This window comes from Lithobates pipiens, unplaced genomic scaffold (assembly GCF_037356315.1).
Source record: "Lithobates pipiens isolate NorthernLeopardFrog02 unplaced genomic scaffold, aLitPip1_a1.2 Scaffold_22, whole genome shotgun sequence".
In the NCBI taxonomy this organism is placed as follows: Eukaryota; Metazoa; Chordata; class Amphibia; order Anura; family Ranidae; genus Lithobates; species Lithobates pipiens.
Window position 1 is genome coordinate 138,476,313 of NW_027507784.1, and position 127,403 is coordinate 138,603,715.

Here is a 127,403-nt window from a genome sequence, read left to right on the forward strand (position 1 = left end):
CCCCCGGATGAGACCCTGTCTCGGTTTCTTTCTTTCAGTCTTTCAGACTCGGGCCTCCGGCTTGAGGCACCTCTGACCCCACCGGTGAGACCCTGTCTCGGCTTCTTTCACTCAAACTCGGGCCTCTGGCTTGTGGCACCTCTGACCCCCCCACCCCACCCCCCCAGTGAGACCCTGTCTCAGCTTCTTTCACTCAGGCTCGGGCCTGTGGCTTGGGGCACCTCTGACCCCTGGGTGATACCCTGTCTCAGCTTCTTTCTCTCAGACTCACGCCTCTGGCTTGGGGCAACTCTGACCCCCGGGTGTGACCCTGTCTCGGCTTCTTTCTTTCAGACTCAGGCCTCCGGCTTGAGGCACCTCTGACCCCGCCGGTAAGACCCTGTCTTAGCTTCTTTCTCTCAGACTCGGGCATCTCGGCTACTTTCACTCAAACTCGGGCCTCTGGCTTGGGGCACCTCTGATCCCTGGGTGAGACCCTATCTCTGCTTCTTTTTCTCAGACCCGGGCCTCTGGCTTGGGGCACCTCTGACCCCTGGGTGAAACCTTGTCTGTGAGGTTCTTGGCCTGTCCCATCCTGGAAAGCATGGTGCAGACATGCACCTCTCATCTCCCTTACAACCAGTGACCCCCTCTGGAGGGTGGGGCCCAGACCCTGACCCTGACCTCTAATCCTGATACTTCTAAAAGAACAGCACACACCTGTGCCATTAGTGGGCCTGTTTTCTCCAAAACCTGGCCCAAACTGACTTATTACATAGTAGCATTGTCTCATCCTGCCACACTGTGCAGAGAATGTTATGTGTCTCCTGCCGTGGTGCCATCACGTTACTTCAATGACACAAACAAAAAAAAAACAGGGCAGACTTGATGGACCACTTGGTCTTTTTTCTGCTGTGACTCTTCTAATTTTCTGTGCAGTGCTGACAGAAACTGGGCCTGCACAGTAGACAACATACTGGCAGTCCCATCGTGGAGTAAGCATTGGTATAATGATATATTTTCTCCTTGTTCACTCCCTCCATACCTAATGGCCATTAGGCTAGAAGGATGTCCATCTTGGCACGGCTTTGCTTCCTTATGTCAGATCTTCCAGCAAGGAGAACAGTGAGCAGCACAGCATTGACATCACTAAATCCCACTCTAAATCCTCTGAGACTGGCAGTCACAAGCAGCAGTGCCTTAAGGTGGCTATACCTGGCTCTGGTTGAATAGAAAAATCTGAAACGATTTCATCATCCATTAAAAGTTAGATGGAGAAATCCTTCCTGCTGAGTCTTTGTATTCTGACAGCGAGACTCACTCACCATCAGCATACCTCCCAACTTTATGTTGAGTCCAGAGTGGTTGTACTGGGAGTCTGGTTAGTGCAGACCCAACTGTGGTTCTTGGTCACCTTGTGCCCCTAATAGACACAGGATAACTTACACATAGGAGGGGGCGGGGAGCTGGACAAGGAGTTTCCCGACCTCTTTAAGGTAAGCTGGGTTGCACAAGCCCTCTGCTCAAAGTGACTCCCGTCACAGAATGCACTTACACTCAAATACCATTAGTGCATAAATATATGCACAAAGGCACATACATATTGTAACATTAGAGGCATTTTTTTAATCAAATTATGGCAGAAAAAATGCTGTAGATTGCATGAGGCCTAAGGCTTGGTTCACACCTATGTGTTTTTAATGTCTTTTGCAGAAACACTACAGAAGCACTACAGTCCATTTGACATGGTTTTCTATGGGACACATTCACACCTATGATTTTTTTTAGCCCCAGCGATTTTGGAAAGGGTCGGGACTTTTTTAAAAGCCAAATGGTGTGTTTTTGGTTCAACCGACTTGGCCCATCCATGGGTCTGGCCCCCTGATCTACGTACAGGGCACCAGATGCATGGATTCCAATGGCGGGGTTGTGTTTTTTTCGAAGCACGTGATTAGAGCCAGAGGCTCTTATAGGCTTCAAAAAAGGGTGGGCTTAGAGCGCAGTGTTCTGAGTCCCGATCCCACCCACTTGTGTGACAATAGGGAATGAATGTTCACTATCGCCACACTGATCCTCCTCCCAGCCAATCAGGAAATGGATCTTGAGACCCATCAGCGATTGGCTGACAGGACAGGCGATCCTATTGGACACCTAGAAGCAAGAGGGAGGAACTGCACGGTGGCAGCTGTAGTAGCCGAGGAGGAGAGGACACAGGAGCCGCTGATAATGCAAAACACATCAATAAAGTGTGAGAAATGCGTAAAAAGTGTGTGCGCAAAAAACACAAAATGCACTAAAAACTGGGTCAAAATCAAACTGCATAGGTGTGAACCGAGCCTAAATCCTAACTCTGGGCATGTATTTGTAACTTGACATGTATTTAGTTCGGGCTTGTTATAGGGGATGACAGCGACTCTTCGTAGCTTCTGGTCATGGCCTTTGTATAATCATAAAAAACAGTCCTCTCCTGTGTGGACGAAACATCTGTTGCCCACTAGGTGGCGATCTAGCCAATAACTCCTATCATACTTGCTCACACGCTGCTAAGCTTCGCCTTTAGTGTTTGGGGGGACGGGTTGAGAGAGGCCAATCAGCGTGTAGCGTGGGGTGGTGAAAGGCCAATGAGTGTGCAGTGTGAGGCTGTGGGCGGGTGTCAGAGGGCGCTCAGGTGAAGGTATGCATGCTGTGTAGTGCCGCTGTCCGGTCATTATGTGAGTTGTGGTGCGGAGTGCGGGGGCGGGGGATGGGCGGTGGTGTCGGTGCGCCTGCTGTAGTGCGGTCACTGTGTGATGATGATGCGGGTCTTCTCCAGCATTGCATAGCAGGCCGCCCACCCATTACAGATCAGCATTCATTCTCAATGTCGCTCCCCTCTATTATTCCTTCCCAGCTTCTCGGTTGAGTGGGGGCCATATACGTAGCAATAGGATCATTCGATTTGCGTTGAATGAAAATTTACAGATTGCTCCTAATGTATTTAGCTCTTCATTGATATTGACTGTCAGAACGATCAGCCAAATATTGATCATTTCTGATCTATGAACAGATATCTCCGTGTGTGTGTTGGAAAGCTGGATCAATGAATGATCATTTTTAAAGATGACCACACATGTATCAATATGCTAATTCAATCAATCGTTCGATCTGTCTAAACTGATTAATATGGATACTAATTGCAATCTGCAGGCCCTCCATTCTAGTCAATGGCAGAGCTTTCCATCTGTTTCAGTGCTGGGAAATTGACCTGTCATAGCGAAATATCTGATCAAAATGATTGTGTGTGTCAGACATCCAATTGTCATACAGATTGATCCTGTCTGATGGGTCATATTTTTTTCAATCAATGCTGTAAAGCTAGGTATATATAAAAAAAAAATAACCAGCTTCCCACGTCATCCACACAAGTGATGATGCAGGAATCTCTCCCGCTGTGTGATTGTATTCATTCCTCCCACCAGAATACAGAGATCAGCGCTGCATCCATTGGCTGTAAGTACTGATCGAATGCTGCTTTCCCAGCAGGACCGTTCTATAGAGGCTGGTCTAGTGACAGGGGCACTCACATCGAAATGTGTCCACTTCCTGCTGAAACAGCCACATTTTGGCAGGGAAAAACCGGCTTAAAGTCCATGTTAATTTTGTCATGTTGTTTGTCAGTGGTGGAAACTAAATGAAAATGACCCCATGTTTTTATCAATTGACAAAAACTATAACGAATATTAATTCCATTTTCGTCAACTAACAAAAATGTTAGGGAGGGATAATTGCCCATGTGAACTCTCGGTTTCCTCAGAGCTCCGCCTGTAAAGCCCTTGAGTGTTTCCCCTCCCAGCAAGCAAGATAGTGACCATAGCATGCCTGGTGGTGTGGTGTACTTAGCACTAGGGATGGCCGAACGGTTCGCCCGGCGGTCGGTTTGCGGCGAATTTCGGCTGTTCGCGATTCGCCCGATCGGCGGACTATTGCCGCTGTTCGCCCAGCGGACTTACGTGTTTACTGTGTAAAAGAACTTTGACCTATGATGACACATCCATCATGGGGTACAGGACAGCCAAGTGAGACATTACAGCACATGGACAATTGGACATTCCCCCTAACTTATAAATAGACCCGATCCGGCGGCCATTTTACATTCTTTCTACTGTCACTATAGGGAGAGGTTGCTGTGTGGAGCAGGGAGAGAGACTGCAGTGACCCAAATCGCTAGCTATTAGGACCACAAAAGTCCTTTTAAGGACTGGTATGGTATAGGTGTAGTTCAGGATATAGGTTTGAGGCACTGCTATTCAAGTCATTGTTGCAGCAGATTGTCTTTTGTCAGGGCAGACAGGGACAGACAGGACGCTGTGTGTAGCAGAGAGGGACAGTCAGTTTAATCATTAGCTGTTACTATTAGGTCCACAAAAGTCCTTTTCAGGACTGGTATGGTGTAGTAGTACAGGATATAGTTTTGAGTGCAGTGCTATTCAAGTTATTGTTGCAGCAGCCTGTGTTTTGTCAGTGTAAATAGGGACAGACAGGGCGCTGTGTGTAGCAGTGAGGGACAGTCAATCATTAGCTGTTACTATTAGGTCCACAAAGTTCCTGTTCAGGACTGGTATGGTAATAGGGTTGTACACGTATAATATTCTTTCTTCCAAATGTATAAAGAATATTCTACTTGACTGCTGCCCTTCTGCTGCAGTAATCCTTTATCAGTATAGGGACTGAGGTACAGTCTGCTAATCACAACCTACTAGTTCCACAAAGATCCTTCTAAGGACTGGTAAGGTATAGCGTACTACAGTATATAGGGTTGAGTGAGGTACAGTCTGCTAATCCTTAAGGACTGGTATAGGTCCACAATATATAGGGTTGAGGTGCACTACTGCTGACTGCTGCCCTATTCTGCAGCAGTCCTTTATCAGTATAGGGACTGAGGTACAGTCTGCTAATCACAACCTACTAGTTCCACAAAGGTCCTTAAGGACTGGTATACACGTATAAAATACTTGCACATATAGAAAGCATAGTATAGTGCGTTTCCACTGTGCAGCATTGTGACTGCTGAGCGGTTCTGCAGCGATACTACAAAGAGTGACAAACGCAATCCAAAAAAAAAGTATTGTAACTGGTGTAATAGACCAGTGGCCCCCAAAAACAACAGATTGAAGCGGGGTGTTATATACCTTCTTCCACATACATACTGCACTTCTGTAGAGAGTTTTGTCACAGGGTCATTTAAAAAATGACAGGCAGAGGAAGAGGCAGGCCTTTCCGCAGGGGTGGTAGGGGTAGGGCAGGAGCAACAGGCTTGAGCCAAAGTGGGAAATTGCAGAAGGTGCGTGCGATTACGTCAAAGGAAGCACCAGAATTGGTTGAGTGGCTCACTCAGCCTTACTCTTCTGCACCCTCCTCATCCTCTCGATCTTCACCCTCTTCTTCACTCTCTGCTATGTGCACCCCCAAAGACAACACCACCACCACCACATACCTTCCGCTTGAGTCGCAGGAATTATTTTCCGATCCATATCAAGACATTTCTGATGCGCAGCCACTCTTGGCATTGGATCAGGAAGAGGAGGTAGCATGAAGCGCCACTCAGCAGTCTGACGACAGTACCCAGATCAGCCCAAGGAGGAGGTTGGTCCCTGGTGTTGCTGCCTACTCCGAGATCTCTACTTATAGCGGTGGGGAAGGTGACGTCGATGATGACGTGTCTAGTGATGTCACGTGGGTGCCCACAAGAGAGGAAGAGGAGGGGAGTTCAGAGGGAGATATGGACCAGCAGATAGGGAGGAGAAGCAGGAATAACTTGCATTGCACAGGAGGGACAAAGCAGACTGCTAATGTATTAGGAGCGAGTCATCGACCATGTACGGTCACATCTGGCGCTCCCAGGACACCGGCACATGGCTCGGCAGTGTGGGCTTTTTTTAACGTGTCCGCTGCTGACAATAGCATTGCCATCTGCAATCTTTGCAGTCAATGCATTAGTCGCGGTAAGCCCAACACTCTCACCTAGGGACGACCGCCTTAAGAAGGCACATGAGCTGCCATCACCGAGCCCAGTGGGAGCAGGTTGAGTTCCATCGCGTCGGGCAATCGCAAATAAGACGTCTGACCGGCAGATTGTGTCGCCGCTGAATGTCAGCAAGGCGAGCCTTGCCTGCCGCAAGATGTCCTGGATCCCGGGGTATTTGACGACGAATTGCTGCACGACCCGGGGCGGATGAGGAGGAGCAAGAAGAGCATGCTTTAAACCTTTCTGGGATCCCTGTTGTGCGTGGATGGGGAGAGGAGAATGAAGAGGACGACATTATCCTGGATGATGAGCAGGAGCCAGGCCACCACACCGCTTCCAGTTTAGTGCAAATGGGGGCCTTCATGCTCCAGTGTTTTAACAGGACCCCCGTATAAAAAGCATAAGGACCAGTACTGGGTGGCAATGTACTTAGACCCCCGTAAAAACATAAAATGGCGGAAATGTTACCGCCGTCACAGAGGGCTGGCAGAATGGAGCACTTCCAGGCCTTGCTTCGAGAAATGCTGCATTCTGCTTTTACGTGCGCTGGCAGAGGAGCAATTCCCACTCCCAGAGAAGGAGTTGCGGGTACCAATCCAACAGTGCCTGCAAGAAGAGGCCGGTTTGAAGATGTGTTGGTGACTTCTGATATGAGGTCATTCTTTCAGGTGACGGCTGTCATCCGGATCCAGCATCAGGGAACGCCTAGACCGTCAGGTGTCCGACTACATCGGGTTAATGGCCAATGTGGACGCTCTGAGGAGTGATGGACTACTGGGTGGGCAGGCTTGACCTCTGGCCAGAGCTTACCCAATTTGCAATCGAACTGTTGGCTTGCCCCTCGTCCAGTGTCCTGTCCGAAAGGACGTTCAGCGCAGCAGGGGGGGATCGTGACTGATAAGCGTACTCGCCTAGCTCATGACAGTGTTAACTACCTCACATTTCTAAAAATGAATGAGGCATGGATCTCGGAGGAATTCAACACATGTGACCAGTAGACCATGTATATGTCTATAAACGATTTTTTTAATCGAGCACACAGACCTTCTTTCTTCATTTGGCTCACTTCCTTGTACAAAAAAAGCACAGCGTACTATATGCCCGTACCCTCCTGTTTGAAGAGGTTGAGTGGTGTCATATTTTTGGGGCCCAGCAGCAAGTTGCTGGTATCGGTGCTGCTGTTAGTGCTCTCTATCTCGGTGCTGTTGCTGACTTCCTCCTGGGGCTGTACCTCTGCTGTGCATATTATGAGGGGCTCCCACCATCCCTGTGCTATGCTGACATCCTCCTGGGGCTGTTTATTATGAGGGGCTCCCACCATCCCTGTGCTATGCTGACTTCCTCCTGGGGCTGCATATTATGAGGGGCTCCCACCATCCCTGTGCTATGCTGACATCCTCCTGGGGCTGTTTATTATGAGGGGCTCCCACCATCCCTGTGCTATGCTGACTTCCTCCTGGGGCTGCTTATTATGAGGGGCTCCCACCATCCCTGTGCTATGCTGACTTCCTCCTGGGGCTGCTTATTATGAGGGGCTCCCACCATCCCTGTGCTATGCTGACTTCCTCCTTGGGCTGCTTACGCTGCAGGTGTCAGTGCTGTATATCACGGTGCAGGTGTCAGTGCTGTATATCACGGTGCAGGTGTCAGTGCTGTATATCACAGTGCAGATGTCAGTGCTGTATATCACGGTGCTGGTGTCAGTGCTGTATATCACGGTGCTGGTGTCAGCGCTCCATAGTCCTGCATTGTCAGAATTTCACATATAAAAAAAAGAATGCTTGTAGTTGTCGATCCCAGATTCACCTCATACATGTGTTATGTCATTGGCCATGTAGTGGGACTATGTGTGCACAGCTAGTAATTATTTTGTGGCTGCAAATTTGACCTGTAGGTTTGTAAAGTTCGCCTCCCATTGAAGTCAATGGGGCCCGCCGCGAACGTTACGGTTCGCAAACTATCGGCCGCGTTCCGCGTTCGCGAAATGTCCCGTCGGAAGTTCGTCCATCACTACTTAGCACTGTGCAGCATTACAAGCCTCCTCAGACTGTTCAGAGCACTGTGCGCATTACAAGCTTCCTCAGGCCACCGTCCAGAGCACTGTGCGCATTACAGGCTTCCTCAGGCCACCGTCCAGAGCACTGTGCGCATTACAGGCTTCCTCAGGCCACCGTCCAGAGCACTGTGCGCATTACAGGCTTCCTCAGGCCACCGAGCAGAGCACTGCGCATTGCAAGCCTCCTCAGGCCACCGTCCAGAGCACTTGTTGCGTTGCAGGCCTCTCCTCAGGCCACCGTCCAGGGCACTGGTTGCGTTGCAGGCCTCTCCTCAGGCCACCGTCCAGAGCGCTGTGTGCATTGCAGGCCTCTCCTCAGGCCACCGTCCAGAGCGCTGTGCGCATTGCAGGCCTCTCCTCAGGCCACCGTCCAGAGCGCTGTGCGCATTACAGTAAATTCCTCCAGAGTGTGTACTTTGTTCAAATCTTAATGCATAAATAATATTTCATATTATATTTTATTTTTAATCCAAGTGTATATAACGAGTTTAGAAATTCTAGAGAAATGCTTAAATGATATCTTATAATTTTAACAAAACTCTTTAGATTTTAGTTGACTAAAATGTACTGCAGTTTTTTGTCGACCAAATATGACTAAGAGTAAATGGATATTTGATGCAATAATTAACACTGCTTAAAGTGATTGTAAATGTTTTTTTTTTATTTTTTTTTAAATAAACCTCTCATACTTACCTGTTCTGTGCAATGGTTTTGCAAAGAGTAGCCCTGATCCTCCTCTTCGGTCCCCCTCTTCGGCAACTGCTCCTATAGGAAGCAACTTCACATGGGGGCGCTTGTTTGGACTGGATCCTGAGCTGCGCTGTCTATGTCTATAGACACTGACAGTGCAGCTCGACACCACCCCCTCATCACAGAATTTAACAGCAACAGGAGTCAATCAGTCTGCCCTTTGAGTAGGGGGAGAGCGGAGAGAGCCGCTGCTCTCAGAAGCAGCACTGGATCGAGATTGGGCTCAATGTAAGTATGTGGGGGGGGGGGGGGGGAGCTGGGGATCTTGCAACATAGAAGGGTTTTTACCTTTTAATGAAGAGAATCCATAGCAAATTGCATCACCTTCTGCTTCCCTGTGGCCACTGATCCCACTTCCACTGCTTGCAGAATGCTAGCCCACCTGGCTGCCGCCAGTCGCATTTTTGCTGCTTTTTCTCTTTCCAGACTGACATGCTCATGGAGATTCTCTAGGGCAAGGTTAGATAAAGACTTGGCACAGTGCTGTCTTTAACCACTTGCTGCCCGCCCTATAACAAAAGCACGGCGGCAAAGTGGTTTCAAAATCCTGACCGGACGTCATATGACGTGATCAGGATTTCATGCGAGACGCGCATCGCGGCGATCGTTGTTGTGGGGTGTCAGTCTGACACCCCGCAACTACGATCTCAGTAAAGAGTCTCCGACGGAGACTCTTTGCCACGTGATCAGCCGTGTCCAATCACGGCTGATCACAGTGGAAATAGGAAGAGCCGGTGATCAGCTTTTCCTCACTCGTGTCTGTCAGGCGCGAGTAGAGGAGAGCCGATCGGCTGCTCCTCTGACAGGGGGGGGTCTGTGCTGATCAGTTATCAGCGCAGCCCCCCCCCCCCGAGGATGCCCACACTGGACCACCAGGGACACCACCAGACCACCAGGGATGCCCAGCACAAGGTATGCCATCAAGGGCCACCAACAGCCTCCCTCAGTACTGCTTCTCCATCTTGCCCCCGACTACTCCTGCTGGCAAGGCTCATGTTTATTTAATGGCCCCTTAGTTCCCTGCCCTGGGGATTGGCTTAAGGCCCCTAAATATGCAAGCAACCCCTCCTAGCTTCCGCCCACTAGTTCCAGAACATTCTCCAACATTCTAAAAATGGGGAGGCACCAGAGAGCTGCCAGGTCGAGTCCTCCAGCCCTGGCCTCTAATAACCCGGACCCAGATTCGATGACTCCCTGGCCAGGCTGTAATTTGCCTACTCAATACTAGTAGCACACACTAGAGGGTGCTGCACTTATTTTAAAAAAAGGTTATTTTTTCTATCAATATCTATGTTGTTGTTTTTCCTAGAATTCAGTAGCATACCATGGACGGCAGAAGTTACCCAAATCCATATCCGGATTACAATGGAGAGGTGTCACCTGCCTTCACGTCTGCTGGGCAGGTGAGCTAAAACTATTAACATTTTGACTGTTTGTTTTTATTCCACAAGTTTGACTAATGGAGCCTTAACTCCTTACTGTCCCTTCCGGATACCCTTTAACTGGGAATTTGGCAGGATGGGGGTGGGCTTCCCAATCGCATCATTAGTGATTGGTTGTTGTTGTAGTTATAACCGGGATCTCCTGATCATAATCAGGGACCAGGGTCTGTCTGTAGCAGCTCATTCATTGTGCAGGTAGGGTGCAGTAAATGCCCTCTTAGCACAGCCGCCTTGGACATACACGTGTGTGTGTGTGTGTGGGCTTATCCTCCCTGCCGCCATTGTGTTGCTGGTTTAAAGTATATATGAACCCAAACTTGCAGCTTACCCATTCTTAAATGTTGTGTCTGCAATAGTTTTTTTCTTTTTCAGGCTTTCTTTCTCCCGTGTTTTATTTATTTTTTTATTTTTTTTTTCCCTTAGTAACCATTCCCTTCCCTTTTTTATATCCATGCTTTTTCTGAATTGAATCTTTTGGAAGGAGCGAGCCGGTTTTCACACAGGCTGGACATGTCTGCATTTGTCTATCTCCATTACATGGTGGACTGATGGGGCTAGTAGTCAACATAATAAAGATAACAATGTTTGTGCTTTCTTCTAAGCTTACAGAAAGTGCCATGGACATTCTGGCACAATTAACAGGTATTTTATGTATTTGCCAATAGTGAGCTTAGTCTGAAAAGTGAAAATTAATGCGGTGAGCAAATCTAAAAATTTGTAATCTGCAATATATATATATATATATATATATATATATATATATATATATATATATATATAAACATTTTTGGGTTTACATACACTTTGAAAAGTGGTTAGCCGGACCTTCTTTGTGTGTGTGTGTTTTTAAATAAAAATAAATTTTTATATAATATAATACATATTTTTTTTTTTTTTTATTTCTCTCTATCCCATCATGCCTGTGGTTGTCAGGGTCTCTTGCAATGTCTCATGGGACTTGTAGTTTCACCACAGCTTGAGGGCTGAGGTTGCCTACCCCTGGTCTAGGATATACACTCCCTGGCCACTTTATTAGGTACACCTGTTCAATTGCTTGGTGACACAAATTGCTAATCAGCCAATCACATGACACCAACTCAATGCATTTAGGTATCTAGACGTGGTGAAGAGAACTTTCTGAAGTTCAAACCGAGCATCAGAAAGGGGATTGAGGTGACTTTGAACTTTACATAGTAGGAGAGGTTGAAAAAAGACACAAGTCCATCAAGTCCAACCTAATGTGTGTGATTATATTATTATGCCACGTACACACAGAAAATGTTCGCTGGGAGCTTTTTGTTGGAAATTACGACCGTGTATAGGCTCCATTGGACATTTTCCATCATAATTTCCAACACACAAAATTGGATCTCAAATTTTCCGACAGCAAAATCTGTTGTCGGAAATTCTGATCGTGTGTACACAGTTCCGATGCACAAACTTCCACGCATGTTCGAAATGAAGCAGAAGAGCCGCACTGGCTATTGAACTTTAATTTTCTCGGCTCGTCGTATGTCACCGCGTTCTTGATGTTCGGAATTTCCGACAACATTGTGTGACCGTGTGTATGCAAGACAAGTTTGTGCCAGCATCCGTCGGATTAAACTATCGATGCTCCCCGCTGAGATCACTGCCTGTGGAAGGGAATTGCACATCTTTGCCGCTCTTACAGTAAAGAACCCTCTACGTAGTTTAAGGTTAAACCTCTTTTCTTCTAATTTTAGTGAGTGGCCATGTGTCTTGTTAAGCTCCCTTCCGCAAAAGTTTTATCCCTACTGTGGGGTCACCGGTATGGTATTTATAGATTGAAATCATATCCCCTTCCAAGTGTCTTCTCCAGAGAGAATAAGTTCAGTGCTCACAACCTTTCCGCATAACTAATATCCTCCAGACACTTTATTAGCTTTGTTGCCCTTCTTTGTATTCGCTCAATTTCCAGTACATCCTTCCTGAGAAGTGGTTCCCAGAACTGGACAGCATACTCTAGGTGCAGCCGGACCAGAGTCTTGTAGAGCAGAATAATTCTCCTTTTTTTTCTCTGGATTTGATCCCTTTTTAATGCATGCCAATATTCTGTTTGCTTTGTTAGACAATGGCATGCAATGCCAAACTGCTGCTATCTACTAGGACCCCCTGGTCTTTTTCCATACTATATTCCCCCAGAGGTTCTCCCCCACCACCCATTGTATAGATTGCATTTGTATTTTTTGCCATCGAAATGTATTATTTTACATTTTTCTACTTTAAACCTTATTTGCCGTTTAGTTGCCCATCCCATTACTTTGTTCAGATCTTTTTGGAAGGTTTCCATATCCTGCGGAGAAGTTATTGCCCTGCTATTTTCCAGCACTGCCTCTTGGGTATGGAGTCCCCCAGAGCTTCACAGGTTGCCACTGGAGTCCTCTTCCTCTCCTCCATGATGACATCACGGAGCTGGTGGATGTTAGAGACCTTCCGTCTCCACCTTCTGTTTTGAGGATGCCCCACAGATGCTCAATAGAGTTTTTAGATCTGGAGACATGCCTGGCCAGTCCATCACCTTTACCCTCAGCTTCTTTAGCAAGACAGTGGTCATCTTGGAGGTGTGTTTGGGGTCATTATCATGTTGGAATACTGCCCTGCGTCCCAGTCTCTGAAGGGAGGGGATCGTGCTCTGCTTCAGTATGTCACATTACATGTTGGCATTCATGGTTCCCTCAATGAACTGTAGCTCCCCAGTGCCAGCAGCACTCATACAGCCCCAGAACATGACACTCCCACCACCATGCTTGACTGTAGGTAAGACACACTTGTCTTTGTACTCCTCACCTGGTTGCCACCACAAAGCTTGACACCATCTGAACCAAATAAGTTTATCTTGGTCTTCTCAGACCACAGGACATGGTTACAGTAATGCATGTCCTTAGTCTGCTTGTCTTCAGCAAACTGTTTGTGGGATTTCTTGTGCATCACCTTTTTAGAAGAGGCTTCCTTCTGACAACAGACAGTCAGAACAATTTGATGCAGTGTACGGCGTATGTTCTGAGCACTGACAGGCTGACCCCACCCCTTCAAGCTCTGCAGCAATGCTGGCAGCACTTATACATCTATTTACTAAAGGCAACCCCTGGATATGACGCTGAGCACGTGCGCTCAACTTCTTTGGTCGACCATGGCGGGACCTGGCCTGTTAACCACTGTATGGTCTTGGCCACTGTTCTTCAGCTCAGTTTCAGGGTCTTGGCAATCTTCTTATAGTCTAGGCCATCTACAACAATTCTTTTTCTTTCAGATCCTCAGAATTCTTTGCCATGAGGTGCCATGTTGAACTTCCAGTGACCAGTAGGAGAGAGAGCGATAACACCAAATTTAACACACCGTTCACACCTGAGAACTTGTAACGCTATTGAATCACATGACACCAGGGATGGAAAATGGCAAATTGGGACCAATTTGGACTTTTTTTTTCACTTAGGAGTGTACTCACTTTTGTTGCCCTGCGGTTTAGACATTATTGGCTGTTTTGAGTTATTTGTAGGGGACAGCAAATTTACACTGTTATACAAGCTGTACACTCACCACTTTTATATTGTGGCAAAGTGTAATTTCTTCTGTGTTGTCACATGAAAAGATATCATAAAATATTTACATAAATGTGAGGGGTGTACTCGCTTTTGAGATACTGTGTGTGTGTGTGTGTGTGTAATATATAGATAGATAGATAGATTTATTGTACTCGTACATTTACATACCCTGGCAGAATTTGATTTCTTGGCTATTTTTTCAGAGAATATGAATAACACAAAAACTTGTTTTCACTCCATGGTTAGTGTTTGGCTGAAGCCATTTATTATCAATAAACTGTGTTTTACTCTTTTTTTTTTTTTTTTTTTTTTTAATCGTAGTCACAACACAATACCCAAATGATCCTGATCAAAAGTATTTATATACCCCAGTGTGTGTGTGTGTGTGTGTACAGAGGAGGATAAAGCAGGCCTGCGGATGAAGGAGGCAAGTAAACTTACCACGGTGTCAGGGCTCAGCAGCCATGATCTACTGTGGTCAGTTTGCAGAGAGGAAGGTATAGCCGGGCAGGATAAGCCAGGTATTACAGGGGTGCAAATGACACAGCACAGGGACTGTGCGGTATAACATGCTTTAAGGGAACAGGATTATTATTATTATTATTTTTTTCTGGGTTAACAAACATGTTAAATCGGCCTCATAGTGTATTGGCAAGCTCTGAGAGAGGCTGAGGAAGATATTAATGTTTGCTATCAGAGAGGGGTGGGTGTTGTCAGTCCTGCCAGCAGGACTAGAGAACACTGGTTGGGATTTCAGTGCCACTAAGGCACTGTTGCTCACCGGATTTCTGTATTTTTCTATACTTGCAGAATTTTAAATGGATACAACATGGGGAAAAGTGTTGCAGAGATGTATTGAAAATATGTGGTGTGTGTGGGTTTTTATTTATTTATTTATTTATTTATTTATTTTTTTCCTCTATACTATGCATTAGCAGAGCACACATTTGCTTGCCCCGTTTCAAATTTGTGTTAATAATTTTTCAGCTAATTGCTATTTTTCATTAACAGTTTATTCACTTTTATTCATAGCTGACTCCTGACTTTAAACATCTATTGAACAATAAAATCAGAGAGCTTCTCCAACACATGGAACATGGCCTGAAATCTGCAGATCCGAGCGACTTCACTGTGTACACAGGCTGGTCAGGTAACCTATTTAAATGTTAACACGCAGACCTAGAAAATAAATTCATTTGGGATGTAGGAAAATGCCACCTTGCTCTTAAGCCCCATACACACTATCAGATTTTCTGCTGATGTTTGTCTTCAGATTTACCAAAACCATGTAGTACAAGGGCCTGCCTGATTGCATACAGATTGAAACTCCTATGGTTTGACCTCATTATCCGGTTATCGACCGGTGCATGCCGATGTATGTCGGCAGAATGGCATGGACAGGCAACTGGGTGTACAGGTACGTCCCTTTATATTTGCCGCCATGCCATCTGGGACCTCCGTGAGTCATATCGGGGGTCCCGTGGACTCGATCACCGCGGGGATACCCACGATCGCCGATCTACTAATGTAAACAAACATCTCCCCCATTCTGCCTAGTGACAGTGATTGGGAGCAGAGATCAGTGACGTGTCACATGTAGCCACACCCTCCCACAGTTAGAAACACACCCCAGGACACACTTAACACTTACCCTGCCTCCTAGTGGTTAACCCCTTCACTGCCAGTGTCATTTACACAGGAATCGTTGCATTTGTATAGCACTGATTACTGTATAAATGACTGGTCCCAAAAATGTGTCAAAAATGTCTGATGTGTTCGCCATAATGTCACAATAAAAATTGCAGATCGCCGCGATTAGTTAAAAAAAAAAAAAATGTATTAATAAAAATGCCATAAACTGATCCCCTATTTTGTAAACGCTATAACTTTTGCGCAAACCAATCAAACGATTTTACCAAAAATACGTAGAAGAATACGTATCGGCCTAAACTGAGGGGGATATTTATTATAGAAAAAATGTAAAAAAAAACGTGTGTGTGTGTGTGTGTGTTGTGTTGTTTGTGTTTTTTTTATTTTTTTTTTTTTTTTTTCTTTCAAAATTGTTGCCCTCCCTCAGCAGGGATCAGCAGAAAATCTGAGTGTGTATGGGTGCTTTAGAGTAACTTTGCCTTCTACACATGTACTGCGTGTCCCTGGTTTTGTTGTTGGTTCATAAACAAGCAATTTGTTTTACTGCATGAGAGCAGACTAGAGAATTGATTAGGCAGAAGCAGTGAGGACTGTGAAGCAATGTCAAAGGAAAACATCCCTAAGCTGCACATCATGCAGCAGACCAATGTGCATGAATTGAGACAAATGGCAGCCTCAGCTTGGACTCCAGTCAGGCCACGCCCGCCCCCAACATGTTTGTCACATATTTGCAATAGTAGCAACACCGGAAGTATTCTGTAGTTTTTTTTTTTTTTTTTTTTTTTTTTTTTTTTCTTATTTAGATTTTGTGATTGGGCTTGGGTGCAATTTTCAGGCATCCCCCAGAACTTCCCTTGGGTTTACTGTGATGAGTTTTTTAATTTCTTTTCATACATCAGGTGACACAGAGCCATAGTAATAACTATGTGGGTTATATCGGACCATCAGGTGCTGGACACTGGCGCGCCCCATAAGGCGTGAACTTCCCCCCCATATAACCCCTCCCATTACTGGGAGTACTCAGTTTTTTCGCCAGTGTCTAGTGTTGAGCACCTGTAAGGATGTGTGTACTGAGCTCCACGGGCAGTAATCATTTGATGAGAGCCAGCAATCCTGACCGGATTCGTTCTGATGTCTCCGTAATGGACTAAATGGACGGTACCCAGGCCTCGTCATCCGAAGACACGAGATTTTGCTTGCAAATGCTTTTAAGCTGGGCCCTGGGATCCAGTACTTTTTGGTAGTGAGGCCAATAAAAGTTTACTGGCAGGGTCTTCTTGCAGGTCCAGGATTGCGGGATTACCTGAGTGTACCCCTGTTCCTGAAGGTTTCCTTTCAAGGTCTCGGAGCCTACTGTGAAGGGCGAAGATTGTTTGTTTGTTTTTGTTTTTTAATCTCTGATAAAGCCTTGTGGCGAGGAAAGGTAGGGGAGATTTTCTGCAAGGAATCTCTCCTTCCATGTATTTGTTATGTCATGTCTATGTGTCACCACTGGAGGCTGTATTGAGCACTCACCATTCTGACGCTGGAAATAGCAGAAGCTCCACTCTCCTCTCCGTTCAAGCCAGCTCAGACCCTCAGGTATGAAGAGGGGGGGGGGTCTGATCACTTCCTGGGCCCCCAATTTGGTGATTTTGATCTATTTGAATGCCAGCCAGCTGCCTCTTTTTTTCTTTTTTAAAAAAAAAAGAAGAAAAAGGAAAAAAGGTGTGTGTGTGTGTGTGTGTGTGTGTGTGTGTGTGTGTGTGTGTGTGTGTGTGTGTGTTTTGTTTGTTTGGCAAATCGCGTGCGCTCGCCGATCGGAGGATTTACCCACCGCCGCCCACCCGCCATGATGCCGGTGCTCACGCGGGAGATTCGCTTCCCTCTTTGAAACAGGAAGGGGGGCTGTTTTCGTGTGGGGGGGCATGGCTAAACGGCGTCAGACGCCGGCAACACGTGTAGGAAGTAGTTGGAGCTCTGCAAGAGAAGCTACTGCCTGGCAGTGGAGGGACAGAGCAGAGTGGTTGCTGGTCAGGTTTGGTGACACAGGCATTTTGCATTGTACTGTATAGCTAGGATTAATAGCATTTATTGTACTGTACTATAGCCTAGCAAGTGAAACATTCTTTTGCTGGTACTGCCTCTGCTTTGTACTGTAAGCTATGAGTGACAAAGGGACCAGGAACCCTTCTAAGGGGTTAATGGTATACAACAAACTAAAAACCCTTCCAAAAGAATGTCTGTCTTCCTCCTCCGAGAGGTAAAAAGAAAAATACAGCCAGTCAGATGAAGCCATCAAGGGTAGAACACTTCTGTCCCTGTGTAGTTCATGCACACATGTTTTTCTTCTACCATTTAAAAGATTATTGCTATGATGTCTCTCCATAGTAGGACTAAACATAGCAGATTCCCATCTAGTCCTCTGGGCCCTTTTGTTGAGGTGCAGGAGGCTGGGGATCAGGTAGATCTTCCCAAATATTGGAAGTTACTTATTTTTCCTCTTCAGAGGATCCTAACAGGGAGGGAGTAGCCACACAAGTCAGGTGTTTGTCTACTCCCTTACTTAACCCTTTTGTTGATTGCCACAGGCTCTTGAGGTATCGACCGCTAATGGGGTTCACTTGAACCTCCCCCACCTGGGGATGTTTTTTTCCTATTCATGCATAACTTCTATATTCTGAATGGGAAAATTTCTGTGAAAGAAATGGGAGGTTCCAGCTATTAATGCTGCAATCACCTCAGTGAGCAGAGTCTCGCATGTCCAGTGGATAATGCACTGATGTTAAAGGATCCAGCAAGTTAAGGTTGGATTTTGCTTTTAAAGACCAGATGTCTTTTGCAGTTCTGGCTGCAATTGGAGTATCTCAGTCCATTAACCCTTTAATGTCTGCTCCACTATTGTGGTGGAGCACATTTTGAGTCATGCTAATGCATTGGAATGTGGACTCCAAGGGGTTAAGGAACAGGTGTGAGATACCTGAAAATTCTGCCTAATCATCAGGCCTGGAAAGGGGCTGGTGTATTTGACGCACTGTGTCTCATAGATACTATGAAGGACTTGATAATTTAAGCCCTATGGCTTATACTTGGACTAGTGCATTTTTGCAGAGCTCCATGGCTGAGATATTGATCAGCCGAAGCACCAGGTGAAAACCCTTAGCCAGTCTGTGTCCCTTCCTGGGGTATGACTATTTAGAGTGGATAAGTACATCCAAAAGGGGTAAAGCTCTCTTCACCAATAAAGGAGGTTCAAACAGTTCTCCTTTAATCATGCAGCCTCTCCTAATGCCTGGGGTATCTGCCTTTAGGCAGTCTCGACAGGGGCAGCACCAGGATCTTGGGGCAGAAAGCCCATGAAGCAGAATGCTAAGGCCTTCTCGTGAAGGAGTGCCCCCACTCGTTTGAGTGAGGGGAAAGGCTCTGCGATTCTAAAAGTCTGGCAGGAACAATGTTAAGAGTGATTTCTGCGATTTTTCTTCTCTAGGTTACATCTAGAGTTTCAAGAGCCCGGATTGCCCAGTTGGCTTTCGATCTGAGGGTCCGGGGTTCGGATCCTGTTTGGGTGCTGCCTGTGGGGTCCTTGGGGCTGCTGATGCGGCAGTCTTTATGCAAGAGTGCCCGTCTCCTCAAAGAATGCTCCTTTTTTCCAGGGAAAAAAAAAAAAGAGAGAGAAGTGTCTCTTTCTGGTCTCTGGATCAGCTGTTATCCCAATCGGTGATATCAGAGATTCCCTTAGTGGAACGGGTTTTTTGCTCAAACCTTTTAAGGTCCCAGAGCCAAGCGGAGAGGTAAGACCCACTCTAGATCTCGGAGATCTGAATTGGCACTTAAACATCCGATCCTTTCATAATTCGATCGGCTGTGTCCATCCTGCAAGGAGGGGAGTTGCATATCTCCATGTGCCAAAGTTTCCCGCTTACCAAAAATCTCTGCGGTTTGAAATTATAAAATTATTTTTATCAATCGTGGTACTGCTATTCGGCTTAGCCACAACACTACAAGCGTTCTGAAAGATTCTGGCACCTCCTTTAGCCAGGTTAAAAGCTCAAGGCATAGCGGTCCTAGCCTATTAGAAGATCTACTTTGAATAGATTATTCAGTCTCAGGTCTAAAACCAGAGTCTGATCTCAGCTGTAGATAGCTGATATCTCTAGGTTGGATTCTCAGCCTTGGAAGATTGCCCTTCAAACCATCAAGGAGGTTACTTGGGGGCTGGTTATAGATACCATACAGAAGAAGGTATTTTTACCCCAGACGTGAATCGGTTCTATTGTAGGACTAATTCCACTTATCAGGAAAGGAAAATTCCTTAATTTTGGCTGCAGGAGATTTTTAGGGCAAATGGTGGCCTCCATCAAGGCCGTCCCTTACGAGCAGTTTTATTCAAAGACTGCTTCAAGACACCATTTTGTTGGTCTGGCATAAAGAGGATTCAGGTCTTGTTTGTTTCCAATACGCTTGGCTCCCAACATAGGTCAGAGCCTAAATTGGTGGTTGTTATCCAGCAGGAGGGAAAATCTTTATCCTGCAAGGTGTTAAAGAGGAAGTAAACCCTGATGAGTTTACTTCCTCTTTCATTCCCTGTAAAGGCAAAGCATAATGGACTACTATGCATCGCATAGTAGTCCATTATGTGTCACTTACCTGACACAGGAGCCAGCGAAGTCACCGCTGTCCCCTGTAGTTCCGAGCGTCCATCTTCTTGGTGGGTCTCCGTGGATCTCGCTGCTCCGGCGCTTTGATTCGCCGGAGCAGCGATGACGTCACTCCCACGCATGCGCACGGGAGCCAAGACTCGCGGCATTGCCGCCATCGACTATGCCCCACTCAGTGCGCCTACGCGCCGCTGTCTACGGCGCATGCGCCGTAGATAGCGGTGCCCGTCTTCGGGCAAATATCTCCTAAACCGTATAGGAAGTTTCAGGCAGTACATCTGGCCATAGAATCATGGTGGTCAGATTACGGGACTGTCCTGACAGGATTCAGTCTGACAGAGCCACAGCGGTGGCTTGCATCGATCACCAGGGGAGGCACGAGAAGACGTGCAGCCCAAAAAGAGGTGAATAATGTTCTAGCTTTGGCAGAACACAACACTCCTTGCCTATCGGATTTTTTTTATATTTCAGGCGTACTACTTGAGACGTCCACAATCATTTCTGGGAGAATGATCTCTTTACCCCGACATCTTCCTAGCAGTATGTCAGATGTGGTACTCCGGACATGGACCTATTCGCGTCCAGATTCATTAATAAGGTCGACAACTTTATGTCAAACAAGAGGTCCACTAGCAGGCGGAACAGACGCATTAGTCTTCCCATGGGATCAGTTCTCACTGATCTATGCATTTCCTCCAGCTCTGCTACTTCCGTGCCTTCTCGGCAGGATTAAGCAGGAACAGAAGGAGGTGATTCTGGTGGCCCCAGCGGGTCCCAGAAGATCTTAATTTATCGAGATCATAAAGAAGGCAGTTGAAGTCCTTTGGATCGTATTTCATCCTACTTTACGGACAAGGAGTTTAACAGGTTTGGCTGTTGAATCCCACTCTATAAAAGATCGTTTGTGATCTCCTTCAGTAGTGTCTACTTTTGTCTAATGCCAGGAATCTGGCTTCCAGAATCACTTACTATAGAGTCTGGAAGGCATAGGTTTCTTGTTATGGTTCCAGGGGTTGGCTCCCCAGGAAGTATGTCATTAGGCAGGATTCCTGCATATGGGATCTGAAATTAAGCTGGCCTTGACTTTTATCAAGAGCCAGATCCAGGCTGTGTCGATGTCTTTTCCTACGGCCTCTTGCTTCCCACTCTTGGTGCGTAGCTTATTCAGGGGGTAACACGGTTTATTCCCCCTATCAAGGCACCTCTAAGTCCTTAGGATTTAAAATTGGTCTTGTCGGCTTTGTTAAATCACCTGTTTGAACCTTACGAGAAATTCTCTCAGTTCTTTGACAAGAAAGATAATCTTTTTTGCTTGCCATTTCTTCTGCTAGAAGAGTATTAGAACTAACGGCTCGGTCTTGTAAGAGCCATATTTTATCATGCATAAGGACAAGGTGGTTTGATGTCCTCATCCTGAATTCTTACCAAACCTGTTACAGGTTTTCATTTAAACCAAGATCTTATTCTTACTTGTTTCTTCCCAGAAGCCTTAATCTGGGGAAGAGAAAGCACTACAGTCTCTTGATGTTGTAAGAGCGATCAGAATCTGTTTAAGGGTGACCACACAGGTTTTGTTTGTACTGCCAGAGGGTCCAAGATATGGACAGGCAGCGTCAAGATCCACTTTTTTCCAAATGGATTTTTCAAGTGATTGATCAAGCTTCAGCTTAAAGGAGAAAATTCTTCCTTCTCATATTAAGAGTACATTCATCCAGGGCAATTGGTGCCTCTTGGGTGGTGCATCATCAGGCCTCTATGGCTCAGATCTGTAAGACCGCATTATTGATCTTTGGTTCAGACGTTTATCCGATTTATTATTTATTTTTATTTTTTTCCAAATCGAAATGAAAGGTTATGAGGGTATTGCCTTTGGGCACAGCATAGGCTGCAGTATGAGTCCTCTGGCCTCCTGTTTCCTTGATTATGTCTCCTCCCCCCCCCCCCCCCCCCCTTCAGTTGCCATTTCTATGGGACATCCCACATGCTCTGTGTCCCCTGATGTAAGACAAGAAAATTGGATTTTTAAAACCGCTTACCTGTAAAATCCTTTTCTTTGATGTACATCAGGGGACACAGAGGTCCCTCCCTTCTTCTTATACACTTTGATTGCTTGGCTACAAAACTGAGGACTCCCAGTAATGGGAGGGGTTATATGGGGGAAGTTCACACCTTAATGGGCGTGCCAGTGTCCAGCACCTGATGGTCTGATATAACCCACATAATTATTACTATGGCTATGTATCCCCTGATGTACATCAAAGAAAAGGATTTTACAGGTAAGCTGTTTTAAAAATCCTATTTTTTTAAGTCATACTTGCTGTTGTATCTTTTGGAGTTTTTCTTTTTCAATACTGGGACTGGTGGTGTAGTTATAGCAGAGGGTAGTAGCTTGACTGTGTAAATTGGTGCAAATAATGTGCATTACTAAATGGTGTCAGTGCAATAGTTGTCCTGAAGAGTATTGATTTGTTTTTGTTTTTTCTATGCAAAAGTGGAATTTTACTTTTCCAAGCAACCTTTATGACTAAAATGACATTAACAAATTCAAATGTTAAAATCCCATGGCTACTGCTCCTAGATCTCTGTGGGGATAAATACATTTTATGCCCCCTGTCTTTTTATTGCTTTATACAGTCACATGAAAGGATAAATGCACCCTGAGAAAATTGTGTTTTTTTTTTTTTTTTTTTTTTTTTTTTTTTTTTATATTTGGGCAGGAAAATATTAGATCTTTATTGCCTAGAGATAAAGATGATATACTTGAACAAATTACATATACAGTTAACGTGGTGTATTCATTCCTATAACCTAAGGCAGGGATCTTAAACTTTAAACTTAAGCTTTCTAAATGAAGGTCCAGTTTACTGTCCTTCAAATTTAATGGAGCCAGAGTGTGGCCACTGGGAGTAGAAAATGTCCTGGCATCCGTGGGAGTAAACTAAGCTTGGTGGTCAGTGAATGTTAAAAAAAAAAAAAAAAAAATTGTGTCTGTGGTTAGTAGGAGGAGGAATAGCACTCCATCAATGGTATTGGTTGGAGGACTAGTGCCCCGTCAATGGTATTGGTTGGAGGACTAGTGCCCCGTCAATGGTATTGGGTGGAGGACTAGTGCCCCGTCAATGGTATTGGGTGGAGGACTAGTGCCCCCGTCAATGGTATTGGGTGGAGGACTAGTGCCCCTTCATTTATATCAGTGGGAGGAATTATGGCACATTATAGTGTCACTGGGAGGAATGCCACCTTTATTGTTGGTGTCAGTGGAAGGAATGGTGCTACATAGCACTGCGAACAATAGTGCCCCAAGGGCTGGATAGAAGCAAGCAGAGGCCACATTTGTTTGGAGACCACTGATCTAAGGTATCAAAAGTGCACATTTGACATATGGAAGAGATGAGTTCACCCCTACATACCACATCATATTCATGAAATTAGAATTTGTTTTCTGGGTGGCATTTTAGGGAGTAGTCAGATGGAGCCTGTCATATTTAAACCTTATATGTCTATGGTCTGGTTTTCTCTTTGCTATTGCCATATGAGGTGTTAGCTCTATTTTCAATCGTGGCATAACTCCCTCTGAAAGAACAGGCTTTCTAGAACAATGTGCTGTGAATTGATCAATCAAAGACAGAATTGTTTGGTCACAGTAACAGTAGACATGTTTGTTGCAGAGGGAAGACAGCATTTCAGGTGAAGAGCCTCATACTAATTGTGAAGAATGGTGGTGGAAATGTTATGACCTGGAGTTTCTTCACTGCTTCAGGGCTGGACAGTTTGCAAACATCAGTCAACTATAAATTCTGCATTGTATCAAATTGTGATTTATGAGAAGAATGTAAGGCCTATTTGAAAGTTGAACCAGATTTGGAAGTCTCTACATGATAAAGATCTGAAGCACACTAACAAATCCACCTAGGAATAGCTTAAAACAAAGAAGTGGAGGGTTCTGGACTTGCCTAGTCAAAGTCCTGATTTTGAATCCTCTTAAAATGTTATGGTATGTGTTATGCTGAAAGGAACAATTCACGCTAGCAAACCTACACACATTTAGAACCGGAAGGAATTTTGCATGAAGAAATGTGTGAGTCTATGTCAGAGACTGGTGTGCACTTGTGCAAAACTACAAGAAGCCATTTCTACTAAAGGGGGCAATCTCAGTTTCTGAGGCCAAGGGTGCACTTACTTTTTCCACAGCACACATATATTAAGGCCCCTTTCAAACCTGCGGATCCGTATTTTGCCATCCGCTTGCTCAGCAGGGATTGATCCGTTGATCCCTGCTGAGCTGGCGGATGACAAGTCTGTGCAGGGACGGACCTGTTAGAGAGACTGCCCTCTATGGGGGGATCAGATGATTATGGACCGCCTGTCTGTTTTTAATCTGATTCGCCAGACTGATGGAAAATCGAACATCTATCCGTCTGGATTTTGCAGAGCGGTTTGGATGTCGGAGTATATGTCACCGCTGACATCCGTCGCTCCATAGAGATGTATGGAGTGACCATTCAGATCCGCCTAAAAAAAAAAAAAACTGACAGGCGGATCTGAACAACTGTATCTATTGGTCCATGTGCTCCAAGGTCTTTGTGTATGCCCATTTAGCTTCAGGCCTGGTGACATGAAGTAACTTGCAGCCTGTATAGAGCTGGTTATGAAGTTGGGCAACCAGATACAAAGATGTAATGAAAGGGATGGGACAGTCGTACATAGGGCTGACATTTGCTTTAGCATATGTTTATATTAGTTTTAGCTGAGATTGTGACATATACATAATCCTGCTATTCATTTTAATGTTGTCTCTGCCTCTCCTAGGAATCGCCTTACTGTATCTTCACCTGTCAGAGGTGTATGGGGATCCATTATGCCTGCAGAAAGCAAAGGAATATGCCACCAAAAGCTTACGTTGCTTGAACAAACGAGATGTCACTTTCCTTTGTGGGGATGCTGGACTCTACGCAGTGGCATCTGTTATTTTCCATAAACTGGGATCTGCTCAAGAGGCAGATGATTGTGTAAACAGGTAAGACTTCCAGATCTGTGTTTGCAACTAGATCCCTCTAAAACTGACCATACACCACGCAATCTATTTCGATTTATCCGAACTATATATTATGAGTACATACCTAAACAATCCATTCCTTAATATCCAGACTGACTCTTGCACTACGTAGTTGATGAAAGTTTTTTAGAGAAGATTGTACAGTCATACTACACATATAAGAGATATGTCACTTGATCAAACCATGTAGTACCATGAACAGGGGTGCACCCAACTTTATTCAACCCGATTAAATAAAAAAAATGGTGCCATATAGTATACTGTAAATGGCAAATTATTATTATTTCACAACTTCAGAGATCTCTATCGAGAGACTATTCAACTGAACGTTCATTCACAGTCTCGCATCATCGTGGTATAAACTTTTTTCTTTTTTTTTTCCTCTAAACTTTATTTAATTTTTTTTACATATACAAATGGGCAAAAACTAAAAAATATACAGTTAACATCTGTGTCTGATTTTACAAAATACAATACTTTCCCTACTCCCTATCTGGTTTGCCATCGCTCGTCCCTTCTATTTCAAGCCCTGTTGCCCTCCTCCATCATCCTTTCCACATATTTCCCCGAAGCCTTAAAATCTATCCATCTTCCCCAGATACTGCTATATCTCTACTGCTTAAATATTCAATTTTACAGATGTAATCTACTCTTTCAAACCACTTCTTTTTTTATATCTGGTTTTCCTGCAGATAACCCTTTCTTTGGTATTAGCCCTTTTGCAGCATTTAACAGAAATGGTCTCCACCCCCCCCCACTAGTCTGACTCGATCCGCCACTTCCGGCGGCTAGAGAGAGATTGTCACGAAGCCAGAAAAACGGCTTAGTTCCAGTCTCCTGAATGTAAACACAGAAGCGACGTCACAATGTCACTTCCGGTTTACGCAGCTGCCAATGGTGCCGGATTTAAAAATATACACAGTATTCAGAATCGCCGCTTTCAGCGATCTGAATAGTTTGAAGTGCAAAGGAGGGATTGGAGGTCTTTTAGACCCCTGATCCCTTCATAAAGGGTACCTGTCACCACTTATTACTGTCACAAGGGATATTTACATTCCAGTGATCCCCCTTCTTCTTTTTTATTTTTTTTTAAGCGCCCCGTCCCTGCGAGCTCGTGCAGCAAAGAAAACGCATACAGAAGTCGCTCCCGCATATATAAATGTGTTTTGAAGTCACACGTGAGGTATCGTCAGAGCGAGAGCAATAATTCTAGCCCTAGACCTCATCTGTAACTCTAACCTGGTAACCGTAAAAAAAAAAAAAAAAAAGTAAAGCGTCGCCTATGGAGAGTATTAGGTACCATAGTTTGTAGCCTTTCCACGAGTTTGTGCAATTACACAGTGTGACATGTTTGGTATCTATTTACTCGGCGTAACATCATCTTTCACATTATAAGTCTAGTGGTCTATGCTTCCGTGCTACCCATATATTCTTGTGCAGTAGTGTCCTGCTTCACCGATTTGCTGACCGGCCGCCGCAGTTATACTGCGGCAGAATGGCACTGGCCGTCATGTTACGCTGCTCCTCAAGACGCCCGCAGCTAGCCCCCGGCGGTCATCCGCCGGGCTCCCGTGATCAATCGTAACACGGCAAGAACTGGGATCTCTGTGTGTAAACACAGAGATCCCAGTTCTCTGAGGGGAGAAGTGACAGATCGTCTGTTCATACAGAGTATGAACAACGATCTGTCATCTCCCCTAGTCAGTCCGCTCCCCCCTTCAGTTAGAACATGCACTAGGGGACACATTAACGCCTTGTGCGCCCCCTAGTGTTAACCCCTTCCCTGCCAGTGACATTTTTACAGTAATCAATGCATTTTTATAGCATTGATAGCTGTAATAAATGCCAATGGTCCCAAAAATGTGTCAAAATTGTCCTATGTGTCCGCCATAATGTCGCAGCCCTGATTAAAAAAATAAAAATATAATAATAATAAAAAATACTATAAATCTACCAATATACGCTTGTTGTGTGTTCTTTTTTTTTTTTTTTTTTTATTACCAAGAATATGTAGAAGAATACATATCGGCCTAAACTGAGAAAAAATTAGTATTTAAAAAAAAATGTAAAATTGGGGATATTTATTATAGAAAAAAAAGTACAAAATATTGTGTGGTGTGTGTTTGTTTTGTTTTTTCAAAGTTGTCGCTCTTCTTCCTGTGTTTTATTTTTTTTTTTTTTTGTGCTATAAACAAAAAAAAACGCAGAGATGATCAAATACCACCAAAAGAGAGCTCTATTTTTGGGGGAAAAAAAGGACGTAAATTTTGTTTGGGTACAACGTCGCATAACCGCAATTTTCTGTTAAAGTGACGAAGTGCCAAATAGCAAAAAGTGCTGTTGTCAGGAAGGGGGTAAAATCTTCTGGTGCTGCAGCGGTTAAAGTGTTTTCCATCTTAACCCGCTTTTTCATTCAACCTTTCTATCATTCGTGTAATAACTTATTTTATAGTATCTATTTATATGCGTGCTGCTAAACCTCCGTGGTGTGTTTTTTTTTTTTTTTTTTTCCTGTTGAATAATGCAAATTTTACTCTCGGCTTTTTGTTTTGCCATATATATATTTTAGCATCATTTGTTTTTATTGTTCTAAAAAAAACTTTATGGTATTGCTATTTTGGTATCATTTGGAACTTTTTTTTTCTATATTATTTTTGGAAGGATCACCATTTTTAACATATTTATCCTTCCCATCCAGGATAGAGGTCTCATTAATTATTTTCTTAATTTCTGTTTTGTTAGCCAAGTATAACTTCACTGATGTAAGTGTCAGCTTAATTCCTAAGTATGATTGTGAATTCCCAGTTCTTCTTCCCTTTTTTTTTTTTTTTTCCCTTTCCCCATTTTTATTTGGTATTTCTGTATTTATTAATATTATTATTATTTTTATGGGATTTTAAAATTTGAGAGTTCCCCATTATTTATTTATTTATTTATTTTCTCTCATTATGTTTGGCAATGTCACCCTTGGTTTGGTTACATATAGTAAGATATCATCTGCGTATGCCACTACCCTATGTTCCTCCTCTTCCACACTCGCCCCTCCTATATTATCACTATTCCGCAAACTTGCCAGTGGTTTCAAAGACCGTATATACAGGAGTGGCGAGAGTGGGCACCCCTGTCTTGTTCAATTGAACATTTTAAAAGGCGGTGATATACTTTCGTTAACCCTCACCATTGCCATAGGGAGACTATATAGATTTTAGGTCCCAATCCTAGCTGTTGGAACGTATCCTAAATGAATCCCCAGTCTATCCTGTCAAATGCTTAGTCTGTGTCGATTGATGGGAGTAGTGCTGGGGGGTCCCCTGTTTTTTCCCTTTTGCAGCATTAACATTGTTCTTATACTATTATCCCTGCCCTCTCAAACCCTGTTTGATCTGTGTTCACCCATTGTGGCATCAAATTTTTGTGTATAACTTTGTATCAGCTTTCAGCAACGCTATGAGCCTATAGTTAGAAAAGATAGTTTTAGCCTTTCCCTCTTTGGGTATTATTGTAATATGGGATAGTAAGGACTCCCTTCTTATTCTTCATTTTCCCCTATTTTATTCAGGTAGTCGCACAATTTAGGTATTTAATTGATTTTGAAATATTTTATAATATTTATTCATAAACCCGTCGGGTCCTGTGCTTTTCCCTATAGGTGTTTCGTTTAATGCCTTTCTGATTTCAGATTGTGTGATTTGGTTCCTCTAGTTCCTTCAGTCCTTTCTTCTGGGACTTTTGGTAATTTGACATCCATTTAGGTATTTGTGTGTGTTTTTTGTCCTTTCTATATAATTTAAAGTCGTCTTCTTCTTATTTCTTAAGATTTTTGCAAGGTGTTTCCCTGGTTTATTTCCCCATTTGTATCTCTCCTTTACTACTCTGTTAACCACTTAAGGACTGCCTCACGCCGATATACGCCAGCAGAATGGCACGGCTGGGCAAAATCGTGTATATTTACGTGGCTCTTTAAGTGCCCAGCCATGGGTCGGGAGTGCGCTGCGGCGGCGCGTTCCCGACCCGGTCCTGAGCTCCGTGACCGTGGCCACAGGACCTGGTGTCCCGCGATCAGGTCACAGAGCTGAAGAACGAGGAGAGGTCTGTGTAAACAAACCTCTCCCTGTGTTTCCTAGTGTGGCTGTCACCGATCGTCAGTGATGTCACATGCCAAGCCATGCCCCCTACAATAAAAAAACACATAACGTCACACAAAACCCCTACACTGCCCCCTAGTGGTTAACTCCTTCACTGCCAGTGTAATTTACACATGAATCAGTGCATTTAAATAGCACTGATTGCTGTATAAATGAGTGGTCCCAAAAAATGTGTCAAAAATGTCAGCTGTGTCCGCCATAATGTCGCAGTCACAATAAGAATCGCTGATCGCTGCTATTACTAGTAAAAAAATTATATATTAATAAAAATGCTAAACTATCCCCTATTTTGTAAACGCTATAACTTTTGCGCAAACCAATCAATCGGTAATTGTGATTTTTTTTTTTTTTTTTTATTAAAAATATGTAGAAGAATATGTATCGTCCTAAACTGAGGAAAAAAAATGTTTTTTATATATATTTTTTTGGGGGATATTTATTATAGTAAAAAAATATTGCATTGCAAGTTGTCGCTCTATTTTTGTTTATAGCGCAAAAAATAAAAACCGCAGAGGTGATCAAATACCATCAAAAGAAAGCTCTATTTGTGGGGAAAAAAGGATGCCAATTTTGTTCGGGAGCCACGTCGCACGACCGCACAATTGTCAGTTAAAGCGACACAGTGCCGAATCGCAAAAAAGGGGCCTGGTCCTTTGGCTGCAAGTTGGTCCAGGGCTTAAAGAGGGATTCCACCTACAAAAAAAAAATTAAAAGCCAGCAGCTATAAATACTACAGCTGCTGACTTTTAATAAATGGACACTCACCTGTCCCGGGTTCCAGCGATGCTGAGGCCGATCGATCCCTCGGCTGCTGCCGCCACCATTCTAGGTGAGGGAATCAGGAAGTGAAGCGAATCGGCTTCACTTCCCGGTTCCCTACTGCACATGCGCGAGTCGCGCAGCGGAATAGGAATTGTCCGTGCTGTCTCTGAGACCCGTGTGTGTCCCAGCAGACAGCGCGACAGGACAGGAAATGGCGTAGACTCCCACGGGAGTCTATGCCCGGAAGTGGGTGTAAATACCTGTCTTTGACAGGTATCTCCACCCCCCCTCCCCCCTGAAAGGTGCCAATTGTGAGGAGGTTCCACTTTAGGGTGGAACCCCGCTTTAAGTTGTTAAATACTTTTCTTGTTTCCTGTTCCATCAAATCCTTTTATTTGATCTCTTTTTATTATTAAAGCCTGATGGATTTCGGCTTCCACTTGCTTTTTATACCTTCTTTTTTTTTTTTTTTTTTTTTTTTTTCCCCATAGTATTTTTGCTCTCTCTCTCTTCTTTCTTTTCTTTTTTTTTTTTGCCCCAATAGAGATCAACTTTCCCCTAATAATAAAAGCTTTATGGGCTTTTCTGGTGTCTCATTCAGCAAAAAATATTGGTCGATTTTCATTTAATACAGTCTTTTCTACTTCTACATCTTCTATTAAGTCTTCGTTTTAATCTCCATGGGCCTTTCCCTATCAATTTGATCTGCATTATTACTGGAGCATGGTCTGATATCGATGTTACTCTAATTGATATTACAGCCTCTAGGGCTCTATGCTCCACCAATATATAATCTAGCCTGGAGTATGTGTCATGCACTGCCGAGTGGTATGTACAATCTTTTGTGCTCGGATGTTGGACTCTCCAAACATCGACCAATTGATGGTTTCGTTATTTATTTTCTTTTATCAACGCGCCAGACGTACAATCCAAATTATGGTCCATGGAAAAGTTGAAGTCTCCAGCCAATATTAGGTAGCCCTGATTAAATTCCATCCAATTGTTAAAAATATTTGAAAGAGGGGGCGTGGTCTGGACATGGCCGAGTGAAGAAGTGCTTGCTCTGAGCTCCCGGCCACCTTCCTCCTAACCTGGCGTTTTTTAAACGACTTGCATAGAATGCACTCTACCAGGCAGCGGACTAGTCAGAGGCACAAACACCGACCTAATCTCGCCCCTACAACTCCAGCAACTGGGGAGATACAGAGGCTTTTCGGCCGCTCAAGCCCGGGTATCGCGGGACCCAAGATGGCGGCGCCGTGTGGTTCACATCCCTCGACCCTGTCACTGGAAGACACACCGGCCGCTTTGGAGAGCTCTCGGAGCCCGATCCTTTACCCGCACTCACCGGCGGCCCCTTCAACAGACTCTGGAGGATCTCCTCCTTTGCTGCTGCTTTACCGTTCGGATCCGGAATTGAAAGCTATTTTACAATCTCTCCCGACGAAGGCTGATATAGAGGCGATCGTGGGGAGAGTGGAGGCGGTACACAGGAAAGAAATAGCAGCTGTACACCAGGAGGTCATTTCCCTGGGCACTCGCCTTCTGACAGGGGAACAATCGGTGGCTTCTCTGGAACACTGAGTTGCCCTACAGGAAAACCAACACAGTGCCCACTCCCTAGCGGCGATAGACCTTCAACTTCGCATGGAAGAAATTGAAGACCGGAGCCGCAGAAACAATCTGCGGCTTCGTGCCATACCGGAGCTACAGATCTACTGGCCACAGTTAATGAAATTTTTCCGGCAGGTCGCAGGCGAGCAACTACCAGAGTGGCTTGAAGTGGATAGGGTGCACAGGACCCTGGGCCCAAGATCTTCTGATCCAGCTCGACTGAGGGACGTCCTCTGCCGGCTACACCACTACACCCATAAAGAGTTGATTGCCCGTAAGTCCTGGGAGATTGGCACAGTGGACGCAGTTCTCCTGGACCTGGCTAGGCGCTGCAAAGCCACATGTCGCTGGGGCTTCCCCTTCTCCGTTACCTTTACTAGGAACCAGCGCTCCTTCCTGCTATGTTCCCCCGGAGGCCCTCCCAGCCCTATTCACTTTCCTGGACGCCGACCCCCTTGAAGTTCCCGACTGGCTGGCCTATCTCCCACGTGCATAGAACCGCCCAGCCGCACAGGGGAGGAACACTCCACTGCCACAGAGGAGACAACGAGAGGCCCGCCGCCCACGCTCAATATCCCGGGATGGAGAGAGGAAGACTTAAGTGTTGCTCCAAGTCCTTTCATCTACCTCCCTGACCTTGCCGACATCAATCCCTTTTCTTTTTAACCCGATGGCTCCCCCCTGTTTTTTCATTTTTTTTTTCCCTTTTTTGCCTTATGGTTCGCCTCCTCCTTTGTGTTTGCTCCCTGCTCTCCCTTATGATACTGGCAATGGGGCCTCACTGTTCATGGCCTCCTGGCGGGGGACTGCCACGATGGCGGATACCGTGGACCTAGAGACTAACAGCAACCTCACAATTCCACCACCCGCTGGGCGCATGGAAGTAGGGCACCCACCGCGGCGGATCCCCCGCCTGGACCCTCCTCCCTGATCGCCTGACTCAAGCCCTACCACGGCACGGGCCTGGTGTCCCCTACTTCTCTTGCTCGGTGGCCCTCGTTCTCTGGAACACTTGTCGGTCACCGCCACCACCTGCTGTTTCGATCTCCTGGAGGTACTTTGTGCTATGTCAAGCGGCAGTGGGTGTCTCATCTACTGTGGGACATTCACCTGAATAGACACTCCTGGGCGGTGAGGGCTGGGGGGGTGGACCGTGGCCATGCAGGACTTCTACGGCCCACCGTCATGAGATGGCGGATGGAGCCGCTGTGATGGGAGGGGGGGCTGCGGGGGATTGGGGAATGTATATCATGTGTCTAACGGGGATGAATACTGAGGTGTTTACTATATGTCCCCCCCCCGCTCTAACCGGGGACTGTGATGTGGGGGGTGGTTTTGTTTCTGAGGGGGGAACTGGGGGGGTTGCTTATCGGGAGAGATCGGGTGTCCGCCCACCCCCCCGGCGCTGGGGGAGCGGTGCGTCCATACCGGGCCGTTCCCTCGGTTCCGTGAATGGGCTGGAGGGGTCTTTGGGACCCGGTTGTGGCGTCTCCCCCCGGGTGCTAGACTGGACGACTGTAGGTTCACGCCGGCCCTGTGCGGGGAGCCGCCTTGGCTGTGAGCACCCCTCTCGCCCCCCCCCCCCTCCCTTCTCTCCCTTCCTCTCCTCCACTCCCTTTGCTCCCCCCCTTCCTCCTCCCGCCTTGCCCCCCTTCCCTACCCCTGATGCCATCTTCTCCCCCCCCCCCCCCTTTTTTTTTTTTTCTTTTCTTTCCCTCCCGCTCCTGCCTTTTTCCTCCCCGCCCCTCCTCCCTGTGCCCTCTACCCCCCAGTTGAGCCATCTAGATTTGCACGGCAAGCGCCGGATTACTGCTCTGTTATAAGTTCCACGTCTGTTCCGCGGTTTTGTACCCACGCCCAGCAATGGGCCTTGACTCATGACTGCGGATGGGTATGGTTATTGTTACTGTTAATGTTATACATTGCATATGATTATTATATATGATTATTCTCTATTATGTCCTCTCCTCGCCCCTTTCTTCCCTGTTGGTGTATGCTCTGCACCTAGTACTTTATATCTCTATAAAGGCATTTTTTTTCTTTTTCTCCTTTTTGAACGCGCTGGGTTGGGCGGGAGGCCCAGGGGCTCGCCACCGGTCCCCTGTCTGCTCTCACCCCACATAGGCCACGGTGTACTCCCGGTAACCCGGAATTGTACACTGCTGAAGGTTACGCCTTCTTAGCTTACTCCTAGCCAGCTCCGGAAGTGCCGGAGTGGTGGGGAAATTTTTATTTTCTACCCCCCCAGACGTCACCCCCCTTTTCCTTCTTTCTTTTTTCCTTCCTCTCTCCCTTCTCTTCTCCCCTACCCTCCCTTCTCCCCTGTATTTATCCCCGTACTGTCCCTGGGGATTTCTCTCTGTTCCCTTTCACCCCTCTTTTGAGACATGGCGGTGGCCTCCGTTAAAGTGATCTCCTTGAATGCTAAGGGTTTAAATACCCCGGAGAAGAGGCGTATTCTCCTGCGTGACCTAAAGATCTCCCATGCGGACATGGCCTTTATTCAGGAGACCCACTTTAGAAATGACAAGCTCCCCCCTGCTTCAGAACAGATATTATTCCAAGGTATACCACTCCACTAACCCTCTTTCTAAGTCCAAGGGAGTGTCTATTTTGGTGTCTAGTAAACTGCCTTGGCAGTGCCAAAAGGTTGTAAGTGACCCGGCAGGACAATTTCTTTTCTTGGTGGGACAGATTGGGGAAACACAAATTACGCTTTATGCCCCTAACGACCACCAAGACATCTTTCTTAGACACACTCTTTCAAAGTTGATGGAAGTCAAAATAGGCCAGTTACTTCTGGGAGGTGATTTTAATGTGCCTTTTGTTCCCGGCTTCAGATACGTCCTCCGGGCTTTCCTCTGTTCCACTAAACTGCAGGAAACATGTAACGCAGATCTTACATGACACCCAATTAATAGACGTTTGGCGACTCAACCACCCCGGAGAGAGGGATTATACCTTCTACTCCTCTCCCCACAAAATCTATTCCAGGATAGATTTCTTCCTGACTCCACACGATCAGTTACACTTAGTCAGCTCTACGGCCCCGGGTCAGATTACGTGGTCTGATCATGCTCCCGTCTCTTTAATTTACACCCTTAGCGACCACCCCTCACCCAGATCCCTGTTTTGGCGGTTAAACGAAAGCCTTCTGCAGGTCCCTGAAGTTCTTGCAGATGTTTCCAAAGAACTTAACCTATATTTTCAGGAAAATGCTACGCAGGATTGCGACCGGGGGATTCTCTGGGAAGCTCATAAACCGGTTATCCGGGGTGTTTCTATCAAGCACGGAGCCACCCTGCAAAAGAAGAGAAATGCCCATATTGCCAATTTACTCTCCCGACTGGCCTCCGTGGAGTCCTCCCATAAACATTCCCCTAAACAACCATTAGAAGTAGAACTATCCTCACTTCGCATGCAAATTACGGAAGCCCTCCAATACAAAGCGAAAGCGGCGGTCCAATTTACACGTCGGTTATCCTACGAAAAGGGAGACAAATGCGGGAAGACGTTGGCCAAGTCGATTAAGGCGATTAAGTCAGCATCCTATATCCCCCAGGTGATAGATGCGCAAGGCCAACGGGCCTCCACCCCACAACAGATTGCCACGGCCTTTGGTGATTTTTACTCGGGTCTCTATAATCTACCAAGTTCTAATTGCACACAAGCACAGATAGACAGTTATATTGCGGAATACCGACTCCCTTCGCTTTCCTCCAGAGGCCCAAACCGTATTGGAAGCGCTGATCACCATTGAGGAGCTACAAGTAGCTGTGAAGGCCATGAAAGCAGATAAAGCCCCGGGACCTGACGGCTTCACCGCCCAATATTACAAGGCATTGCTTCCAACTTTAGGACCCTACCTAGTGTCGTTCTTTAATGCGCTGAGTACGGGAACTGACTTCCCCAGAAAAACACTGAGAGCCCATATAGCACTAATCCCTAAGGAGGGGAAAGATCCCAATCAATGCGGTAGCTATAGACCGATCTCTTTGCTAAACCTAGATTTGAAACTGTTTTCCAAAATACTTACCTCCAGATTGGCGTGCCATTTTCAATCCCTCGTACATTTGGACCAAGTGGGGTTCATACCCAACAGAGAAGCAAGAGACAACAGTATAAAGGTCCTGAATTTACTCTATGTAGCCAATACCAGGAAAATCCCATGCCTCTTAGTCAATACTGACGCCGAGAAGGCATTTGACATGGTCAACTGGCAATATATGTTCTCTGTTCTTCGACACATAGGGCTAGGGGAGAAGATGATGAAGTGGATCACCAGCATCTATACGGTCCCCTCGGCTCAAGTTAAAGCCAATGGGGTCCTGTCGACCCCCTTCCCTATTGGAAATGGGACGAGGCAGGGATGCCCGTTGTCCCCACTCCTCTTTGCCTTGTCACTAGAACCGTTTTTGTACCATTCGACATAATCCGGACGTTTCTGGGCTTCAAATCGGTAACTCACACTATAAAATCTCTGCATATGCCGACGACCTCCTGTTCTCCCTGACGAACCCCCACACCTCCCTGTCGAAACCTACTTAGAGAATTTGAGGAATTCGGGAAGATCTCTCACCTCAAAATTAACTTTATCAAATCGGAGGCCATGGGACTGGCAGTCCCCACCCGAATCCTAACGGACCTGCAGGCCAATTTTAATCTGAAATGGACTGCCACGGCCCTCACTTATTTAGGCACGAAAATCCCGGCAGATATTTCCCGGACGTTTGAACTTAACTTTCCACCCCTGTTATCAACTACACGTTTGCTTCTTGAGACTTGGACTGGAGGAGGTCTTCACTACTGGTTTGGGAGGTGCAACCTTCTTAAAATGACCATTCTACCCAAATTTATCTATCTCATCCAGGCATTGCCCATACATATCCCTCCCTCCTTTTTTAAACGGGTACAGGCTCTCTACTAAATTTGTCTGGGCGGCTAAGAAACCCAGACTACGTTACTCTCAAATGACTCTTCCCAAGCAATGGGGAGGCCTGGCACTTCCAGACATTCGCTGCTATTATCTAGCATCTCATCTTGGACGGATTCTTGTTTGGCGACGAAATGGGGCCTCCAAACTTTGGATTCAAGTAGAACAATCCCAATCCCGGATTCCCCTGTCCGGAGTGCTGTGGTGCTATAAGGACCTCCCGATAGACTTGAAGTCGCACCCCCTACTGGGGACGACACTGACGCAGAGTCACCGGGCCGCCACTCAGAAGTCCCTTTTGCCATCTGTATCGCTTCTACTTCCCGTCTTAGGTCACCCGAAATTTGAACCAGGTCTCAACCAGACTAACTATGTACCGCTTAGAAGTGCAGGTCACGTTCATGCGGCCAAATTCCTGGCCGATGGCCGTTGGCCTTCACTTTTAGAACTCTCGGCAGCGACGGGAATATACTGACTCCCTTTCTGGAAAGCCCTACAGATTCATAATTTCCTCCCTTTGTTACCACGGGATTTTGAGAAACAATTAACCCCCTTTGAGATTTTATGCTCCGGAACGGAACCATTAACCCATGTTCTTGCCCAGACCCACGCTTTGTTATCTACACCGAGAGACCCGCCCACCCTGCATAGCCAAATGGGAAAGAGACCTTCAGTGCACCTTCTCGACCGCGCAGGCACAGCGCATCGTCTCTTTAGCCCTTAAATCCTCCATCTGCACTAAAATTCAGGAAACCAACTTTAAGATTCTTAATCGTTGATATCCGACTCCCTCTCGCTTGAGTAAATGCTTCCCTTCTTCCTCGGATCGGTGCTGGCGCTGCGATGAGGAGGAGGGTACTTTGCTCCATGTTTTCTGGACATGCTCTAGATTGAAGGGGTTTTGGGACGAGGTCCGCCGCATTACCCAGCAATTCACGGAATATGAGATTCCGAATGAGGCGGCCTTCTTCTTGCTTCACCACTCTCCGACTGCCGTCCAGAAGTATAGGAAGTCCCTGGTCTGCCACCTTCTTAATGCGGCTAAAGCATGCATCCCTCTACACTGGAAGCAAAGCCCCCCCCCCCCCCCGACTGTGGCACACTGGTTGAGGAAAGTGGAGGACGTACGAAGACTGGAAGACGTGATTCTCACAGCACAACATAAACAAGAAACTTTCAAGAAGACCTGGGATAGCTGGTGCATGTTCATATTCTCGGCAGAGGGTCAACGCCTATTGGCATCCTGATCCTTCTTTGTTATCTAGGCACGGGAGGTTGGCTGGGGCCACCGTCATGTCTATGTCTATCCCCGCCTTATTAATCTTTCCTACGCTTTCTCTCTACTTTTCCTATTCTTCACCATCCCTTCCCTTTACTGACCCCTCTGTGTCGCCCCTCGCTGTCTTTGACTACTGTTCTTTTTTCGTCCCGCGCTCCCTCTCTCTAGGAGTTCGGGACGTCCACCCCCCCCCCCTCTTATGTGTAGGGGGGGGGGTGCAGGGGTTGACTCTTCTCCAGCGCAATCCGAACGAGCTTTGACAAGGGCTATAGTTAAATATTTTCCTTCCTCCTTTCAGTTGCATGTACATTGAGAGAGTAATTGTTTGTTTCGTGTCTCCTGGCCTGGTTTTTGTACTACTTTTTTTGTAACCATAGCCCTGTATGTATGTTTTATTATGTGTGCTGGGGAACAAAGAAATTTTATGGGGTATTTATTGGGGCAATATACATTTGCAAGCGTGTACTTCATACCCTATAAGGTCCCCTTCAAAAAAAAAAGGAAGCGACCTTCTGGGTCTACTTTTCTCTCCTCTAAGATGAAACTGACCTTTTTTCCTTAACCCTATTGCTAAACCTTTTGCCCTTCTACTTGAAGAGTCTCCATAATACCATACTGGGATGGCCTTTGAGTATAACTTGTTGTTTTGAGTCCTGTGCAATATGTGTCTCGTAGACCCATATCGCAGCATATCTTTCCAATTCCCTTACTACCATATGTCTCTTTTCTGGGGAATTTAAACCTCTTACATCATATGTCGAAAGCTTTGTATTATTCATGTTAACCTTCTTCCCCCCCCCCCCCCCCCCCGTCTCCCTCCCGTCCCCAAGCCTCCATATCAGAACCTGGAGGACAGCAAAATATTCAAATTCACAAACCATATCTCTGACCCCGTCCCTTCCTTTTTGGTGTTTTAGACCTCATGGTCTTCAAGCAGGTTTCTATTTCTCTCTTTGGGGCCTCCCTGCTATCCTCTGCCTGAGGTAGTGTTCTGTCTGGTGCTGTGGCCGATCTCCCCTACTATCGGGAAGGTGGCTACGGAACTCTCCGGGTAACTAAATCTCCCTTCCCCATATGTATGTCCTTCCTTTTCAGACAGAAAATGTTCGATGGGAGCTTTTTGTCGGAAATTCTGATTGCGTGTACACAATTCCGACGCACAAAGTTCTATACATGCTCTGAATCGAGCAGAAGAGCTGCACTGGCTATTGAGCTTCAATTTTCTCAGGTCGTCGTATGTCTCCACGTTCTTGACATTTGGAATTTCTGACAACATTGTGTGACCGTGTGTATGCAAGACGAGTTTGAGCCAACATCCGTCTGAAAAAATCCCATGGATTAGAGTTTCTGGCATAGGAATTCCCTTTTTTTTTTTTTTTTTTTTTTTTTTTTTTACAGAAATCCTTTGTTTCCTAAATAAACCTAAGTTTTACAGTGTGTCCATTTGTCCTACCTATCAAACATGTGGGGAAACCCCAATTGTATTGAATGATCTTGCAACCCCAGTAGAAGTTTTAACATCCTCCTTCTCCTTAGAGTTTCTTATGATAGGTCTGGAAAAATTTGCAGTGTCTTTTCCTCAGATTTAATTGGGGCTTACTCCTCATATTTCCCCATATTTTTTTTTTCTTCTTCCCAGTTATCGAACCTTACAATTATGTCCCTTGGACTCTCTAGCTGGATTCCCTTCGGTCTTCTTAACCTATGAGTTCTTCTTTTTATTTTAATTTTTTTATTGGGTTTGTTTCTTCTTTCCCGAGTATTGGGTTAACTAATTATTTTCCTTACTATTTCTGTTAGGCCCTCAGTCTGTTTAGATTCGGGGAGACCCTTTTATTCTCAAGATTTTTTTCTTCTGTTCTGTTTTCTTGATCTTCCAATCTATATGCCTGCTCTCATTCAAATTTTTTTTTATTTTATTTTTTTTTTTTTTTATAGCTTTTATTTCTCCATTTTAGGTGGCAGTCCCAAGATGTTATATCCCCCCCCCCCCACTTCCTCCACTCTCTTGAAAGTAGATGACCCCTTGTGAATTATCGCCAGCTCTGTTTTCAGGGAGTTCTGCAGGACCGCAAACATGGTTGCCATATCTGATTTTGTTGGTAGTTGAGCCTTCATCTGTTTTTACTCATCTCTTTCTGAATCTATAATGGAAAATGAAAGACTCTGAATTGTTTCGAATGTTTTATTCTGGCCCACCTTCTTCCTTCTTTTTTTTTTTTTCCCTTTGCTTCAGTTTGGTGCTCTTTGATACTTTGTTTGCTTATCTCTGCTCCTTCCTTGGATCACACTATTTACTGGGGCTCAGACTAAGTCAGGGTGATTTTACCACCCCCCCCCCTCCCTTTCTGACTTTTCCCCTTTTGTTCTTTGTTTCCCCCGCATTATGGGGAAAAAAGAGGAAACGCAGAGGTGTAACAATACAACGTTCAAGTAAGGTGGTGCAGTGGAGGGGTGGTGAGAGTCAAGAAATTTAAGGCGGGGGGAGTCATCTTCCTTCCTTCCTTCCTTCCTTCCTTCCTTCCTTCCTTCCTTCCTTCCTTCCTTCCTTCCTTCCTTCCTTCCTTCCTTCCTTCCTTCCTTCCTTCCTTCCTTCCTTCCTTCCTTCCTTCCTTCCTTCCTTCCTTCCTTCCTCTTCTTTTTCTTTTTCTTCATGTTTCCTTTCCTCTCGCCCTCCCTCTCCCTTCTTCCAAACCTTAATCAGACAGGGGGTCTATACAGCTCTACTCCGTACGGTATCCGCAGGTCTCTCTCTGCCGCCCTAGTTCAGGAAACCCTGGGGGGGCCTTACTTGATCTCCACTCGGCTAATCTTGGCCGCCCTCGGTCTCTGCCGATCTCCGCCACTATTCTCTGTGTGCCCATGTTTCCTCCTGCCGTCCCTGAGTACGTTCGGATACCCGGCTATGGATATCCGCTGGGTATCCACAGCCACCTCTTACGCCAATGATCCCCTACACTTCTCTATCCCCTCCACCCCCAACAGGGAGGGGGGGCACTTCTCCACCACCTCCACACTCCTTCCAGGCACTCTCCGCCTCACACGATCTGCGCACCCACGGTGGCGGATGTCCTCATGAGAAAGGGGCAGACTGGAACAAGCGGGGCCATCGAAGGAGAGCCTCCTCCCGATCCACGGCAGTTGACGACTCACAGGGACAAAGGAGAGGTAAGCCAAGATGGAGGAATCTGAGACGGACGTGCAGGAATTAAGTGAGAAACTACATAACCCAAGCATACAACTTGAGGGGTTACACCTTTTTGGCTCCTGTAACTAGTCTCCTATAATGTCCACATCTAAAGGAGCAGTGAGATTGTAGACAATAGAGGACACACCTGTACCATTGAGGCTGTATAATGGCTTTGGCTCTATACTTGAAAGCCCTGTACACACTAGTGTGTGGTTTATTTTTTTAATTTTTTTCATTCAAAAAACTGACAGCTCAGGATGAGCCGCTCAACTAACTATCTGATGTTAGTAAAGTGATCTCCCCTGCTGTTCTATTGTGTTCTGACAGGGGACGGCTCTTTCTGCCAGAACACCTCTGGTCAGAGTTTTCAGCAGTTGGCTGAGAGCGCTGATTGGGAGCCACTCAGCAGACCTTTATACGGTCATGCCCCTTTAACAAAAGCCGGCTTCTGTCTGACCGATTCCAGTACACACAGGCCGAATGTTGGCTGGTTTCTGTTGAACCAGCCGACGCTGCCCAACATTCAGCCATGTGTACTAGGCATAAGGAACTGCGGATGCTAAAATGCTTAATCTGGATCCCTGAAGTCCAGTTTACCAACAGTGGCAGCCTCCGCATCCACCATTTGCTGACATAATGTAGAGCAGATTCAAAGCCAACTTACCTTTTTAAAGGGTAAGACAGGTTGACAAAAAGTCAGAGGTGCATTGTGCAATAAAAGTATAGAAAATATGGAGATGCACATATTTTCTGTACTTTTATTCCACGCTGAACCTCTGACAGCTCTTTTTAGAGTGAAACATGTTAGGTCCTTCTTGGGTATATGTAATTTTTTTTTTTTTTTTATTACTTTTATTGTTTTCACTATTATTACACATGTCAAGGTAAGTTGACTTTGAATCTGGCCTACATTATGTAAGCAAATAGTAGATGACTGGGCAGAGGCTGGCACTGTTGGTAAGCTGGGCTTCAGGGAGCCAGATTAGGCCTTTTAGCATCCGCAGTGCCTAAGGCCAGACTGGTTTGAATCTCGGCCAGTCCAGCAGAATCAATCAACTATCTTGGCTACAACCAGCCTGCCGGATTTTGCATACAATTATCTCTAGTGGCTGCTACAGCTATTAGCAGCAATCACTGTCTTCTCCTGACAGGGTCAAAGGGGACAGGTTTTGTCCTTTTTTTATTGTGCACAATCTCACTGCTCCTTTTTAGATGTGGACAGTATAAGACTAGTTACATAAGCCAAAGGTGTGATACCTCCAGTTGTATCCTTGGGTTATGCAGTTTCTTATTCCAATTTGATATTTACAGTATAGTACATGGCACTATTTTTGCTATTTTAATTGGGTTGAATAACATTTTGTTGTTAGCCCAGTGGTTCCTGGGGCGTGGGTAGGTGCACCCCATTCATGTTACTGCATAGTTAGTGCGACTATTGAGCATAATTTGACATAGGACCATATTGTTTTTGTACTTGATCAAACCAAACTATTGCTGCCTATAGTCACAATTTGAAGGCTGAGGTTCTTGTCTCACAGATGTTTAATATACATATCAAATTCTTACACCAACACTTGCATCAACACAGTAGAACTAAATAGGACAAATATGAAGGACAAATTATCAGACGTACAGTGAATTACCGGTACATTTAAAACAAACATGACTTGAGACTTGCAACTAGATGGAAATAAATTTACACACCACTTTTGCCTCCTTGTGAGCTAAGAGAGGGGTTTGTATCTTGAAGATTAGTCAGATGGCTTACTTTATACGCACAAAAAAAAACTTTGAACAGTGTTGTGCTCCCAAGGTTTGTCATTGCAGCTGCAAGAAAAAACAGGAAGTGACATGTAGTAATGCATGATTTCTAGAGGAAATTAACATTATAGACACAGAAACCGATTTAATCTCTGTGGTTGGCATCCCTACCCAGCTGGCCGCTTGCTGCAGGCATTCTGATCTGTAACAAATTTGCCTGTTGTCTGTAGTAATTACCAGGTGGAAGCATCTTTGCATACATGTAGCGTCCTTTCAAAACTGACATTTTGTGAGGAACAGTTAAAGTAAGCAAACAAAAAAGAAAAACTACTGACTTTGTATGATCATATTTCCAATTCTCAGTTTATCGATATCTGATGGCTTCAGATGTATTGTCTTGTCAAATAATCTGCCTTGCTTATTACCACTGCAACAGCTTCTTCAATTGACCACCCAATGCCTTATTTCTCAATGATCTTGTTAGAGTAGATGATAGATCATGGAAGACAGAGTAGAATGTAGAGCGATGCTGTGTATACAGAAACATATTTGTTGCACACTTTTACATATTTATAAATGCAATTGCAGTATCGTGTCTGAGCACTGTTTGTGTTATTGCATAGGGAAGAGTAGCTGTCCGTGATATATTTATCAGCCTTCCACCTCTTTCCACTTCTTTCTAGTTGCCCTGCTGGGATTTATGATCTAGTATTTATACTTTAAGTCACATTTTTGCAGGGAGCTGCAAAGAAATGCATCCTAGCATCGCTTTGCAGGTCCCTTAGCTATAACCTATAGCTTCAGGCCATAACCCTGGTGTGTGTGTGTGCGTGTGTATATAAATATATATATATATATATATATATATATATATATATATATATATATATATATATATATATATATATATATATATGTGGCAGACCTGCATAACCCCAACCTCCTATTTATTATTATTATTATTATTATTATTTTTCACATTACCTCAAAATAACAAATACAACTAATTATTTCTCAGTACTATGTAACAGAGGCTTTTTAGGTATATGTCATTTTTGCTACTTGTAGAGTTCTTCAGATGCATTCAACTGTGATGAAGCTGGACTCTCGGCTACCAGATGAGCTTTTGTATGGCCGTGTGGGCTACCTTTATACTTTGTTATTTATCAACAAGCATTTTGGGGACGGAAAGATTCCTTACCAGTATATGCAACAGGTAAGAGCTAGTTCTATGCTATAATCATCCATTTAATATCTGAGATTCATGCATTTCATTGCTTTGTAGCAGTGGCCCCCAAACTGCTGTATGGGCTGCTGGATACTGTAAACAGGCCACTGCAATGGAACTGGAGGGCTGGAGATGATTGCAGAGTGGCAGTTAATGCCAGTCAATGGAAAACAGAGCAATCAGTCCTAGCATCAGTGGCCATTAAGAGGCATGGTGCCCCATCCTTGGTGTTATTAATCAGTGGGAGAAATATAGGGTCTGTTATTGGTGTTTAGTGGTAGGAATACAGTACCCAACATTGGTGTTCACTTGCACTCAACTTGTAGGCCCCTTGGCCCTTTTTTATATATATTTTTCTCCAGTCATCTTCCAGGACGGCACACCTGAGAGATGATTGGTCTCACCTGACCGGAAACACAATCAACAACAGAGTTTAAAAGTCCCCGCCCCTCCCTCCAACTCTCAGTTATTGTGTTTCCCACAGATGGCAGCAAAAACATTTTTTGTTTTACTAAGGGGGAAAGGTCAGGGACCTTTTTTACCCCCCCCCCCCCCCCCCCCCCACAGGGGGATAGACCCGGAGCAGCCAGGGGTGACTGCGGGGTCTGTCTGGGCTTGGCCCTTCCCTGGGGGGTTGTTCCCAGAAACACTTCTCTATACTGAGAAGCCTCAGGGGAGGTTGGTGCACCTGGCTGCTTATGGAAATCTCCCCTGAGAGGCTGTGTAATGGGACAGGTGAGGTGCTTCCTTACAGTGTCCCCAAGTATCCTGTTTTCCCCTCCTGCCTGACGTTGGTGGATGGTGGAGAAGGGCAGCACTGGTATTCCCCACATTCCGGGGAGAAGGCTCTGCACCAGGGGGAGTGTGTAGCTCCCAGAAAGGGAGCTGAGATCTCCGGATGGCCTCTGTACATGAGCGGTGTCCACAGGCCACTACCGCTCATGCCCGGAAGTCGCCGCACTCCTTGGTGAGCTCATTTCCGGTGATTTTGAGCTACACCAAAATGGCGCTGAGCAGATGCTATACTGGCATAACCCCGGCAGACACAGACACAGTATGTGAAGGAACGCTGGGGATTCAAAGTGGAGCAGCGGCAAGACAGGAGGGGCCAGAGGTTTAGAACCCTTCAGAAACCGCTCAAAGCTACAGTCCTCCTGAGCAGACTGAAGGAGCGTGAAGAAAGAGGGCGGACTAGAACAAGCAGCTGCTGAGGTTGCCACAGGGGGTGAGTGATCCTGCTGCAGGGGGGGGAGGGATTTGGGAGGGCCCCATTTCACTCTCCCCCATGGGACACAGGGTGGCTTAACGGCTTTTGTGTTATCATTCATGGGTACTGAATGCCCTGCCCAGGGGACGACCAGTAGGTCTAAACCCAAAGCCACTTCTGAATCTAGGCGCTGTGGGTACTGTAACGATAAGCTCTCACAAAACCACAGCAAGCCTTTTTGTGACAAATGCATCTTTTAAGCTTTGTAGGCAAGGAGACAGCACAGATTGTGAAGGAATGCCGGGCACTGCAGTCAGATGCTAGCAACCCTTCATTCCTTTAGGACAACGATGCCCCGTCAGGAAGGGTGAGCCCCTTCGCAGGAGGACATGTCCACCACTTACACAGGAGGGTCCCAGGAACCTGCCCCCTACCATTAAGATGCATAGGAGGGTCAGGCTTTGGGGATAATCTCCCGAGAAGAGGGAAGATTCCGATCAGGGCAGCCTGGTGAAGGCTAGGCCTGGGGGTCACCTTTTTTCAGCGGAGGACATGGAGGGTCTCCTTAAGGCTATTTATACGTCGGAGGACATTCAGATGCCCTCTGCCCAGGTATTCACTCAAGATAGGGTGTATAAGGGATTGGGTAAGCTGCAAATTAGATCCTTGCCAGTACACTAGTCCCTTAAAGATATAATTCTAAGGGAGTGGAAAGAGCCTGAGCGAAGCTTCTAAAACTGAAGACCTGGAAGCTTGGATGCCCTTTTAAGGAGGAGGAGGAAGAGAAATTCTTTTAAGGTTCCTCGCTTGGATGTGTCCTTAGCGCAGGTGTCCAAGAGGTCGGACCTGTCCTTTGAGGACTTGGGCAACATTCGGGATCAGATGGATAAAAAAAATCTGAGACCTTGTTGCATAGAGCCTGGGAGGCCAATGCTGCCGCAATGGGCCCAGCATTAGCCTCAGCCTGTGTGGCCAGAAGAGCAGACGCTTGTCTCAACAGACTGATGGACCATGTCTCGTGTAAAAAAGAATCCAAGGAAGCAGTTGACTCCTTGGAGGTAATTGGGAGAGCAGTAGCCTGTATGGCAGACTCAGCGGTGGAAACGGTAAGAACGACTGCTAGGTCACCGTCACTTCTGAACTCTGCTAGGAGGGCCCTATGGGTAAAAACATGGGATGGAGATTTTACCTCTAAATCCTGACTGTGTGGTATTCCCTTTTGAAGGCTCCCTCCTGTTTGGTTTGGGACTTGAGCAAGTACTTTCCCGATCTACAGAAAGGGGTAAAAAATGTCCTACAAAGCAAGAGAGGGAGAGAGGGAAGAAATGTTTTCGAGGCCCCTCAGCAAAGGGTCAATCTAAGAGTGACCAGAGAAAAAAGTGGGAGTTCGGGAAGGGCAAGGAAAAAAGCGTGATTCTTTTTTTCCGGCTCTGGACCTACTAACAAAGAAACCAAACGACACCAACATAAAGGTTGGCGTAAAAGATAAAAATAAAAGATCACACAGAGCCCCTATATCCTAAATCTGGTAAGAGAAGGATACAGGTTGGAATTTCAGGCGAAGTAATTATTCCTGTTCCAGTGAGTCATATGGCTCTAGGGTAGGGGTTTATTCCCACATTTTCGTGGTCCCGAAGCCATCGGGCAAGTTTTCGGTTAATCCTAAATCCGTGGAAGCTGAATCGGTACTTGCTATACAAAAAGTTCCGGATGGAGAGTATCTATTCAGTCAGAAAACATCTCCAGAAGGGTGTCTTCATGATCACGCTAGATCTGAAAGACGCGTATTTACTTGTGCCCATTGCCCCGGAACATCAGAAGTACCTGCGGTTCGCAGTACGCACAGAACGGGGGTACAGCATTGGCAGTTCAGGGCTCTCCCCTCTTCGGCCTTGCAGTCAGTCCAAGAATCTTCACCAAGGTTCTCGCCGAGGTGGTATCTTTTCTACACCTCCAGGGGATAGCACTGATCCCATACTTGGACGATATGCTGATCTACAGCCCAGCCCGAGAACAGCTTCTGATAGACAGGGAGAGAGTGTTGTCTACCCTGGATTCCTTGGTTTGGATGGTCAGCCGGGAGAATTCCTCCCTGGACCTATCGCAGTCCAAGGTATACTTTGGGCCGAGTCCAACAGGTACCCTAAGAATATTTCTTCCTCCAGAAAATATTTGAAAAGTTCAGGGAGCTGTGGCAGCTCTCCTCGAGACTGGAGAGGCCTCAGTAAGGAACATCATGAGAGTACTGGGACTCATGACTTCTTGCATCCCAGCCATTCCCAGGGCCCAGTTCCATTCCCGGGAACTCCAGGCGTTTCTTCTCTCCTCCTTGGGGCGGGAGAAGAGAATCCCTGGAGGAAAGAGTGTGGCTTGGAAGGGAGGTAGTGTGCTCCCTAGACTGGTGGCTCAACCCGAGCAATCTATCGGGGGTCAAACTTTTGTCAGAATTAGATCCGTTACCATAACTGCAGACGCAAGCGCCTGGGGTTGGGGTGCTCACTTGGGAGACCAATACACCCAGGGGCCATGGAACCGCAGCCAGAGCAGTGTTTCTTCCAACTTCAAGGAACTCCTGGCAGTCGGGAAGGTGCTAAGCTTTTTCAAGGATCGGATCCGAGGGAAGGAGGTACAAGTCCTCTCGGACAACCTGGTAGCAGTATCCTACCTAAACCACCAAGGGGGGACAAAGTCAGGTAGGTTAAGGAGATTAACTCAAGAAATCCTAGGGGAAGCAGAGGAGAATATTCTCTCGCTTTCAGCAGTCCACATAAATGGGTCACTCAACCTTCCGGCAGACTTCTCAGCAGACAGCCCATCCATCAAGGAGAGTAAGCCATCATTTCGGCAAGCCAGAGATAGATTTGTTTGCCTGCCAGAAGAACTCGAAAATTCAGAGGTTCTTCTCCCTCACCAGGGAACAGGGATCCTTGGGGGTGGACGCCTTCGCTCAGAGCTGGGATTTCGCTCCGGCGTATGCGTTCTCCCCCCCTGGTGCTCATACCCCGGGTGTTGCAGAAGTTATCCCAGTCCAGAGGAGACCTCATTCTGATTGCACCCTGGTGGCCGAAAAGGGCTTGGTTCCCCACCATGCGGAGATGGTCGATCGCTCCTCTGCTGCATCTCCCGGTACAGCGGGATCTCCTTTGCCAGGGCCCATTCGTTCATCCCGACCCGGGGTTTCTCTCCGACGGCTTGGCTTTTGAGAGGGAGGTCTTCAGGGATAGGGGGTGTTCGGAGAAGGTGATTGATACACTCTTGCTCAGTAGAAAGAAGGTCACCAGACAGATTTACGCTAAGGTCTGGAAGGTCTTCTGCTGGGTTCAGGCAAGGGAGGGAGCTCTCCAAACAGTTTCGACCGTTTTTTAGATTTTCTTCAGGATGGGGTGGAACAGGGGTTAGCGGTAAGCACCCTTAGGGTTCCGGTAGCGGCCCTGTCAGTATTTTTCGACAGTAATCTTGCTCGAGACCCCCTTGTAAAAAGATTTTTGTTGGCCAGGGGGAGGTTAGCCCTGGTAAGGACAATCCAGTCCCACCGTGGGATTTATCCCTGGTATTGGATGCCCAAACGAAAGGGCCTATTGAGCCGGTGGCTCAAGTTTCATTTAAATTTCTTTCCTTTTAAGATGGCCTTCCTTCTGGCCATCACCACAGCCAGAAGGATTGGCGACCTACAGGCTCTGACGATTAAAGAGCCATTTTTGTTAATCCTGGAGGATAGGGTAATCCTCAGACAGGATCCTTTATATTTACCAAAAGTGTCTTCTGGGTGTCGCAGGAGAATTTTCTTCTCATTTTTAGGACTCTGGCAAAAAGATGGAAGGAAGAAATATTGCACCACTTAGCCCTTGTACACACGGTCGGACATTCCGACGGAAAATGTCCGATTGGACCGTGTTGTCGGATAATCCGACTGTGTGTGGGCTCCATCGGACTGTTTCCATCGGAATATCCGACGGACAAAGTTTTAGAGCTGGGCTTTAAAACTTTCCGACAACATGATCCAAGCGGACTTCGTCCGATTGTGTGTAGAGAATTCCGATCGGACAAAGTGCCATGCATGCTCAGATCAAATTCCTAGACCAAAGCTATTGGCTACTAGCCTCACCGTAGTCCCGTCCTAATGAAATAACGTCATCGCGTTACATGCGATTGGATTTTCCGACAACTTTGTCCGACTGTGTGTATGCAACACAAGTTTCAGAAAAAATCCGACGGATTTTGTTGTCGGAATGTCCGACCGTGTGTACAAGGGCTTAGACGTTAGGCGCTGTCTCCTAGCCTATCTAGAGAGAGTGAGAGAATTTAGGAGATCAAACCATCTACTGATCACTTTTTCTGGCCAAAGAAAAGGTTTGCAGGCCTCCAAACCAACAATGGCCAGGTGGCTCAAACGGACCATAGAGGTAGCTTATAGACACTCTGGTAAGCCGGTCCCAGTCCACCTTAAGGCGCACTCAACTAGGTCTCTGGCCACCTCTTGGGCAGAGAGGGCAGGCTCTTCAATTGATCAAATCTGCAAGGTAGCAACATGGACGAGCCATAAGATGTTTCTGAGGCACTACAGAGTGGAGCGGTTGTCCCCTCAGGACTTGACATTTGGCAGGAAGGTCCTACAGGCTGTGGTCCCACCCTAACATAGGCCTGAAATTCTTGCTCATCGTCTCATGTGTGCCGTCCTGGAAGATGACTGGAGAAAATTACCAGTTACACTTACCGGTAACAGGTTTTCTAGGAAATCTTCGAGGACAGCAGGCCTACTTCCCTACCCTTAAATGTTGGTGATGTTTTCATTCTTCACAGAATGTTCCCTCTGACACTGGTGTGGGCCTATACTTTGTCATAACTGAGGGTCGGAAGGAGGGGCGGGGACTTTTAAACTCTGTTGTTGATTGTGTTTCCTGTCAGGTGAGACCAGTTATCTCTCAGGTGTGCCGTCCTGGAAGAGTTCCTAGAAAACCCCTTACCGGTAAGTGTAACTCGTAATTTTTCTAACCCCTGTTGTCTTTACACAACCTGAAGTAGTATTAAACCTCCCTGGTGGAGACACAGTTTGTAATCGCCCTTAACGTGGTTGTAAACCTCAGACCTGAAATATGAACAAAGCATATCCTTCTATAGTGTGTACCATTTCTGTCTGATGCTTTGTTCCTCTGCTAGAAGCATAAATCACTTCTAACAAGTTTTCCTGACACCAAGAGAAAAAATGGTGACAGGGAGGGGGTCTCCAGCTGATTGATAGCCTCGACTCTGTTCCTGTGTGCTGTGTGGAGGGGGTGTGTCCCTTCCCTCCAATCAGCTATCGGAGCTCTCCTCACTTTCAGCTCTCTGCCCCCCCCACCCCCCTTTCAGAACTCGCAGACAAGCTTTAAGATTCAACACTTTGAACGGATGTAGAGAAGAGCAGATTGCAGATAGACAAGTACAGCTTATGTAGAAGGATTTGTTTCATCTGTGTATCACCTGACGCCAGTCACTTCCCTGGTATATGTAAGGGTATACAACCACTTTAAGGGAAATCTGTGCTGAGAAACAGATGTCATTTACTGACCTTCTTGCAAAAATGCTAATTGCCATGCAGTTATTTCTGACTTCTGTATTTTGATTCACTGACCTGGAATAAGCATGCTGCCAGTGAAATCAAAGCAAAGATTAAACTTTCATTTACATACTTGTTTTAATCCATGACTTGGCAAATATTGAAGCTGCTATTTCAGTCTTAGAGGTAGGCAACTGAGGAAGACGTCTGGCAGCCTCTAATTTTTTTTTTTTTTTTTTTTTTTTCTCAGCACAAACTTTGCTTAAAGCAAACTTCTGATGAAGATATAAGTAATAAACTAAGATGTGTAACAGATGACTGCACATACCTCTTAGATTTATGAGTTGTCACTTATGTAGTGTAGTGTAATGCAATGTGTGCTCAGCTACATTTTATAGTTTATTAGTTTTAATGATGAAATTGTGTGACTGTGGTCTCTGTGGATTATTCTTATAAACAGAATGATATACTACTTGGGATTTCTGTTTTTTCATCAGGTCTGTGACATTGTTATACAATCTGGAGAAAACATGGCAGCTCACAGACGAATACAGAATCTAAGCCCCTTAATGTATGAATGGTACGGAGAACACTATGTGGGACCAGCCCATGGCCTAGCAGGCATTTACTACTACTTAATGCAGGTAGGTTTACTGAATGGTTCAGCTTGTATCAGTGTACCAGTGCTGGCACAGCTCCCTTATGGGTGTCTTAACCATTTGCAGACTGCCGACAGCAGCGTTACTGCAGCAGGCCTTGCTGTGCTTTTTCACATACATGTATGTGATCCAGCACTTCTGGGTAAGGGGTAAGCGTACGCGTGGCCGGGCGGTGCTTCCATTTGCAACAAGCACAAGCTGATCGGTGGGTTCCGATCATAAATCATCGAATGAGTGAATGTCAGAACAGACCCTGCGTAGGTAAACACAAGGCTCTCCACTGTCGGCAGCTATGTGCCCTTGTGTTTGTGTGTGTTTTTTTTTATTTTGTTTCGCTCCATAAAAACTACACAGTACACAAAGTAAATCTTGTTAGGCACACGTTGATCGCCCTAGATGTTAACCCCTTTCCAGCAAGTGTACAGTACAGTGACCATGCATATTATTGGCACTGATCACTGTATTAGTGTCACTGGTGATATTAATGGCAGTTAGTCAGTTCACCCCAGTGGCAGATTGACCGCCAAATTATTGCAGTCCCATTTTATAAGTTGCTGATCACTAATGGGACTGCAATAATAATTTGACGGCCAATTAGTGATCAGCAACTTATAAAATGGGACTGCAATAATTCAGTGGCCAATCTGACACTGGGGAGAACTGACTAACTGCCACTAGTTTTGGATGCCCTAAAACTGTCACGCAAATCAATCACTATACACTTATTGGTGAGTGTATGTATATATGTGTGTGTGTGTGTATATGTATATATGTTGAGTTTTATATCGCAAAAAAATAACTCAGTGGTGATTGAATACCTCCAAAAGAAAGAAAGCTCTATTTGTGTGAAAAATTATATAACTTTCATATAAATTTCATTGGGGTATAGTGTTGCATAACCGAGAAATTGCCAGTTAAAGCAGAGCAGTGCTAAGTGGCAAAAAATGACCTCGTCATGAAGGTGGTAAAATCTTCCAGAGCTGAAGTGGTTTTAAAGTCAAATACATTTTTACCTTAGACTTAATGCATTATTACACACCGCTGTAAGCTTAAAATAATATAGATGAGCTGCAGCGCTTGTGTAGAAAAAAACATCACCGGCACCCAATCACACAGCCACTTACCCTCCTTAGTGGACCCTCATTACAAAGACCACATAAGCATATGGATGATAAAGGAACCCCTTCAATCTCCATACATCATAATCTTGGGACAGCAAGCCGGAATATGGGTGCACCAACCCCAGGTAATGGCTATACTTTTCAAAAACACTCCAATAGTGATCACCACAAATGTTTCGTCCCATGTGGATAAAAGGAGAAAAAACTCATTGTGCAGTATATTAACCAGCATTTATTATGGATAAAAGAAGGGTATAAACTCACACCTTCTTCCAATTTAAAAACAGACTTGTGTTATATGCATCCAGCAGTCCCCACCAGCAAGATGGCCACCGCATCCTAGCATACAGCAGCGTTGCATCGCCGACTCCTTACTGCATCACTTTGTCACAGAAAGACGTAGTCGGGGCGTGGCTAGACAGACGCTCTTATGGTTTATATATGCGGAAGAAGATAATTGAAAGGCGGAAGTGTGCAGCGCTCCAAACGCAGGATGTTGTGAAAACCATCACGGCCATTAGAATAGCAGCATTATTCTTTAAAAAATGCATTTATTATGCCAAATAAAACAAATTCAATAGTTAAAAAGCATAAAAAAAAACGAATAGTTAGAAAAGTTTGACTGACACACCTGAAAGTGCCATTTACTGAAAATAAATTATATCAATTTAATACAAAAATAATGCAGCACCATCTTGTGGACAAAAAGGGGTATTACATTAAAATCCTATACATAATAATATTAAACCATAACAATTTGAATTTTATAATGGTTTACAGCTACATTGCTGTAACCAACATATTGGATGAAAAAAGGATATCATGGCTTATTCCAAGCAAATGGACCAATAAAAACCATTGCTCGTGCATTGCTGATACATGCATTCACATCCCACTCTATGTTCATACCATAGGGGCTATAAGTTTTAGCCTTATAAATCCATTGGGTCTCTAATTTAGAGACCCCTCTGGTCATATGACCGTCCCTCAAATTTCTAGTAAACGTGTCTATACCCAAAAAAAAACACAATCCCCTTAGGGTTCCGATTGTGTTGGGTGGCATAATGATGCCAGAGACTGAGCTTTTATTATCCATTTTTGATGTTTGTTGCATGTTCCTTCAGTCATGTTGATGAATAGTATGACCTATATATATTCGAGCCCACACAGACATCGTATAATATAGGCTACATTTTTAGTGGTACATGTTATACAGGTTTTAATTGGGAAATGGTCATGAGTAGAATTGGACATAAAGGAATCTTCTTTTTTTTTTTTTTTTTTTTTTATTTCCGACATCTTTCTGCATTAATCTGGCATATAGCAGATTTCCTACATGGGGGGGGGGGGGGGGGGGTAATAAATATTGTAAAAAAAAAAAAAAAAAAAAAGACGGGGGGGGGGGGGGGGGGGGAGTGTCTAGTCTATTACTTTTGAAATGACTTGGAGTCTAAGCGGTGGAGCCCCTCTAAATACAACTGCCGGTACCTCTGGGAGGAGAGGTCTCACAACCCTGTCATTACGAAATACATTCCAACGTTTTCGCAAGATCTTTTTGATGGCATTTTGCTAGGTAGAATAAGTAGTAAAGAAGGCATGTTTGAAGGTATCAGCAGGTGCAACATCCCTCAGAACCAGCAGCTCTTCTTTACCCCTGCTGCATGATCAAATGCTTGATCAAGTTCCAACATAACATAACCTTGCAAAAAAAAATCCTCATTTTGTGCAGTTTCTTCTGAGACGTAAAAATTGACTGATTGGAACAGACCTCAGCCAGGCAGGATGGTGACCACTTATAGTGCTAATGGAGCCATTCCTGTCTGTCTCTATTATCACGAATGTGGACGTAATAATGGCTCAGATCTACTCGATTCATGCTGGAGTAATATACCCCTGTCATTAGAGTTAAAAAAAAAGGCTATAAACTCATCCAAACCACACTGTTCACCATCCCATATGAGGAGGACATCGTTTATGTACCTTTTCCAGAGAATTAACTCTGGTCTCAGTCTCGCATAGACGACATCCTCCTCCCACTTGGTCATAAATAGGTTGGCCATACTGGGTGCAAACTTGGCACCCAAGGCCACACCTCTATCCTGCAGGTAATGCAACCCACCAAACCAAAAATAGTTTGGTCCCATAGCAAAATCGAAACTCTCGTTGGTATGACACCAAATTATCAGATTCCAGATAATGCCTCACCACCTCTCAACCATGCTGATATCTTATACAGGGACGAAAGATCGGCAGTAGCCAAGACATAACTATCTTTCCACTCCACTGTTTTAAGAATATTGATTACCTGCATAGAGTCCCACAAAAATTATGGAATTTTGGTGACCAGTGGTAGCAAGAAATGATCAATGTCCTTACCCACCTGGGAAGTAACCAAAGTAATACTATTTATAATCGGCCTTCCTGGGGGGTGTACAGGATCATTTATGTCCTTTTTTTTTTTTTTTTTTTTTTTTTTTGGCAGGTAATAAATCAGATACCCGGGGAGCAGCTGGAACTAAAAGATTTCTTTCTTATCCTGGAAGCCTTCTTCCACCAAGCATATAAGCTCCTTCTTAAATGTTGTTGAGGGACATAGGTATCACAATCAGATAGTAATCTGGATTTGTAGGCCTCAGAGTCCAGGATCACTATGCCACCCCCTTCGTCCACGGGACGTACCTCTATGTCCCTGCGTTCTCTCAGGAGATCAAGACCCCTTTTTTGAACATAAAATCTCTATTTTTCTTAAGCTGAAGCTGCTCCAAGTCCTTGGCAACCACAGCCCTGAACACTGAAAGTGAGGGGGGCAAACTACCAGCAGCATTAAAAACAGAAGCATTAGCCAGAGAGGTATTTCTAACTCCTGATCCAGCAGTGTTATTGGTTCGGAACGGATTAGTAATACAAATATCGTTTTGATATTCCTCTTTCAAACTAATTTTTAAATGTCTATGAAGGTCTCGAACGTATTAAGTGAGTGTAAAGGCACAAACTTGAGACCGTGATTCAACACATTTCTACTCGTTATAAATAGAGACTGTGCTCAAATTAAAGAGGCCAGAGTCCTTTAGACCCACCTTAATTTTTTGAGCAGACCCGCCTCCCCCTCTGGTGCCACTTTTTGATCTACTGACCTTTTTTCCTTTTGGAAATACCCAGTGAAAACAAAAAAATAGTTCTGACTGTTTCTTGAACCCCTCAAACCTATTGGAGGTGCTAATTGGATTTTCATTAAAACAATAAAAAGGGGGCTTTTTCCCCGTCCTTTCCCTCTACCCCAACCTCGGGGACCTCCCCTAAATGGGGGGCCAGTAGATTAAGGGTAATCATAATATGTAGTTTTATTTGGCCACAAGTACTCCGGAGTGGATGGAGGGTGACCTTGAGGTAAAACTTGGGACCCCACAATAGCACTTTCCAGAAATGCAAGCATTCCACCCCCACTCCCTCCTTGGTTTGCCATTTTTAAAGGCGTTGTTATTTTTCTAATCAGAACTGTCTCTAATAGATTTTTTTTTTCTTTGCCTTTTGCTCTTCTTCCTCCTCCAAATGTGTGTGTTTTTTTTTATTTATTTATTTTTTTTTTTTAATTATCAGATCTTTTAATAAAATCCTCACTTACTTTTTATATGGATTAAGTTTTTTTCTTTAAGAGAACTAATTTCCTCATCCAGCCAAAATGTTAAATTTTTTTATTTAACCACTTTCAGACCGGACCATTTTGCTGGCTTGAGACTAGACCACTTTTTGCGATTCGGCACTGCGTCGCTTTAACAGACAATTGCGCGGTCGTGAGACGTGGCTCCCAAACAAAATTGACGTCCTTTTTTTCCCACAAATAGAGCTTTCTTTTGGTGGTATTTGATCACCCCTGTGGTTTTTATTTTTTTGCGCTATTAAACAAAAATAGAGCGACAATTTTGAAAAAAAAACGCATTCGTTTTTACTTTTTGTTATAATAAATATCCCCCAAAAATATATATAAAAAAAAAAAATTTCCCTTTTAGTTTAGGCCGATACGTATTCTTCTACATATTTTTGATTAAAAAAAATCACAATAAGCGATTGATTGGTTTGTGCAAAAGTTATAGCGTTTACAAAATGGGGGATAGTTTTATTACATTTTTATTAATAACTTTTTTTTTTTTTTTAATAGTAATGGCGGCGATCAGTTATTTATTATTATTATTATTATTATTATTATTTTTTTTTTTTTTTTTTTTTTTTATATTGTGACTGCGACATTATGGCGGACACATCGGACATTTTTGGGACCATTGTCATTTATACAGCAATCAGTGCTATACAAATGCAGTGATTCCTGTGTAAATGACACTGGCAGTGAAGGGGTTAACCAGGGGGTGGCAGTGTATGGGGTTACGTGTTCCTAGGGGCGTGTTACTAACTGTGGGGGGCTGTGCTTTGTTTTAGTGAGCACTGATCTCTGCTCCAATCACATGGAGCAGAGATCAGCGTCACTTGTTGCTAGGCAGAACGGGGAGATGCTGTTTACAATGGCATCTCCCCATTCAGCCGACCCGTGAGATGATCTCGGGTATCCCTGCAGCGATTGAGTCCGCGGGACCCGCGACCAGACTCATGGGGGTCCCGACCAGCACGCGAGCGTGGCGGCGTGCACGTGATGGCAGGGTGGCATATAAAAATGGATGTACGTGTACGCCAATATGCCTGCCCATGCCATTCTGCCGACGTACATCAGCCTGAGCCAGTCGGGAACTGGTTAAAGTGGTTGTAAACCCTTACTAGGTAAGCCTAGATTAAAACTTACCTGTAGGTCCAAGAAATATCTCCTAAACCGTATATTTGCCAAAAGACAGGCACCGCTGTCTACGGCGCATGCGCCGTAGAAAGCGGCGCGCAGGCGCACTGAGCGTGGCGGCTCCCGTGCGCATGCGCGGGAGTGACGTCATCGCGGCTTCGCCGAATGACAGCGGTGGGGCAGTAGTAGTCCATTATGCTTTACCTTTGCAGGGAATCAAAGAGGAAGTAAACTCATCAGGGTTTACTTCCTCTTTAAGCTTAAAATTTACCTGTAGGTACAAGAAATATCTCTTACATGTGCACTGTTAAAGAGCTATTCTGTTTTAAATACCACCAAAAGAAAGCTCTATTTGTATAATAATAATATTTGTTTGGGTACAGTGTTGCATGACTGAGTAATTGCCATTTAAAGTGTGAGAGCGCTGAAAGCTAAAAATTGGTCTGGGCAGGAAGGGTTATAAATCGCCCTGTATTGAAGTGGTTAAAGTACTAAAGACCAACTACAGAAAAATAATTGTATCCTCATAGATCAGTGTTAGCGTGTGTTTCAATAGATGTTTTTTATCAGCAGGTGATGTTATTGGGAAATTTGCTGTGTTGTAGGATGGGTGGAGGATACTTCTGTGTACTAACATTTCCATGTTTCCTGGTTTATGATGAATTGCAAACAGGATAAAAAAAAAAATATTATTATTTTTTATTTTATTTTTCACTTCAGGCTACGTGTTATGTAAGCAGCGAAAAGATACAGAGCCTTGTCCGTCCCAGTGTAGACTACGTCACTCAGCTGAAGTTCCCATCTGGAAACTATCCTCCATGCATTGGAGACAAGAGAGACCTGCTAGTCCACTGGTGTCATGGTGCTCCTGGTGTTATTTATATGTTAATTCAAGCATATAAGGTGTGTAAACAAGGTGCATTTTTGTGTATATACTGTAGCTATTGTGAACACATGCATGTATAAGAGTGCTAGAATTTCCAAACTGAACTTCTAATTTTCCAAGCTTCTGTAGGTAAAGATATAATTACAGTGTTCTATAACATGTTACTGTGTTGACACCACTGAACAGATCTCATATAGTAGTCAGGGGCTGCACCAGTAGATTTATCTTTTGTTTTGTCAAGGGGCAACCAGAAAGCCTTATACTCACCTGAACTTCTGCTCCAGTGGGAAATTGCACTTCCCCCACAATCCAGCAGTGGACTGTTCCTGATATCTTCATGTCCAGAGCAATTCTTCCGTCTGAGAACCCCCCCCCCCACCCCGCCCCCCCCCCACATGTTGGAGGTGCGGAACGGCGGAGGGGACTTATCTCCACATATGGTGGGAATGCTCTGGAATCCAGACCTTCTGGTCACAGGTGTTCTCCATACACGGAAACCTATAAGATTGGCGCTTGACGCCCACATCTGAAATGGCATTATTATTCATGCTCCCAGGTTCCATACCTTCCCAAAAACACAACTTTGTATGCTTTTTCTTGTCAGCAGCCAGGCAATTGATTCCCCTCTTCTGGAAAACAAACAACCCCTTCCCCCCCACTGCTGGGTTATGGATAATGACACCTTTGAAAAAATTAAGGCCCTATGGCTCCTCTGGATGGAATTCTCCACCTCAGACTCCTTGAAAAATATTACCTCCCACTGGCTAATGCTGGACCACTGCTTGATCAATTCCCGCAGGTTTGTCCTTCGACGATTTCTCAAACCCTCCCTTAACTTTCTCCCCCTGATCACACCCTATTCTCTAACCCCTTTCCTTTCCTTTTTCTACTCTATTTCCCTGTTCTCCTGCTCCAAATATGACAGGGCTGACCTTGAAACCCAACACATTCTTCCAAGAGTTGATGATTTCATATTCTCCCGTGATGGGTGATAATTACATGTGACAATACCTTAATTGTATTTGTGTCTTGATTTTTTATTTTTTTTTCCCCTTCTATTCCTGACACGTTTATTGTACTATTCAAAATATGATGCTGCATATTTGGATTCTCTTATGTTTTCTTATCCTGAAATGCAATAAAAACATATTTGACTCTAAAACTGGAGCGTGAAAAATCTGGTGCAGCTGTGTATGGTAGCCAATCCGCTTCTAACTTCGGCTTGTTCAATTAAGCTTTGACAATAAAACCTGGAAGCTAATTGGTTTCTGTGCAGAGCTGCACCAGATTTTACACTCTCCAGTTTTAGTAAATCAACCCCAGTGGTACAATTCTGAGTTTTGCTCTACTAGTCTGTGGCAGGGAATTGGAACTCGAGGTTCAGAACAAGGCTTTCCTATTTCTCCTGTCCATCTTATTTCAGTTCATGATCTAGCAGTTTCTTTTATTTTAGGTAGTGATAGTGATTGCAAACAACATAAATCAGGTTTGATGTGTTATTTCTGGATTTGCACTACATAAAATAATAAATCCTGGCAATTTGGAAGTATAGTTTTTGAAGTGCCATTAAACTCGCATTTAAAAATTAACCATAAATGTTGTATTGCATGCTCTTCATACTCACTCAGTCACTATGAGATTCGCTTTCTGTATTCAGCAAAAAAACTGGTTGATCCTGCTGTTCTCTATCTCCCCCTCCTGTTTATGTCCCCAGTTCAGTCGGGGATTTTGCAGAGCAGTGTTGGCAACTCTGCACATGCTCATTTTTCAGTGAGTTTCTATGCTGAGCATTTCCTCCCTATTACATCTGAACAGACCATGTGCCTATAGAGTAACATGTAGGCATGTACACAGTGGTAAATGACAGCCCACTCCCCCCCGCCCCCCCCCCCCCTCCGTGCCCACTAATCAGCTAAACACAATGGGGGCTTGATTGATGGAGGCTGCCCCTCCCTGTTATTCTAAGACACAGGCTAGAGGGGCGTGACACAGCCTGGGACTGGCAGAAATCCACCCACACCATGTTATTGCTAAAAAAAATAAAGATGTGATTTCAAATATATATTTGTATGGCAATTTTAAAACAGTTTATTGATATTAATTATGTTTACTCTGTATTAAATATGTGACAAGCAGCAGAGGACTAGACACGCTCCTCCTGCTTGTTGACCTACAGGCAGGGAAAGATCTGGGTCATTAAAATAATTACAGTGCCATCATCCACATACAGAAATGAAAGGGATAATGAAAATTAAACAGTGTGTGTTTAGTATAACTTTAATGCGGTGTTCCAGCCGTAAAACATTTTTTTTTTAAAAGTCAGCAGCTACGAACACTGTAGCTGCTGACTTTTAATAAGGACATTTACCTGTCCAGGGCACCCATGATGCCTTGCGGCTTCACTGCCCATTTCCTACTGCGCATGTGCGAGTCCCCTGGCGATTTCTGAATGGGCAGCTGTCTTCTGTGACATACACCGCTCCCAGAAGACACCCTGCTCAAATGTCACAGAAATTAACGTGAGGTGGAGAAGACTGAAGATCACCATGGAATCGGAAGTGGCAGATTAGGACGATCTTCCTAGCAACAGGCATTTCTGGTGAGTAAAAATGTGTTTTTTTTTTTTGTTTTTTTTTTTGTATTTTTTTTTTTTGTTTTTTCAGGGTGGACCTCCCACTTTAAGTTCTGCTTTTCTATAAATTATAACTTTGTGATATATTTATTTTTTCTTTCTTTGTAGGTTTTCAAAGATGAACGATACTTGATAGCTGCGGCACAGTGCACCGATATCTCCTGGCATCGAGGTTTACTGAAGAAGGGTTACGGGATATGCCATGGAGCAGCTGGGAATGCTTATTGTTTTCTTGCAATGTACAACCTGACACATGATCTGAAGTATTTGTACAGAGCATGCAAGGTATTTGTCCCCTCTAGATTGTCTACAGTGCATTAAGGTGTAATGATTTTGTCATTGATGCAAATGATCTGTGGCTGGTAGTGAAGGTTTTAAGATTTGATTAACCCTGCACCAAAGCGCAGACACTGCAAAGGAAGTCCACTAAAATCTAATTGTGTAAATTGTTATTGTGCTAATTAATTTCTGTGTTAAGGACATTTCAGTTGGTGGTTTGAAATATCCCCTGACTTTTTATATTCCCCTTTCCCCAAACTTGAAGTCTTCATGTAAAACGGACTGCTGGAGGGAGCTCTGTATTCAAAACTGTCAGTCGGAGCCAAAGGGGGCTTTAAAGCTGAACTCCATGATAAGTAAATGGCATCTAAATATGAGAGTATTTGTGTATTTCTTCCAGATCTATGCAGTAATCCAGTGTGAAAGTTTGCCTGTGTGCGAACGCTTCCTGTAGTAATGATTAATCACTGCTGGCTCTCTCTCCTTATGCAGGGTGACTTGGTCTGTTAGGCATCTCCACAGCTTTGCTATATTCACAAGCTATATACAGAACAGGGATGATGTTACTACTACTTTACAAGATTAAATCTAGGATTATATCTAGGCATTCAATACACACAAAGTGAATTTAAATCCTTTTTGTCTTTTAGGGAATATATTTATTTGAACAATTTTGTGCCTACTTTTTTGAGTTCTGCTTTAACATGAACCTCTATTTGACCTGTACTGGACAATGTGATGGGTTTACTTAACATGGAGTCATTTTAAGCACGCTTTTCTTAAAGTAGAACTACAGGAAAACCTTTATTTTTCATTTTGGATAGAGCAAGGCAAGGTTATAACCCCAGATTTTTTTTTTCGCCATCCATGTCCCTTTGCAAAGATTTCCCTTTACTTCCTGTCCCATTGCCAAATGGGAAGTAAGTGGAAAAAATACAGTAAACATGACAAACAGAGGGTGAATCTCCCTAACAGGGGCACAGAGAGCAATAAAAACTGACAGGTGTTCTAATCCCTCTCCAGTTTACACTTCAGTTTTGCCTTTCATTGTACTTTAACTTTCCTGTGCAAGGCATTTCTGTAAATTAAATACTCCATGTTACCACACTGTTGGCCAATTACACTGTTCTTGTACATTACTGTATACTCTACAGTGCAGAACCACATTCACTGTACTGTATGTATTATATTTAATAATGCTCAGCATACTAACCTGCAATTCTCTTTTTTTCTAGTTTGCAGAATGGTGTTTAGATTACGGTGAACATGGCTGCAGGACTCCAGACACTCCATTTTCACTATTTGAAGGTAAGATGTAGTGATTGTCTCTTGCCTGTAATATGTGCTAGAAAACGCAATGCTATGTGTGAAGTTTGTAGATATAATCTACATCTGTTTCACTTACCCAATCTTTGAAAGATCTAGCACACAGGTTTCTCTAGACTTGGTGACAACCATTGGTAAAACCCAGAATGTTATTCAGGTCAGAGTGCAGGGATAATCTTAATTTGGATAGTAAATTGACATCCACACTCTACATTGATTTCTGAAGTTGTGCCTTCAATGTTTCTCCTTGGAGTTTGCCTACAAGGTTTGCTGCATAGAAGCCCCTCTTCCATATATTGATGAGAGCTAAAAGCTGAACTTCTGACACATTACCATGGTAGCCCCACCCTTTCTAATAAACTGCCAAAGATGATTTTGTTTGCAGGAGAGTCACTGAGGCTAGATTCACCCGCAATAAAAATGCGATGCTGTTAGCAAGATGTGTGCGTATGCCATCAATTCTTAATGGCACCCCACGCAGTGGAAACTGCAGCACGTTTTCCTGTGCTGGGAACTGCAGCTGAGATTTTAGAAAAGGTGTGGGGACCATTTCCCAGTTTTCAATAGTTCAGTTGAATAGGCTGCTGTGCTCCTGCAAACATGGCTGCAATTCCCCGTGAAATCATTTTCCCTATGTCCTAAAAAGCTTTAAGCGTTTTTTTACCATTTTTGTATAGAACTGTGTAAACTGGCTATATCCAGTCTAATAAATAAACAGTTCTAAATGCATAAATTAATTCACCATCTTTTGGACTAGCAGTGCTACCGCGATGACATGATGTAATCACAATGCTAAAGTATGAAGTTCAGGATGCTGATCAAGAAGACTAAATGTTGTTTTCTTTCTTTATCTACAGGGATGGCTGGCACAATTTATTTTCTAGCAGACATGCTGAATCCTTCAACAGCCAAGTTTCCCGCGTTTGAGATATAATCGTTTTTGTTCTTTTCCATGAAAGTACTGAAAATGAGGAATTGTGTTGCTGCTTCTGATGCTTTCTTGATACCCCCAGAAGAGGCAGATACTGGCATTAAGCTTGCTTTGCTTACTTCATCATAGATGTCGCATGTAGCTGTAATACACTGGATACTCTGTTAAGCTAAAAGGCTTTGTACATATGTGTACTATATAGAGTACACACAGGGATGAGATCTGTTCCCTATAGTATGGAAGCTACCTTATCCTACTTTCCTTCAGAAGGAACAGTCTGTGTAAAAAGTAAATTGTTTTTCATAAAGAAAAGGTGGTAAAATCACTAATAATAACCAGTTAACCATGTTAATAGCAGTTGAAAAGTAAAGTTCACTTGGAAAATATGACAAGGGTAGCACCATGGCAGCTGGGTGTTTTTTTTCCTAATTCAGATCTGGTTACAACTGAAGGGAAGGATTTGCTAAATAAAGTAGCTAAGATTTAAAATCTATATATGTCATGGCGGCACCAAAACAGTAAGCATACTTGAATGTAGCTTTTCAAAAATAATTTAATTACATAATGCAGACATGTTAACTTTAGTATTTAGCAGAGATCTAGTCACTTATTGCAACCGTCTATGCTTGTGACATTTGCCAGGTAAGAGGTATTGTCTCACTAATGTGTGAGCAGTGTACCATTCCTCTTCTATTAGGATACTAACAAATTACTGAAATGCTGCAGTCCGTATTTTTCATTGTGATTTGGGGAATTCGGACAAAAGATCTTCAGATAAGATGTTCCATTCTTTCCTCTTTCTACTTTGATAAACTGTAATGAGTTTGTCCCTGCAAACTACTGGTTATCTTAGAGCTGGAGAAGCACTTTTCATGGCACATTTAAAGTATTCATTTAGTGGAATCAATAGATAAAAGGCACCTGCAGACATTATATTGTGATCATTCTGGTACAAATCAATTGCTGATAAATATATTCGCTTTATCCCCAATAAAAAAAAAAAATCATATTTGTAACAAAGGCTACAAAGGTGAATGTTTGGTCTGCATTGGAAATAGCTGAATATTACCTGGGTGCCTAATGGACACTTTTGTAGCTCAAGTCCATTGTTTTCAAATATTTATACCCAATTCATTGCACTGTTATAAAAACAAGTCAGGATAATTTATTTAACTCTTCTTATACTCTTTATGAATACTAGAATTCCTCTGCCACATTTGGCACTTTTTGGGTGGGAGCAGGTACCTGACTTTGACAAGTACCCGCTACCAATTCCCACTCGGATTACTGTGGCAAACTGATCAGGAATTTCACGCCCCCCTCCTTCGCTGTCTTCTGGGGTACACCACAGGTCCCAGAAGACTATGGAACCATTTACAAGGCGCAGCGCTGTGAAGATGCAAGGCTTTACTTCCTGTTTCCCTTATTAGAGATGCCAGTTCCGACACCTGAAGTGGATTAAAGAATTGGCTTAAGTGAGAACATTGCGGGATCCCTGGACAGGTAAGTGTTTTATATTAATAGTCAGCAGCCGCAGTATTTGTAGCTGCTGACTTTTAATTCTATCTGAAGGAGCCTGGAGCTCCTCTTTAAGAAAAGCTGCTTGAGTTCTCCACCTCATGCCACGTACACATGATCGGAATTCTTGTCGGAAAAAGCTCTGATGGTTCTCCCGACTGAATTCCAACGGAATTCTGCTCAAGCTGTCTTGCATACACACGGACACACCAAATTCCGATTGTTTAGAATGCGGTGACGTACAACACATACGACGGGACTAGAAAAAGAAAGTTCAATAGCCAGTAGCCAATAGTTTCCCTCTCGTAGTTGAATCTGAGCATGCGTGATTTTTGGCATGTCGGAATTGCATGCACACAATCGGAATTTCCGTTTTTTCCGTCGGGAAAATTGAGAACATACTAAAAACATATTTTTGGCTGGTGGAAATTCGTACAGCTAAATTCCGATGGAGCATATACACGGTCGCATTTTCCGATTGAAAAGCTCTCATCAGTCTTTTTCTGGCCGTAATTCCGATCGTGTGTACGCGGCATCACATTGCTTTCAAGTATAAGCCCAGATCTTCCCCAGTGAATACAACATGCTGGCTTATAAGTCCACTCTAAATTGACATTAGTCTGTTGGGTGAATGTGATGCGAGTTAGGCCAGAGGTTGTAGCTGCATTAGCAAATTATGTAATCTCAGAGGGAGCAACAAAAATACTTTTCTGCACGAGAGCGGTCATTTAGCATAGTGGTGCTTGTTCTTGGGTGACAATTCTTAGTTTTAGATATGTAGAGTAGATGGCATTTACTTTAAACTAGCACATTTTAGATTTTAAAACGGTGAATGTAAGTCATATCAAATCTAGAGTGTTTAACCATACTTAAATTTTTTAATATTTTGTTTATGTTGAAAATGTTTACAGCAGTATTGGTGTTAACACACTTTTGTTAACACAGCAAAAAAAGTCATGCCAGTTGTAACTGATGTAAGCTATTTGTGTCTGATGCATAATTTCCCGATATGATATGATATAAAAGGTATTCATTTTGTTGGTTATTGTAAAGTCAAATAAAAAGACATTGATCTCAGTTAAAATGTATTTATAATAGCCTAATTGTATACCTCTTTTTCATACAGTGACATAGGAAGTCTTCAACCTTCAGGTTATATTGCCTCCTCCAGAAGGGTTGAACAGTGGCAAACAAACTGTATGCCAGCCCAGCATAATCCCTCCCACTACTAGTATGTCTTGCTTTATTGTCAGTGTTCTAGGTGGATAGTAAGCTGCAATTGGTGAAAAAATAAATTCCTTGCAAGGCAATGTCATAATGTGCTAGAATGCATCGCATGCTAGCACATTATGAGAAACTAACCTTTTAGAGCAAAGCCCTCCAGCGCAGCACTGCCATCGCTGAGGGCTAACCTCTTCCCCCCCCAATCGTCCGCCTGGGTTTGCGGACTCCAGCTACATGAGTGGCCGGTGTCACTGACACCATGCGTGCGTGAGCTGAAGGTTCAGCACAGTATGCCTTCAGCCTGCGTGCGCTGGTGACTTCACTGGCTACATGCACTCTGAATATCTCCTAAACAGTGCAAGTTTAGGAGATATTTTACAGTACCTACAGGTAAGCCTTATTATAGGCTTACATGTACAGTGGATTTAAAAAGTCTACACACCCCTGTTAAAATGTCAAGTTTCTGTGCTAATACACAAAGATAAATTGTTTCAGAACTCTTTCCACCTTTTAATGTGACCTATAAACTGTACAACTCAGTTGAAAAACAAACTGAAATCCTTTGGGGGGGGGGGGGGGGGTAAAAAAAACTAAAATGTGGTTTCATAAGTGTGCACACCCTCTTATAACTCGGGATGTAGCTGTGTTCAGAATTAAGCAATCCCATTCAAACTGATGTTAAATAGGAGTCACTACACCCCTGCAATCATTTTAACGTGCCTCTGATTAACCCCAAATAAAGTTCAGCTGTTCTAGTAGATCTTTCCTGACATTTTCTTAGTCGCAGAGAGCTTCCAAAGCATCAGAGGGATCTTATGGTTAAAGGGTATCTGTCAGGAGAAGGGTACAAAAGAATTTCCAGGGCATTAAATATACCATGGAACACAGTGAAGACATCAAGTGGAGAAAATATAGCAATTGATGAAAAGACAAGAAGAAAACCAGTCAGGGAGGCTACCTATCTGGCAAGTATTGGCTGTGTGGTACATGTGACAACAATCTCCCATATTCTTTATATGTCTGGGCTATGGGGTAGAGGGGCAAGGTGGAAGCCTTTTCTTACCAAGAAAAATATCCAAGCCCAGCTAAATTTTGCAAAAACGCATCTAAAGTCTCCCAAAAGCATGTGGCAAAATGTGTCAACGGTCTGAAGAAAACAAGGTTGAACTTTTTAGCCATAATTCCAAAGATATGTATGTTTGCCGCAAAAACAACTCTGCATATCACCAAAAGAACACCATACCCACTGTGAAGCATGGTGGTGGCAGCTTAATGCTTTGGAGCTGTTTTTCTTCAGCTGGAACAGTGGCCCTAGTCAGGGTAGAGGGAATTATGAACCGTTCCAAATACCAGTCAGTATTGGCACAAAACCTTCAGGCTTCTGCTAGAAAGCTGAACATGAAGAGGAACTTCATCTTTTAGCATGACAACAACCCAAAGCACACATCCAAATCGACAAAGGAATGGCTTCACCAGAAGAACATTACATTTCTGGAATGGGCCAGTCAGAGCCCATACCTGAATCCGGGTCATCTGAAGCGGGCTGTGCCAAGAAGATGCCTTTGCAAAAGCACTCCAAATCTGTCATAGTGCAAAGAATAGTGGGCAAATATTGCCAATTCAAGATGTGCCATGCTAATAGACTCGTACCAAAAAGAGTGCTGTAATCAAATCAAAAGGTGCTTCAACAAAGTATTACCGTATATACTCGAGTATAGGCCGACCCGAATATAAGCCGAGGCCCCCAATTTACCCCCAAAAAAACTGGCAAACTTATTGACTCGTGTATAAGCCGAGGGTGAGACATGCCTGTCCATCCCTGTGTGTGTGTCCGTCCCTGTGTGTCCGTCCATCCCTGTGTGTCCGTCCATCCCTGTGTGTGTGTGTGTGTCCATCCATCCATCCATCCCTGTGTGTGTGTGTGTGTCCATCCATCCATCCATCCCTGTGTGTGTGTGTGTGTGTGTCCATCCATCCATCCATCCCTGTGTGTGTGTGTGTGTGTCCATCCATCCATCCATCCCTGTGTGTGTGTGTATCCATCCATCCATCCCTGTGTGTGTCTCCATCCATCCATCCATCCCTGTGTGTGTGTCTCCATCCATCCATCCCTGTGTGTGTGTGTCCATGTGTGTGTGTGTGTGTGTGTGTGTGTGTGTCCAGCCTACCTGTGTCCCGAGCCTGTGTCCCGAGCCTCCGTCCCGTGCCTTGCCTCCGTCCCGTGCCGTGCCTTGCCTCCGTCCCGTGCCGTGCCTTGCCTCCTTGCCTCCGTCCCGTGTCGTGCCTTGCCTCCGTCCCGTCCCGTGCCGTGCCTTGCCTTGCCTCCGTCCCGTGCCTTGCCAGGATCGCCGCTCTTCGTCGGCGCCTCGGCGGCCATTCTAAAATTCAAAAGCCGCGCCTCCGCCTTCGCCTGTGATAGGCGGAACACTGAATTTCCCAGCAGCCTGTGTTCCGCCTATCACGGACATCGTCTCATCCTCGTACTACGGACGAGGATGAGACGATGTCCGTGATAGGCGGAACACAGGCTGCTGGGAAATTCAGTGTTCCGCCTATCACAGGCGGAGGCGGAGGCGCGGCTTTCGAATTGTAGTATGTCCGCCGTCTGTCTGCTCGATACGCTGATCGAGCAGTCAGACGGCGATGACTCGAGTATAAGCCGAGGGGGGCACTTTCAGCCTCAAAAAAGAGGCTGAAAATCTCGGCTTATACTCGAGTATATACGGTAGTTTAAGGGTGTGCACATTTATGCAACCATACTATTTTCATTTTTTATTTTTGCTTCCCTCCACCTAAAAGATTTCAGTTTTGTTTTTCAACTGAGTTGTACAGTTTTATAGGTCACATTTAAAGGTGAAACAGTTCTAAAATGATTCATCTTTGTGTTTTTTTTTTTTTTTTTTTTTTTTTTTTTTTTTGTGTAGACTGTAGGTATAAGTGGTGTAACAGTTTACTACCACTGTTTTTGTGTTGTTTTTTTGTTGCTAGCACTTTTTTGTTTAATCAACAACCTACTCTTCATTGTCCTCAGCCTAGCTTTTGCAGTACCATGTTTGTGCGCCTCTGGACTAGGCTTTGCAGAGCTAGCATGGAAATGACCTTTGGGCACTGGGATCAGCATAGAGTGCTTTACAGACTATGTTCTGGTAAAAGGTAGCTGCAGAGCGCTTTCCTGGTCTGGAACCTTTGGCGTTGCTTCAACGTTTGAACAGTGTTTGAAGCGTTGCTTAGTGAGTAAGCTGGTTGGGCTGAGCATTGGGAGCTACCTTTTAATTAAGTCACTGGTTGCCTTTTATTTCTCACTTCTACTGGTTCTGTCATGGAAAACGGTAACCCTCCAGAACTGAGTGCTGACATCATCTGTGCTCCACATTCTCTCTCCTACCATACAGTGCTAGGGATACATCCCCTCATTGCTGCACGTGCCAAAAGAGCCACGTGGAATTTCAATCTTTGATCCATTTCTGCTGCCCCCCCCCCCCCCCCCCGACAGGGACGTTGGTCACCTATGCCTTTTTAACCTCACCTGCTACCAGCTGTCCAGGTAATGAGTACCTGAGACCTTGCTTCTTACCTTGAGCCTATACACTGACTTAGGCTGACTTCACACCTATGCAGTTTTAGTGCTTTTTGCATTTTGCAGATTTGCACTACAAAACATATTCCATAGAAAACCATGTTAAATGGACTGTAGTGCAAATCTACAAAATGCAAAAAGCACTAAAACGGCATAGGTGTGAATCCAGCCTTACACCTCACATTCCACTTATGGTTCTGGGTCTGCTTGCAGCATATCGACGGACGCTGCTGATGCCCATAATCTGCAATTGTGTTCTCTTCTGATCTTAGAATCTGTCCTCCTTTTAACTTGCTTGGGTGTGACTGGGCCTTCTATCCTCCCAGCTGGGGTTTTTACCATGGTCATGCATATTTTATTGCCCTAAAATACACAGTATTTTGCTCACTCTGATTGTAGATGCATAGTCTATATCTAATTTGTCCACAGACATGGTGGCTTCTCAGGCATCTGCCCCAGAGACACTGATTCTGAGTAACTCCAGTCCTTGACTGATGAGCTTGCCACTGAGGAGTGACAGTCTTCTGCTAAAAGGAGGCCATTTTGACTTTTATAGATAGTGTGTACCACTTTGAACAGCTTTGTTTCCGCCACCATTGCTGTTTCCAGCCTTGGGCTCTTTAAAACACCTAACGTCATAAAGAATTTTCATTTGCATTCACTTAAAGGAAATTGGAAACATCCTGACAAGCTATTTGCGCTCTTTAAACACTTAGTAGCCTTGTATCCATTTAGTGACGATTTTATGCAGAAGTGGTCTATTCCCACTGTGGATTTGGCAGTGTCGCACAAACCTGGTGCTTTCTAGTCTGATAAAGGATGCGCCTGTTTTTAAGGACCTAACTAATAACCTGTTGGAAGCCTCTGTTCTTGTAGGTTAGCCCCGCCCTTCATCTGATTTTTGTTGTGACCCTACTTTGCCAAATGTCTAACTTTTCAAATCCCTTTTTTATAGAATGCATGTTGCCAATGACTAGCATTATATTTTGGCTGTGACTGTTTTCTAGAAGCCTCCTGTCTGATTATTCATGTGTCTCATTGTCATTTCATAAGTTTAGGGCAGTTTGCCTAAGGTCCTGGTCTGTGGAACCCTTGTGTAAAAAGCTTTTGATCTGCATAGCCTTTGAGAGATGGTATCTTTTCCAACCAACTATTGACAATATTATCAAGGATGCCACTGGTGGCAAAATTAGCCTAAGGCGCAGAATACAAAGTCTTCTCCTTCTTAAAGATACCAGCCTGTCAGACTGGGCAAATATCTGGGCCTCCTGATCAATATTCTTGAACGTCAGCCAATTTGGCTCTGCAGTGTTACCATGGACCATTCTACGAGAAGGTCATCCAATCCAGATTCAGACAGACAAGGCTATCCTTAATAATCGGGGGGGGGGGGGAACTAGAAGCCAGTATGAGAGGTAGCCTGGATTCTGTCCTAGAAAACATTTCACATTCCAACCATGTACATTTCAGGTGTAGTGCAGTGGTCCCCACATCCAGAGGTGTTCTATGACTTGTGCTGCAGGTTGGGGACCCTGTCTGTGAACCTTCTGGTATCTATAAATATGTCGCAAACGCCAAAGTTTGGGTTGCAACTGAATTGAAAAGCATGTATACAGTGCTCTTTATGAATTCCATGGCGTGTGTCATCTGGCTGGCTCTGCGGAGTGAATATTTTTTTTTTTTTTTTTTATCAGATTTGGCTCAACAAAATGACATTCTTTGGCAGGTAAAACAGTACTCACTTTTACCTAAATAGTGTATGTAGCTATTTAACTAAGGTTTTACTTTAACTCCCATTCTAAGATGGTCAACATTTTAGCAGTTGGTGTCCTAAGAGGTCATATCACTATATACATTGCATTCTTCAAAAAATATAATAATGATTTTTCCATGCAATATTTTCAAATTTGATGTGTGCCATGTCATGTTAACAGTTCACATGTAAGAAACATTTCAAATTTGTAACAGGCATTTTGCACAGCTGACACATGTTTACTAAAGAAAAAAAATATATATATAAAAAACAGAAAAGGGACGGCAGAAAAAAGTGGTCCATAGAGTCTGCCCAAAGCCACACTGGAGAGGAATCGGTCATTTTAATTAAAGCACATTGCCATTAAACACTGATCACTAAGGCTCCATTCACACTTGTGCAACTTGCCATGCGACATTGGGCACATAGATATTAACTTACTAAAGTGCAAAATCTGGTGCAGCTGTGCATGGTAGCCAATCGGCTTTTAACTAGCTTATTCAATTAAGCTTTGACAAAATATCTGGATGATGATTGGTTTCTATACAGAGCTGCACCAGATTTTGCACTCCAGTTTTAGTAAATCAACCCCATAAAGTTGCATGACAAGTCACAGCCCATTGTTTTCAATGGCACCCGCTCAAATCAGTGCAGCTTAGAAAAGGTGCCTGCACTACTAATTTTTTTTTTTTTTTTTTTTTAATAATCTTTATTTAACAAAACATTTTTTTTACAATTTTACTCATACAAAATGTACAAATTCATTTTCTACTTCACAATATTATCAGGCTACTTTTTTTTTTTTTTTTCATATCTATCGATTATCACTCCCTAACCATTAATAGCTCTGTTACATTTTTAATCTCTTAATTCTATAACTCTTTTACTTATCTTATCCCATTCATACTCATTCACACCCCCTTCTTTAAAAAAAAAAAAGAATTTCCCCTTCCCCCATCCCCTCTCTTTGATACCTCTCTCCTCTATCTTTCTCAGGATCATCTTCTTAAATTATTGCTAATCGTAATGATGTTGTTTTATATTCTTTCCATTTTTGCCATACAGTCATTACTTGCCTCCTCAGACCTGTTTCAATTAAAATTCTTTCCTCCAGAAAACGCATCTCGTCCATCTCTATTATCCACTCATCTATTGAGAGGGTTATATCCTTTTTCCATTTTCTTCCTATGACTGTTCTCGCTGCTGTTAAAATATTTTAATATTAATTTCTTTACACTTTTCACTGATCCCGGAATCATAGTCAAGATAGAGATCAATATATCTGGTTGTACATTGTTCCCTGTATATTCTATATATTTTCTTCCAAAACCTCTGGATCGTAGGATAAAAATACCACATATGTGACATTGTACCTATCTCGCCTTGGCATCTCCAACAAATGTCATCATTTTCCGGGTTAATTCTATGCATATCTATTGGATATCTGTACCACCTCACTAATAATTTATAATTTCTTTCTTGATGCTTGCTAGAAATCGACATCTTATGTGTTAGTGTAATTGCCTTGTCCCATTTATCTCTATGGATAACAATCCCTAATTCTTCTTCCCATTTTTTTAATGTAACTCGGCTCTAACTGATTATTATTCGATATTAAGTATTTATATACATTGGATAGATTATGTGTTGGTTTCTGTTCTTGCAACAGTAATGATTCCAGTACAGTCGATGTTCTATTTAGTGTTCCCATTTTCTTAAGGGCAATGATGTATTCTTGAAGTTGTCTATATTGCATCCATTTCTTTTCATATTCCCTGCCCAGAGCTTCCAACCGGGGAAGTCTACCATCCTCCAATATCTGTATGATCCTTGTGCTCTCCCCTCTCTGCCATTTCAAGAAAGTCATGGCCTCTCTAGCTGGTGGGAATTCAGGATTGCTAAAGAGGGGTGTCATTGGGCCCATGTATGTGGATCCAACTCCCCGTTTCATCAAGCCATCCCATGCCTTCAATGTCGACATAACCAAAAACGGAATCTCTTCCTTTGGGGGCCAGTTCTCTCTTTAGCCATGGAAGCGACTTTAATTTTTAATTTTTCCTCAAGTTTCACCCATTGTTTACTTTCCTTATTGTGAAACCAGTCCACAATCCTGGTTACCAACACTGCTCTTAAGTAGAGCGATAAGTCTGGGAGGGCCATGCCCCCGTCCTTTTTTTAACTTAGGATTTCCCTACTTATCCTAGCGGTTTTGCCTGCCCATATAAAGTTCCCAATAGCTTTACATAAAAAATTCACAATATTTTTTAAAGGGAAAATCGTAATTGTCTGAAAAATATAAAGAATTTTTGGGAGTATGTCCATTTTTATAATATTAATACGGCCTGTCCATGAAAACCTCCTTAATACTGCTGAAACATCTTAGTAATTTTATGTTTTTATTGGAAGGTAATTCTAATCGTGGAGTTTCTCCAATTCTCCAGGTACCGTATATACTCGAGTATAGGCCGACCCGAATATAAGCCGAGGCCCCCAATTTACCCCCAAAAAAACTGGCAAACTTATTGACTCGTGTATAAGCCGAGGGTGAGACATGCCTGTCCATCCCTGTGTGTGTGTCCGTCCATCCCTGTGTGTCCGTCCATCCCTGTGTGTCCGTCCATCCCTGTGTGTCCGTCCATCCATCCCTGTGTGTGTGTGTGTGTCCATCCATCCATCCATCCCTGTGTGTGTGTGTGTGTCCATCCATCCATCCATCCATCCCTGTGTGTGTGTGTGTCCATCCATCCATCCATCCCTGTGTGTGTGTGTCTCCATCCATCCATCCATCCCTGTGTGTGTGTGTGTCTCCATCCATCCATCCATCCCTGTGTGTGTGTGTGTATCCATCCATCCCTGTGTGTGTGTGTCTCCATCCATCCATCCCTGTGTGTGTGTGTCCGTGTGTGTGTGTGTGTGTGTGTGTGTGTGTGTGTGTGTGTGTGTGTGTGTGTGTGTGTGTGTGTGTGTGTGTGTGTGTGTGTGTGTGTCCAGCCTACCTGTGTCCCGAGCCTCCGTCCCGTGCCTTGCCTCCTTGCCTCCGTCCCGTGCCGTGCCTTGCCTCCGTCCCGTGTCGTGCCTTGCCTCCGTCCCGTCCCGTGCCGTGCCGTGCCTTGCCTTGCCTCCGTCCCGTGCCTTGCCAGGATCGCCGCTCTTCGTCGGCGCCTCGGCGGCCATTGTAAAATTCAAAAGCCGCGCCTCCGCCTTCGCCTGTGATAGGCGGAACACTGAATTTCCCAGCAGCCTGTGTTCCGCCTATCACGGACATCGTCTCATCCTCGTCCGTAGTACGAGGATGAGACGATGTCCGTGATAGGCGGAACACAGGCTGCTGGGAAATTCAGTGTTCCGCCTATCACAGGTGAAGGCGGAGCCGGAGGCGCGGCTTTTGAATTATAGAATGGCCGCTGTCTGTCTGCTCGACACGCTGATCGAGCAGGCAGACAGCGATGACTCGAGTATAAGCCGAGGGGGGCACTTTCAGCCTCAAAAAAGAGGCTGAAAATCTCGGCTTATACTCGAGTATATACGGTATATATATATATACCGAGATATTTGATTGCATTATGCTGCCATTTAAAGGAGAAGTTCCTTTTCAGATGTTCAACAGTATTAACAGGGAGCGTGATATTCAAGGCTTCAGATTTATTATAATTAATATATAATTACCAAGTTCGGTAAAACGTTTAAACTCTCTAAGTTTTGGTATTACTATTGAATTTGTGGTGTATATTAGCAGATCATCTGCATACGCTGATTTTATATTCTTCAGCTTTTAACTTAATCCCTTGTATGTCCTTATTATTCCGAATCGCTATCATCAGGTATTCCATGGCTAAGAAGTATATTATTGGGGACAGAGGACATCCCTGCCAAGTTCCATTTGCTATGATAATAGTTTCAGATACCTCCCCATTTGCTCTTATTTTAGCTGTTGGATTCTGATATAAGACCATTATCTTTTCTAAAAGTACTGGTCCCATCCCCCCTGGGTCTATCAATTACTTTCAAAATTTCAGACTCAGAAAACTCTTTTACTAGTTATTCTACTTCTGTTAATGTTAAAGTTGGTATATAGACAGTGTCTTTTATATATTGCCTTATATTCTGCTGAAATATTTCAGGATCGTGTTCTGCTAATTTATTAGGTATATTATATAGTTTTGAGTAAAAATTATGAAATTCTTTAAAAATAGTTTTTGGATCGTATATTATATCCCCTTTTTCTGTTTTTACCGTAACAATGGCTGTAGTATTTATTTGTTGATTTAGGGCTCTAGCTAATAATTTACCAGGTTTATTACCTTGTTGATGATGTAATGTGCGGTTTCTAGCTCTTATTTTTTATGTTTTTTCATTTAGTATTGTGCATAATTCTAATCGCTTATCCGTTAATGCCAATAATATCTCCCGTTCTGGGTTTTGTTTGTTGTTTTTCTAATTCTGCAATTTCTTGTTGAAGCGATGTTTGTTGTTTTTTGTTTCCTTTTTGCTTTTTCTTAACCTGGCTCTGTGCTTTATGAATAGACCCCTCACTATACATTTCCCATTGATTAGGAAGTGACATAGATCATTTATTTGCATTAATATAAACTTCAGTATTGTTGACCTGTATCTCAGCGATACATGGTTCATCATATAATAAATTATCATTTAAATTCCATGTACCTCTAGGTATATGACTTTTTAACGTATCCATCTCCAATAAAATAGGGGCATGGTCCAGCCAGAGAAAACTTCCTATCCCTGAGGAGGAAATTGTGACTACACCCAGTGAATTTATCAAAAAATAGTCTCAGCTATGATATGTATCGTGGACTTTTAAGTGGAATGTATAGTCCTTTTCTACTGGGTGTAGTACTCTCCATATGTCCACTAATTGATACCTATTAAGCACTTCTTTAAATCTTCTTTTTTTTTTTTTTTTATCCATACTCCTTTGAGGTCCTGATGGTGCCGTAGTGTCCATATCTCGATCAAAAACAAACTTAAAGTTGCCTCCAACTATTGTCACCTCTTCAGCTGTTTCCATAAGTTCTTTTAATAATTGGGTGCCAACTTTAATCTGATCTATATTAGGCAAATATACATTAATAAGTGTATATTTTTTACCATAAATATCTCATTTTAATAATATTGCCCTACCATCGTGATTTATCCATAACATCTATTTTGGATTCTTGGTATATGGTCTGAACAAAAATGCGTTTCCTGGAGGAAAATAATTCCCACACCTTGTTTATGTAGAAAGTGTAGGATTTGTGATCTTTTTGCTGCATTATTTAACCCTTTGACATTAAAAAAGAGAGAGGAGGATAATTAACCATTACAAAAAAAAAAAAAAGAGGAGAGGGATAAATATCCTCCCCCCTAATCCCCTAATTACTATTTTGCAAATAAATCAAACCGTGGATACATAAATCACTATAACCCCCACTATTTTCTTATTTCATTACTATATGTTCATATCATAACCAAATTCATGTTTATATTGTACCACACCCGTATTAACCCCTATACACCTCTTGTCTACTATAAAGATTTGGCCATCCTCGTGCAACAGAATAAACAAACACCTCTATACTTTTGCATCGTGTGTGTATGTATGTGTGTGTATATATGTATGTGTGTATATATGTATATGTATATGTATGTATGTATGTGTATATGTGTGTGTGTGTGTATATATATATATATATATATATATATATATATATATATATATATATATATATATATATATATATAATATAATATAATATAATATAATTTTTTTTTTTTTTTTTTTTCTTCCTTCTTTTTCCTTCCCTTTCCTCTTCCTTTCCCTTTCCTTCTTCCTTTCCCCTTCCCTTTATCTTCTCCTTTCTTTCCCTACCATTAAAGCACCCTAGTGTATTATAACTTTTCCAATTGTTTTTATGTCACCATATTTGTTTTATCATCTTCATAGTGCTTCCCAACTTTGTTCTATAATATCTCTTGTGCATATTGACTTTTAATATTAATCCAGTATCTATCCACTCTTTAAATTGCACATTCATATACTATGTGAAACAAAACAAAAAATTAATCCCCCCCCCTCTGAGTACTCCTTATCCCCCCCCCCCCTTCTATCCTCTCATATATTATCCTCTAAGTAAATCCTGATATAATTGTGACCATAATAGCAACTCCATCGGGGTAAAACTAAAATGGCCAAGAAAATCAGAGGGCCCCCAAATGTCCCAAAACACGATTTTTTTTTTTTTTTTGTCCATTCTGAAAAACTATTATCTAAAATGGGAATCCCCATTTATAGAAATCCCCTTCTCTCTCAATGCTTCCAATAGAGGTTTAACCGCTCTCCTGCTTAGTGTATCTAGATAAATCATGTGAAAATATAAGCTGGGCTCCATCAAACTCAAAGTCCCTCTGTCTCCGCGCTGCTGTCATGATGTTTTCTTTAGCATGAAAAAATGTACTTGACATATTTTGTATTTTGTCTCTTGGCTTTGTATGCCCTCGGTTCCTAGGGCCTTGTGTTCTATGCGCACGATCAATTTCTGTTTTCGGTCAATATAGCAGGATGTTAAATATACCTTGAAGTGTCTGTTTCAAATTTTCGGTACCTACTGTTTCTGGCAACCCTCTTACTTTTATATTATTACGCCTGCTTCCATTTTCAAGTTCATCTGTTGCGTCAATTACATATTTTAGATGACGATCGTGTTCCTGGGTTTTTTCCTCCAATTTTGATATTTTTTATCAATAGTCATCATTTTAGCATCCATAGCATCAACTTTGTTTTGAGTGTCCATTAAAGATGTTTTTAATGCCGATATTTCTTCCTTTTATATATAGTTTCCAATCTATATACGTATTTATCCATATCTTCTCTAGTCGGTAATGTTTTTATATATGCCTGCATGTCCCAGTTGGCGCTGTCTACATCTCCCGCCATGTCATCTGCCAGGTATTGTGTGTTCCCAGAGGGGCTATTGTTTATTGTCGGCTCTAGATCTCTAATGGGAGATGCAAAATTCAATACCACCGGGATCCCCGTATCTTGTTTAGATGGTGATTGTGGATGTTTAAAATTGGGGTTTAGGTGGATTTTTCACTATGCCCCCGGTTGAACCCCTTTTTGTTTTTGATTATGGGTGCTTTTTGGTGGCACGTTGTTTTGAGCAGGCAAAAAAAAAAGAAAGGGGACTCTCAACTATCCTCTTAACTCTGATACAATGTATTGCCAAATAATTGTGAATACAAAGCTATTAGGTAGCAATAACCGTCACTATTTGTTAAAATCTCTCCACCACTTTTTCAGCGAAAGTGTTTTTTTTTGTTTTGTTTTTTTCTTTCCTTTCCTTATTCCTTTCCCTTCTTCTCTTTTGCCTTAATTCTGCAAGGAGTCAATCCGTCAGTTACTTCAATTCACAAAATGACAGAGAATGCTTTACTTCATCCAAGATTAATGTAATATCATTTACTTGCTTACCCTTCCCACAGAATTTCGCAGTGATCTCCCCACTTCTAATATTGCCGTCCAGCAACTTATAGCCATGTAGCCTTAACTGTATTCCCCACTGCTTAATAGCACATACAGTTATCTTTTGGGATGACTCGGCACCCCTCAGTGTCATTCGGGATATTTCGGGGTACTACGGGTTATCTTTTACGATTTTGGCCTCATCCTCGGCAACCTTCAACTCCAGTGTCTCCTCCCATATCTTTGCGGCGTCTGACGGAGAACTTCGTCGCCGCTCGTGTGTGATCGCAGAGTCTCTCCTCCTCCGCACTAGGAGAGGACCGAAGAACCCCAGGCTATCCGAGCCGCTGTCACGGGCTGTCCGGTCAATATAACTGCTCGTGCTCTCCCACACGCTCTGCACTCCTCCAGTGCCCTCAGCAGCAGACCAGTTTACTGCATAGCAATTCCACAGAGCCTCGTGGGGAGAAGCGGGGAAGGTAATCAGATCATTGGAAGCAGCTGCAGCTGATCTCCCAGATCAGAAGGGAGCAAACTCGCATCACGTCCATCCCGGTCAGTCTCCCAACCCCTCCCCCCCCCTCCCTGCCTGCACTACTTTAACCATAGTGCTAGAGAGTGTAAAGTTGGATCAAAGTAATGCTCCCAAACCACACTAGAAATCGTAGGTGTAAATGGAGCCTAAATCGGAGTAGTAGAGTGTAATTAAATTAAAAAACACCTGCTTCTGTGCACCTGAACCAGTATAATCAAAGAGCCACTGCCTAGTGCTATGCAAAGGTTGCATTGTTGGTGAAATTGCCATAGATCTCTTTGGGGTTAACAATACATCTTGATCGGTGTAGAGTGGAGGGCAGAGTGTACGCCTATGCAAAAAGCAGGCACTTTGCAAAAGCAGATCCCTGTAATGAGTGCTCATATCAAAGTCTAATTCACTTTCCTGGTGCCTCCATGGCAGCATACTTGTGACAAGCTCTGCCTTGGCTTGTCTTTCAGGACCAGTGAAAATTATAAAAGAAAAGGATTAGTGCACTCCCAGCATTCTCCCCTTTTTTTTTTCCTCATACCTCATAGTCAGTGAATGGTGGTCGAACATCCCTTACCTCTGCAGTCGGCAGCTTCCAGCTGGGTTCAAGCCTCTCCCAGGTGCAGTCCCTATTCTTGGGCAGCTAAATGCTCTGATAAGAGAGGGAGTCCCTTCTGTGGGTCTTTTGGGACAGCAGTTGTCTCTTAACTAAGAGCTCCTGTCTGCATTTATATACTGGCATTTGCTCAAGCCTGCAGGAGAGAAAGCAGCTATATCTATTTTTCACTTAGCCTTTCATTTCTCCCTCCTGTCATCCATTCTCTCTCGCTTTCCTTTCTTTTGCGTTGCTCTTTTTTTTTTTTTTTTTTGCTTTCTTCCTCCCTCACCACCTTCCCCTCCTTCTGATATCGTACCTTCTATTCCTGGTTACTATAGTGAGTGGCGCACACCTCACATCAACTTTTCTGAGTCCCTCAGCATCTTCCTGCCCACTCTTCACATGTGCGGACGTCAGGGGCCGGCTAGGTGGGCCGGGCTGAGTCGACGTGACGCACAGGTCCTAGTGCGTGGTCTGGCCTGAGGTTGTGGTGGCCATCTTGAATAGGGGCACATTTTTTTTTGCCCTTGTTTGTCAAAATCTGTTTTTTTAGAGGGTTTTATCTTCCACAGATGTCCCTCCCCTCTCCATTTTTTATTACTGGGGGTTTTCAGCATGGCAGCCTGTTTGTCATCTGAGGAGGTTGCCTATGTGGGGAGCTCCTGGAGGGGACCCTGTTTTTTGCCAACGGTAAATGTAATTTCTTTCTTGGCCAGGCTGTAAAGTCAGCTATTGGCTGGGAGAAAGCTGACACTACATCTGAGTAGTCAAAAGATATACTTCCCCTTTCTAAAGAAGCAGGTTTGCTTCTTTCCGCTCGGTTTCCACTAGTGCGACTTATAGAGCTGCAATATCATACATACATTACCAAGGCAGAACCATCAACAGTTTCCTACTAAGAGAGGTTGGACCCAACTTCATTTGGGCAGAGGGGAATCTGAAGGACCTAAGAGTAGTGTACCTTCCAGCCTACTTAAACACAGACGCTAATCATCTGTCCCAAGGATTCCTTGATTCCGACAAATGGTCCCTACAACCAAAGTTATTCAGTTTGATTGTGGGCCAGTGGACCTTTCCTGAATTGTATTCTGTTGCTACAGCAAGCAATACCAAGCTGCAGAGGTTTATTTCACTTTTACCTCACCCTTGGGCAGAAGCAATACATGTCCTGTCAAGTCCTTGGGCATGCAATCAATTTAGGCCCCCTCCGGCCTCCTACCTCAAATTCTCTTGAGACTTGCAATATCAACAATAAATGGTGATAACAGTCCTGACATATTTGCAGGGAGACCTGTGATTCCCTAGGGCAATATTTCTTAGTGTCCAGCCTCCAGTAAATATTTCTCTGAAATATTTCTTCTGGCTTGAGGAATCGCACCCATCAGAATCCTCACAGATTGAACCTTCACATTAGGATGTTAAAACAGAGGCTTTAATCATTAGGATGTTAAAACAGAGTTGTTTCAACTCTACTCAAAGCACAGGAGCCTTCATTGAACAATACGTATGACAAGGTTTGGAATAAGTTTAGATTTTTCGCGAATGGCAAAACTTCAATCCTGATGTACCCTTTTCCTTCCAACTCCTTAACTTCCTGCAAGCAGACCTTGATTTGGGATTAGGATTAAGCAACTCTACAGGATCTTCGGTCCATCTCTTGTTGTCACAGCAGAGATTGCTACCAGCAGTACCTTAATCAAATTCTTGAAGACATTCAAGAAGATAAGGCCACCCATTAAAACAAATATTTCCCACTTGGGATCTCTTTTTTGGTCTGGGGCCCTTATCCAAACAGCCTTTTGCCCCATTTGATTCAGCATCCTTGTGAAATCCCACTTGGAAACTATTTTAATTTATTTCAATGGCATCGGGCTGGGGAGTATAAGAACTTCAGTCTCTGGGATCAGGAGACAATGATATTATTTTTTTGTACTCGGATAGAGTGGAAATTTGAACGGTACATGGATTTATCCCTAAATTCTCCTCTTCCTCTACTATCTCCGAGCCTTGGGCCCTGTCATTCTTTTTTCAGATCCAATTTTGACCTTCTTCATGAAGATGATATTACTTTGGTACTAAGACACTATCTTCAAGCCACAACTCCCTTCAGACTTTCATCTAACCTATTTGTAATACTCAAAAGAAAAAAAGACAGGGGTAAAGAAGCATCATCTGGGGCCCTCTGGCCATTTCAGAACTGCAGTATCCATCATGCCTAGTCACGTCTGTGAAAATCAGAGCTTTACAATACCTCATGGGACATGTGGTTCTGGGGCAGCTGGGGGCCATAGTTTGCAGATCCCTGCTCTAGTACAATAGATTAATGGATAATCAAGTTGATCAAGGTGTACAGGGATAGGGGACTTGAAACCCCTCTTCAATTGGGCTGTATGCCACCCATTTGTTTTCTGCTTCTTGGACGGCCAGAGGAGACTTATCCATCAAAACAATCTAATGGGTAGCATCATGGTCATCTCAGCATGCGTTTATGAGATGTTACAGAGTAGACCTGGCAGCTTTCTCATCTGTAGAAACTGGCAGACAGGCTATCAGGCTGGATTCATGCCTATGGATTTTTTGCAGATTTGCACTACAGTTTCCTATGGAACACGTTCTGTACTGCAAATCTGCAAAATGCAAAAAGCACTAAAAATGCATAGATGTGAATCCAGTCTCAGGCCGGCATTTGCCTATTTTAAATACATTTTCAAATAAATATTTTTTACTGCATCATCCCACCCCTTTCAGATAGTTATTTGTCGCAGGTATGCTGCCATGGAGGCACTAGGAAAACAGAAAATTGTTTTTGTTGTTTCCGTAATTTTCTTTTTCCTGGTGCCTATTCATGGCAGCATACCATGCCACCCTCGGTATGTTATATTACATAGAATGCCAGGAGTGCACTAATCCTTTTCTTTTATAATATTCATTGGTCCTGAGAGAGGAGCCAAGACGGAGCTTGTCACAGGTATGCTGCCATGGATAGGCACCATGAAAAGAAAATTACGGTAAGTATGAAACAATTTTCAGTTTTTTTTTAACATCTAGACTAAACCTCCAGTCTACATATCAGAGCTTTCCTGTGTAAAGTGCCACTGCTCACCCAAATAATTAGATGTCTTTGCTTATGCAGCACTTAAGCACTGTTTTAGCGGTGCTTTCTAGCCACTAATGGGGCGCTTTTTACCCCCCCCCCCAAAAAGTGTAAAAAGTCCAGTTTTTCAGCATTTTCAAAGCGCCTTTAAGGTGTCTTGGAAGTGTTGCTTATTCATTGCAATGGGTAGAGCGTTAAATATAGTGCTCCCACCCTGCCCCAAGATGCTGCTTGCAGGACTTTTTGTAACGTCCTACAAGCACACTGCCCCAAGTGTGAAAAGATCCACTGAAATGAATGGGAGGCTGTTTTCAGGCCTGAAAACTGCCCCAGTGTGAGTGCTCATTGTAAGCATGTGTGCATACACCAGCTTGCTCAGCTCCTCTCCAGACAATCGGTTAGTACTGCTCCAGAATATGCCCAAGATGCATATGCATTAAAACAAATGTGCCCGCAATAGTGTAAAACTGTATATTAAAGTTTATTGCAAAGGTTAACCGCTTGCTGACCAGAGCGCGTGGATTTATGTCAGTAGAATGGCATTGGTAGGCATAAGGGCGTACAAGTATCCCCCCTTTAAGAAGCTGTGTGGTGGGCGTCTCTAACCATGACCGCAGGTCCCACGGACTCTATGTCCGCCAGGTGCCCCGATCGTGTCACAGAGAGGAAGAATGGGAGATGCTTTTGTAAACACAGCATTTCCCCGTTCTGCCTAGTAACAGGACAGAGACTGCTCTCTGTCATCGAGAGCAGTTATCAGTGTCCTGTGTGTTGAAGCCCAGTCCCCTCACAGTTAGAATCGCTCCTTAGGACACACTTAACACCTTCAATGCCCCCTAGTGGTTAACCCCTTCACTGCCAGTGTCATTTACACAGTAATCAATGCATTTTTATAGCACTGATCGCTGTATAATTGACAATGGTCCCAAAATAGTGTCCAGTGTCTGATCTGTCCGCCATAATGTCGCAGTCCCGATAACAATCGCAGGCTGCTGCCATTACTAATAAAAAAATTAAAATGCCATAATACTATCCCCTATTTTGTAGACACTATAAATTTTGTGTAAAGCAATCAATATACGCTTATTGTATTTTTTTTTTTTACCAAAAATATGTAGAAGAATGCGTATCGGTATAAACTTTTTTTATATATTTTTGTGGGATATTTATTATAGCAAAAAGTTAAAAATATATTGCGGTTTTTCAAAAGTGTCGCTCTTTTTGTTTATAGCGCAAAAAATGAAAACCGCAGGGGCGATCAAATACCACCAAAAGAAATCTCTATTTGTGGGGAGAAAAGGACGTCAATTTTGTTTGGGTACAACGTTGCACGACCGCGCAATTGTCAGTTAAAGCGACACATCGCTGAATCACAAAAGCGCTCTGGTCAGGAAGGGGGTAAAATCCTCCGGACTGAAGTGGTTAAAAGCACTCACATAAAATGATTGGTATTAGCACATTATATTACTCCAGCCAGTTTACAACATAGATCAGTAAAGACCTCTATACATAACGTCACTGCATAATAAGAAATATAGGCAATATTTTTGAAAGCATTCATACTTTGCAGCATTTCCTCACACATGTCTAAAACTTTTGCACAGTACTGCATATACACACGCAGAACAAAGTTGTCACCTTTGCAAGGGTACTAATAGAATATTTTTCCCTAAAACCACTTTTTTCAGCTAAAAATATGTTCACAATGTCTTAGTCAAGCAAAAATACTACAGTTGGCAAAATATTTGAATTGTTTATATAATCCTCACAAGTAAATGATAGCTATCATGCAGTTGCCAACATTGTAAAAAAAAAAAATTCGGGACACTTTTTTGGCAGTAGGTGGAGTTGTATTATAATTAGGGGGCAGGGCATGCGGTTATAGGTGTGGCATAGAAAAAGGTGAAACTGCGGCAAAATATGGGCGTGGTTTATGTTAAATAGTGGGCGTGGCTTACATGGGGAGAGGGAAAGGAGGGACAGCAGCCCCCCGATCCTACACCACAATAGCAATACGTGTTTTCCAGAGTTTGACAATCAGCAGAAAAAGATACTCCAAATACCTGGTGTTAGCGCTTCAATCATCCCAGCGCCATGATTGTTATGGTGTCAGGATGATTGAAGCGCATTATTTCTATTATTGCATTGTAATATGAAATTAAATCATTCAACTCACCATAATGCAGAATCAGTGGGAGCCATGAGCGCGTCCCTAGCCACGTTGCCTGCCACCAGATTCCATCAGGTGTCCCAAGCGGAGTCTGTCCTTACATCAGGTGCCCCATCAGAGGTACCTTCCTCACATCTGTGTCGATCAGCGAAGCCCCTCCTTACATCTGGTGCCCCTCTGACATCCAGACTGCCCCCCCACATCCACGAGACTGGCCCCCACATCCACGAGATTGGCCCCCGACAGGACATATGATCTCTTGTCCTCCAAGCGGCAGCCGTCATTGGCGTGCTGACTTTGAACTGTGCCGCCGCAGGTTCTTTATTGAAGACCAACTTCTGGTCTTCTTAAAAATGGTAGCGTCTCCGCCGGCCGCAGCCCTCTAGTGGCCGGCGGCAAAAAACTGGAAATTTGAATTTCCCGGGACAAAATTAATTCGGGACAAATGTCCTAATCCCGAGAATGTCCTGGGAAATTCGGGACAGTTGGCAACTATGTGCTTGTAATCTGAGCAGTTACCTTTACAGCAGTGGTCCTCAACTCCTGTCCTCAGGACCCACTAACAGGCCAGATTTTAGGTATTACCTTGGGAAGATGCAGACTAGAATACTGCAATCACTGAGCAGCAAATGATATCACCTGTAATGCATTTCAGTTATCATGCAAACCTGGCCTGTTAGTGGGTCATGAGAACCACTGCTTTACAGTAAACCTGTCTTTTGGGCATGCAGGCCAAAGCTTTTAAAGGAACCTGTTACTTTGCCCTAAATGAGTTGTGTAAAAGCTTGCAGCCAATGTACAGCTTTAAAGATTAAGTTGCTCTTTTTAACCACTTAAGGACCGCCGCCTGGCAATGTACGTGCCAAGGCACAAGCATGTACGTGCTTGCCTTCCAGCGGGTGGGGGGTCCGATTTGACCCCCTCCCGCTGGATGCGGTGGTCCGTTTCGCTTCAGGAGCGATCCGGGATGAGGGGATGGCCGTTGGTTTCTGGCCATTCCCTCTCGATCGCTCCTGGCAAATGAGAAGCTTCCTCCCGCTGTGTATAGTAAACACAGGCAGGGAGGAAGTGATGTCATTCTCCTTGGGGTGGTCTTTTTGACCGGACTACGAGGAGAACACTGAAAGTAAGTTTGCACCAACACTACACTGACATGTAGGCACACATAGGCACACAACCCCCGCCCCCCCCCCTCCCCCTCCCAGTCACAGTGTCACTGATTGCAGTGATCATTTATTTTCTGATCACTGCATTCAGTGTCAGTTGTGACAGTAAAAAGTGTCAGGGCAGTTAGTGTTAGGTCCAGGGTAGCCCGCAATAAAGGTTTAACCCCCTGATTGCCCCTAGAGTTAACCCTTTCACCCCCTTTTGCCAGTGCCACTAAGCGATCGTTTTTCTGATCGCTGCATTAGTGTCACTGGTGCCGTTAGGTAGCTAGTTATTTTTTTAGGTTCACCGCCAGGTTTTTATAGCGCTAGGTACCCCGATATACTACCCAATAATGGTTTTAACCCCCTGTTGTCCCTAGTTAACCCTTTCACCCCCTTTTGCCAGTGTCACTAAGCGATCATTTTTCTGATCGCTGCATTAGTGTCACTGGTGCCGCTAAGTAGCTAGTTATTTTTTAGGTTCACCACCAGGTTTTTATAGCGCTAGGTACCCCGATATACTACCCAATAATGGTTTTAACTCCCCGATTGCCCCTAGTTAACCCTTTCACCAGCGATCACAGTATAAGTGAAGCTGGTTAGTCAGTTAGTTATCTAGGTTCCCCGTCAGGTTGTTATATAGCGCCAGGGATCCCCATATACTACCTAATAAAGATTTTAACCCCCCGATTGCCCCTAGTTAACCCTTTCACCAGTGATCACCGTATAAGTGTTACGGGTGACTCTGGTTAGTTTGCTTTTTATAGCATCAGGGCACCCACCATTTATTACCCAATAAAAGTTTAACCCCCTGATCACCCGGCGGGTGATATCAATTAGGTTTTAGGGTCAGGGTCTGCGTCACCCCAGGCAGCGCTAGGTTAGTGCCAGTACCGCTAACACCCACGCGCAAAGCATAAACCTCCCGTAGTGGTATAGAATCTGAACAGATCAATATCTGATCTGATCAGATCTATACTAGCGTCCCCAGCAGTTTAGGGTTCCAAAAAAACGCATTGTTAGCGGGATCAGCCCAGATACCTGCTAGCATTTGCCCCTCCGCCCAGCCCACCCAAGTGCAGTATCGATCGATCACTGTCACTTAAAAAACACGAAACACATAACTGCAGCGTTTGCAGAGTCCGGCCTGATCCCTGCGATCGCTAACCGTTATTTTTTGTAGCGTTTTATATTTAAATCCTGAAGGTGGTGCTTGGTTTTTTTGGGTCCCGTACAAGGCTAGGCTCCCAAAAAGTCCCCCACATGTGGTATCCCCGTACTCGGGAGAAGCAGCAGAATTTATTTTAGGGTGTAATTTCACTTATGCCCATAGCATGTGTGAGCAATATATCATTTAGTGACAACTTTGTGCAAAAAAAATAAATTGTAATATTCCTGCAACCTGTGGCAAAATATAAAATATTTCATGGACTCAACATGCCTCTCAGTAAATAGCTTGGGGTGTCTACTTTCCAAAACGGGGTCATTTGGGAGGGTTTTGTGCTATTTTGGCATTTTATGGCCTTCGAAACTGGGATAGGTAGTGAGGAGTGAAATCAAAAATTTGCACTCTTAAGCCCCATACACACTATCAGATTATCTGCTGAGTTTTTCCTTCAGATTTACCAAAACCATATAATATGAGGACAAACCTTAGGAGTTTCAATGTGTATGCAATCAGGCAGGCCCTTCTACTACATGGTTTTGGTAAATCTGAAGGAAAAACTCAGCAGATAATCTGATAGTGTGTATGGGGCTTTAGAAATCCTGAAGGCAGTGATTGGTTTTCAGGGGGGCCGTACGTGGCTAGACTCCCAAAAAGTCCCACATATGTGGTATCCCCGTAATCAGGAGAATCAGCAGAATATATTTTGGGGTGCAATTCCACCTATAACTATGGCATGTGTGAGCAATATATCATTTAGTGACAACTTTTTGTAAACTTCTTCTTTTTTTTTTGTGTCATTAGTCAATCACTTGGGACAAAAAAAATATATTATATGGGCTCAACATGCCCCTCAGCAATTTCCTTAGGGTGTCTACTTTCCAAAATGGGGTAATTTGGGGGGGGGGGGGGTTGTACTGCCCTGCCATTTTAGCACCTCAAGAAATGAGATAGGCAGTCATAAATTAAAAGCTGTGTAAATTCCAAAAAATGTACTCTAGTTTGTAGACGCTATAACTTTTGCGCAAACCAATAACTATACGCTTATTGACATTTTTTTTTACTAAAGACATGTGGCTGAATAAATTTTGCCCTAAATGTATGACTAAAATTGAGTTTATTCGATTTTTCTTATAACAAAAAGTAGAAAATATATATTTTTCTCGACATTTTCGGTCTTTTTCCATTTATATTGCAAAAAGTAAAAATCGTAGAGGCAATCAAATACCATCAAAAGAAAGCTCTATTTGTGGGAAGAAAAGTACGCAAATTTCGTTTGAATACAACATTGCACGACCGCGCAATTACCAGTTAAAGCAGTGCAGTGCGAAATTGTAAAAAGACCTCTGGTCCTTGGGCTGAAAATTGGTCCGGGGCTGAAGTGGTTAAAGCAATCTACTGAGCTGGCCAGAACCACCTCTGCAGGGAGTCTATTCCACATTTTCACAGCTCTTATTGTGAAGAAACCTTTCCGTATTTGGAGATGAAATATCTTTTCCTGTATACATAAAGAGTGCCCCCTTGTCCTCTTTGTTGACTGTAAAGTGAATAACTCAACACCAAGTTCACTATATGGACCCCTTATATATTTGTACATGTTGATCATATCCCCCCTTAATCTCCTCTTATCAAGAGTGAATAAATTCAGTTCCTCTAATCTTTCCTCATAGCTGAGCTCCTCCATGCCTTTTATCAGTTTGGTTGCCCTTCTCTGCACTTTCTCCAGTTCCCCGATATCCTTTTTGAGAACTGGTGTCCAAAACTGGACTGCATATTCCAGATGAGGTCTTACTAATGATTTGGAATATGCAGTTCAGTGAAAGGATTTGAAATTCTGTCCCCTTACCTTTGTACACCTCTGTCAAATAATACAGCCATGTAGGTGACACCGCCTTCTCTTTTCCAGTTAGGGAATACAGTGGAGTAATCTTCCTGCTCCCAGCCTGCCAATTGGACAATAAAGGAACAGAAATGCACTGATAAGCAATTGGCTCTGATCACTCTCTTCCTTTCAGCATGTAAGCAGGGCTTACAGTTCTACTGCCTGGATTAACGTTTGCTTACTGTGGGGTTAACTGTGGACAGGCGTGACAGCTGTGGGTCAACCTGAGGTTAGGTCACTACTCATTAAAGGGTTAATAGGGGAGAGGACGTTTTGTCCAAGAGCTCTTTCCATCTGAGGTGGGAGGAAAACCACACATGCAACCATGTAGTTGCTGTTGAGCAGAGATAATTCATGCTTTCTAAGATGCCCATGTATGGAATAAGGAGAGGCTGAATAGCTAATATGGAAAGAGATGCAACCAAAGGTTTGCACACCATTGCCACAGCCAAAGACATAAGTTAATGTAACGTCTGTAAGTATATTTTATTGTTTATTAACAGAAGTCTTTTATTAGCCATTGTACATCTGAAATGGAACCTGTCTTTGAAATACAACAATGCTAGCTTCAGTAAATGAATTTCATTATTCAACTATGTCTAGTCTGGTCACTATATGGAGGTACTAAGTGTGCATTTCTACAGTAAACATTAATGAGGAAAGAAATGTACCATTGTGGTGGCAGTGATATAGAGTCAACAGTGGTGGCCAGTTGATCTGCCCTTCTCAGAGTGCCTATCTTAGGGGACACTGTGGAACAGAGCTTCCTAACAGAGCTTCCTAGGGACCAGGCCTAACCATAAGTGTGCAAGACTTTTCAATGTATTCAGTGGCTTCCCTCCAAGACTTCGGGCTGAGACAAGATAAGAGTAGGGTGTATAAGAACCGGAGGAGGATAAATAGCTGTTTACACTGTTTCTCTTAAATTGATACTGGGTCAAGGCTGAGACAGGTGTCCCTGGCAGGTAGGGTTGTCACTTGTCCAGGATTCACCCGGACAGTTCAGGTTTGGAATCATACATCCGGGTTTCAGACTGCCTGAAACCTGGATACATTATTCAGACTGGACTATGGCTTCCCAGCAGGGTTGCTGGCTGCAGTTGTCTAAGCTGAGAGTGTCTGTTACACTCTTTCATACTGCCCAAAGACAGCACTAACACCCCCCCCCCCCACCCAAAACACCCCACACTCCAATCCCTGGTGTTGTGCTTCAGAAAAGGAAAGTTGGGGCCAGAAATTTGAAGTCCAGCAGCCTCAGAAACATCTGGATGAGAGGTGCTGACTGCCAAGGGGTGAGTGAGCTCACCATCCATCTATGTCTGTGACTGAAGTCTCCCCTCTTCTCTATCCTGAGTGAGTACGCTAAGGGAAATCAGGGTTCTCATGTGACTCTTTACATCAGAGTTCCCCTTTACACCAGAGGCCCCAGTGAGTCTTCTCCATACATCAGAGTTCTCAGTGTTCCCCCTTAAATCAGGGTTCCCAGAGCATACCTTATGTCAGAGTCCCCAAAGTTCTCCCTTACATCAGAGTCTGCAGAGTCGTCGTCGTCCCCCCCCCCCCCCCCCCTTACAGTGAAAGGGAACTCTGTGAGTTCAGATGTAAAGGGGACTCTTATTATTAACTTCATATGATTAAAAAATTTATTTTATAGCAAAATATATGTATAGTTTATACTATAAAAAAAAAAATTGCCGTGCGCCATTAAAGTGTTCGGGTTTGACTTAAAGCACAGATGGCAGCCTTACTGGCAGGTGTGAAGACATGTTCCTTTTGGTGTGAGGCCTAGTGTGGTGGTCTCTCTAATGGCCACAGGGGGTGCTAAAACTCACACATCAATTCAGTAAACAAAAAATTTAGTTGGACGGCATGCAGTTCCTCTGTGCCAGCCACAAGCATCTTCCTGTCATGCTTACCCCTAACGCAGGTGGTTAGGCACTATAGCTGGGTACTCTGTTCTTCACCTATAGCAGCCTCCTTTCCCATAAGGCTAGCAGGCCTACTGGTACTCGGTTGCCCCCAGGACTTATACACAATGCTATAGTGCTTGGCCACTGCGCCAGGGCAGGCGTAGACTGAGCAAAGCAAACAGGTACTTTCGGTTGGCAGACAGGCAAAGTGATTCAATGACAGTCCAGGTAAAAGGCAGACAGAGTTCATAGAATAGTCGATCTTCGATTTGAGGTCATACACAGGGAAATCCAATTTAGCAGGGCAGACAAACAGGCAGCTTGATCATGTTTTACACAATCTCTATCACAAGTATGAGACTGCAGGCTTGGCTAGCTTATATCAGGTTTGGTTTCCACCCAGAGTCCAGCCACAATCAATCACTTTGCAGTTGGACAGACAAACAAGGAGAATACCACAGCAAAAACCAGGATGCTGACACCAGCAGCTATAATGGATCAGGCGCGCATACGCTCCTGACACTTCCCTGCAAAAACATGTGCATGCGGCAGAGCATGATTAGCTCCTAGTTTTGCCCTTCCCTTTTATAGTGCTGGGAAGGTATAACAAAATTGTATGCAAACATTATTTTAAAGCAGTTCTTCTACAAATACTGTAGCTTCTGACTTTTAAAAAAAGACAATCACCTATCCAGGGATCCAGCGCCGTCCTCACCTGGGCCAGTTCTTCTCCAGCTTTCGGGTCCCTGGCACTGGCATGTTTAATGTGGGCAGCTGGTCGTGACTCCTTGCAGCTTCACAGCCGGCTTCCCATTGCACATGCATGAGCTGTGCTGTGTGAATGGCCCGCAACCTGCTAGGACCTGTGACGTTTCCCAGAAGTCTGTGGGTAGGGAGGGGGGTGCCAAACTTCTGGTGGAATATCCTAGGCAATCTGAGCTGCAGTGGGAGTGGGTACCTACAAAAAAAAGGTACCCACCCCCAAAAAAGTACCAAAAATTGAAGGGCAGAGGAGGGCATAAATCAGAACTTCTCCTTTAGGCCTCTTTCCCTCAAGAGGGCCTGGAAAACGGACAGCCAGACCTGATTGGACCCTCTATTTTCCTCCATAGGCAGCTGTGTGTAAACTGACTTTTGTCTGTTTATACGTGGCCACCTCCAATCTGATCAGCAAATATAACGGAAAGGGATCCGTTCCCCTCCATCTGGCTGGATCAGATTAGCCAGGTGTAAACATACAGCTGGTCAGTTTACATCCGGCTGCCTATATAGCAGAGCGGGCTGTTTCCGTTTCCATTCTGCATAAGCGGAGCAGACATGGACCTGTTATCCAGCCGCCCCGATCAGCGGACAGATTCACTGCTGAGTACAACAGTTTTGGCCTGTGTAAAAGGTGAAGTTCCACTTTAAAAATACAAAGTTGCATTAAATGGTATTTTTTTTTATACTGTATATATGTGTATATATATATATATATATATATATATATATATATATATATATATATATATATATATATATATATATATATATATATATATATATATGTGTGTGTGTATATATATATGTATATATATATATATATATATATATATATATATATATATATATATATATATATACACATATATACAGTAGCTCACATCTCACAAAAGTGAGTACACCCCTCTCACCTCCCGGAGACACTGCATAGGCACCTGCTGCTGTCAGACAATCTTCTGTGAGGAGGGAGCCAGGGTTTGGTTTACTAGTGCTGTGCATGTCTATGGACACATGAAGCCTGGCTCAGAAGAACTCCCAACATGTATCTCCTGCTGTTCTCAGTGTCTCCGGGAGGTGAGAGGAGCTGTGATGCAACCAAGGCAGCGCAGGAGGGTGAAATAGGTAGTGTGGAGTTTTGTGCCTTAATTGCAGAGATTCCTTAATGTCACTTTAACTTATATAGCACTTAATGATCTGACAATATTGTTGGTCCTTCATGAGTACCATAGGGTTGCCACCTGTCCAGGATTCACCTGGACAGTCCAGGTTTTGAATCGTGTGTCTGGGTTTCAGGCGGACTGAAACCCAGACACATTATTCAAACCGGGCTGTGGCTCCCCAAGTAACCAAGATAGTCGCACACAAATCTATTGCCGTGGGCAGATGTCTGGGAGCAGGTTCGGCATCATTGAGGGTTGGGCGATGATATCAGCATGAGCAATTTGACCACACTCACTGTTCACTGCGTCACGCTATGTGCATTGCAATAGTACTCTCCTTTGGCATACAAAGGTGTCCATGAGCCACAGGTCTACATGTCCTTCATAACACACTGGTAACCTGGAGCAATCCCTAAAGCCTGCCCTTCAGTGGAACAAATATGGAGAGGTTCCAGATAAATCAGACACAATTTGCATTGTGGGTGGCCCTGTTGGTCCCCCTGTCCAACATCCTTTGACTGAAGAACCAAAGAAGCCATGTGGTAAATGTTGGCCAAACACGAGCTTCGTCCAATCCAGTCTGGTGGCAGCTGTCAGAACACAGTAGTGACATGGACATTCACTGTACTGTTCATTTAAAGTGGGGTACCCCCTAAAAATAAAAAAATTAAAAGTCAGCAGCTACAAATACTGCAGCTGCTGGCTTTTAATAATCGGACACTTACCTGCCCCAGGGTCCAGCGATGCGGGGGAACGAAGCCCCCCCCTCGCTCCCCGCTCCGCTCGCGGCGCCGTCATGCATACTGTGGGCACCCGGCTGTGGCTTCACAGCCGGGCACCCACTGCGCATGCGCGAGCGGCGCAGGGCGCCGTGATACGCCGTACAGTCACCTGGGACACATGACAGGTCCCAGGTGAATGTGCGGCGCGAGGGGAAGTGATGTCACCAGCCCGGGCAATGAGGAAGGCAGATTACGAGGGACCCCCTAGCAACCGGTATTTAGAGGTGAGTAAAAAATTTTTTTTTTGCCAATTATTTTATTTTATTTTTTTTTACGAATTTTAAGCAGTTTTAATTTTTTGGTGGCAACACCACTTTAAGCACAAGAGACTCCATTTTGTCCCCCCTGCTGAAATGTGTTCTGTAACCTTCACCTAACACACAGAAACCTCCCCTACTAAACACTCTCTACTCCCCCCTCCCTTCTCAATGTTTTACCTTTGCAATTGTTCTATTCGCTAGCTTTTAATAATATATTTCTATTTGTTGGCTCTTAATAACATATTTCTATTTGTTAGTTTTTAATAACATCTCACACCACCCCTTTCTTATCTATGTATAAAATAACATGTAATAATACATTTTGACACTGAACGGACATTTTAAACACAGTGATTGAGTCCTGTGAATCTGTTCCTGCAGCTGCAGTATTAACTTTGTTTTCGAGTCCCAATCAGAAATCAGTCATAACAGTAGACTAGCAGAAGGATTCATCCATCCATACAGGCATACCCGCTTTTAAGTACACAATGGGGTTTATTTACTAAAGCTGGAAAGTGCAAAATCAGGCTCACTTATGCATAGAAACCAATGAGCTTCTAACCCCAGCTTTTTCAATTAAAGGGGTTGTAAAGTAAAATTTTTTATTTTTTTAAAATAACAAACATGTCATACTTACCTCCACTGTGCAGCTCGTTTTGCACAGAGTGGCCCCGAACCTGCTCTTCTGGGGTCCCTCGGCGGCTGTCTCTGCTTCCTCCCGCAGGTGCTTCTCACGTTAATGCGAGCTCCCTCGCATTGGTGAGAAGCACTGCGGGCGCGCTCCCGTGATACAGCCGGCGGCTATAGCCGCTCGCTGTATCACAAGGCCCCGCCCCCGGCGCTCTGCGTCATTGGATGTGATTGACAGCAGCGCGAGCCAATGGCTGCGCTGCTTTCAATCCATCCACTCCAGCCAATCAGCGGCCAGGCTGAGCGGCGAAGAGGACGGCGGGGGCGAGCGCGGGATTTTCGAGGGGTCAGGTAAGTAAAACGGGGGGACTGGGGGCGCCGGCAGTGTCAGATGTTTTTTCACCTTAATGCATAGAATGCATTAAGGTGAAAAAACATTTACCTTTACAACCCCTTTAAGCTTTGGAAATAAAACCTGGAAGCTCATTGGTTTCTATGCAGAAGTGAGCCTGATTTTGCACTTTCCAGCTTTAGTAAACAAACCCCATTGTGTACTTAAAAGTGAGGTGTGTGTGTGTGTGTGTGTGTGTGTGTGTGTGTGTGTGTGTGTGTGGTTTTTTTTTTCTCTGTTAGATAGATTTTTTTGGAGCTGAACAAAAATCAATCAGCGTATGGACAGCCTAACTGCCAGGCAAATTGCTACACCAGGCAACTGACGGCCCAGCAAGGACTAGAGTATATGCCACAAAATAAACGCATATGCCAAATTCCATAAACAGTGCAGTAACTTCAAGCAATTCAATTTCAGTATAAGGACTTGTGTAGATTGGCAAATGCTTTATAGTTGTTTGCAAAGGGCCCAGTCTATGTGCAAATGCTAAGTGCCATTGCACTCGGCAAGAGCAGTTGCTCCGGAGCTTAGTAAATGAGCAGAAGCTCTGATGACTGTCATTCAATCATGAGCAAGCAAAACTGCTGTTTTTTTTTTTTACTTTCCTTGAACGTGATTGGGTATTCTGTGAAAGTGAAGCATTACCTCATTTACTAAGCTCTAGAGCAACTGCATTTTCAGAGTGCAACTGCATTTTGCAAAGTGCACAGCCTGTTTTCCTTTAGTAAATAAACCCTTAGACCCCTTTCACACCAGGGCGTTTTGCATGCGCTATAGCGTTAGAAATAGCGCCTGCAAAACGCCCTAAAGAAGCTGCACCACTGTGTGTAGTGTGAAAGCCCCTAGGGCTTTCACACTACAGCGGTGCGCTGGCAGGACGTCAGAAAAAAGTCCTGCCAGCAGCTTCTTTGGAGCGGTGAAGGAGCGGTGTGTTTACCGCTCCTCCACCGCTGCTGCCCATTGAAATCAATGGGGCAGCGCTGTAATGCCGCCGGCAAAACGCCGCTATTGCGGCGTATTGCCGGCGGTTTTAACCCTTTCGCGGCCGCTAGCGGGGGTTAAAGCGACCCCCGCTAGCGGCCGAAATGCGCCGCAAATCCGGCGGTAAAACGCCGCTAAAAATAGCGGCATTTTACCGCCGACGCAAGGTGCGGTGTGGTGTAAAAGGGGTTTTAGTGACTTTAAGAAGCAAGTCCTACCTTCAAAATGATATTTTAAGGGCTTATGGGGGATGAAAATCCCCCACCATAATAAGGATGATCTTATATGGAACCAAAGTTTCCTTACCCATTATTTTCCTTATAGAAAGTATAGAAAGTTTACTGCTTTCTTATTACAGCATACCTCACCCTGAATCAGCAACCCAAGGGGGGTTGTTTACTAAAGGAAAATCCACTTTGCAATACACGCGCAAACTACAAATGTAAAGTGCACTTGAAATTGCACTGAAAGTGCAGTCGCTGTAGTTCTGAGGGGGACATGCAAGGAAAGTAAAAAAAAGAGCATTTTAGCTTGCACATGAATGGATAATAAAATCAGCAGAGCTTCCCCTCATTTCAGATCTACAGCGACTGCACTTCCAAGTGCAATTTCAGTACAATTTCAAGTGCACTTTGCACTTGTAGTTTGCCCTTGTAGTGCAAAGTGGATTTGCCTTTCGTAAATAACCCCAACTGTGCGCTGGGTGTGAATGGAAAAGTGGTCCTTTGAATTACTTTACCAGTTACCTGAGGAAATTGGGTTTGACAGCAAAGTTAATCACATCCCAATGAGCACTGGCTTGGAGCAATCTGCTAAAAGTTCTGACCCGTGAAAATTAAATTACTACACTCTACCTATGGCATTCTTCAGAAGGAAAGAACCACGTGCCTATGATGGGAGACACCAACCAGCCACATATTTTTAGGGAAAACAATTGGTTGTAAAGATTAAAAAACAATCACTATTGTTTCCACCTAAAAATGATCAGTTCCAGTATCCTCTGCCAGACACTTCTTTCCTCCTCTGACCTTTCCTTCCCATTCACCAGTGTCTATGCAAACAGCTTTCCCTGACTCCAATAAATTCAGCTTATCTCCGCTCCTGTGCAACTCCTTCCTCTTTCTCAAATGTTCCACAGGTGCTGAATGGGCCTCAGATTGTGCATGGGCTGTAACGTTTTAAAGCATAATAGTTGGTTTTAGGGCAGAGATCTGGTCTCAGGTGGTTACCAGGACTTCATAGAATTATGCCAGTAATTTCAGAATCTGCACAGGTAAGTATATACTTTTTAGGGTCAAGTTAGTGTTTGGTTAACCCTTTCCCGCTGAGCGTACGCAGATCTGCGTACTCGGCTTCCGGGGGTTATACCGGGATGATGCCCGCACCTGCAGGCATCATCCCGGTACCGTTTTTTGCAGCAGGCGATTGGCTGTCCAGGCATAACAACCGATGCGGCTAAAAGCCGCTCGGCTGTTATGCCGGAGGAGCGGGAGGGGACGTCCCCCCCTCCCGCCGCCTCTCGCCGCTGTTACCGGTGCTCCCGCTCGATCGGGAGCACCGATTAGTGATCCGTCGGCTCTGGCTGCTGGGGAGGAACTGGAACGAAGCCGTAATCGGCTTCGTTCCAGTCTCCTCATCGTAAACACGGAAGCGACGTCATGACGTCACTTCCCGTTTACTCGGCTGCCAATGGCGCCGGTTTAAAAAAAATATCCGGTATTCAGAATCGCCGTTTTCGGCGATCTGAATACATTGAAGTGTAAAGGAGGGGTGGGGGGTCTTTTAGACCCCCGATCCCTCCATAAAGAGTACCTGTCACCGCCTATTACTGTCACAAGGGATGTTTACATTCCTTGTGACAGCAATAAAAGTGATCAATTTTTTTTTTTTTTTTAAACAATTTAGTCATTTTAAAATAAATAAAAAAAAATAAAAAATTTTTTAAAGCGCCCGCCGTCCCCGCGAGCTCGCGAAGCAAAGAAAACGCATACGGAAGTCGCGCCCGCGTATGTAAACGGTGTTCCAATCACACATGTGAGGTATCGCCGTGATCGTCAGAGCGAGAGCAATAATTCTAGCACTAGACCTCCTCTGTAACGCTAACCTGGTAACCGTAAAAAAAATTTAAAGCGTCGCCTATTGAGATTTTTAGGTATCGTACTTTGTCGTCAATCTACAAGTGCGCGCAATTATAAAGTGTGACATGTTTGGTATCTATTTACTTGGCGTAACATTATCTTTCACATTACGCAAAAAAATTGGGCTAATTTTACTGTTTTTTCTTTTTTTTTTATTCATGAAAGTGTCCCTTTTCCCAAAAAGTTGCGTTTAAAACACCACTGCGCAAATACCGTGTGACATAAAATATTGCAACAATCGCCGTTTTATTCTCTAGAGCCTCTGCTAAAAAAATATATATAATGTTTGGGGGTTCCAAGTAATTTTCTAGCAAAAAATATGGATTTTAACTTGTAAACACCAAATTCCAAAAATAGGCTTAGTCATGAAAGGGTTAAACTTACCATCAATGGTCATGGGGTTAAATATACATTTGGGGATTTATCATTTATTTAAGGTTAAGTTATAGTTATAATCACTGGCTGAGTACATTTTAAAGTAAACCTTTGCTTTGTCCATGCAGGACAAACAGCAGGTTCACTTTAATGTAAGTCCCGCCAGCTGTACATACTCACCATTTCTTTGTGATTTGAAGCTTACACCGAGCTAAAGACTGTCTCCTCATCCCCATGTGACAGTGATAGGCTACCTTTGTGTATGCACTCAGCGCTGTCTAAACGTAAATTCAATATGCACCTTTAAAACATAATATGTTGTTTATACCGGATTAAGCGGGCTGTGGGCGGATACTTCCGCTGATGCCATGTTTGTTATTTGGAACACAGATCGCAGTTTTGAGTCCCAGAGCAGTGTTTCCACATGCCCACATACAAGAAGAAAGCTTTGTAAGTGTGCAATTTGCTGTTAATTGTTTTTCACTAATAAAAAAATAAATGATGCTATGTATTTCTCCTGGTTCTTTTTCCCCATACTTATATGAGGAGTTTTAATCTACACGCAGGAATATCAAGAGGGAAAATAAACAGCTATCCAAACAACTACAGACATACCCCACTTTTAAGTACACAATGGGGTTTATTTACTAAAGCTGGAAAGTGCAAAATCAGGCTCACTTCTAACCCCAGCTTGTTCAATTAACTTGGTAATAAAACCTGGAAGCTGATTGGTTTATATACAGAAGTGAGCCTGAATATGCACTTTCCAGCTTTAGTAAATAAACCCCATTGTGTACTTAAAAGTGGGATATGCCTGTATTGGAGGATTACAAGTCCTTTCAATATACGCACTTAACCCACTACAAGTTGTTGAGTGAGGGCTAGGGATGAACCGAACACCCCCGGTTCGGTTCGCACCAGAACCTTCGAACGGACCGAAAATTCGTACAAACTTTAGAACCCTATTAAAGTCTATGGGACTCGAATGTTCGAAATCAAAAGTGCTCATTTGAAAGGCTAATATGCAAGATATGCAACAGACAACACCGGCAATAAGGGGTATCTTCAGGTGTATACTGTGCTGGAGGCACACAACACCCTCTTTAACTCCTGCAGATGCCTGTATTCGAGAAAAAACGCAATAAAGGGTAGATACAGGTGTATACTGTGCTGGAGGCTAGACATGGGCGCCGTCAATAAATTTGTTTCGTTCTGTTCAGTTTCGATTCGTAATAAAATTAATTCATATTTTGTGTCCGAAATTCCGTTCTGTTTCGTATGAAATACGAATTTTCGTTACCGTGTACGAACGTTCTTTACGATGAATTTAAAGGCAAAAACATTGCTCATTATGCTTATTATGACTTGCAGAAGACTTCTGTGATAGAAGTCAATGTAAGTTGCCTGAAGACATCAGTGAAGGACTTTCATCCTCTCTGGGCAGGCTGCCAAGAAAAGAACAAAATGATACAATGTTTCTTCTTCAATGGGCTGAACTCCATGTGTAGAAGTTCTCAGTTTAACCATTTAAAGACTAAGGCCCGGTTCACACTGCGGGCGATGCGAGGCGACACGACTTGCCTCGCCGCGATCTGACAAGTCGCCCCCGTTCTGTACAATGGAACCGTTCTGAGGGGAGCGACTCGAGTCGCTCCGACTCAGAAAAAAGGTTCCTGTACTACTTTTGGGCGACCTCGGGGCGACTTGCATTGACTTCTATACAGAAGTCATTTGCAAATCGCCGCTGAGGTCGCGGCAGGTCGCGGCGAGGCAAGTCGGTGTCGCCTCGCATCGCCCGCAGTGTGAACCGGCCCTAAATCTTTTCTGACACTTGTTGCTTACAAGTAAAAATCCTGTATTTTCTGCTAGAAAATCACTCAGAAGCCCCAAAAATTATATATATATTTTTTAGCAGAGACCCTAGGGAATAAATTAGCAGTTGTTGCAATATTTTATGTGACACTGTATTTGCGCAGAGGTCTTTCAAACGCAAGTTAGCCCTTTTTTTTCGGTCGACCTCTAGAGAGCACTGACATTAGCAGTGTGACATACAGCAATGACACCTGCACCGTGATAGAGTGATCTGACACCAGCACCGTGACATAACACGTGTATGAGGTGAATCTGGGATCGACAACTACAAGCATTCTTTTTTTTATATGTGAAATTCTGAAAATTCAGGAATCTTGAGATAATGGAGGCGAGGGAAGGTCACGGTAGGCAAAGAAAAGGGTGCAGGAGATGATCACCAGAACCAGCACCGTGATATAGAGCACTGACACCTGCACCACGATAGAGTGATCTGACACCAGCACGGTGACAAAACACATGTATGAGGTGAATCTGGGATCGACAACTACAAGCATTCTTTTTTTATATGTGAAATTCTGAAAATTCAGGAATCTTGAGATAATGGAGGCGAGGGAAGGTCAGGGTAGGCAAAGAAGAGGGTGCAGGAGATGATTCTTTGCCTACCCTGACCTTCCCTCGCCTCCATTATCTCAAGATTCCTGAATTTTCAGCATTTCACATATAAAAAAAAGAATGCTTGTAGTTGTCGATCCCAGATTCACCTCATACATGTGTTATGTCACGGTGCTGGTGTCAGATCACTCTATCACGGTGCAGGTGTCAGTGCTCTATATCACGGTGCTGGTGCTGGTGATCATCTCCTGCACCCTTTTCTTTGCCTACCCTGACCTTCCCTCGCCTCCATTATCTCAAGATTCCTGAATTTTCTGAATTTCACATATAAAAAAAGAATGCTTGTAGTTGTCGATCCCAGATTCACCTCATGCATGTGTTATGTCACGGTGCTGGTGTCAGATCACTCTATCACGGTGCAGGTGTCAGTGCTCTATATTACGGTGCTGGTGATCATCTCCTGCACCCTTTTCTTTGCCTACCCTGACCTTCCCTCGCCTCCATTATCTCAAGAATCCTGAATTTTCAGAATTTCACATATAATAAAAGAATGCTTGTAGTTGTCGATCCCAGATTCACCTCATGCATGTGTTATGTCACTGTGCTGGTGTCAGATCACTCTATCACGGTGCAGGTGTCAGTGCTCTATATCATGGTGCTGGTGGTCATCTCCTGCACCCCTTTCTTTGCCTACCCTGACCTTCCCTCGCCTCCATTATCTCAAGAATCCTGAATTTTCAGAATTTCACATATAAAAAAAGAATGCTTGTAGTTGTCGATCCCACATTCACCTCATACATGTGTTATGTCACGGTGCTGGTGTCAGATCACACTATCACAGTGCAGGTGTCAGTGCTCTATATTACGGTGCTGGTGCTCATCTCCTGCACCCTTTTCTTTGCCTACCCTGACCTTCCCTCGCCTCCATTATCTCAAGAATCCTGAATTTTCTGAATTTCACATATAAAAAAAGAATGCTTGTAGTTGTCGATCCCAGATTCACCTCATACATGTGTTATGTCACGGTGCTGGTGTCAGATCACTCTATCGCGGTGCAGGTGTCAGTGCTCTATATCACGGTGCTGGCTCTGGTGATCATCTCCTGCACCCTCTTCTTTGCCTACCCTGACCTTCCCTCGCCTCCATTATCTCAAGATTCCTGCATTTTCAGAATTTCACATATAAAAAAAGAATGCTTGTAGTTGTCGACAGGGCCGGATTAACATAGGGGCTTGTGGAGCTGAAGCTCCAGGCCCCTCCCCCAATATACGCCCATGCCAGTAGCTTATCACTATCTGTAGCCTTCTGGAAGGAAGAGGAGCCCTCTGTGCACTGCACACATGGAGGAGACATGTGTAGTCACTGCAGCCAAGGCTTGTCTCTACAGATGTCTGACTGCTATCACAGGATCTGTTACACTCACACAGATCCTCTGTGTCTGGGAGCTGTCTGGGGGAGGGGTGCTGATGTTCTCCTTTCCAGCAGGAGCCCGGGAGGAAGGACATCTCCCATGCTGTTGACATAAGGTTAGTAAATTTGCCAGAGAGGTGTTGTGTAATTATTGTGCTAGGGGACACACTGCTGCTTCCCCCCATGTAATGTGCTCTCTTGTGCCCAGTGCCCCCCATGTAATGTGCTCTCTTGTGCCCAGTGCCCCCCATGTAATGTGCTCTCTTGTACCTAGTGCCCCCTATGTAATGTGTTCTCTTGTACCCAGTGCCCATCATGTCATGTGCTGTGCATTGCAGTGCCCACAATGCAATGTGCTATGCCCACCATGTCATGTGCTGTGTAAAGCAGTGCCCACCATGTCTTGTGCAGTGCCCACCATGTCATGTGCATTGCAGTGCCCCCATGTAATGTGCTGTGCCCAGTATGTCATTTGCTGTGCATTGCAGTGCTCACTATGTAATGTGCAGTGCCCACCATGTCATGTGCTGTACATTGCAGTGCCCTCCATCTAATGTGCTGTGCATTGCACTGCTCTTCATGTGATGTGCAGTGCCCACTATGTCATGCTGTGCCCTGCAGTGCCCACCATGTCATGTGCAGTACCTACCATGTCCTGCCCACCATGTCATGTGCATTGCAGTGCCCCCATGTAATGTGCTGTGCCCACTATGTCATGTGCTGTGCATTGCAGTGCCCCCATGCAATGTGCTGTGCCCAGGATGTAATTTGCTGTTCATTGCAGTGCTCACTATGTAATGTGCAGTGCCCACCATGTCATGTGCTGTACATTGCAGTGCCCTCCATGTAATGTGCTGTGCATACTGCATTGCATTGCTCTTCATTTGATGTGCAGTGCCCACTATGTCGTGCTGTGCCTTGCAGTACCCACCATGTAATGTGCAGTGCCCACCATGTCATGTGCTGTTCCCACCATAGAATGTGCAGTGCCCACCATATCATGCGATGTGCCATGCAGTGCCATGCAGTGCCTGCCATGTAATGTGCAGTGCCCACCATGTCATGTGATGTACCCACCATGTCAGGTGCTGTGCCATTCATTGCCCACCATGTCATGTGCTGTGCCTTGCAATGCCCCCTATATAATTTGCTGTGTCCACCATGTCATGTGCTGTGTCATGCAGTGATCCCACCATGTAATGCGCAGTGCCCAACATGTAATGTGCTGTTCCATGCAGTGCCCACCACGTCATGTGCAGTTCCCACCATGTCATGTGCTGTTCTGTGCCCACCCTGCCATGTGTTGTGCTCAGCATGTAGTGTGTTGTGCCCAGTGTGTAATGTGCTGTGCTGTTCAGCAGTGCCCACCATGTAATATGCTGTTCCTAACATGCAATGTGCAGTTGCATTGCCCACCATGAAATGCACTATGCCATGCAGTGCCCACCATGTAATGTGCTGTGCCATGCAGTGCCCATCATGTTATGTGCAGTGCCCAACATGTAAATTGCTGTGCAGTGCCAACCATGTCATGTGGTGTCATGCAGTGCCCACCTTGTCATGTACTGTGCAGTGCCCACTATGCCATGTGCAGTACCCAACATATAATATGTTGTGCCCACAATATAATGTGCTGTGCCCACTTGTAATGTGCAGTGCCCACCATATAATGTGCTCAGCTGTGCCCGCCATGTCATGTGCTGTGCCCACCATATAAGGTCCTGTGCCCACCTTGTGCATGTGCTGTGTCCACCAACCATGCAATGTGCTGTGTTGTGCAGTACCAACCATGTCATGTGCTGTGCCCACCATATAATGTACTGTGCCTACCTTGTAGTGTGCTGTATTGGGCAGTGTCAACCATGTAATGTGCTTTTCCCACCATTAAATGTGCTGTATCCATCTATCCACCATGTAATGTGTTGTGCCAACTATGTAAGTACTGTGCTATCCCCCCCCCCCTGTAATGTACTATGCTGTGCTGCCCCCCGCCCCCCCCCCCCACAGACTCACCCCCTCACTCTCACCCCCCTATCTTTTACCCCTTTACCCCCTCTATCTCTCATCCCCTCTCTTTCACCCTGTTCTCTCTCTCTCGCCCCCTTCAACCCCCCTCTTTCCCACCACCCTATCTCTTGTCCCCTCTCTTTATTTTCATAAAAAAAGGCCCACCAAAATCCTTAGCACCAGGCCCATGTTGCTCTTAATCTGTCCCTGCCATCAGGAGATGGGTCTATATCTCAGGGCACTTATAGGATGTCCTCTGTTTTCCAGGTTAAAGCCCAACTCCAGGCACATTTATAATTATAGTTTTAATGTCTTAATATTTTTAACAGCTCCTCGGTTTTCTTACTTGAATAATTGTGTCTAATCCCGACTGAGTGAGTTTAGGAACATGCAGCGGTAGCAATGCTTTTGGCTCCCAGCTACATTAAAATTGAGATAACAGTTTTGGTGTTGTGCATCAGCCCCCTCCCTCTGCTTAGCCATTCACAATGCACAGCCCTTTGGTGACAATGGGGCTGCACTTTGTGAATAACTAAGCAGAGGGACGGGGTGGGAGCACAAGATGGAGTTGGAGATGGAGATGGGACTGTGGCTGCTTTATGTTTCGGGGAAAAATCACTTGTTTACAAAAGGGGAGTTGCAAAAATATTATGGTATCCAACTATGAACTATGCAATCATCACTGTGCCCTGCCCCTGAGTTGGACTTTAAATTATGCTGGGCATCATTCAACCAAAAATACTCAGGACATCTAGAAGTAGAAAGGAATTTTTGTGAGGACAGTACTTGAGAGGAGGTAAGTATTTCAGACAGAGATGCTTTTTATGCTTTAAACCCCTGGTGGAGGACTATAGTATTAAAATAATGTTGCCCAAAGTTGGGCTTTAAGGTGTAGGGCAGGGATATGCAATTAGCGGACCTCCAGCTGTTGCAGAACTACAATTCCCATGAGGCATAGCAAGACTCTGACAGCCACACGCTTGACACCCAGAGGCAGAGGCATGATGGGACTTGTAGTTTTGCAACAGCTGGAGGTCCGCTAATTGCATATCCCTGGTGTAGGGGGGCTGCTCTTCTGACTCTTTCAGCCCTCATTTGTACTGAGGAAACCACTTGAATGAATGGTGAAACAGCTTTCCAGTTGAATTTGACTAACTACTAATAGTCCCCATTTTCATACTCTGTTTTCTGCTCCTGACCACTACTAAAGTAATTGTTTTTCTATTAGGACCATGTCTCCTCCGCACTGTATATCTTTTCTGAATCAATAGAAGTTGTTCGAGATTTGGTGTTTGCTTAGATCTCTGAACGGAGCCAAATCTGTGTTTCAGCTCGCATGAACAATCCATAGCTGGTAGAATAACTGAATAGTAACACTGAGCAGAGGTTTTACAAGATCTCGGCTGGAGTTTTTTGGACCAAGGTTCCTTCAACCACATATTTTGCAACAGGAACATGGCAGACTCAGTAATATTTTCACTTTGAAACATATTTTATACTGGTCTACATGTTATTAACTGTTTGGTGACTTTCCCATATTATAGGAAAGTACTTGGGACGCTCTGTATATCCTTGAATGTTTACTACATGTTTCAATGGGATATCCCCAGTCATCGCTGTTGACTCTTAGATTTAAAGTTAAAAGATAATAGCTAGCTGTTAGGTTGAAATAAGGTGTGCATCTATTTAGTTGAAGCTCAAAAAAAAAGAGAAGGAAGCCAGCAAAAAACTCTATTTAAAATGCAGGCCAGCCATGTGCTGTCAACCCATGGAGCAGATGTGAGCGCTGCTCTTCTCTGTGGCAACCCAACACACTTCCCTATCCTCTCCTTTCTTCCTATTTTCATCCTATCTATTTACATTTCTGTCTATTACTCCATATCCTCTATAGCCAGATCCTTACTGGGTCCATCTTCTTTGGTCACAGAAAAGCAAATTACCTACAGTGCCTTGAAAAATATTCGTACCCCTTGAAATTTTCCACATTTTATCATGTTACAGACAAAAACGTAAATGTCTTTTATTGGGATTTTATGTGATAGATCAATACAAAGTGGCACATAATTGTGAAGTGGAATAAAAAAAAAATTATGAATTTTTTTTACAAATAAATATCTGAAAAGTGTGGCCTACATTTGTATTCAGCCCCCTTTATTCTGATACCCCTAACTAAAATCTAGTGGAGCCAATTGCCTTCAGAAGTCACTTAATTGGTAAATAGAGTCCACTTGTGTGTAATTTAATCTCAGTATTAATACAGGTGTTCTGTGAAGCCCTCAGAGGTTTGTTAGAGAACCTTAGTGAACAAACTGCATCATGAAGGCCAAGTAACACACCAGACAGGTCAGGGATAAAGTTGTGGAGAAGTTTATAGCAGGGCTAGGTTATAAAAAAAATATCCCAAGCTTTGAGCATCTCACAAAGCACTGTTCAATCCATCATCTGAAAATGGAAAGAGTATGGCACAATTGAAAACTTACCAAGACATGGCCGTCCACCTAAACCGACAGGCTGGGCAAGGAGAGCATTAATCAGAGAAGCAGCCAAGAGGCCCATGGTAACTTTGGAAGAGCTGCAGAGATTCACAGCTCAGGTGGGAGAATCTGCCCACAGCACAACTATTAGCTGTGCTCTCCACAAATCTGGCCTCTATGGAAGAGTGGCAAGAAGAAAGCCATAAGAAGTCCCATTTGCAGTTTGCAAGAAGCCATGTGGGGGACAAAGCAAACATGTGGAAGAAGGTGCTCTGGTCAGATGAGACCAAAATTTAACTTTGTGTGGTGGAAAACTAACACTGCACATTACCATGAACACGCCATCCCCACTGTGAAACATGGTGGTTGCACCATAATGTTGTGGGATGCTTTTCTTCAGCAGGGACAGCAAAGCTGCCCAAAGTTGATGGGAAGTTGTATGAGCCAAATACAGGGAAATCTTAGAAGAAAGCCATAGCTAAGATGGAGGATTGAGGACTTCTGGGTGTGGGCAGAAGTTGACCATAGCTAAAATGGCGGATTGAGGACTTCCGGGTAATGGCGGAAGCTGACCATAGCTAAAAATGGCAGATCAGCCATTTCCGGTTGGGCGGAATGAACAATCAGCCATAGAACACAGCACCTGGGATATAAATAGAGTGACAGGGAATAACAAAATAATAAAATAAATAAATGTACAATGTGGGGATGGGTAGACAAGGGATCTCTAAAATATATAGGATCCTAATAACTTTGATGGAGGACGGGGCTATGTCTCCTCTGGGGAGGTGGGAAGTAGAATTGAATCAATCAATTCCAGAAAAACTGAAAGGAAAGGTTATGGACTATGTCCATTCCACCTCAATGGAAACAAGGATAAAAGAAATGAATTATAAATTACCGTATTTATCGGGGTATAACACGCACTGGCGTATAACGCGCACCCCATTTTAGGAGGGCATTTTAAGGAAAAAAGTTTTAGGAGGGAAGTTTAAGGAAAAAAAACCTTACATTTAAATGCCCATCAATGCAGCCTTATCAGTGTGCATCTGCAGCCTTGTCCATCATTGCAGAATGATCAGTGTCATTTGCAGCTTGCCCAGCATCATTTGCAGCTTGCCTAGCGCTGTTTGCAGCCTTGCAGAGTGTCATTTGCAGCTTGCCCAGCGCCGTTTGCAGCCTTGCCAGTGTCATTTGCAGCTTGCAGAGTGTCATTTGCAGCTTGCCCAGCGCCGTTTGCAGCCTTGCCCATGTTTAAAGCGGGAGTCCACCGGGACTCCGCGTTTTTTTTTTTTTTTTTTTAAAAGCCAGCAGCTACAAATACTGCAGCTGCTGACTTTTAAATAGTGACACTTACCTGTCCAGCGCGCCCGCGATGTCGGCACCCGAAGCCGATCGCTCGCTCGGCTGCCGGGTCCCGCCGCCATCTTGGGTATGGGAATCAGGAAATGGAGCCTTTCGGCTTCATTTCCCGGTTCCCTACTGCGCATGCGCGAGCCGCGCGGCGCAATCCGGACGGTCCCCGCTGCCTCTGGGAGCTGTGTGTTTCCCAGCAGGCAGCGGGGCACTTGCTGAAGGGGGCGGGCGCTTGCGGAACGGGGCGTAACGTACGCCCCGTTCCGCAGAGAGCTAGCCCGGAAGTGGGTGCAGTTACCTGGATTATCCAGGTAACTGCACCCCCCTCCCCCCTGAAAGGTGCCGATTGTGGCGCCGGAGGGGGGGGGGGATTCCGATGAGCGGAGGTCCATTTTAGGGTGGACCTCCGCTTTAAATTTCCCACCGCCGAGACAGACCGAGCGAGGCTCTGTCTTGTTCGGCGGCGCTCGGTATTTTTCCGCGGCGCTCAGTATTTTAGACTCACAGACAGTGGGGATCAGCGTATAACACGCACCCACGACTTTCCCCCGATTTTAAGGGGGAAAAAGTGCGTGTTATACGCCGATAAATACGGTAATGGTCAAGTGGTATTATGTTCCATCTAAAATGCACAAAATGAATCATGACTTATCACCTTTATGTTGAAGAGAATGTGGAAAGGAGGGTACTCATGCCCATATATGGTTGCAATGTAGCTCAATTCAATTATACTGGAAAGACGTGCTGGGCTTAATTAAAAAGATTGACGGGACAGAAATAGAATTGGACCCCTGGAAATGCCTGATTCACACGACTGGGGGTCCTAGGGAAAGATATAGGGCAGCACTTACTCCTTTCTTGTTGAATGCAGCGAAAGCTCTAATCCAGAGATATTGGAAAATAAAGGAGACACCAGGGATAGGGGAGTGGTTTAGAGAAATAGATAGAATGAGGACTATAGAAGAACTAATACCACTTCAAAGAGGAGCAGGAACAAGATTTCAGGATACCTGGAAGAACTGGTTGGAATTTAGACAGTCTCCGACGTACCTGGGAATTATGGGGGGCGTAGAGGGCGCCTAGGGGTTTGCTGCTGGGCGCTCTCTCTTTATTACGTATGTTTCTGGGGGTGGCTGGGGATGGGGGGGAGGGGAAGGGATATATATATATATATATATATATATATATATATATATATATATATATATATATATATATATATATATATATATATATATATATATATATACACACATATGTATGTATAGGCGTTTTTTTATTTATTTTAATTTTGATAATATTCACAAAAATCTTTTGGAGGAGGGTAGTGGGGATAGAGGGAGAGGAATCCCCACCTTATATATACTGAAATTAAGAAAGATAGCCAGGGGTAAGAGGGAGATAGTAAGATTAAGATAGGATTTATTGGGTGAGAATGTAAGTCACAGGGGTGTAGAATACTTGTCTCCCCCCCTTCCCCCCCCCCCTTTTTAGATGGGTTGTAATGTGGATATATTTAGTGTTGAAAATATTTTTATTAAGACATGTCAAGTAAAAACAATAAACAGTAACCATCATGAGGCATATACAGACAGGAACAGTGACAGAGGTACAATTACAGGAGATCGGCTAACGACAATCGGCCATAGCCGGTCCCTGACTGGAAGCTTGGAGGGTAGAAAAGACGGCCTGTGCTCCGGTCCCTAAGGTTAATGTGGATATATTTAAGGGTGAAGTCTCCTCTCCGCTTTTACCTTTTGTAGAGGTATATTAAGTATATTAAGGATCGATCCAGTCGGGTACCCAATGTAAACCTTTTTTTACTTTTTGTATTTATATGAATATTGAAAACAATGAGCGTTATGTGAAGTACTTTGAATAAGTATGTATAAGAGAGATCTTTTTTTGTAAATGTGGAAAATGAAATTAAAAATATTTAAACATAAATAAATGTACAGATATACTGCACAATGATTGCTGTTCATTTTTTATGAGGGTGAACATTGTTTAATACCTGTAAGCTGGAAGCAGTATAGACCCTGAGTGGATTGGTAAATTGGGAGCAGCATAGACCCTGAGTGGATTGGTTATCCCTATAAATGAACCAAAGGCGCTTTTCACAATAATATCTAGTGAGTGGCCAATTCTTATGGTGGTGGTGTTGTCACTGGATTGGTGGATGTGAAACGCACAGAATCACGGATATACCTGTAAGAAGTTGGATTTTTTTCACAGCAGAAAATTTGAAAGAAGGATTTATTTATATGTTGGTTTTCAGATACCAACTTAAACATTGAACATTTTCTGTATAAATAGCGACAATAGTCGCACATGAAATATAGACACGGGTGAATTACTTAGATACATGTATAAATACAGTATTATATTTATTTATTTTTAACAATGGAGTATATATATATTTTTTTTTTTACAGAGGTTTCTTCTAGAGTGATATATATATATATATATATATAATTTATATTTATACATATATGGTGTATACATATATATATACATGAAATATAGATACGGGTGGATTACTTAGATACATCCATGTATAAATACAGTATTAAATTTATTTATTTTTCACAGTGGAATGAATATATATATATATATATATATATATATATATTTATTTATACATATAAAGATTATATGCTGACTGTGCTAACTTTTATACTTTATAAAGTTATACACAAACAATATACCACTATGTAAAATATCTCTGTAAAAAAACATCACTCTAGGAAAAACCACTGTGGGAAAAAAAATAATAATATTAAAATTCATTTATTTATACATATATGGTGTGTGTGTGTGTGTGTGTATATATATATATATATATATATATATATATATATATAAATATATAAAAAAAAAATTTTCACAGTGGTTTTTCCTAGAGTGATATTTTTTTACAGAGATATTTTACATAGTGGTGTATTGTTTGTGTATAACTTTATAAAGTATAAAAGTTAGCGCAGTCAGCATATAACCTTTTTTGTTTTATTCAGGTTTTCACTTTAAGTGAAACCACATTTGACTGCAGCAAATTGATTTTTTAGTAGAGGTGTATCACAATATTTTGCACTTCTAGATATAATTTTTTTTTTTGCGCCGGTAGACACATATTTGAGTTTGTAATCTTAGAAGAAAACCTGTTAAAGTCTGCAAAAGACTTGAGTCTAGGGCAGAGGTTCACCTTCCAGCAGGACAATGACCCTCAACATACAGCCACATCTACAATGGAATGATTTAGATCAAGGCATATTCATGTGTTAGAATGGCCCAGTCAAAGTCCAAACCTAAATCCAATTGAGAATCTGTGGCAATAGTTGAAAATTGCTATTCACAGACGCTCTCCATCCAATCTGGCAGAGCTTGAGCTTATTTTGCGCTGTTTTACAAAGAAGAATGGGAAAAAATGTCACTCTCTAGATGTGCAAAGCTGGTAGAGATATCCCCAAAAAGACTGTATTTGCAGTGAAAGGTGGTTCTACAAGTATTGACTCGGGGGCGGGGGTGGGCTAAATAGAAATGCACGCCACCGTTTTCACATATTTGTTTGTAAGCAAATTTGAAAACCATTTATCATTTTTCTTCCACTTCACAGTTATGTGTCACTTTGTGTTGATCTATTACATAAAATCCCATTAAAATATATTTAAGTTTTTGGTTGTAATATGACAAAATGTGGAAAATTTCAAGGGGTGTAAATACTTTTTCAAGGCACTGTACAACTACTTACTCACATGAAAATCAAGCCATATAACTTTCATAGAAATCAATGAATAGCTTAGGCCTCTACCATTCCACTTTTATCTATCAAGGTTGTTGTTGAAGTCCTTTCCAAATGATTGTATACCACTGGTTGCCTACTGTCTATGGCGAAATCCAATATTCTGTACTGTCTGTTATGTCTGGAAATTGCTCAAAAGACAATTAAAAAAATAAAAAATAAAAACAAAACAGAGGCCAATTTACTTTAACACATACAACTCTCCAAGATTTTGCAAATTTTTTTAAGGATGTAACCCTTTTTTTGTTAAAGCATCAAAACTTTTTGGAAAAACATTGCTGTATCTGTTGAACCCGATCCCTGTTTTCACAACTGTCACAAAAATAACTCTTTCTACAAATGAAGATTAAAGAGGGATTCCACCTAAAAAAAAAAATATTAAAAGCCAGCAGCTATAAATACTACAGCTGCTGACTTTTAATAAATGGACACTCACCTGTCCCGGGTTCCAGCGATGCCGAGGCCGATCGATCACTCGGCTCTTGGCTGCTGCCGTCACCATTCTAGGTGAGGGAATCAGGAAGTGAAGCGAATCGGCTTCACTTCCCGGTTCCCTACTGCGCATGCGCGAGTCGCGCAGCGCAATAGGAATTGTCCGCGCTGTCACTGGGACCCGTGTGTGTCCCAGCAGACAGCGCGGCAGGATAGGAAATGACATAGACTCCCACGGGAGTCTATGCCCAGAAGTGGGTGTAAATACCTGTCTTTGACAGGTATCTCCACCCCCCTCCCCCCTGTAAGGTGCCAATTGTGACACCGGAGGGGGGGAGGGTTCCGATCAGCGGAAGTTCCACTTTAGGGTGGAATCCCCTTTAAAGTTCATCCAATCTCTACAGATGGCCTCATATGTTTTGCAGTAAGCAGAAGGTTAAATTGAAAGAGAAACGTGTAAAAACAAGTAAAAGTTGAATCTGCCTATATATTTTGCCTTTCTTGGTTCCTCCTTTCCTCCTCATAAACCTGCTAGTTCAATTTTTTTTTAATAAAACCTTTCCAGTTTCATGATATACCTTATTTTAGACCCAGCGACACATCATTACAGCACTTTGTCAAAGTGAAAAGCAGTGAACGCCGTCCTCCCCTCCTGAACCATACCAGACCACATTCTTTCAACATGGGGGGGGGGGGGTGGGTGCTTTGGGGCAGGGGGGCTCTGCTCCCCCCACCACAAAGCACACTGCCCCCATGTTGATGGGGAAAAGGGCCTCTTCCTGATAACCCTGGCCATTGGTTGTTGGAGTCTGCGGGCGGGGGGGCTTAACGGAATATGGAAGCCCCCTTTAACAAGGGGGGCCCCCAGATCCCAGCCTCCCACCTATTGAAGGGGGGGGGGTGAGTACATTTTACCCCTAACAATTCACCAAAAAAATGTAATGTAGTGTGACAAAAGACAATAGACAGTTTTTGACAAGTCCTTTATTAAAAATGTACTCTTCTTCCCAGCTTCTTCCTTCTCCAGTCTTCTCCTTCTTTCTCCGGTCTTTTTCTTCCCCCGCTTCTTCTTCCAGTCTTCTTATTTCTCCTGTCTTCTTTGTCCAGTGTTCTTCTTCCTCTGCTCCTGCCAACGACCCTCCTCCGATGCTCCCACTGATCTGTCCACGCCGATGTCAAGCATTTTGGACGTGGCTATCGATGTCATCTGTAGGCCCCACCCCCTCATCACGCCACAGACCCATCATGCCCCGGGCGGTGAAGTCACAAAGGGGCAGGGCATCCAGATTTTTCTGATACATAGCTTCATGCACATTAATATCACTTTAGTCATCATTGGCAGTGCAGGGTTTCTTTTATTTCTAAAAGGTCAAACGTGGTGCGCCAGAAGACCGAGCTCTATGCTTTTGACTTTTGAGTATCATCTCAATAGAACCCGACTTGTCCTGCAGTGATGTGAGGATTAGCTGAAGGAACCAGTGATAGCTGTGGGGGACCCAGACAAACTTTCTGATATAAGAAGGGGGGACAACCTTTGGCACAAAGTATGTAGACAAAGGACAACATCTTCAGAAATAATATGCACAAAAGCCCTTTTTTTCCCATCAGTACTTTTCCTTTATTGTGGTTCTTCAAAATAACAAATGCAAAAATTGAGAGGTTGGGTGAAAGGTTTAGTGCAGTAAAATATTTTTTGTAGTGAAAGAGTGGCATTTTTTTTATATTGGTCTATAAATCAGACAAAAAAGTCAAAAAAGTGGGAAAACTGAAGTGGAAAGCGGGACAGAGGGACAATCCCTCCAAACAAGGCAACTATGGTTTACCTGCAGACTTTGGGGCAAGAGTTCTGCGGATTGGAGTGATGTGGGACAGCACGGGGTCGGTAATATGGCTTTTACTAAATGTATGACTTTACTATACATTTTTGTCTACAGAGTCACTTTCAAACATGGTGTGTAGCCTTATTTTTTGCGTAGCAGGCAAACACATCTCAAAGCCTTATTTCAGCAACTCATTTGCTGCCCCTCTAAGCCCTTGTACACACGGTCGGACATTCCGACGGGAAATGTCCGATCGGACCGGGTTGTCGGATAATCCGAACGTGTGTGGGCTTCATCTGACTTTTTCCGTCTGAATGTCCGACCAACAAAGTTTGAGAGCTGGATATAAAAATTTTCCCACAACATTATCCGACTGGACTTTGTCCGATCGTTTGTAGAGAATTCCGATCGGACAAAGTGCCACTCATGCTCAGATCAAATTCCTAGACCAAAGCTATTGGCTAATAGCCTGAACGTAGTCCCGTTGTAACGAAATAACGTCATCACGTTACGAACGATTGGATTTTCCGACAACTTTGTCCGACCGTGTGTATGCAACACCAGTTTCGGACAAGATCCGTCTGAAAAAATCCGACGGATTTTGTTGTCGGAATGTCTGACTGTGTGTACAAAGGCTTAGAAGTACGTTGGCACTTGGCAGTCTGCCAGCCTTCTATTCACAATTTCTTGTGTAAACATTGAGCAGGAGCTCAGGAAATCAGAGAGCAGAGCTCTGAGACCCAACTTAAAGCGGGGGTCCGCAGGGACTCCGCGTTTTTTTTTTTTTTTTTTAAAGCCAGCAGCTACAAATACTGCAGCTGCTGACTTTTAAAATAGTGACACTTACCTGTCCAGCGCGCCCGCGATGTCGGCACCCGAAGCCGATCTCCCGATCGTCTCTCGGGTGCTGCCGCCGCCATCTTGGGTATGGGAATCAGGAAGTGGAGCCTTTCGGCTTCATTTCCCGGCTCCCTACTGCGCATGCGCGAGCCGCGCTGCGCAATAAGGACGGTCCCCGCTGCCTCTGGGATCTGTGTGTTTCCCAGCAGGCAGCGGGGGACTTTCGGAAAGGGGCGTAATCTACGCCCCTTTCCGCAGAGAGCTATCCCGGAAGTGGGTGCAGATACCTGTACTGTACAGGTACCTGCACCCCCCTCCCCCCTGAAAGGTGCCAATTGTGGCGCCGAAGGGGGGGAGGGTTCCGATGAGCGGAAGGTCCACTTTAGGGTGGACCTCCGCTTTAATGTGAAATTAAATGGGAGACGGGCACAGCATAATTACACATTATGCATTTACTGTACCTCTGGAAATGCTACCCTCTAGGGATGCAGGGTGGTCCAGACGTCCTGCCTCCATTTCACTACTCCTTATCTTCTGGGTCTGGCATCATCTTGCTTCGCCCATTGGGCACATGTGCACTGGATTTACATTATCTTAGCCCTCGGCTACAATCCCGGGATTGTACACTGTTTCTGTATACAGAATAAAAAAAAAACGACAGCCCAGCTTTAAGTTCCTACCTCAATACCCCCCCATGCTTTTGAGGTTGTAACGCTGTCGGCTCTCACTTGCACATAAGGTGAGAATGCCCTGTAGCACAATCCTTCTGGATGGATATATTCAAAATCCCCTCTAAACTTTTTGAAACCCACTTAACCCCTCCATGGCATTTCTGAATAACAAATCCCTGGCTATTACCCACGGCCAATTCAAACTACTCCTCCAGTGACCAATGCAGCTAAATAAATGTTTGCGAAAGCATGGGAATCACCCACCCCTTTGTGCGCTAGCAGCTAAACATAGAATAATGCAAGCAATGATTCATGCTAAGATAGAGGCTGTGTTGTTGTATAGAGTGACCAAATGTGAAAAGCTATTGAGCCCATGGGTAACTAATTTCTTACCTTCTAACTTCAACAAATCTTTGCTACTTCCTTAACTGGTCACGTGCACACACAACTCAAGCCCAACCTCTTTGTCAAGCCCAACCCCTTAAAAACAACCCCACACCGCAATCCCCCCTCCACCAAATGATTTGGACCAGGGCACAAAGCAAGATCCATAAAGACAAGGATGAGCGAGTTTGGGTTGCAGGAACTTGTCTGGCCTCCACAGAGTCCTTACCAGTGTTAATTTTGTCGACTAAAACCACTAAAACATTTTAGTCAACTAAATTAATACTATTTTAGTCGACTAAAACAACTGAGAGGACTAAAATACGACTAAAACTAAAATGGAATTTTAGTGAAAAGAATAATATGGGACTAAAACTAAGATGCCATTTTAGTCTAAAGACTAAGACTAAAACTAAATTGAAATTTGACTTCAAAATGAACACTGGTCTGTAGTGCATGTTCATACCAATACCATAAATAATGCCATATTCGATTTTTCACTCTAACAGTATATAATTAGTTTGGAATTTATAGAGAAATGTTAACTAATGCAATACAATTTAATTACACCCATTAGATTTTAGTCAACTAAAACGTAGAACATTTTAGTCGATTAAAATGTACTGGAGATTTAGTCGACTAAATACGACTAAACCTAAAACAATTGTAGAAGACTAAAATGGGACTAAAACTAAAATGTCATTTTAGTCCTAAAACAAGATCAAAATTTGCTGCCAAAATTAACACTGGTCCTCACCTCAACCCGATAGAACACCTTTGGGATGAATTAGAGCAGAGACTGCGAGCCTTCTCATCCACATCAGTGCCTGACCTCACAAATGAGCTTCTGGAAGAATGGTCAAACATTCCCATAGACACACTACTAAACCTTGTGGATAGCCTTCCCAGAAAAGTTAAAACTGCTATAGCTGCAAAGGCTGGGCCAACTCAATATTGAACCCTATGCAGGGGCGGACCGAGGGCCCCGGAGTCAGGGGGGCCCCATGCTCAGTCTGCCCTTGGATGTGCCCACAGCTTATTATGAAGGATTGGGGAAGTTTATGCACCGTGGAGGTAGTGAGCGATGTTATCCCTTCCTGCAGTTAGTGAGGCTATATGAGAGGACTGGGGTGCTGGCTGATTACAGAGCGATCATGAAGCAATGAGAATGACAGAAGTAACAGGCGCTCCGGCCACCTCTCCTCCTGGGGAATTCAGCAGAGGGGCGGGGCCACAGTGTACATCCATGCCGCGGGGGAAAGTCAGTGAGAGAGCTGGAGGCTGCAGAGTGAGGACACAGAGGATTCATCATGTCGGGGACAGTCAGCTGACCTGCCTTGTGTGCAGCAGCAGGTCAGTGTGTAATCACAGCATGTCTCTGATCACCAGCCAGGCTCACTGTGTGTTCCTTCTTCCCCAGTGCCCATCTACCAGGTGCTATTCCCTGGTACACTGATAGCTGTACACTGAGTGTCCCCCAGTGTACAGCTATATCAGTATTGTATATAAGGAATAGCTCTCAGTATACAGATATCAGTGTATAGATGTCAGTTATATATAGAGAATAGCACTTAGTGATATTTCCTTGCGTGTTACACTGACATCTATACACTGAGTGCTTTCCCTAAAGCCCCGTACACACGAGCGGACTTAACTCCGAAGGAGTTTCCGCCGGAGTTCCGACAGAGTTCCGTGGAAACGGACTTGCCTACACATGATCCCACTAAAGTCCGCCCGTCTGGTACGCGGTGACGTACACCAGGTCTGACGAGACTATAAAACGGAAGTTCAATACCAAGTGCGCCACCCTTTGGGCTCCTTCTGCTAATTTCGTGTTTACCTCGTGTTAGTAGAAGTTTGGTGAGAGACGATTCGCGCTTTTCAGACTCGTATTTTTCAGAACGTTTTTCACTGCTTTTCAGTTTGTGCTTGTGAGGTTTGTATCTGTTTTTTAGTGCGTGTAGTCAGTTCGTCTCTGTATTTTGCAGTGCGATCTACTGCGCTCGCTGACTTTCAGCTCGCTCTTCACAGGCCTTGCTGTTCTTCAGTGACTTCTGTTAAGTTCGTTCTGAGAAGCCGACCGTTTTGAAGCCATGTTGCGTGTACGTACTCGTCGTCGAGTTCGTGCTTTGCTTGTGCTTGGTGTTGTAGTTCATTCTTCAACCCAAGAACAGTCCGTGGACAGGGTGTTGAGGAGTTCATGGACGAAGAATTGGTTGCTCCAGCGTGACCAGTTCTCGCACATGCCTTTGCTTCGTGAGATCCGGGAGAATAATCCTGATGATTTCAGGAATTATCTCCGGATGACAGACCCCGTTTTTCACCGTCTGCTGGCTTTGCTGACCCCTTATATCAGCAGGCAGGATACCTGCATGCGGCAAGCCATCACTCCGGAGCAGAGGCTCATCGCCACGTTGCGCTACTTGGCGACAGGGAGAAGCCTTCAGGACCTCAAGTTCTCGACAGACATCTCCCCCCAGGCTCTGGGGATCATTATTCCAGAGACCTGTTCTGCCATCATACAGGTCCTGCAGGAGGACTATATTAAGGTAAGATTTATCATTTAACATCACATTTTATTGTCTTTAATGTTTGCTAATGTCTTGTATTTCTTTCCTCAATCTCTAATTACCATGATTGCAATATGCTGTTAATGTCCCCTTTGTCCTCATGCATGCTGCAATCTTTTTAATGCTCCTTTTTTGTCTTTCATGCATATTTGCCTTCATTAAACCTCACCAACATGGTAGGCCCATATCCACCTAGTCTAGTCACTTAAAATGTCTTTTGTCAGCTCCATTGTATTGCTTTATCCTAAAACCAAACATTTAAATATTATTCCAAATGGTCTGTGTCCCCTTAACTGAATCCCCCCCCTTAATAGTATCCCAAATGGTCTGTGTGTCCTTTAACTGGATCCCCCCCCCCCCCCCCCACTTAATATAATTCCAACTAGTCTGTGTGTCCTTAAATTAATGTTGAAAAAAATATATCACCCTGATTTTTTTAGACATCATTTTATGCTGATACGTATTCTTATTAAACAAATTTGTTCAAATGAATCGCAATAAGCGTTTATTGATTGTTTTGTGCAAAAGTTCTATCGTATCCTAAATATGGTCTATTTTGCTGGCATTTTTAAAATCTTGCCATTTTTGTAAATAGTAATGGCGGTGCTAACCGGTTTTAATTTTTTTATTGTGACTGCCACATTATGGCGGTCACATTGGCCAATTTCCAAACATTTTTGGGACCATTGTCATTAATACAGTGATCAATGCTGTAAAATTGTATTGATTACTGTAAAAATGTCACATGCAGTGAAGGTGTTATTAAGCACAAGGGGGCCGAGGAATGGTTTAAAGTGTGTTCTGGGTGAGTGTTTATTAACTGTCTGGGGGATGGGCTAGCAGTGACCTGACCCTGATCACTGCTCCCGATGACAGGGAGCAGACGATCGGTGTCCTGTGACTAGGCAGAAGCGGGAAAGAAAGTTTGTGTTGTAATGTACAATGTTTAATGTGCAAAAGTACTTATTTTTGTTTTTTCTGCTTTGCCTCCCCAGTTTCCTTCATCGCCACAGGAATGGCAGACTGTGGCATCCCATTTTGCCACCCGTTGGGACTTTCCGAACTGCGGTGGTGCGATAGATGGGAAGCATGTCCACATTGTGCCACCACCCCATTCGGGGTTGTACTATTATAACTACAAGGGGTTTCACAGTATTGTGTTAATGGCGGTGGTGTCGGCACAGTATGAATTTCTTTATGTGGACGTGGGGAAGAATGGCCGTATGTCTGATGGAGGAGTCTTCGCCCAGACGGAGTTCTACCGCCGTCTACAGACAGGTGGACTGGGATTGCCACCTGATTCCGAGAATGTTGAAGAACTCCCCTTCGTCTTCATAGCTGATGAAGCTTTCGGTCTGGACGACCACGTCATGAGGCCATTCCCCCAAAGAACCCTCACCCCGGAGAGGAGGGTTTTCAACTACCGGCTGGCCAGAGCGAGAAGAGTTGTTGAAAATGCGTTTGGAATAATGGCCAGCCGGTTCCGTGTTTTTCTGACTCCAATCAACCTTGCGGAATACAAACTGACCATGTTGTACTTATGTGCTGCATTTTGCACAACTTTTTAAATAAAAACTCAACCAATTATTTGTCTTCAATAGTGCCTGAGGCTGGACTTGTTCCTGAAACTCTGACAGGCCTGGATACTGGCCGTAATGGCTTGGCCCCCCAAAGTGCCCGTGAGGTTCGTCAAAGATATGTAACTTATTTTAACGGTAGGGGGGTCATTGCAATGCCACAGAATCTTTAATTTTTAACAATTAAAATAATAAAAGAACATCAAATCTGAATTTTGTTTTCTTGCTTGCTTTTGGTTTGTGCTGTCTCCTATGTTATCCTAGTGCACTTGTAGTGCCAAGTGTATTTTCATTAATTAAATAAGGCCCATTGTCACTGGATACACAAAATCACTTTTCACAAACTGGTATTGAGCATTGAAAGAATACGCCACACATTGTTGATTCTTCAAAATTTTAATTTGGCCACATTCACATGTGCCATTGAATATTTATATGATTTTTTTTATTTTTGGGTTAATTTAACTTTCTTTGAAAAACATTTTTTATTTTCCTTTTTTTTAGATTTTTCAAAATAGTTTTTTGTTTTTTTTGTTTTTTTTAATTTTTGTTTTCTTTTTCGTAAAAAACTATGAAAAATGTAACAACAATCAGCCACAATATTTATAATTTAGGAAGTAACAATCTTTTAAGTAAAACAAGGGAAATGAAGAACATGATCGATATTATGGAGAAACGGATTATATTCTCCCCAAAATATCGATCATGTTCTTCATTTCCTGCTGCATATTGTCAATCCGATTCTTCAGGAGATCCAGGCTAGTTCGCATGGCATCTATTTCCCCATTCCAGCACATTATCTGGCCAATCAGCCTTTGTGCGCTGTCACTGGAAAACACGGCCCTTTCCACAACCAGAACATCACCTACAATAGATGATAAAAATTGGTTCAAAAAATATGCAGTCATATATGGATTTCAACAAGCTGGGGTATCAGACACTCACCTGGTGGGGTGCCCATCTCCCCTACTTCCTCCACCTCTCCTTCCTCAACGTCTCCTTCCTCCACATCCTCGGGGGGGGGGGGGGGGGGGGCACTGGTGCTTGGAAATGTGTCCCTTTCCACAACCAGAACATCACCTAAAATAGATGTAAAAACATGTGTTTTGAAATATGCAGGTATACATCGATTACCTGAAGCTGTGGTGCCAGACACTCACCTGGTGGGGTGCCCATCTCCTCTCCTTCCTCCACCTCTCCTTCCTCCACATGCACATCCACGGGGGGGATGGGGCTAACCTCACATTCATGCTGGCAAGGGTGGCGGTCCCTGGGATCCTGCTTTGTGAGTCTTTTCTCCCCTATGAGAAATTAACAAACAAAAAGGTATACTTTAGCACACAGATATTTAAGGCCAGAACTAGGAAGATGAAACCTTGATTAGAAGTGTTGTACAATTGTCGGTTTATGAAGAGATGCAAAATGTGAAGACATGATAAATCAATTCACTTTGCCAAAAACTACAATAATTTGCTTTTTGTGCCAAGTTTCACACATGCCCAACCCCCCCCCCCCCCCCAAGTATACCAAGGAACCCCGTGTGGTTTACCCTAATAAATGTTCTCTGGTGTCCCACACTTTTGCTCATGAGTGCAGATGTGTTTTTAACCAGCTGCCAAGTGTCCTCTCCTTCAATTACACTGAATGTTCTTTTCTAGTCATTGTAGTTTGAAACACATCTAAACCACAATGTCCTAATCTTTTTTTGGTTCCTAAAAATTACACAGCAAAAAAATGAGGATTAAACCCTGTATCATAAACGAGGTTTGACACGAACAACGAACGAGGGTTTGTTATTAACGATACGATTACTGTATCCACCAACATGAAAGCAGCAATTGTTTACATTGTACAAAGGTAAAGCATATGGATCTGTATGCAATAATCATAAAATAGGAACACACGACAAGTACTTACTTTTTTTAAGAACTTTCTTGATCCTTCTGTACTGATCCGGCTCCCTCAATTTAAGGTCGGACCACCGTTTCCTCAATTGGTCTTTTGACCGTCGTACCCCAAAACTATTGTGCAGGGTCTTAACTACTTTGGCCATGATTCTGGCCTTGCGCAACTTCGGATGGGTGTATGGTCCATGCTTGCCATCATAATCCTTACTTCGCAAGATTGCCACCATCTCCACCATCTCTTCAAATGCCATATTTGAGGCCTTAAATCTCCTCTTTCCGGATCGGGACGTTTGTGGCTCCGGGGATTCGTGACTACTGGAGTCATTAATATCAAGCACCTGTTGTGTTTCCGCCATGTTTCTCCTACTGCGCACCCTAGAGAAAAGGGGGCGGGAAATATTCTTGTAAAAGAACGTCATGGGCGGGCAACGCAGGCGTGGTTCTATGCGTGCACACTGGATATTACGCCAAAATGCACATGTCGTACGTGCTTACGTACGTTATGTGCGCACAAAAGGGCGGGAAAACAAAAACTTGACCAAAAGAACGTCATGGGCGGGCAACACAGGCGTGGTTCTACGCGTGCGCACTGTATATAACGACAAAATGCACATGTCGTACATTCTTTTGAGAAAATAGGAACGGAAGTTGGGAGCAAGCAAAACGAAGGTAAGTTTAAACAAATTCCCCAAATCAGTGGCATATCCTGCTTAGAGATTGGGGTCTATATTGGGCTAAGATTAGGAGAGTCTGGGCTAACATTATTGTTTTTGGCTTGTGTATTGTCTTTCAGAAAAATGAATCAGAAATGTAAAGATCCTGAATTTTTGAGTCTATTTATTGACAAATACAAAGAGCTGACAAATCTGTGGCAAGTCAAGCACATTGATTATTATAATAAACCAGTAAGAAGGGCAACGCTGGAGAAACTTCTGACATTTGTGCAGACTAGGATCCCAGAGGCAGACGTGGACTTTGTGGAAAAGAAAATTCAAATATTGAGAAACATGTACCGAAAGGAGACTAAGAAAATCCTTAAATCCAAAACATCAGGAGCAGCACCAGGTGCTGTGTATGTACCCAGGCTGTGGTACTTTGACAAACTACGGTTTATTGGCGACCAGAGTAAAGCCAGGGAATCGCTTTCAACTCTTCCCTCCACCCTTCCCTGCAGCATTCCCTCCACCTCAGCAGAGGCTGATGAGCAAGCTGAGCCTTCCATCCTGGAAGAAGCGGATGCACCCAGCTGGAGCCAGGTATTTTGTTACAATAAATAGTGATATTCATAATATTAATGATGTTAACTAGATGTTATAATTTAAACGCTATTATTGATGTTAAAAAAACAAATATTTTGACATATCAATTTACAGTAGTGGCCACAAATGTTTGTCATCAGCAGAAACAAGAAATAGTGGTGTCATAATGATACTCTTTTATATGTATTAACAGAATTTTGAAGTCAGGAGCTGAAAAATGTTTATGATTGATGAACAAAAAACTAAAACGATGTCCCTTTTTTATACACAGGATGAGCTCAGCCAGGAGGAAGGTGTGGAAAATGGCAGGCAGGAGGAGGCTGGGCCCACTGTCAGCCAGGAGGTGGCCGGGCCCACTGTCAGCCAGGAGGTGGCCGGGCCCAGTAGAAGACTCAACAATCACAGGTGCCTCCCCTCCGTCTTCCAGCAAAAAGGCCAAAGAAAATGACAGTCACACAGGAGGAATCCCTGCGCCTCATTCGAGAGGCTACAAATGTGTTAAGGAGCCCCCTGAAGCTGAAGAGGCCTATGGCTGCTACATAGCCAGCCGGCTGCAGCAATTGGAGATGGGCCAACGCCTCCAGTGTGAGCGAATCATTTTCTTGGCCTTGCAGAAGGGGCTGAGTGGCGAATTAACTGCCACCAGCGATATTGTGGATCAAGTTCCTCCTGTTCCTCCTCCTCCTCCTCCTCCTGCCACAAGTACACCACCGGAGACACAGCCTCCCAGGAAGGCTACAGGGAAGTCTGCAGGGAAGGGTGCAGTGAAGGGTGGAGCGAAGAGAAGAAAGTGATGACCTGGCTTCACTCTGGTCTGACCAAAGACACAGCCTGTTGTACCACAGCCTGGGGACATATATACCATCTGCTGCTGCTCTTGATGTCTGAGATTCTGGGACCATATTGTACTTCTCAATATTTGAATTTTCTTTTCCACAGAGTTTAATGTTTGCCCTGGGGCCAAAAGGCTACACAAATGTCAGAAGTTTCTCCAGTGTTGCCTTCATTTTTTTTTTGTTGAACCAGAATAAATGGATATTTTTTTTGGAAAATATAATTGCCTATGTGTTTTTTGGTCAAATACATTTCTAAAAGACAATGTGAAATTAACAAGGGACACTAACCTCCTTGAGGTTCCAAAAAAAATAAAAATGTTATTGTGGTAACTTGTCACCAGAATAAAAATAAAAAGGTTATTGTGGTAATCAAAAACACAAAAAAAAAAAAGGTTTTTGGTGTTAACTTGACAGAATAATTAAATATGGAGATCACAAGAAAATAGTTGGTAAAGAATTATACGAAAAATATGGAGGAAAAAATAAAAAAAAGACGACTACCAAAAAAAAAATAAAGGTTTTTGGTGTTAACTTGACAGAATAATTAAATATGGAGATCACAAGAAAATAATTGGTAAAGAATTATATGAAAAATATGGAGGAAAAAATAAAAAAAAGACGAAATAAAAACATTATTACTGAGATGGGGCTTTAAAATAAAAACAAGATCATTCATGAGATGAGGAGAAATAAGCCAGAAATGTGTTTTGTGAGAACTCTGTGAGTGAATATGAGCAGCAAAGCAACTTCGTTCTTCTAGCATTATAAAGACTTCGTTCTTCTAGCATTATAAAGAAGATGCGCTGCATTTAAACGAGCACAGAATTTGCAGCATGACGAATGTGCTACTTCCAATACGAACTGGAGTTTTACAAGACCGAGCACTTCCGTCTCGTACTTGCTTCAGAGCATGCGTCGTTTTAGGTCTGTCGGAACAGCATACAGACGAGCGGACTTCTACATCGAAACTGGGTCCGGCGGAGTTCCGTCGGAAAAATTTGAAGCATGTTCCATTTTCTAAAGTCCGTCAGACTTTTGCGAATCAAAAGTCCGTTGCAGCCCACACACGATCGAGTAGTCTGACGGACTCAGTCCGTCGGACTTTGGATGTTGAAAAGTCCGCTCGTGTGTACGCGGCATAACACTGATATCTGTATACTAAGAGCTATTCCTTATATACAACACTGATATATCTGTACACTTCAGCGGAAAGAACGATCAGTGAGAAGAATGTCCCTTACATTGGTGGTCAGCAGAAAGAATGTTCCTTACATTGGTGGTCAGTGAGAATAATGTTCCTTACATTGGTGATCAGTGAGAATAATGTTCCTTACACTGGTGATCAGCGGGAAGAATGTTCCTTACATTGGTGGTCAGCAGAAAGAATGTTCCTTACATTGGTGGTCAGTGAGAATAATGTTCCTTACATTGGTGGTCAGCAGAAAGAATGTTCCTTACATTGGTGGTCAGCGAGAATAATGTTCCTTACATTGGCGATCAGTGGGAAGAATGTTCCTTACATTGGTGATCAGCGGGAAGAATGTTCCTTACATTGGATGTCAGTAAGAAGAATGTCCCTTACATTGGTGGTCATGGTGGTCAGTAAGAAGAATGTCCCTTACATTGGTGGTCAGCAGAAAGAATGTTCCTTACATTGGTGGTCAGTGAGAATAATGTTCCTTACACTGGTGGTCAGCAGAAAGAATGTTCCTTACATTGGTAATCAGTGAGAAGAATGTTCCTTACATTGGTGAGCAGTGAGAATAATGTTCCTTACATTGGCGATCAGTGGGAAGAATGTTCCTTACATTGGTGATCAGCGGGAAGAATGTTCCTTACATTGGATGTCAGTAAGAAGAATGTCCCTTACATTGGTGGTCATGGTGGTCAGTAAGAAGAATGTCCCTTACATTGGTGGTCAGCAGAAAGAATGTTCCTTACATTGGTGGTCAGTGAGAATAATGTTCCTTACACTGGTGGTCAGCAGAAAGAATGTTCCTTACATTGGTAATCAGTGAGAAGAATGTTCCTTACATTGGTGAGCAGTGAGAATAATGTTCCTTACATTGGTGGTCAGTGAGAATAATGTTCTTTACATTGGTGATCAGCGGGAAGAATGTCCCTTACATTGGTGATCAGCGGGAAGAATGTTCCTTACATTGGTGATCAGCGGGAAGAATGTTCCTTACATTGGTGGTCATGGTGGTCAGTAACAAGAATGTCCCTCACATTGGTGGTCATGGTGGTCAGTAACAAGAATGTCCCTCACATTGGTGGTCATGGTGGTCAGTAACAAGAATGTCCCTTACATTGGTGGTCATGGTGGTCAGTAACAAGAATGTCCCTTACATTGGTGGTCAGCAGAAAGAATGTTCCTTACATTGGTGGTCATGGTGGTCAGTAACAAGAATGTCCCTCACATTGGTGGTCATGGTGGTCAGTAACAAGAATGTCCCTTACATTGGTGGTCAGCAGAAAGAATGTTCCTTACATTGGTGGTCAGTGAGAATCAGGCCGCGTACACACGCGGGGACTGTTCGCCGAAACTGTCCGCTGAAACCAAGTTTCAGCGGACAGTCCGCTCGTGTGTGGGCTTTCAGCGGACAGTTTCAGCGAACAGTCCGCTGAACAAGGTTTTTCGGAAATTCCGAAAAACTGTCCGCTGAAACCTTGTTTCAGCGGACAGTCCCCGCGTGTGTAGGCTTGTTCGTCAAACAAAGTT

The 127,403-nt window shown here is 43.9% G+C and overlaps 1 protein-coding gene across 2 annotated transcripts; it reads left to right on the top strand.

The window, feature by feature from the left end:
• The first annotated feature begins 2,529 nt into the window (after positions 1 to 2,529).
• On the top strand, positions 2,530 to 66,008 carry LANCL1 (LanC like glutathione S-transferase 1). Of its 2 annotated transcripts, none has more exons than XM_077448350.1 (10): positions 2,530 to 2,653; positions 10,099 to 10,192; positions 14,827 to 14,944; positions 24,891 to 25,098; positions 43,890 to 44,037; positions 51,290 to 51,436; positions 58,073 to 58,255; positions 60,979 to 61,155; positions 62,385 to 62,457; positions 63,333 to 66,008. In XM_077448350.1, the coding sequence occupies exons 2-10, from the start codon at positions 10,115 to 10,117 to the stop codon at positions 63,407 to 63,409; spliced, it is 1,209 nt and encodes a 402-aa protein (XP_077304476.1). In that variant the 5' UTR covers positions 2,530 to 2,653; positions 10,099 to 10,114; the 3' UTR covers positions 63,410 to 66,008. The 2 variants fall into 2 exon arrangements, with proteins under 2 accessions (XP_077304476.1, XP_077304477.1); XM_077448351.1 differs by having other exon boundaries at positions 2,630 to 2,690.
• The last annotated feature ends 61,395 nt before the right edge of the window (positions 66,009 to 127,403 follow it).

Excerpts from the sequence above, each read along its gene's own strand:
- LANCL1 (XM_077448350.1), top strand. The coding sequence starts at position 10,115 with ATGGACGGCAGAAGTTACCCAAATCCATATCCGGATTACAATGGAGAG. Across the intron at positions 10,193-14,826 it reads CCTTCACGTCTGCTGGGCAG|CTGACTCCTGACTTTAAACA; the intron begins GTGAGCTAAAAC and ends TTTTATTCATAG. Across the intron at positions 51,437-58,072 it reads TTTACTACTACTTAATGCAG|GCTACGTGTTATGTAAGCAG; the intron begins GTAGGTTTACTG and ends TTTTCACTTCAG.